General features: G+C 32.5%; 16 protein-coding genes and 1 long non-coding RNA gene across 23 annotated transcripts; 3 read left to right on the forward strand and 14 right to left on the reverse strand.

The window, feature by feature from the left end:
- Nucleotides 1-189: 189 nt before the first annotated feature.
- On the reverse strand, nt 190-5,646 carry LOC105769680 (nitrate regulatory gene2 protein). 2 transcript variants are annotated; one of them, XM_052631240.1, is made up of 5 exons: nt 5,292-5,646; nt 3,522-5,045; nt 3,063-3,271; nt 1,977-2,200; nt 190-1,576 (listed from the first exon to the last, which is right to left on the reverse strand). In XM_052631240.1, exons 2-5 carry the CDS (start codon nt 5,008-5,010, stop codon nt 784-786), a joined length of 2,715 nt encoding a protein of 904 aa, XP_052487200.1. In that variant the 5' UTR covers nt 5,011-5,045; nt 5,292-5,646; the 3' UTR covers nt 190-783. The 2 variants fall into 2 exon arrangements, with proteins under 2 accessions (XP_052487200.1, XP_012445916.1); XM_012590462.2 differs by having other exon boundaries at nt 3,522-5,126.
- A 3,503-nt stretch (nt 5,647-9,149) lies between these two features.
- LOC105765776 (photosystem II CP43 reaction center protein-like) lies at nt 9,150-9,730 on the reverse strand. The gene has a single exon (XM_052630247.1). The coding sequence runs from the start codon at nt 9,728-9,730 to the stop codon at nt 9,212-9,214; it is 519 nt and encodes a 172-aa protein (XP_052486207.1). The 3' UTR covers nt 9,150-9,211.
- Nucleotides 9,731-18,532: 8,802 nt separating this feature from the next.
- Nucleotides 18,533-23,174, reverse strand: LOC105769825 (probable L-ascorbate peroxidase 6, chloroplastic/mitochondrial). The gene is made up of 12 exons (XM_012590713.2): nt 22,845-23,174; nt 22,602-22,748; nt 22,099-22,219; nt 21,916-22,016; nt 21,742-21,829; nt 20,869-20,936; nt 20,696-20,782; nt 20,122-20,196; nt 19,964-20,041; nt 19,780-19,884; nt 19,134-19,212; nt 18,533-18,952 (listed from the first exon to the last, which is right to left on the reverse strand). Exons 1-11 carry the CDS (start codon nt 23,100-23,102, stop codon nt 19,183-19,185), a joined length of 1,158 nt encoding a protein of 385 aa, XP_012446167.1. The 5' UTR covers nt 23,103-23,174; the 3' UTR covers nt 18,533-18,952; nt 19,134-19,182.
- A 7,422-nt stretch (nt 23,175-30,596) lies between these two features.
- Nucleotides 30,597-36,341, forward strand: LOC105771253 (aldehyde dehydrogenase family 3 member H1). Of its 2 annotated transcripts, none has more exons than XM_012592667.2 (10): nt 30,597-31,021; nt 32,652-32,720; nt 32,810-32,906; nt 32,998-33,204; nt 34,348-34,463; nt 34,541-34,645; nt 34,733-34,905; nt 35,003-35,093; nt 35,600-35,752; nt 35,875-36,341. In XM_012592667.2, the coding sequence occupies exons 1-10, from the start codon at nt 30,791-30,793 to the stop codon at nt 36,112-36,114; spliced, it is 1,482 nt and encodes a 493-aa protein (XP_012448121.1). In that variant the 5' UTR covers nt 30,597-30,790; the 3' UTR covers nt 36,115-36,341. The 2 variants fall into 2 exon arrangements, with proteins under 2 accessions (XP_012448121.1, XP_012448124.1); XM_012592670.2 differs by lacking the exon at nt 30,597-31,021 and adding an exon at nt 32,104-32,414.
- A 1,544-nt stretch (nt 36,342-37,885) lies between these two features.
- LOC105766855 (E3 ubiquitin-protein ligase RING1-like) lies at nt 37,886-38,393 on the reverse strand. The gene is made up of 2 exons (XM_012586406.1): nt 38,324-38,393; nt 37,886-38,199 (listed from the first exon to the last, which is right to left on the reverse strand). The coding sequence occupies exons 1-2, from the start codon at nt 38,391-38,393 to the stop codon at nt 37,886-37,888; spliced, it is 384 nt and encodes a 127-aa protein (XP_012441860.1).
- Nucleotides 38,394-44,600: 6,207 nt separating this feature from the next.
- Nucleotides 44,601-45,237, reverse strand: LOC128041361 (uncharacterized). Its single transcript, XR_008196318.1, has 2 exons — nt 44,924-45,237; nt 44,601-44,791 (listed from the first exon to the last, which is right to left on the reverse strand). It is a non-coding gene; the product is annotated as an uncharacterized LOC128041361 (long non-coding RNA).
- A 205-nt stretch (nt 45,238-45,442) lies between these two features.
- On the reverse strand, nt 45,443-47,990 carry LOC105766856 (protein transport protein Sec24-like At4g32640). Its single transcript, XM_012586408.2, has 6 exons — nt 47,570-47,990; nt 46,905-47,114; nt 46,560-46,705; nt 46,304-46,483; nt 45,653-45,741; nt 45,443-45,512 (listed from the first exon to the last, which is right to left on the reverse strand). The coding sequence occupies exons 1-6, from the start codon at nt 47,988-47,990 to the stop codon at nt 45,443-45,445; spliced, it is 1,116 nt and encodes a 371-aa protein (XP_012441862.2).
- A 2,453-nt stretch (nt 47,991-50,443) lies between these two features.
- Nucleotides 50,444-52,055, reverse strand: LOC105771370 (protein psi1). Its single transcript, XM_012592810.2, has 2 exons — nt 51,539-52,055; nt 50,444-51,147 (listed from the first exon to the last, which is right to left on the reverse strand). The coding sequence occupies exons 1-2, from the start codon at nt 51,934-51,936 to the stop codon at nt 50,703-50,705; spliced, it is 843 nt and encodes a 280-aa protein (XP_012448264.1). The 5' UTR covers nt 51,937-52,055; the 3' UTR covers nt 50,444-50,702.
- Nucleotides 52,056-53,747: 1,692 nt separating this feature from the next.
- Nucleotides 53,748-66,872, reverse strand: LOC105770413 (kinesin-like protein KIN-7C, mitochondrial). Its single transcript, XM_012591609.2, has 26 exons — nt 66,430-66,872; nt 66,227-66,324; nt 65,775-65,864; nt 64,780-64,832; nt 64,266-64,331; nt 64,131-64,184; nt 62,714-62,773; nt 62,401-62,479; nt 62,092-62,159; nt 61,514-61,576; nt 61,273-61,377; nt 60,761-60,865; nt 60,463-60,570; nt 60,227-60,373; nt 59,759-59,941; nt 59,400-59,570; nt 58,898-59,134; nt 57,979-58,119; nt 57,760-57,885; nt 57,158-57,208; nt 57,016-57,063; nt 56,646-56,927; nt 55,770-56,498; nt 54,848-54,937; nt 54,489-54,549; nt 53,748-53,925 (listed from the first exon to the last, which is right to left on the reverse strand). The coding sequence occupies exons 1-25, from the start codon at nt 66,693-66,695 to the stop codon at nt 54,529-54,531; spliced, it is 3,441 nt and encodes a 1,146-aa protein (XP_012447063.1). The 5' UTR covers nt 66,696-66,872; the 3' UTR covers nt 53,748-53,925; nt 54,489-54,528.
- Nucleotides 66,873-74,110: 7,238 nt separating this feature from the next.
- Nucleotides 74,111-78,366, forward strand: LOC105770340 (replication factor C subunit 5). Its single transcript, XM_012591500.2, has 9 exons — nt 74,111-74,486; nt 74,785-75,001; nt 75,248-75,327; nt 75,408-75,567; nt 76,305-76,386; nt 76,830-76,959; nt 77,068-77,131; nt 77,218-77,286; nt 78,009-78,366. The coding sequence occupies exons 1-9, from the start codon at nt 74,297-74,299 to the stop codon at nt 78,106-78,108; spliced, it is 1,092 nt and encodes a 363-aa protein (XP_012446954.1). The 5' UTR covers nt 74,111-74,296; the 3' UTR covers nt 78,109-78,366.
- Nucleotides 78,367-79,453: 1,087 nt separating this feature from the next.
- Nucleotides 79,454-88,688, reverse strand: LOC105769683 (protein CELLULOSE SYNTHASE INTERACTIVE 3). 3 transcript variants are annotated; one of them, XM_012590468.2, is made up of 8 exons: nt 88,548-88,688; nt 88,004-88,092; nt 87,510-87,608; nt 84,221-87,296; nt 81,475-84,019; nt 80,791-81,245; nt 80,134-80,250; nt 79,454-79,959 (listed from the first exon to the last, which is right to left on the reverse strand). In XM_012590468.2, the coding sequence occupies exons 3-8, from the start codon at nt 87,569-87,571 to the stop codon at nt 79,795-79,797; spliced, it is 6,420 nt and encodes a 2,139-aa protein (XP_012445922.1). In that variant the 5' UTR covers nt 87,572-87,608; nt 88,004-88,092; nt 88,548-88,688; the 3' UTR covers nt 79,454-79,794. The 3 variants fall into 3 exon arrangements, with proteins under 3 accessions (XP_012445922.1, XP_012445919.1, XP_052487201.1); XM_012590465.2 differs by having other exon boundaries at nt 88,004-88,100; XM_052631241.1 differs by lacking the exons at nt 88,004-88,092; nt 88,548-88,688 and adding an exon at nt 87,810-87,874.
- Nucleotides 88,689-94,576: 5,888 nt separating this feature from the next.
- LOC105767571 (E3 ubiquitin ligase BIG BROTHER-related) lies at nt 94,577-95,215 on the reverse strand. The gene has a single exon (XM_012587138.2). The coding sequence runs from the start codon at nt 95,213-95,215 to the stop codon at nt 94,577-94,579; it is 639 nt and encodes a 212-aa protein (XP_012442592.1).
- Nucleotides 95,216-96,229: 1,014 nt separating this feature from the next.
- On the reverse strand, nt 96,230-99,670 carry LOC105770305 (uncharacterized). The gene is made up of 4 exons (XM_012591438.2): nt 99,533-99,670; nt 97,241-97,316; nt 96,929-97,029; nt 96,230-96,838 (listed from the first exon to the last, which is right to left on the reverse strand). Exons 1-4 carry the CDS (start codon nt 99,648-99,650, stop codon nt 96,345-96,347), a joined length of 789 nt encoding a protein of 262 aa, XP_012446892.2. The 5' UTR covers nt 99,651-99,670; the 3' UTR covers nt 96,230-96,344.
- On the reverse strand, nt 99,335-102,015 carry LOC105770304 (N-glycosylase/DNA lyase OGG1). The gene is made up of 3 exons (XM_012591437.2): nt 101,270-102,015; nt 100,569-100,779; nt 99,335-100,057 (listed from the first exon to the last, which is right to left on the reverse strand). Exons 1-3 carry the CDS (start codon nt 101,959-101,961, stop codon nt 99,809-99,811), a joined length of 1,152 nt encoding a protein of 383 aa, XP_012446891.1. The 5' UTR covers nt 101,962-102,015; the 3' UTR covers nt 99,335-99,808.
- Nucleotides 102,016-105,692: 3,677 nt separating this feature from the next.
- LOC105765839 (metal transporter Nramp5) lies at nt 105,693-110,196 on the reverse strand. 2 transcript variants are annotated; one of them, XM_012585103.2, is made up of 13 exons: nt 109,731-110,194; nt 109,575-109,653; nt 109,438-109,478; nt 109,279-109,357; nt 109,087-109,191; nt 108,784-108,893; nt 108,294-108,475; nt 107,430-107,499; nt 107,120-107,293; nt 106,896-107,000; nt 106,671-106,802; nt 106,441-106,536; nt 105,693-106,300 (listed from the first exon to the last, which is right to left on the reverse strand). In XM_012585103.2, exons 1-13 carry the CDS (start codon nt 109,896-109,898, stop codon nt 105,959-105,961), a joined length of 1,683 nt encoding a protein of 560 aa, XP_012440557.1. In that variant the 5' UTR covers nt 109,899-110,194; the 3' UTR covers nt 105,693-105,958. The 2 variants fall into 2 exon arrangements, with proteins under 2 accessions (XP_012440557.1, XP_052486916.1); XM_052630956.1 differs by having other exon boundaries at nt 106,125-106,275; nt 109,731-110,196.
- Nucleotides 110,197-114,401: 4,205 nt separating this feature from the next.
- Nucleotides 114,402-119,619, forward strand: LOC128041290 (uncharacterized). Of its 2 annotated transcripts, XR_008196042.1 has the most exons (3): nt 114,402-114,481; nt 117,482-118,854; nt 118,944-119,619. XR_008196042.1 is itself a non-coding variant. In XM_052631001.1 (2 exons), the coding sequence occupies exon 2, from the start codon at nt 117,559-117,561 to the stop codon at nt 118,252-118,254; it is 696 nt and encodes a 231-aa protein (XP_052486961.1). In that variant the 5' UTR covers nt 114,402-114,481; nt 117,482-117,558; the 3' UTR covers nt 118,255-119,619. The 2 variants fall into 2 exon arrangements, 1 of the variants encoding a protein (XP_052486961.1); XM_052631001.1 differs by having other exon boundaries at nt 117,482-119,619.
- Nucleotides 119,620-139,258: 19,639 nt separating this feature from the next.
- Nucleotides 139,259-140,136, reverse strand: LOC105769849 (uncharacterized). The gene has a single exon (XM_012590768.2). It carries the CDS (start codon nt 140,048-140,050, stop codon nt 139,457-139,459), a length of 594 nt encoding a protein of 197 aa, XP_012446222.1. The 5' UTR covers nt 140,051-140,136; the 3' UTR covers nt 139,259-139,456.
- Nucleotides 140,137-141,486: the final 1,350 nt, after the last annotated feature.

A 141,486-nucleotide genomic window follows, 5' to 3' on the forward strand; every position in this document is an offset into this window, starting at 1 on the left:
TTATTAATAATAATTTAATTAGAATAAACAATAGTTAATTCTTTAACTATATTTTAAATTGTAATTTTATTTCACAATTAATTATATTATTATCATAAAAAGAAATTCAACAATGAAGAGGGGGGGGGGGACCCAAAAAGCCACCTCCAGAAGGGATGTTCAAAACCAACATAAATGGCAGAATCATGGTTTTGGAGCTCAAATTCCTAATAATGACAGAATCATAGCAAACAAAGATTGTTTTAACAAGAACAAAAATAACTATTTCTATATATCTAACCAGTCAAAAAATATATAATTTTTGAAGTTACTGATCTACAATATATGTCTACTTCTAACTACCTAACTACAATCTTCCTCTCATACAGTTTAACTTACAACCAATCAATCAATAAACGAATATTTTCCTGTACAAAACCTACTACCTAACTATATATCATTCAGGAGGTTAATTCTAATCAACATTGGGGGATTTAAGGTTTTCAAGTTAAAGATCTTCTGGGATACAACTTCTTTCTGCGAACTTTCAGTTTTATATCAATAATTCTACAACACCCCCACCCCAAACAAGTTCATTTAAGGTCATTTTCTGTTGTCTCCGCACCCATATTGATATCTGTGTTTGATGTAGTACGGAGATATGACTTCCGTGAACTCTTCAAGAAAAACTTGGGAAAAAATGTATATGCCCCACAGAGTACATAGCCGTATCCATCACTCTTCCATGGCAAGTGATGCACATAAACAAGGGCAAGCTTTCTTCCATGGGAGATATCATCAAAGCTAGGAGACTGCAGTATTTTCAAGTCTGACCTGCTCGTGTGCTTTCAAAACCTCCGAGGAAAAGTTGCCCAAGGCTTCAAAGATTGGGACCAAACCGGCTTGTAAGCTACTTGAAGCAGCATCGTGAACCAATTTGATGGCATCCTTATGCCTGGTTCTCTCTTCCTCTAATTTCTTCCTCATAGAATCCAAATCCACCTTTAGGTCATCCAGTGGCGAAACTCCACTTTCGGAAGGAACCTTGGAAACTGCAGTTTTATCCAATGAGTCTTGCTCCTGCTCCATCCTCTGCCTCTGTAACCGTAATTCCCTAAGTCGTTTCTCGAAATCCTTCGAGAGATATTGTGCTCTGGTCCTCCGTCGTTGCTCCTCGTCTTGCCTTTCCCATAACTGGTGTAGGCTGGAAGCAAAATTCTGCATGGCATTTGCTACACCTCTTTCTGAAATTCTATCCATCGCTTGGTACCAATCGTTGCAAATTACAAAAATCGGCGGTGCCCCAACTCGGCCTGGAGAGAAAGGAGCAACTCCATCAGCAGTCATTTCCTGTTCGCGTTGAATGCATCTCATGAGCCACTCGTACAAGGACCCAACATATGCCTTTTGGGTGTTAATCCAATTATTAAAGCGAGTGCACCAGTCCAAAAGCTCCATCTCAAGCTCAATGGTAGCTTTCAAACCCGAATCTCTTTCAAAACCGGTATTTGCTCTTAAAGATCGAACTTTGGTCTCCATTATGGCCTGGAACTGTTTCTGATGACAGCTAAGCATGGACTTCCACATTCTTATCAACCTGCAAAATAAAAGGCCACGTATCATTGCATAAGAACCTCGAGAAGTAAAATGTTGCACTCAGTTGTCATGAAAGATAACCCCAAACACATTGACTACCTCCAAACACACTGACTAAATCATCTCCCCCACAAGAAGTTGCACGATGATATAAGGAAAGAACCGAGTAGTTCCAATACATACAAGTATCATCATGTAGATGCATGATTCAACATCACTACAGAATATAATTGAATTCATCTAAAACTAGAAGCTAAAACTGTTCTGCATGCACTGTAGTAGAACCATATTAATTGTGATTCAATGAAAACCACAAGCAAAGCACTATGATTCATGAAGATAACTACTTGGTAAGCACAAGAATGATCAATTTTAATTAGGAAAATAACAGAAGTCAATACCCATAAACCAAGTCGGTAAGCTGAGGCTGCAGTTCTTCATCCCTTAGCTTATGTATCCTAGTTGATATAGCTTCAACAGCCTTTATACAAACATTAATTTTTGTCAACAACTTTCTTATTGAAGCCCGTGTTGCATCAATCTTGCTGGACTCTGCTCCTTGGTTATCTAACATAATAAGTCTCTTACACTTCTTCTCATAAATAACCCGTAGCCTTTCTTCATCCTAAATTTGGGGCAAAAACAAACATTCAGTAAGCATACCAGAGTATTTTCGAAACATCTTTGAATGAAAATTAGTTAATACATCCAAGCAATTGGTTACATGGTATTAATATTTGATCCAATGTGCAAGAAAATAGCGCAGGGCTAGAATCACATCGAAGGATTCCAGATTATATAGAATCACTTAATGACTACTAACGCACTGAAACGTATCTTAATGCCCGAAAATTGGATAGGTTGGCCCTTATGAAAGCATTACATTTCCCCCGATTTTTATGAAATACAAGGCACTCATTGAATGATAAGAAACTAATTACAACTTAGAATATTCAAGGAATATTTGTACATTCTCTTCTAGCTCAAACAGAGGAATTGAGGTTTCATTTGTAATCTTATGGATAGGCTAATATATAAAAAGAAATAAAAGACAATAAATCATTGAGATTCTCAATTTTTGAATAGACTTTTTTATTTTATTTTGGACAAGCCGAGACAATAGGATGAACAAGGGTTCTAAGTTCTAAAATCCAATAATTACCAACCGCTTTTTGTTTACTCGGGAAGAAAGAGTTGACATAACAGAAACTGGTGAAAAGTTCATTAAAATAATAATAACAAAAACAGAAGAAATAGCAGATGAACCTCAAACAATCCAATGAACATCACATTTTGAGTACACCAAAAAAATGAATAACTAAAATACGATAGCTTATGGAATAATAACTATTATGCCATACGAATACAGCCTTTTCACTCCTATAATATATAAATTGATTCAGCAATAGATACGAAGGAGAAAAACTATCATCATATTGGTAAATAAAGAAGCAAAAAGTTTCTCAGTATTTATATATTATGCATACCTTGACTTCTTTATATAATTTCTTTTCCCATTCATAAAGCTCTTCCAAAGTTGATGAAAGATTTCTATGCTTTTCATCCTGTTCTACAACCTGACAGTATTCTTTTGCCATTTTCATTGTCCTAGAAGTTATTCGTATTGATGGACCAGGTGGAGGAGGTGATGATAACATGTTAGGTGCCACCAGGTACAGGATCCGGGAAAAGATCACTGCACAAAAGAGATGTAAGCTTCAATACAGCACCATAGTAAATGACTTACAAATTATGCACCCAAAGATTGAACAGTTGCAATCATGAAAGATACAAAGGGTATGTATAAAGAAACCTGTCGTTCAGCTGCAAGTAATGCTGAATGTTTTCAGACCATACCAATATAGTAAAAATCTCTAAACATCTCTATCTCAAAGTCTAACCAAGCATATTCAATGGGTTAACTTCAAAAAACACTAAAAACCCACCTCTAAACCCTGTTTCTTTACGTTGCTGGTAAGGCAACTTGCCAACCTCAAGCAAAACAGCAACTTCTTTCCCATAACTAGAGGCAGTCTCAAACTCATCCTTAATCTCTTTCACAACCTCCCGGAGATCCCTCGTGCCGTGGACGGACAATGTGGTCAAACTGCTAGGCTTTGAAGAGTCAACATCCAAATTTGGTGCCTCTTCTACCTCAAAACTCACCCTTTTGCTCTTTGGAAAGTCTTCCTCGGAACTCTTTGTAACAATGGTATCACTTCCACTACTTGTACTGATATTAATATGATCACCAGGCTCCAAGCTCTCACTTTTGCTTGATGAGACTGCTTTAGAAGTTGAAGTTGATCCTTCAGCAGTACCATTAACCTTTTGAACTTGAACTGACTTTGAAGTTCCCTCACCAAAGTTCCCAATTTTATGATTACTATCATTATAATTATGATCCATTTCCTCCTTCACCATTTTCCTCTTCTCTTTGTGAGCAGCTCTTAGCATTTCAGGCTCTGTTTCATCTTCCAAATCAGGGATCCCTTCTCTCTCCCTCACCTCCTTCGAGTCCGGACTACTCGTAGTCGACCCAAAACCATATCTAGACACCGGATAGTAACTGGGATACCCACTGTTATCGAAAGTATCGAACACATTAAGAAAATCCCACGTCGAATTTCTCGGCGGAGACGGCGGCGCCGGCGGTGGTTGTGGTGGACCGGGAGGAGAATTCCTCTGCCCGTATCCATATTCTTGAGACCCAATAGGGTATCCAAAATAGCCTCCATTTGGATAACTTGAGTAGCCATAATGTCCTTCAGGCTCCTGATAAACAAAAGATTGAGAAGGTGTTGCAGATTTCTTCATGTAATACATATAAGAGGAAGAATTACCATTAGTTCCCCAGTTTTCTTGAGGGGGAGGGTAAGGATATCCATAGCCATAACCACCATACCCACCAGCACCATAGCCATAGTTGTAACCGTAAGGAGCTGGCCCTGGCCCTTCTTGGTCTGGGCTATGGGTATGACCACGGTGCATTTCAACATGACCCGAAGGTGAACCGGAACCTGACCCGGAAATTGAAGGTGAGGCAGATGACAAATCTAAATGAGAACCCTCTCCATCACTTTCTTCTTTGTGTTTTGCCGCGTTTTTACCGTGTTCTTCAATGGAATGGGACAGTGAAGTTGAAGGAGAGGAGACAACATCGTCGTCTTTTTTCTTTTTCTTTTTCGAGGATTTGAATTCATCAGAAGGCAATGTGAGGACAGGGGAATCAGCTGAAGAGGAGGATCCGACGACTAGCTCTTCGTCGACGAACCTACGGATTGCTTCACCAACATCACGCAAGGAGTGAAAGTACGTCACATGAGCGGCGGCCAAAGCCGAGCGGTGAATCGTCGCCGCTTTGATCAGCTCTTTGCGTTCTTTACAAAGAGTTACCAAAGGTAAGTCATCGGCCTTGGAAGGTCCGCAGCCCATAATAATTCTATTAGCAACGAAAACCGTAGCCAAAACTGAAGAAGAAGAACAATAAGAACAATGAGAAGAACAAAAACCCAGATTGAAACTTGATCCAGTAATTCCATTCATGGTTCCTGCCCATAAAACAATCCCAGAAAAACAACCATTTCTTTTATCAACAAAAGATCCAAGAGCGTGTTTAACGAATACTACTAAAAATCCACAACGACAAATGAATGAAGTGATGAAACAGAGAGTGAAAACAAAAGAGGGGACTTAAGGGAGGATATAAATCTGACCGTTGAGATTGGTGAGAGCAAGAAGTGACCGTCCATGCAGAGAAAACAGACAGAATAGTTTGAGATTGATGAAACTGAGATATGGGTATTTTTTTTCTCGTTTGGATTGTAGCAATTGAATTCAGAATCGGTACACCAAAGAAATAATAATAATAATAATTTTTATAGAGATGCGTGAAGGGTTTCTGTGGGGATGCCAATTTTTTTTTTTCAATGAAGGGTTTGATAGAAAAGGACAGTATTGTTTTTAGATTTACAGAGAAAGAGGGCTCGGAGTTGCAGAAAGAGAAGAAGTCGAAGAAGAAGGCTCGTGGAACCCGACATTGGTCATTATTACTCCCCATTTACCATTTTTCATTTTATTTTTCCTTCAGATTATACGTTTTATGGTTCTTCCAGTACCATCACTGTTGAAAAGAAATCCAACCCATCAAATTGATGGTTTTTTTCTTTTTTCTTTTTTCATTATAAACTCTAATTATATATGATTTATAATATATTTTATGTCAATCGAGATAAAATTCAATTGCCCTAAATTAAACTTTTAATAAAAGTAATTTAAGAATCATCAACATTAATATTTAAAATATTATATTATATTTTTAATAATTTTATTATAAGTTTTGATTATATTTGTTTTATAATACGTTTCATCACAATCGAAACTACGTCCTCCTCAGATTAGCAATAATACTCATGCCAATATATTGTATTAAAACCTTATAAAAAATACAAAAGCTTACAACATATTTTAACCTTGAATAGATAGTATTATAATTTAAATATTAAATTATTTTGTAATTTTATCTTGTTTTTAATTTCAATTTACATTATCGTAAATTTATCCACAGTTTTGTAGTTTTATTATGTCAATATTATTGTGATTTTATCCACTATTTCGTGATTCTATTTTGTTCATATTTTTGATGGGTTTTTTTTTGTCCACTTTATTTTTTTTAAAAGTAAATGGGGTTTTATTTTTAGTCATTTTCTAGCGATATATGAGATTTACCAATATAATGGTGCAACCAGATTTATTAGGTTCCGTTATCGAAGGGTTTTATCATGATAGTGATAGATTCGAGAAGATGCGGAAAATAATATGTCATCTAAAACTTGATCTTTCGTGTATCCCTGATGCGGTAGGTCTCTATGGGCTTTTGACAATTTTTTCTTTGTTGATCAATGTTCATCGTCAGGATGGCAAGGCTAAGATGTAAATTTCAGGAATTTGGTCAAGTTGATGTATCTTTGGTCTGTTTTTGAATTATTCCAATGTTGCACTTACTGTCAATTTGTCTTTCTCTTCTTTGGAGATTACTTTGTAGATACAAATTTTGTGCATTAATTTGTAACGGTTTATTTATCGTTTGTACCATACGTTGTGTCTTTATATTATTATTGTCCATGGTTCTTATTAATAATAGTATGTTCTTCATAAAATAAAGTATATATAATTATTGTAGAAAAAATGAAATAAAGGGATAAAATTCTAAACTATACATGAACTTTGGTTTAATGTTTAATTTTATATAAGAACTATGATTTTGTGCAATTATATATATGAAATATTGATTTGATTAAATTCTCACAAACTATTAACCTAATTATCGATATACCATCATTTTATATTGATATATTGCATGCACAAATAATTATATTTATCTAATATAAAATAAATTAATGCATTTATTTCTTTACATATGTATAATTGAATCAAAATCAAAGTTTCATGTATATATTTGAATTACAATCAAAATTTCATAGGTATAATTACACCAAATCAAATTTCACATGTTAAATTTTAACTTAAATCAAAACTAATGTATAATTTTAAAATTTACCCAAACTAATTTAATACCGGAAATCTTAAAATGAGACACCCTACTAGAGCGTTTAACCGAATCGAGTGAAAAAAATTCAAGTTAATCGAGTTGACGAGTCCTATTTTATCCTCCTAACTCAATTTAAATTTTTTATGAATTGAATCGAATCGAGTGAAATTGTTCGAGTTAAAATGTCAAATTAAAATATTGCTACCGTATAACTAATTTCATGTTAGAGCACGTAAATTTGAAACCCTATATATTTGAATATTTTTCAAAGCAAAATAAAGAAATACTTTAGTATGATAACCTTCTCCTTTTGCTCGATGAATAGATTTCTTTCTTTATTGCTTTTTCCTGGCTTCTTAATTAGGAATCTTAATATTAATAAAAGGGAATGGCTCGACTGGGTGGAATAGCCGAGCCAGAAAAAAAATAGTTTAGATAGAAAATTAGTTGAAAAGAAAGGAAAACATAATACTTTTTAAATATCACCTGATGTTGGATTACCGGCACCCCTACGGCGCAGCGAAAAAATTAAAATCGGCGACCCTAACCATGGATCCATGTGTGAGGAACGAATCGGGGTGATCAAGGTTACGAATTTACCTAATGTTTATTCAGAGTAGACAGCAACACCTCAACAACAAGTAGTCTGATCTGCTGTCGAACCAAAACCGCAATCTATCGTGATCCCGGTCTCTACGTAATCCACCCAGTTGACTACAAACGGAAGGAATCCCCAAACAATTTTGTGAGTTATTTTTCTTATGCGGCTGCTAGACTCAAACAAAGAAAAACGTGATTATTTATATCCTTTTGCTTTTTAGGGTTTTTAAGAATTAAATAAATATGATAATATTTTAAACCGAAAATTATAATTACATTAATTATAATATAAGTTCGGTAAACCATATATTTATTTGAATTCTTATGCTAACCAAATTCATGTCCTCACTATACGCATAAACAACCTTGTACATAATGTGTTGGAAATTTGATTACCGAATTAAATTAATTCTATAATTAATTTAATTCAAGCGACCCCAAAAACAATACCAACTATGGTATATTCCGTTCATTTCAACTATAGGGTGTGACCCTGTAGGTTCTTGTAACGTTAGCAGTAACACTAGAACGATTCTAATGCTACGAACAATGAGTGGCATCTAGCAATGCATCATTGCTACCTAAGTCACAAGAGATCATGATTCGACATAACATTTTTATGATTAACCTTTTATGCAATAATCCTTAAGTCCTTTATCTCTGGATTGGACACAAGTCATGGAATAGTCACACTTGCATTGTCCATTCCATGTTCCTTGATCTCTTAAGCAGACTACGATATACAAATAAGTATGACATCTAATATCAACTTATTTGAGCATGGCCATGCATTTCTAGTCTTACTTAATCAAGTGGCCTAAGATATTACTCCCATTATGTAGGAGGGACTTATCCTATATCGACCAACCATATCCCTCTACATAGATTGTGGTATATCTAACATCAGTCTTTATAGAACAACCAGTTACGGTGTACGTTTGACTGTATCAAAATATACAACTCACGATGTTGGGATTATGATGATCTCAAGTCTGAGGATCATATAAATATTAATCATTATGAGTAATGTCGTGACAATTACATAATAATCCAAGAAACATACTCATAACGAATCACCCAATATGTTGTTCTCTAACACACATATTCATGTAATGATTCGACATTCCATATCAATGACAACTCTTTATCATCAATCAACTACACGTTAGTCTTAATGCATTATCGTTGTCCTATCCAACAATAATACTTGACTAAGGAACTTTTAAGAATAATCATATTATTCTCAGGATATTATTATAAAACAGTTTATTTATATACACGTAAAAGAAACTGAAATAATAATGGTAACGCCTTATATTAATAAACATGATAAATCAAGTATGTTATTACAACCATCTCATGATTGATCTTTGGGCATACTCTAACACCTGATTCATTCAATATATATAGTGTAATTAAATTGATTCCTACGTTAAGCACAAATTGATTCCTACATTAAGCATTGGATCTCCTGTCTCAGTTATATCAGTTAAGAGGAGTCATGGAAAGAACAGGCTCAAAATCACGATCAATTCCTTTTTCAAATCCATTGCATGGCTGCTGAGCTCTTCCCGCGTGCCATAAATGACCCACGAATAGGAAGAATCCTAGAACAAAATGAGAGGTAGCTAACCAACTTCCCGGAGAGACATAATTAACTACATTGATCTCGGTAGCTACGCCACCTATAGAATTTAAAGACCCTAAAGGAGCATGCGTCATATATTCCGCAGAACGCCGTTCTTGCCAATGTTGTATGTCTGTTTTCAACCTACTCAAGTCCAAACCATTGGGACCTCTTAGAGGTTCTAACCAAGGAGCACGCAGATCCCAAAAATGCATAGTTTTCCCTCCAAAAATGACTTCTCCGATTGAGGAACGCATTAGATATTTACCTAACCCAGTAGGCCATTGAGCGGATCCCACATTAGCCCCAAGACGTTGGTCTCTAACTAGAAAAGTAAATGCTTGAGCTTGAGAAGCTTCTAGTCTAGTGGGCCTCATTAATTAACTTATTTAGGTCTCCAAAATTATTGTTTTAAAAATTTTTTAATTTTGTTAACTTTCTTTATATATCTTTTAGATTTTTTTTTGGAAATTTTTATAAATATTTTGAATTTTTTTTGTAATTTTTGTTGAGAGAGACAATTTGCTCATTTTAAAACTTAGTAGGGACCAAAAGGGTATTTACACCAATTTGTTATTCGAGTTACTTAAATTTTAAAATCTAACTCAATTTGAACTTAAAACTCGAATCACTATTCGAGTTGACTCGAATAATTTGAATAACTCGATTCGATTGACTTGAAATTCAAAATTATTTTTGATTTTTTCAAATTAAATCAAACTTTACTCAACTCTACCCTCTTAAAAGAAATTAAAAAAAAAAAACCTAAAATATTAAGCGAAAAGAAGATGTGGGACACAAAATGATTAAATTACCATTTCAATATTTTGTTGTAAAAAAAAAATCCCATTTATATAAAATTTGTTACCATTAAAATTAATAAATATTTAATTGGAACTAAAGTCATAAAAATAGATGTCCAAAGTGCGACCTCGGGAAAGGTGGATGAATTCGAGGAGAGGGTAGACATTGATGATGCAACTTTGATAATAGAGTAAATGTTTGTTGGTGTTTATTCATGACATGCATTTACTATGACATGCATTGCTCCTACCGCCCATTTAATGCCTTCAGGACCATCTCTCATTCCTCCTTTGTCCCCTAAACCCTAATTCCTCCTCCTTCTTCTTTTAGATTTAGCCTTTCATTAAGACCAGCTTAGAGGTATTTAATCTTAATTAATGGGTTTAATTTCACATACGATCAGATTTTTAAACCAAAATTATATGTATTCTTTTCATATTTTATTCGAATTTAAGTCTCCATGTTTGAATATTTTCTAATATTATAATTTATAATGTTTGATTGCAATTAAAGTTATTTAGATATATTATTTATGATCTTAATTATCATTATAATGACTAAACTATGAACCACTTATTTACAGTGCATCTTGATGTTGTGAAAGGCAACTAATTCTAGATTCGGAACCATTTGATTAAATCTTATATTCTTCTTTTAGAAAATATGGACGGCTTGGGGACGTTCAATATCGACCGTCCAAATTGCACGGTCTAAGTATTGCTTATAATACAATAATTGAATAAAATAGTTAATCGCATCAAACATCTCCAAACAATGACCATTATTTTAAATTAGTCCATAAATTTTAAAACATTTTTCTTTATATATTTTGTTTTTAAACCGTTAAAATAGATATTATATCTTAAGTGTCATAATTTAAAATGAAAATTTCAGGAAAAAATAAATGTTGTAAAAAAATTATTCCGAGATTTCAAGCTTTTGTATAAACTACCATTCTCTCTATTTTACTTTATTTTTAGTTTTAAAATTTAAGATTAAATTAATGTTTTCTGAATAACAAAACGCTTTAAGAGATGTAACATTGAAAATTTAATAATGTAAATAAAATATTTTGAAGTTTAAATTAATTTAATTGGAGTAATTATTATGTGAAAATATTTAAGAGAAAAAATACGATTTAGGGATTGTATTTAGCTTGGTGGATAAAGGGTTGGGGAAGTTGTGGATTCCACACTTAAAGGAAGCTTTGAAATTTTCATAAAAGAAGAATGACAATTGGCATCCTTAGGGTGCGTTTATCTGCGATTAGTGTAAAAACAGCGGTGACGATGAGATTAGATACTGTAACGTAAGACAAAAAGTAAACTAAACGCACCGCACCTAATCGCGTATCCAAACCCACCCTTAATCAACATAAAATAAAATAAAGCAGTTAATATATTCTCTCTCATTTCTCGTAAATGTGAAGTCTATAGAAATGGGGGCAGTCATAGGTTGAATCAACTTTTTCTAAAAAATAAATTTAAATAAACCCACTTGTAAAATTTAAAATTCTAATGATATGGCGGAGAGTTTCGCTTTATGAGGTTTAATTAAATATAAATTCTTCACAGAAAATAATAAAATTCAAAGTAAATAATTTTCCTAAGGGAGTTGCTCCAGTCCACCAAACCAATTTTATAGAGTAATATTCATACATGAATTCCCAAGAATTTTGTCTTTAATTGGAACCAAATACTGGCCTTATTTTCAACACAAATACGCGTAAATTTAATATTAAAAACAAATATAAATAATTTCATTGTCCAAAGAAATACAATAGTTTTTTTTAGCTGACTTGCTAATTAAGGAAGCCAATAACATTGGGTTACATCTATGTACTTTTTGGACCAATGCTTTATCAATTTTTTTGTTTCTTTAAAATGCCGCTATATGATAAAAAAATTGAATAATTTCTCGGTGCAGGAGGATTTAGACTGGAGTATATTGGAACACATCATTCTTCTATTTAAAAGTTGAGGAAAGATTATGCGTAAGGGTGTTTAAACGGTTAACCGTTTGGTTAATCGAACCGAACTAGTATTAATCGAATTAATTGAACTTTTTAATTCTTTAATCGTTAACCAAATTGAAACTTAAAAAAAAAAATTAACTGAACTATAATTTGTATATTTTTATTTTTATTAAAACAAGTATAAAACATTTTAAAAAAATAAGTTGATAATATTCATTTAACTGAATTGAAAGAAACTACATATAAATTGTATTATTAATTATTAAGTTCGGTTAATTACCCGATTTCGAACCGAATTAAAGATCATTAACCGACCTCTAACCAATTAACCGAATCAGATCGATTCGGCCGATTAATTCGGTTTTAACCAAATTTTGAACACCTCTAACTATGAGTAATTCTAGGTATTGTATCAAAAAAGAGCAGAGATGATAAAATTCTATAATGAGATTAATGTTTAAAAAGAAATCGAGTAATAATTAAACCGGTTAATATTAATCCCTTTAACCGAAAAAAACATTTTTAAAATTTTTATTTGTAGATAATAATATTTAAACTCTTTTTAATTTTTATTATTGTACAACATCTAATTTAATATTTAATAGTTATATTCAAACATTTTATTAAATATATGACACCTTTAATCAAATCATCAATTCAATTATAAAATTATAAAATGTTATATTTTAAAAATTATAATTAACCTCGTTATGATGTTATTTTTATTTTTTTCATATTTTTATATTATTTTTAAATGAAGGAATTAAAATTTTCAAATCTAAAAATCAAATATAGTTGATTACTATTCAAATAAGTTGTTTTAAAACATAAAAATATTTCATTTCACCTATATTGAAGTGTGACGAAATCTAATAAAATAAAATGCATTTTTAATGTCATTATGAAATTAACGAATAAATAAACATTATGAAATTAGGATATTGAAATTTAAGTGAAAATATTTTAATGCCATTTTTAAAAGTTAAAAAGGGCACCATCAAAAAAGTTCGAAACTTCGAGATTAAGGGTGGGTTTGGATGGGCGGTGCGTTTACCTGCGGTTAGTGTAAAATTAGCGGTGGCGGTGAGATTAGATACTATAGCGATACGGTAGCGTGAGACAAAAAGTAAGCTAAACGCACCGCACCGTACCAAATCGCCCATCCAAACCCACCCTAAGAAGTGCATGCTTTTGTACTAGTAATATTGTACTTCTATTGAACCAGAAAGAAAGAAGAAGAGTAAATATATTTATTTTTTTCTTTTACCATTTGGGTAAATAAAGTTATTTAAATATCAAGTTATTCGAGATAAAAAGATATATTTAAAATATAATTTTAATAAAAATTTAAGTTCATTTAAAATTATAAAATATGAGTCATGCTTGAACTTTAATATTTTTAAAGTTTAATCGTTTCAAAATTTATAATATGTTGTTTTATTTTGTTTTATATATTATGTAAATGGTATAATGTGAAAAATTAAATACTAAAAATATATATTATATGTTTAAATTTAAATGTATACAAAATTGAGTAAAATTTGAGATTTTATTTTGATTCAAGCAGAGTTTATGCAGACATGCATTAGTACCATGTATAGAGCACCTTTGAATGTATGGTTTTGATTTTACTGAAAATTGCATTTTAGCTCTTGGACAATAAAATGGAGCAAAATAATAATAATAAATAAAATAGTGTTAAGCTTGTGTTTATAAAATATGATAAGGATTTGATATAATGACACCAAATGGCCAAATTTTAGAACAAAGTTAGTAGAAAACGTTTTTTAGTAAAATATTTTCTATTAATCACTTGTGTCGCTTTAACAATTGAAAAGGGTGATTGAGTCTTAATTCGATTGGCATTGTTGTTAGTGTAAGAGGATGTGAGTTTAAATACGCTAAAGCACATTTATCCTTGTATTTAAGGGTTGGGAGGGATTATGGGTAATTCTATGTATTGCACACAAAAAAATAAAAAACCTTATTTTAAACTACCAAATATTCATAATTGGTGAAATTATCTAGGTGAAACTGAATTTTAGTTCATTTGACATCAGCATTGTTACCCGTATAGGAATACATGGGTTTGAGTGCATTGAAGTGCATTTATCCTCTCATTTAAGGGTTGGGAAGGGACTCTTAAGTTTTTATTTAAGTCACTGAGCTCTTAATTTTTTTTTTAAAGTTTTACCTGTAAACTCCGAGTGATGATTTGATGATCAGTACAATAGATTAATACCCATCAACAAATAGAAGAGCATACATTAAATCTAATTTGATCTAATGGTTAGTATTGGATATTGAAGAAGAAAGATATTTGGATTTTGACTTACAGATTTGTGACATTTAAAGTCGTTTTTAGAGGCGAAGTCAGAAATTTTGTTTAAAGAAAGCCAAGATAAGATTGTAATATGTATTAAAAAAGCTTAAATTGAATTATCAATTTTCCAAAGAGTTAAAACTATATATATATAAACATATATATTTAACCAAAGGTTAAAGAGACCAAAACTAAATTTTGTAATTTTGGGGAGGGCCTGAAAGGAAATTTAACCATTTTGCTAAGAGGGTTAAAGTCTCTACCTACCTTTAGTTACACTCCTGACTGTTTCATAAAAAAATTGAATTAGATAAATATAACAATGATTTTAATAGTCCAATGACTTAAATATATATATATAAAAATAGTCTATATTTTATTCAACTTTTTTTCTAAAAAAAGCATGATGAGTTTATCTACTATTAGTATAAAAACAACGATAGTAATAAAATTATATATTATAACGCAAGATAAAAAGAAAATTGAACGCACCGTACTGAAAATAAACATCTATCCAAAAAGACCTTAAAAATATTTGAATTCAAATCGAAATAATTGCCCTAGCCAAAATATTCATAGCCAGCTACTTTTGTACTATTTTTTCTTCTTAATATCCATTAAAATTAATTTAATCCTCTGTTTTCAACTAATGGTTGCACTGTTCCTTTACCCCATACTCCTTAAAAAAAGAGATTAGCTTTGGATTGCTAAATGTCATCATCATATCAATGCATTAATGACCCTAATTAAGCTGATGCTTTATAATTATTAATACACACAAAAATATGAATTTGTATTTTTCTTTTAAAAAATGAAGGTTTTAGTTATTGATTCAATGAGTTGGTTTTATTTAAATATATAAGATGCATGATCTTAAATTTTAAATAATTTTGAATATACTAAATAATTAATAAATGATATATTTTATCTAATGAAATGGTTTATAGTATAGATTAAAAATTTTAACTATTTAAATTTAATAATTTATTAAAAATTAAAATACTCTTATAATAATATAATTTATTTTTATACAAAGTAGGCGTGAGCAAAACTCAATTCGATTCGAAAAAATTTTAATTTCGAGTTAATTGAATCGGGTTATTCGAATCAACTCGAATAAGTAATTCAAGTTTCGAGTTAAATTTTACAATTCGAATAATTAAAATAATAGATTGGTGTAAATACTCATTTGGTCCTTGTCAATTTTGAAAATGATGAACAAATTGGTCCCTCTCAACAAAAAATATAAAAAATATTAAAATAATTTTAAAATTCAAAATATTTATAAAAATTCCAAAACTTATTTATTTTAAAAAGATTGTAATAATTTTAAAAAATCTAAAGAATATATAAAGAAAGTTGAAATTTTAAGATTTTATAAAATAATAATTCTAGGACCTAAATAAGTTAATTAATGATTAAGTTTATCGTACTAAAGTATCTTATTTATTATTATTATTTTGCTTTGAAAAAGTTTTTAAATATATATGATTTCAAATTTATGTGCTCCAATATGGAATTAGTTACATTGTAACAAGATTTTAATTTAACTCAAACAATTTCACTCGATTCAGATTTTATTTCACTCGACTTGATTAGAAAAAATTTCAAATCAATTAAGATGATAAAATATGACGTATCAACTCAAAAATTTTTGCTTGATTCGATCGAACGCTAAACTTAATAAAAGAATACATTTTAATAATTTCGAATGGGATATTTTTCAAAGTTTAAAGATAAGAGAGTTGAAAAAAAAGAAGAGATTTGATTAGTGTTAATGAATAAAAATTATTAATTAATGTTAACGAATATTCTAAAGGCCTAGAAACTGATCAGCAAATAAAATAGATAAAGGTTTTGGTTAGATACGCCATATATACAGAAAGAATTTGTTAATTGGTTAAGTAAGTTTTTTTTTTTCTTTTAATTTGGGGAAATAAATTTTTTTAAAAAGAAAATGTTTGTGAAAGCTCGTACAGTTGGGTGAGCTCTCAATTGATATATCGGGAAAGCACGTCCAATTAAAAATACGTCCAAAAAAAATATGTCCAGCTAGATACGCTTTCCCTAACATGTAAGTAGAAAGCTCATCTAATCGGAAGAGCTTTTCTGCCAACTATGTAAAAAGCGCACCTAACTGGATGAGTTTTCTAACATTCTCTTAAAAAGTCGATCTATTTAGTCAATTAACTTCTTCTTTTTTCCTGCATATGTAACCTAATATTTTTGCGATAAAGAAGGTGAAAAGTGAACAAATAATGTAAAAAGAAGAAGAAAGGGTGTCCATTAAAGAAAAGCAAAAGGAAGAAGTGGAAATGATGGTAATTGCATGAGAGTGAATCATTAAGTGAACAGTCCATGTGCATGCTGAAATGGGGGCACACTGCACTATAATGTAATCCATCATCTTTTGCTCTCTCTCTCTCTCTTCATCTTTTACAGTGTTTCTTCAATCAATCAATCCCGGGGGAGAGATTAATAGAAAAAAGTGAGGTCAAAACACGAAAAAGAACAACGTATTTTTCTCTAAAAGAAACAAAACTTTTGAAGGATTCTTGTTTCTTTTCTGATGGTCCAAAGAAAAGACAGAGAGGGTGGGGTTGGTGTGGTCGGGTCGGGTCGGGTCGGGTCATCATTATATTTGTCCACTTCTTCAACATGTTTTCTTGTCCTAATATTGTTCTATTGTTTTGAATCTTATGTTTGAATCTTTTAGTCAATAACGTGTGTTTTTTAAAGAATAAGTAAAGAACTTATGTTTTAAGTTCCTCCTCTTCATTTACATGTTTTCCATGACGATTAACATAAATTTTGGTATAATATCTTAGGTTTTTTTTTTAAAAAAAATGTTTTGTTGTGTTTTAATTAATACAATATTTTAATCTCAGTTAGATTTGACAGTCGGTTTCCACCCTCAGTTCACATCGCCTTTGTGTTTTGTTTTGTTTTTTTGTTTTTAAATCTAAGTGGAAAAATCTGTAATAATTTTATAAAAGCGATATAAAAATTAAATTTGATTTTAATTGATGCGGTAAAATTGAGATAACGGAGATTATAATATTTTAAGTTTAAATTTTATAATTTTTATTTTTCTAGATTTATCAAAATATAAAAATATAATATTATTAAATATATATATATATATTTTTTGTAAAATGCACGAGATTTTAATAATTTTATTATTGAGTTGGAATGTTGTACTCTTAATAATAGGGTATAGATAAATATAGTAGATATGATCAACACTTATATTATTTTTTATGGGTATGTGATGTTAAAATTATTTTAGAAAAAGTTGGACCGTTTTTTCGTATTTGTAATTATATTATATTTACTTGCATTATATTTATATCTGTATTTGTAAAATGTGATTTCCTGAAAAGAAAAAAATGGTTATTGAATTTATTAGGTTTAAAATTATTTTATTTTACTCATTTCCTTAGAATTATAACACATAAAAAAATGTTTTGCTTGCATCTTTGTAAATGAGGACATTGACTTGTTTGAATATCTAAATTTGAATTTCATCATGCATCATTACTACGATGTATCATTTTTATCTCGTTGTATTAACTTGATTTTATGTTATAATTTTTTAAAACATATTTGTATTTTTATTATACTTTATTTTATGATAATAAAACTCTAAAAGATGTTTAGTTTTAATTTTGATTGGAACAATAATTATATGTACTTAATTTATTTTTGTTCAAAACAATCATAATGATTTGAAAATTGAACCAAATTTCATTTCTAAATTATATTTAACCATTTATAATATAAAGCAAATGTTTTATTTTTAAATTAGCCAAAAACTTAAAAGACCATAAATAAAAAGAAGATAAAAATCTATGAACTATTTTTAAACAATCTCATTATAAGTTTTGGCCATATTTAACTTTTTTATACAATACTTAAAATTATTCATATTCATAGTCAATCTTCAATTCATAAATAAAAGATAATACACTTTTATGCACTTAAATCTCGTCCACATTGATTGAAATGATAAAATTAATAGTAAAAATTATAATACTTTTTAAGTCTTAAGTTTTAAAAATTATACACAATAAACCCTTAAATAAACCTGGGAGAAATAACATTAGATGCTCATGAACCAATTTCAACAAACGTCCAAATAGATATTAGACAAGCAGCATGAGAGCAAAAAAGGAAATTAAAAACAAAATGCTCCTACTACCATTAAATGAGTTCAGTTTCAAACACTGCTGACAATGATAATAAGAAGCAAGAAGAAATGTCTATGATAACCAATAGTTGGTTGGTAGAGCCTCATCGGGGCTTCCACCAAATGCTTCCTCTACTACTCCAATCTTCTGCTTCTCTCTCTGCAATTCAAAAGCACTCGAACTGAATTTTATTTTCTCTTTCCTCTTTCAGTTTTGGACTTTGAAAAAAGTTGTAACATGTGACCTTGTATTATTATAACACACGACCCCACTTCAATAACCAAGAGACTTGTCTTTCTTTTTAATCCTGCAATAAAATCGTGGGAAAAAGACAGACAAGATGAACAGTTTGCACATGTATAAATCTCCTTCAGAAGACTGCTTCAATCATGGGGGGGGGGGTATTGACGTAGAAAATGCAATCAATTTTAGAAATCAGTAGCTATAGATATATGATGAAGATAATATAAGATATTCATGGTTATAACCTTTCATGTCAGAGCACTTGGCGGCCACAAACTTTTATGGTGCAGCACCTTATCTGGGACCATCATCTAAAACAATGCCCTGATAATCAAATGTAATCAATTTTAGATATATTATGATGAAGAAGAAATAAGTTATTTTTCTAATTTAACTTAATAAAAAGATTTTTTAAAATTCTATTCACCATTTCTATCATATATAATTGTGTATGAAACTAGAGTTAAATACATATTAAACATGAGCGTGGAGAGATAATACTCTAAAAAATTTTCAAAGGAGTGCTTAAAAAGCAAGTCTAGATGACAATGATCTTCCCAAAATGTTCAAATTCAACCCCTTCTCAATTCTAATTTTTAAACACTAGAGTTCGAACTAATCAGAAATCTGGTTTTCGATTTAACCGGTTTAACCCATTATTTACCAATTGAATCGGATTTATATCAGTTCAACTAACGGTAAGTTCCAACTTGATAAATGAATCGAAAAATCATACTGACAAGTATATGTTTTAACCCATGCACCATCTTAATAAAAGAAGAGTGGAGTTAGCAATAACAGGAATTGAAGCCTAGCAAAGTAGCAACTTTACTAATTACGTTGTTATTCATGAAAGTTAAACAAGCATGCAACTATTCTTCACAAACCTACCTCTGGAGGGTTAAATTTGGCCCCAAGGTTGCTAAGTTTGGCATGGGCTTCTGCATAATCCTTGAAGAATGTCTCTTGATCTTCAGCATATTTCTCAGCATATACCTGCAAACAGAGTAATGCTCAGCCAAAACTGTGATTATATATATTCTTACTGGCTTAAATTGAATTTCTATTTATTTACCTTGAAAGAGGGATCTTCAAAAAGAACAGCATCAGTTGGCAACACAAGCAGATCTTCATCTCTTTTAGCTTTGATGTCCTGTATGTATGGGTAAAAGAGAATCAGACGCCCTTACATCTCTTCTTACTCGAAAAGATAAAGTGACTTCAATTTCAAACCTTGAAGTATGAATTGTCAAACTTCAACCATTGCACTGTCCAGGATTGTCCTCCTGGTGCTCCTGGTCCATCTTTCTGTAATTCAAGAAGGAAAATCCTATTTAAATCCTTGCTTGCTGTCATGGGTAAAACCATAGCCACTAGGTCTAGAACCCCCAACATTCACGTTACACTCAAGGAAACAGATTATCCTAGTCATTGTGAAGACATTAATATATATGATATCCCCGGCAAATTTAGCAACCACGAACAAGATGTTAAGTTGCTTATTAAAAATCAGGAAAACAGGAATAAAAACAGTTGACAATAAATTGTATCAGGAAGACAATCAGTTTACTCCAAGGAAGAGAAGGACAAACAATACTCAAGATATCAATTTGCAACTTTTGACAGTGTAAACTCATGCTTGCAAGTCACATCTAAAGGCAATATACCCTAGAAGTAAAATGGACAAATATACGAGGAAATGCCCAAGTTCATTTGTTTGGAGCACTTTCAGCCACTAAAATTTTCATTCTTCTGGTGGTCAGACAAAAATACTTTTCTACCTAGTATCAAGAGGTTGCTTAAATACCGTATACTTGGTTTCTGGTTTACCCCAACCACTACGATCTGGTCTGGACCTCCCAAGCGTGTGTGCACCAGATAATGCAACTATTTCCTACATATCAAAAGGAAGATGATTAATATCATTGTGTACTCCATGATAAAGACAAATAACTAAGGATATCTTCCAATTAAGTTTACCTTGTCATTCAATCCCATTCGGTAGAAAACCTCTCGCAGATGATCGGCAGGCGAAGGGGGTCCAGCAGCTAAGCATTAGAGAAATTCTATAACAGTTAGTGGTCTCTAAACATAAGTGGAAGATAATGTCTCAATAGCAATGAGGGAAAAAGAAGGCAAGACAGGCCCCAAATTAATTGGAGATACGCTAAAAGCAATGTTTGAAAATTGGACCAGAGGACAAACATGTTAGACCTCCAGTTTCCATTACAACCTGTTGGACAAACTGGTTTGATATTTCTTGACTTTTTAATAATAATTTAATGTAAACTAAATACATATAGCTTTTAAAAGTAAAAAATCCATAATGTTATATATATATAAGAGCTTAAAGGTTCAACTCCATTACAAATAAAATTTTGAAATATATAAATGTTTTTACCAGTTCAATCTGGTTGAACCGGTTTTTCACTTGATCGACTATTAGCTGGTTCTTATATGGTTGCCAGACCAAAGAAGCCACCGGTTTTAGATTCAACCAAGCTGACCAGCTGGTCTATGGTCTATGGTCTATGGTCTATGCAGTTGATCATGAACACCAAGTACAGCCTTTTTTTTGTTTTTTCATATGAAGATACATTAGATACTAACAATGACAAATTTCACAATAATGCAATGAGCTGCCTAGGAATCTAGAAAACTAGTTGCGCTTAAGCATATGATGTTCAAATGATGGTGTAACCATTCAAGAAGTAGCAGCTCATCTCCCATCAATGGATTACGTGTCTCGCATCTCTAGTTATATTTCATAACTTAAGAAATCATAAGCACCATGATCTTCCCACAATTTACATTGACATAAGAAAATCATGCACCAATATAAGTCTCATTTACCAGGTAGCCTGCCCTCTTCAGGACACTCATTAGGACGAGAGACATCAACTCTTCCATATTTCATTGGAATTTTGGGTCCCCCAGCCTCCTGCAATTTCAACTTGATTCTCAGTACAATAACTACGAAATCAATAACAAAAAGATACTGGTTTGCACAATAATAGCAAGCATGACCTCAATAGCAGTCGCACTAGCCAACTGGAACAAATCCGCATAAGTTACACCAGAGTACTTGTCCTTGATATGCTGAAGAAGATTCAATGCATTGACAAGACCTGAAACAGAAACTTTTAAGACAACAGCAATAGCAAATACCAAGTAAGCTAATTGCTTTATAAGTAGAAAAGTATATCTTACCAGCATTTGCTGCATGTTTCAGCTCGACTTCAAACCTAAGACTTCCATTGGCACCACCCCTTCGTGGCCATTCCTCAATGTTCTTGTTGTAGGTACCAGCATCGTGCCACCCTAGACGAACCTATAGAAAATATATCATATTATTACAACGTATGGAAGTAAGCTTGTATTTTTGTTTTCTCAATTCGTGAACAAAATATTCATAAAATAGGAAGGAAACAGAAAAAGGGAAATATATGGAATTTGGGCCCCTTTCTTTCCCCTCTGAAACTCCAGTCTTTCCATAAGAAATTAAAACGTGAGAACTCATTTAACAAAAAATTAGCATGTTGTTTACCATTTGTATCATATGGTACTTCATTACATCAAGTATGAAATAAACTTCATTAAAATAAAATATGTCTTCATAATGAACCACGAAGCGATTCTTTCATGTTAAAAATTTTCAAATAAGCATTTATTTCATATATTCAACAATAAACAAAGCGAAGCAGTGTCCATACCAGAATAGGATGGCAGAATTTGGATTTGAGAAGCTCCTTGATATCTTCTCTAGCACTCTTCAACTGATCAGGATCCGAAGCAGCGCATTTCGGACTGGCTACAGAGCTAAACCCTCCGGTACTCGACACACTGACAGCCGATCCCCTCTGTTTCATCAATAAAAAAAAACAAGATTAGTAAAGAAACAAAAAGAAAGCATACCTAAATCCAAAAGAGAAACAGAAGGGAGAAAAAGGAAGAACCTTGTGGCGAGAAAGAGTAGAGAAAGCGAGGGATTTGAGAGAAGAAGAGAAAGAAAGGGAAGTGGAACGGAGAGAAAGTCTAGCGGCGGCGGAGGAAGAGGAAGAAGAAGAAGCGAAGAGACGCAAAGAGGCGGCGCTGTTGAGAGAGGAAGCCATTGGCTTTGAGTGTTGTTGCAGTAAAAATTGGGAAGGCGAAGAAATAGTGGGGTGAGCTTTGAGCACTAAGCTCAGGTGTGATGCTACTACTGGATCTGCCATGTCTCGCTGTCTCCAATTGTTTTGGACTTCTTTTTTTGGGCCAATGTCGAGCGCACGCCTCGCTTATGTTTTGTTTAGAAAACTGGTTTTGGTCTCTGCCTTTATATAATATCCAACAGCCGCATATTAATAATATAAATTAATTATGAGCTATGGATTTGGGGATTTTGGCTCCGTCAAAAACTGAAATATGCTTTTTAGTTTCTTCTTTTCACACCGTAGCTAGATGTCATTTTAAAACAACTTTATTCTTTGTTTTGGTTATGTTAAAATTATTTTTTGTCAAAATTAGTATTCACCTTAGTAAATATTCCTATTTTGGTCACTGTTCCAAACGAAAAACTAATTACAACTTTCTATATAATTAAATATTTCAAAAATTAATTATAAATTTTATTACTGTCTCTAAACTCGAAATCAACCCCAATTTATTAAACCTTGAACTCTTCTTATCGTTTCTAACCCTAAAATTAAATTTTAAATCTCGAAATCAATAAATCGTAAACCCCATATTATATGTTCTTTCCTCCTTTCCCCCTCTATTTCTTTGATTTTTCTTAACAACCCAACTATTTGTTTGGGTATTGATGAAATGCAATAATAAGGGGAGTCCAGGGTTCAACTAAATTTGAGGTTCTGAATGTTAATAGGGTTTTAAGGATGATAATGGGGTTTAGGGTTCAATTATTTAGGGTATATGGGTTTAGTTTTGAGGTTAAGGACGGTAATGGAGATTTACAATTAATTTTGAAATATTTAATTATTTATACAATTTACAAAACAGTCAACAATACGTGGTATTGTAGTTAACTTTTCGTTTGGATTTTAATGGAATGATGACTAAAACAAAAATACTTATTGACGACAATGTTATATTTGATAAAAAAATGCTACGTGGTCAAAATAAGAATAAAGTATTTTTAGAGCAATTATTTAAGTAGTCTACATTTTCCTTTAATATATATATTTCACAGAGTGAGATATATATATATATATTATTAAAATTTAAAACCATATATATCTTAAATTTTAGAATCTAATTTTATTTCTGTGAAGTAAATAAATTATTAAAAAGTAAAAATAAAAAATAAAAAATTCTTTCATGAAATTAGTTTAATATGTCTCTCCAAAATCGTTTCTCCGACCACTGGTAAATCTGCAGCTCCTGTTTTAACTGTATTATTTGAAGAAAAATTGTGGTGATTATTGTTTCGATCTATTCTGTTTTTTTTTTCCTTCCTTTTTGTTTTACGGCTTCTAGAAACCGACATTTTGTAAAGAAGAGGTAACTTAGTAGTAAAATTGAATTTGGCAAACTTTTATTCTTTATTTTTGTCCTTCATTCCGAGGCCCGGCTGTAGTTTGGGAGTGTGATTGCATAGACCCAAACTTTTATTTTTTCTGTTTTTAACAGAGAAAATAAAAAGGCTCAATTTTATTATTTTATTATTATATATATTTTTATTTTATTTTATAAAAGAACCTTAATTTATTGTTTCACCTTAAAAGAGTTACTTGTTCACACAAATTATAGTTATTGGTGTTTGGTGGTAATCAAATTATTTTATATGTTATGTTCAAAATATGGGACATGAAGTTAGATAGGAGAGATCATCGGTCATCAGCTTAATTGAAAAATAATATATATTATGACATTATTAGTGGTAAATTCAGGGATTGGTAGGGGATTCGACCTTTTTTAAAGTGGAAATTTTTATATTTTTACTTATTTATAGTTTATAAAATTTTAAATTAGTAATGATAAAATTATATTTTGACCCTCTCAAAAATGATAGAATTTGATTTAATCATTTAAAAATGATAAAAAAATAGACTATTAAAATGATAAAATTGTATTTTTACTATTGTAAAAATATACAATATAATTCCGTCCACCCAAAAAAAATATTTGACTTCGGGTGAGTTTGGATGGGTGGTGCGTTTACCTGCGGTTAGTGTAAAAACAGCGGTGGCGGTGAGATTAGATACTGTAGCGATACTATAGCGTGAGACAAAAAATAAGTTAAACGCACCGCACCCAATCGCCCATCCTAACCCACCCTTCGTCCTTGAACATTACCATTCTACATTTTTCAAGTTTGTTTGAAAAATAAATGCTTTTTTTAAAATATGAAACTAAAATTAGGGAAATAATTTATATTTTTGTAGTGAGCAATTATTTTGTAAAATAATAAAGAATAATCTAAACAAATTCAATATATTATATTATAATATTATAAATTAAAATGCTGAATTTTAGTTTTAATAATTTAAAGAATACATATACACAAAATAGAATGGGAAATTATGTAGTACCTATCAATCAACCATGATCTCTTTGCATGAGTAGGATATCAAAAGTAAAAAGTATTTGTTTCGCTTTCTCCCGCAAAGAATAAAATAAATTGTCGATTAAATCTCAATTTAATTGATATAAATATTGTTATCAACGCAGGAGGACATGGGTTTGAGTGTGCTGAAGCGTATTATCCTCTTATTTATGGATTATGAAGGGGTTATAGATAGTTCTAGACATTATCTTTAATAATGAGTAAAAAAATTTATTAATAATTAGATCATGGAGCGAGTAAAAAAATATGTAATAATTATATTTATAAATTTTATATAAAAATTAAATGAGGTATTAATCGGAGTGATTATAGTAAAGTTCTAAAACTTATAGTATTTTAATTCAAATTTTATTATAATGTATTTTATATAAAAATGTCTTTATAATAATATACATTTAATTTATAAATGAATAACATATTCAACTATATAACAATATAAAAACTAAAATTAAAATAAACTAATGTGATGGCTTGATGGTTAAAGATATTCTCCGCCTCAGGTGTGGCCTAAGTTTGAGTCACACTAATTACATTTACTATTCGGGTTAAATTTACTTTGAATCCATCATAAATAATTATTTTATTATTTAAATTATAATATTCAAATTCAACAAAATAATATTAAATACCTAAAATTTTATCGTAACCCTGTTTTTAGGTTACAAGGTATGACAGATCAATTTTGTATTAAAAAATTCAGAGTCAAGTTTAGGTAAAATATGTTTCACTTCTCTACAATATATTTACTAAACTATTTTAAAAAATAAAATTATAATATTTTTATGGTATTTAATTATGAATTTTAATTTTATAAAAATTAAATATATTTTAAGAGAAAATATTTTGCATATTGCCAGTAAATTTTTAAACTTCACAAGTGACAAGTGTTTTATAAAAATATAGTAAAATATTAAAATATATATTTTAAAAAATAGACACGTAGCAATTTTATAAATATTTTGTTTCTCAAATTTATAAAATTTACTGTATATATTTGTTTTAACTCTATAAAAATTAGGGTAAAGTACATAGTTAATCACTTAACTTTCATAAGTTTTTATCTGGGCACTGAAAAAAGTAGTATTTTAGGCACTATTGTTAATTATCATTTTCATTTTGGTCACCCACCATTAATTTCGGGTTAGGCAATGTTATTTTGAACTCAGTTTTAGAATCCTAGCTTTAATAAGTTTTATTTCAGTCATTCATTTTTTTAGAAATAATTTTATATATTTAAAAATATAAGTTTTACTTGGAATTGAGTTATTCAGTAATAGAGATGAAATTCAAGTTTTTCTTTGTAACTCAATTCATTATAAAATCCAAGTTTCTCTGTTTTAATTATAAGAAAACTAAAATTAATTCTAAAAAGAAAAAAATTAAAAAGATAAAATGGGTTTTTCCTGTAAAACCCAAGTATTTCCTTTTTATTGGAGAAAAATTAAAATTAATTCTAAAAAGCGAAAAAAAGAATTTGAATTTTGAAAAGATAAAATGGTTTTTCCTTTAAAACCAAGTAATTCCTGTAAAACTCATGTATTTTCCTTTTCTCAAAGAAAAACTAAAATTAATTCTAAAAAATAAAAAAATTGAAAAGATAAAATGGTTTTCCTTTAAAAACCAAATTTTTTCTATAAAAACTTAGGTAATTCTTGTAAAACCCAAAATTTTCCCTTTTATTATGAAAAACTAAAATATTTTTTAAATAAAATAAAATATTAAAATAAAATGAGTGATCAAAATAAAATTTTCTAAAATTGGCAACTAATGAACATTGAATTAACGGTGCGTGATCAAAATGAAATTTGATTATTATATTTTAATACCATAATCTTTAATATCTCAAATTCATCATTTTCATTTAATTTTATATCAAAATATTTTATAAATATATTTGTTATATAAAATTTTCCACCCACATTGTGAACTTATCATATTGAATACTATGTGTTAAGTTTCTAATTGAGTTTTATTATAAGTAGTTAATCGATACAACGTAATTTAAAAATGACTAAAAACACATGATCTTTTTGAAGCTAAATCATAATATTCAAACTATCAATTTTACCGTATCAACCAAATCTTCATTTTATTTTTATAAATATATTTCTCTTACCACTCGAATCTAATTTATATATATATATAAGTTTTACGGTAAAAGACATCTTTAGTCTCTTTCAAATTTGACATGAACAAATTGGTTATTTTTTAAAATAAAACAATTTAATCTCTCTCAATTTTGTAGAAATGAGTAACGAAGGACAATTAATATTTTCATTAATTGTATACATTTTATTGGTAAAATAAAAAATTAGCCCCAAATTTTAGACATTATGTTAGTTTGGTATTGATTTTAAAAAAATTAACCCACAACATTTACACATTTCGTCAATATTTACATAGAATATATACATATCAAGAGGTAAAATTGTTATTATTCCAATCAAAATCATGTGTAATTAACAAAAAATATTAACGCGATGATTAATTGTCCTAAGTTGCTCACTTTTGAAATTGACAGAAATTAAATTGCTTCAATCTTTTTGAGGGTGACCAATTTATTCAATAACGAAATTGAAAGGGACCCCTAAAAGTATTTTTCCCAAGGTTTTCAATCACCTGTACTTTCACACACGTTCTATACAATGTGTTTTCCAATTTTCGCGGCGACAAGGCAAAATCGAAAATAGAAAGTCTAGTCTGTTGAACCAACTAAACAACTAGTTGAGAGAGGCGGCAGGTACTTTTGACACCACAAATTATTCCCCTGACTTTCCCTCGAATAAAGCAGTGCTTGGATTTCGATCTTTCTTTACCAAATTATTTATTATCTTTTATCACACGCCACACCCCCAACGGTTCTATATATGATTAGAGGTACGTGGATCAGCCTAATCAAAATTTAAATTCCGTTTGTGAAGTTTAGTTTAGCCCGAAAAATAAATTTAAGATTTTGCTCGATTCGGATAAAAATGTTAAAATTTGGGTTTAATTTACCCGTATTAATTTTTTATATTATTTACTATAATTTTTTTAAAAAATATAACATGTCAAAAATACTAAGAACATTAAAATAAGTATTTCCTAATAAATTAAAAATAAATACATATGTATATTTAAATAACACTAAAATAACCATGTATTGGCAGCGTGAGGAAGAGGAAGGGATTTGCGGACCTCTAGATAGAAGAAACTCTGAGGGAAGTTGATTCATACATTCAAAAGGATCAAAGGGGTAAAGAATGAAGGCAAAAATACGCTCAAAAAAAGAAAAAGAAAAATGAGGACACAAAATCGACGATAGGTTTGAAGGGTTTAAGTCCGGAGAAGAATCAACAAAAGCCTCCGAGACGCTCAGTTAAATGAACTACGAGAAGAAAACTGATTTAGCACAAAATAGTGTGCTTTAAAAAAGAAGTAATTTTTCAGAGAAATGGATACTTTTTTCTAGAAGAGTAGGTATTTTTTAAGAAGGTTTTATAAAAATAATTTGAAAGGTAATAATATATTGTCATATTATATTTAGTTTATGGCTTATTTAAGCTCCATTTTTGTGATAATTTAGTTTAACTACCTAACCTAATATTTAACCTAAAATATAAATTAAAAAAAAATCTAGAAGAATTCTTACCCACGTTTCAATTTTGGATTAATTTTACTGCCCCAATAAAATATAATTATTTAATAATAAATAGACTATTTATTAAATCCTAACTCAATTAGGGATTGTGGAAATATCCTTTTGTGGTTAGAATAAATTATATTAGTTGATGGTACATTAATCTTTTTATTTTAATAAAAATGCTAATAATAAGATTTGAACCTTCGATAATTGAAGTAGTAAAACCTTAAATTTACTACTCAACTAATGGTTCATTTTCATTTTTTCATATATTTTTATTTTAATATGTATGATTTAATCTAAAATTTTCATTTTAATAATCAAATTGTTAAACTTCTATTATTAAAAAATTATAAAAGTGCGTAAAAAGCTTTAGAAAATTTTACTTTCTATTTAAGGATTGAACTTGTGTTTCAAATTTCATAGGATGATGTAGCTTGCATATTAAAAAGGCATAATGATAAACTTAGTCTTTAATGTTATATATTTTTGTCAAATTAACTCTTATTCTATTTTTGAGCTAAATTGCATCTCCATCCTTTTAAAATGAGTTAAATTTAATTATTAACCTTTAAAAAATAATTGAACTGTTGCTTTTAATGAAAATATTATATTTTAGTGGCAATTCATGTGTACTTCATGTTAATTCTTTTTAAATTTTTACGTGCTTTATATATATGTATGTGTGAATTTTGAATTTTTAAATATTTTATAATTTTAAATTATTTATTGACATGACAAATAAGATAAATAATGTCATGTCAAGATGAATACACTGAATTGCCATACAAATTGTCATGTCAATATCATTAAAAAGTAATGATAAAAATAGTAACATTGAAGGTTAAAAAATAATAAGGGTCAATTTGATAAAAATGTAAATATTGGGAGTTCATTTTTTTTATTATACCAGAAAATTAGAGTAAACTACTTAGATAGTCACCGAAATTTTAGCGCATTCCTGTTTTGATCATCAAAATTTTATTTGGTTAATTTAGTCGTTCCTATTAGATCAATTTAAATATAGTCACTCCACTATCAAAACACCTTTGATCATTAGACGGAATGCCGCGTGACTTTATTTTGATTGATGTAATAACAAAGTTAACCTTTAGGACCAAATTGAAAAATGAGTAAAATATTTCAAACTAAATTTGTTATTATATTGCTAATGTTGAGAATAATTTATTAAATAATTTTTTAAAATAAAATAAAATAAAATAAAATATCGAGATTTCTTGAAAATGTTTATATCCATAACACACTTAATTACTCTTTTAAATTTTATGTTGATGTTAAAAGTGTATATAAATTAAAATTTTATTTTAATATTAAACTCGCAGCTTATGAGTAAAATCCTAAGATATAACTACAAAACTAGTTAAAGGACTTGTTTAAATAAAATGCAATAGTTTAAGGGCTCTTTTAGTATATTAGCGTTATTTAAGGAACTGTGATTTGATTGTTGATACTCGATAATTAAAAAAAACCACCAAATCATTTCAATGAGAGAGCAGTTGGTATTCAAATGTCTATAAAATTATCTTGTGATAACTTCAATATTTAATATAAATGATAGATACAGTGATGCACGGCATTCATTTTTGACGACTCCGTCGTTCTCTGGAAGAAAAGAGAGGCATATACTGTAACTTCAAGTTTCGAAGTTTGGATCCTATTCGATTGATTATTCTGTTTTCCGGAGTTGATTTTGGATGTTAATGGAGAATAAAGCGGAAAACAAGGCGGTTTTCGATGCGGAGTCAGCGAAGGAGGTGGTGAAGGAGTTGAGAGATAGCTTCGTAACCGGAAAAACTAAAAGCCACCGATGGAGAGTGACTCAGTTGAAAGCAATGTTGAAGATGTTGGATGAGAACGAGCCGCAAATCGTCGCCGCTCTTCGTGATGATCTTTCCAAGCCGGAATTCGAATCCTCCCTCTACGAGGTCAAAGCTTTTTTTATTCATTTTACTCTGATTTTATTAATATTCTTTAATGAATTTGTTTTGGTTTCGATATCGGATTAGGTTTTAGTTTAATTATAATTTGAAATGGATTGAGCAGTAAAACTTAGTATGTTATTTCATGAACTGAATCATTATTGATAGTATTAGTAAAGATTAAAGAGCCAATAGGCCGGTATAAGTCTCTGCTGTATTATTCTTTATTTGCACCCAATTTGTAACAAAAAAAAAATCCTGTGCACTTAATTATTAAATTAGTTTTTAATTTTAAATTTCTAATGAATTTTCGCATTTATAATCGAGCATTACAGATCAGAATGTTCATTAAACATTTGATGCTTCTTATATGGTGATGATAAAAACTTCAACTACTTCTTTGTCTCCAAAGCTAATTTTATATTTATTTGTCTATTTTCATTATTTTTTCGTTTATTTTATTTCTAATTAAATACGGCAATATATTTATATCGTGTGTGAGACGTGCTTGTATGTCAAGCTTCAAGTGAGAATGAATAATAAAAAATTCATGAATAAAACGGTTCCAAACTTTTGAGACTTGGAGTGGTTCATTTTTTTTCCTGGGTGCAAACCTTTTAGAGGTGTTTAAATTGATAAATGACAGAAAACTGGGTGGACCCAAGTAGCATTTATTACATGCTAAGAATTTCATTTTTCATGAAATGGTTGGTCAATTTCAGCGTTTAGTAAAAAAATGCGATCTATACAATACTCGAAACCGTTAAAACTCAAGTAGTCTTGAATATTTATTATTGTTTTATATTTTTTGACTAATAATTTTTATAATACGATGATTGGAGTTTAGGCTCTTACATATGGTCAGCTGTGATATAATTATATTTGTGATTAATTAACGGGGGAATCATTGAATGATAGGGAATTTGAGAGTCATAATATAAACCTTGATTATTGCAATTCTCAAGAATACTTAAGGATTTCTTTTTCAACAATTATCATCTACTTCTAATCATAGTTATTTGCTACATGTTTGTGAGCAAAAGTATCTTAGGCATATGCTTAAATTGTTTATTTCTAGTCTCTGTTTTACTTGTGGAGGCTGATGTGTTTACTTTAAGCTAGTTAGATGCATCATTCAAGTTAACCTTCTGTGTTTTAAGTTGATTAGATTTAATGGTTAATAAAGCTGAACTGTAAGCAAATTCTATTTTAGGTTTTATAAGTGGTGGTCCTTTTGGTGGTGGTGTCAATTTTTGCTGAAGATAAATAGCTTTAAAGAACCTTTAATTAGTTATCGTTAGGCTTTTTAACTTGGGGAAAATGTACCGGATGATTATTGTTCCAGAGCACCTGATTTTTTATCAATCGGAAAATCTTTTTGGAGCCTTGTGAAATTTGGGTAACTCTTGATTCTTAATATCTTTGTTTTAAATTTAACTTTCACACTAAACCTGATAGTTAAGCTCTAAATATTACATTACTTAGGAAACTAGAACTATGGAAAAGGCAACAATGTTTGAGTTATTTATATATCGCCTCTTGAATTTAGTGCGCGCTTTTCTTTTCTATGGATGTCTCGCCTGAAATATTTTACTTTTTTCTCTACTTCTGATTGTTGACATGGTTTACTCTGCAGATACAGATATTAAAGAATTCATGCAGATTGGCACTCAAGGAAATGAACCACTGGATGATGCCAGAAAAGGTAAAATTGTTGGATACCTCTAAAGTGGGTGGAAGCTTTCTTTTTGATATTAACAGAGTTTAATATGAACATCTTGCCCTTTGTTGCAGGCAAAAACTTCGTTGACTACATTTCCTTCCTCTGCTGAAATTGTATCTGAACCATTGGGTGTCGTGTTAGTAATCTCAGCATGGAATTATCCTTTTTGTATGTTAAACACTTGATGGATTTGCCCTTCTTATTTTGTATTCCGGAAACTTTGTCAAAATGATGACTTTATTTGTACCTCTTCTTTCAGTATTGTCTCTTGATCCAGTTGTTGGAGCTATTTCAGCTGGTAATGCTATAGTCTTAAAGCCATCAGAAATGGCTCCAGCCTCATCATCATTGATTGCAAAGCTGGTAGCGGATTATTTGGATAGCTCTTGCATTAAGGTTGTTGAAGGGGCTGTTCCTGAAACATCAGCACTATTGGAGCAAAAGTGGGACAAAATATTGTATACAGGTCCTTTGCTCATTTACAGCCATTTACCGTCTCCTCTAACTGAATCTTTTATGTCTTAATTAAATATTCTTGGACAACTGCATTCTAGTTTCACATGTGATACGTGCATAATGCTTCAAGAAGTTTGTGATAGAAGTGGCTTTTTGGATGCTGTAGGCTGTAGCTTTCTATTACTTTTTACCAAACAGTTGGAAAAAAGAAACGGATTTGAAGTACTATATGTTTGCTGTGGTGTTTTAAGGCTCTATCCATTCTGGGGAAGAGACAAATGGTGATAATTGATGATTTAACAGGGTTTCCCTTTTAGCATCTACTTTAGATGTTTGTTGTAGCTTCTATCTAGTTTGATCACTCCATAGATGTATGCAGTGTTAGATGTAAAATCAAGTATTCTTCATTTTTGGGCAGTGTACAACTCATATTTCTTTTGTAAATAGCTTATCTTATAAATACTTTGTAGATTCTCTCGGCAGCCTGTCCTCTCTCTAAGATATATATTTATTTGTGGTTATAATTCTGCACTGGCTGCCCGGCCATACCTACTGCAACTTTCATCCTTTATCTGGTTTGAGACCTCAAACTATGAAGTGCAAAACATTAGGGCTTAACGAGTTGGCTCTTTTCACTGAAATCTCACTGCAAATTGAACCTTTTCCCGTCCTTAGGAGTTGATTAGATAGACACGAAAAAGTGTCTAATAGGGACATAAAAGACAGTTTTGCATGGTCCTTTGGCTAACAGAGGCTATTGTGCTCCCTAAGGGTGATTAGGGGTAGTTGCAGCACTTGAACTGGCCAAGAGTTTATTGGAAACTGAAAGTATTGCTGGCTTAATAGTTCTAAAAAAATTCTTACTTCGGGATCTTGAAAGAACTGAACAGAGTTTTGAGAGATTCCTTTTGGGGTTTGCATTGGCATATTTGTTTGGTTCCCTGCTAATATGTTGTTTTTTGGATCCTCTTTTCTGACATAAGATGTACCCAAGTCTTAAATTGATTTTTCAACAAGATGACCACATCCCAAATTTTTGGTGCTCTCCCAGAAGTTCTAATTTTCACCTTATGGTTATTAGTTGCTGCTTTAGACATTGTTGTATCATTCTGATAAAAAAGTATTCCGAATCAAAACATCCTTGAATTTTTAGGCAATGGAAGAGTTGCTCGCATTGTGATGGCAGCTGCTGCAAAGCACCTAACACCAGTTGTTTTGGAGCTCGGAGGAAAGTCACCTGTTATTGTTGATTCAAACATCAACTTAAAGGTAAGCATAGTATTTATTTTTCGATCATGTCTGCTTTCTTTGTCACTTAGATACTGACATATTTTTGTGTACTTTAGGTTGCAACTAGGCGGATCATTGCGGGGAAGTGGGGCTGTAATAATGGACAAGCATGTATTTCTCCTGATTACATTATTACAACAAAAGATTACGCTACGAAGTTGGTAAGAATGCTTGTATATGTTTAACATTTGTAAATTCTTAATCCATTTCTTTCCAATCATTCTTCTCAAGTGGTTTTTATCCTGCAGGTTGACTCTTTCAAATGTGAACTGGAGCGATTTTATGGAAAGGACCCATTGGAGTCGAAAGACTTGTCTCGCATAGTGAATTCTAACCACTTTGATCGCTTGTCAAAGCTCATGGATGAGGAGAAAGTTTCTAGTAAGATCGTCCATGGCGGTCAGAGAAATGAAAAGAACCTGTCAGTTCTAACCTGGCTCTTGCATTTCTTTTCTAGTACACTTGGCATCATATGCTGTCAATAGTTGTTGATACGTGCTTCTTTCTTCCAATTGCAGGCAGATTGCTCCCACGATCTTTCTTGATGTCCCAGTAAATTCTCTCATCATGAAAGAAGAGATATTTGGCCCATTGCTTCCGATTATCACGGTAGGAACTAAAGGGTCCATTGCACCAAAATGTTTTGCTTTGTTATTATTATTATTATTTTTTAAATTTTCTTTTTAGCTTTTGTTGATTCCATAAGTAGCACTGCCCTTGAAAAGCCTGGGAGTCTTAAGCCTTTTCCTTTTATTGTTCGAGCAAAAAGAAATAAAGCTCCATTTACATATGAACAGAGAGATCTCCTTAAGGATATAATCTAGATTTGGGTTTGAGTGTCGGATATGAATATATATTTAGCAGGGATATATTCATTTTTAAAAAAAACTTTTCCTGTGGATTTGAAGGGTCATATCCCATATTCGTGTCCGAACAAAATGTAGAGTTGGAGCTAAGATATGAAATTTCTGCAAGGAAAATGGCCTGACAGAAACAAATACCAATCATTTATGGTATCAAGGAAATTTAAATGGATAATTAGAGCAGTGCTCGTCATTTATAAATATTAGATGCGGGACATTCATCATGAATTTTTTGTGATTGGTTTATAAAAGGTGGACAAAGTGGAACAGAGTTTTGATTTGATACATTCTTCTGGAGGAAAGCCACTAGCAGCGTATCTGTTTACGAATAACAAGAAACTAAAACGTAAGTTTGTTGAAACGGTCTCTGCAGGGGGTTTAGTCGTCAATGACACAGCTGTACATGTAAGTTTACTTTTAACTTATGGAATCTATGTAGACATGCATGCATTATTACAATTTACAATAAGGCTTAATTGCCTTTAGAATTCAAGTTTTTAAATTGACCGAATCGATTATCGGTTCAGCTTGCTATACACAGTTTACCATTCGGAGGAGTGGGGGAAAGCGGAATGGGTTCGTACCATGGGAAATTCTCCTTCGATGCATTTAGCCATAAGAAGGCAGTTCTTTATAGAGGTTTTGCAGGTGATGCATTTCTGAGATACCCACCATACACACCGGGGAAGCTAACATTGTTGCAGGCACTTCTCAGTGGTAGCATTGTTGGCATAATCCGTGCTTTGCTGGGATGGTTTTGGGCTTAAAGGGACAACCGGTTCGACTGTCTTTTATTGCAAGTTCGGTTATCTAGTAAGGTAAATAATCTGGTTTTAAGACATTTATTTCAGCATGTCCTTTGGCATTAATTCGGGTTGACCAAGGTTAGTTGTATACAACACCGAGTAGTATACGCAAATGAGAACTCGAAATGTATGCAATTCTTGAAAGATACATTTGGTTTATGAAATATGAGATTATTTTTTTAATTAAATTATTAGAATGTAAATATTATTTAGATTGTTTTTATTTATTTATTTGACACGAATATAAAATTTTATTGATTGATAGATAAGAGTGTAAAATTATTAGATTATACTGAAATTAAAACAACAATAATATACAAAATATTAAAACTCATTTATACAAAATATTAAGACAAATCTCATGTGATGGCTTGATGGTTAAGGGTGTTCATTGTCCTAGATGTGGTAATGGTTCAAATTGCACTAGTTGCGTTTGTTATTTGGGCTTTACCCTATTATTGTAATTCACCAAAAATAATTAAGGTTATATAATCAATAAGATGTAATACGATAGACAAATGTTAAAATTATGGAGTATCAAATTTTTTTATTGTGGTTATGGAATTATAGTTTAAGTATCTAACTCAATTAAAAGGTATAATTTGAGGGTTTACTATTTAATTAAGCTTTTGTAATATTCATATTTTGAGAGTCCACTTTGTGAGTCCATGTCTTATGGGTCAACACTTTTGATTAAGGAGGATCACTTTGTGAGTTGAAACACTTGCGAGTTTAAAATCTTGTAAGTCCAAAACCTTGCAAATCCAAACTATTAGGACCACATGCATGACACCACGGGATGTCTATTGTCCACATGTCATGCATATTAATTCCCCATACATGATAGTCTATATCAAAGACTTGTCAAAGACAACTTATGATGAGAAGAAACCCATAGATCGATTAACTTGCAAAGAGTTTAAGACCAATATGTGTACGACACATGGTACCTTGAGAACGTCCAGAGAGAAGCCTTTAAAAGTTTATGGGTATTAGGAAAAAGTACAAGGACAGTGGTGGAGCCAATAGGGACTGCAGGGCCTTGGTCTTCTTAAAATAGAAAATTTTTTATTTAGGTCCTTTATAATTTATAAAATTTTAAATTAGTAATGGTAAAATTGCATTTTGGCCTCCAAAAAAAATATAAATTTAATTTAATCTTTTAAAAATTATAAAGATATAAACTATTAAAATAGAAAAATTACATTTTTACTACTGGAAAAATATATACTTTTTTTAAGAAAAGCTTTTAAAAGTTCAAAAGCATTTCACGTATCCATAAGCTCTAAACATTTTGAGAGCAAATTAAAACTATAAAACTACAGGTTGATCAAGATGGATCACCACTACCCATCTATCATGGCGTGATCCTATAATCCAAGTTAAGAACGAATTCTTATATATAATATCATTAAGATGAAATAAATATTCTTTATATTAAATATTATCTATTTTAAAAACCCAAAAATACATCTCGAAATTCTTACTTTATAATACATACTCAAATCCTTGACTAGTTAATATGAGATGATTTTCCACTTTAACTATAGTTAAAAAGTATTTTCAATCGTGTTGCATTCACCAACTGACAAATATATGTATATATATTATACCACAATTTGGAATTGCTATATAAATCAATTCATGAAACTTACAATTAGATAATATTAGATACTAATTAAGGTGCAAAAATTTATATCCTTCATCGAGATAGTAGGAGAAGAAAATGAAATCAAGTTGGCATCTGAAACCGGCACAACGGGCACAGGTGTCTGGTTTTCAACCACTTAATGATGCAACCATCATGGAGCACATGTGTGCATGGCATTGAGGCAACCTTGCCACCCTCCAAGAACTCATCAAGACAGATAGCACATTCTTTGTTCGTTGAGCTCAAACCCTCATGTACTCTCCTCCTCTTCTTCAAAGGCAGATGATCTTGTTCATCATCATCATCATCATCGTTGTCATTCGGCTCATTTACCTCATCATCATCATCGGCCTCATCATCAAAATTATCAACCGTCACCTTGATGATTACTTCCACTTCGAAGGAAATGAGTTTAGTGCAAAGTTAAGGGGGTTACTATGTAACTGCCGTGTATAAGACAAGATACCAAGAACGATGAGGGTCCGAATATAGCCTAGAGGTGCACCCGTTCTTTCTTACAAGGAGAGTAGGATGTTGGGACTGTCTTTGTCAGATAAAATGGTGTCCTGATAATATGTGACAGACTCATTGAAACTTCCTAACGTTGTTCCCCTCTTAAGAGATGAAACGAAACGAATCCCCACAACTATGTTGAAAGAGTCATATGGGATATGACTACAACGTTGTTGTACTTCAAGATTATTGGTTACTTCCCTCAGCTTGATGCAGTAAATGGAAGCCGTCGTTGCTACTACCTTGCAATCTCTTCGATTGTTGAAGGGTTTTTCAAAATTGCAGTTGATGTATGAGAGTGTAAATATAAATGGTATAGAGTTAGGGGCTTAATTTTTTTTATAGGGGCTTAATTTTTCCTATTTCTTCTACTATTATTCTACACCAATTAGATAATTTGCATGTTTACTTATTACATTATAATCCTACTCAAACTCTTATCCTTATTTATGGATAAGTTCTTAGTTAAAATTTTAAAATATAAACATATGTAGAAATATTAAGGACCGAGATAGGATAAGATATGGTTGAATATTTGCATTATCGGTTTCTTTTATTTATTATTATTTATTTTAAATTAAAAATTCTTATCCAGCTTGAAATTAATAAATATTCGAATTGGTTAAATATTTAAATTTGGTAAGTTAATTTTTTAAAACATAAATAAAAAAAATGGATTGAAATTTGGTTACCCTAATCCATTATCCAAAGTCCATTTGAAATTTGAGATATGGATAGACTCCGAGAAGTAGGTAACAAACCCCCGACAATATTTGCATTATTAGTACTTCAAGTACCTCACCGCCAAAGTTTGGTACAATTAAGAACCTTTGTTTAGCTCAAAATTGGGGTTCCAGGAAATAAATAACTGATATAAGATATGAAATTACAATGTTTGTGTGCAGCTTTTGATCTCCAAGTGCCATCACTACTTGTGAAGCCAACTGTAAAAAGCATAAAACATTCTGTAAAACTTTCACTCCAGTCGCCGCACAGTATATGTACAAGAAACTCCGAGCAGGAGGCCACTCGGATTCTTTCTTCTTCATGCAAAATCCCAAATCAAAACTGAATACCTGTTGTTGAGGAAGCTTGAAACTTATCAAGACATTTCATTTGGATTTGCCGATGAATATGTACAAGAAACTCCACATAAGATGGCCCATTTGCATTCTTGTCTTCCTCCATGCAAGGTACGAACACCATTCCTGAAAATGTAGTCATTGAATCATGAGAATGCCCTAATATATTTGCTTTTCTCTTCTAAAATAGAAATGATTATATATTGATGAAGCATTTGATGAGCCTCACCTCCACTACCAAATGCTCCATTGCCTTCTTAGTCTAGTTGCCAATTCAGATCATCATTTATATACTGTACAATTAATTTGACTTAAAATTAGGTCTCCTCTTTAATCCTCTCTTGATCCCTACACTCCTATCATTCTTGTCCTCTTATGATTCTTTGCCTTCTGAACTTTCTTAAACTGCAATAACTTTCTCTTCATATCAACAACTAATGAGATGAGTGTGAAGTTCTTGATATGTTAATAAGTCATACTATATCCTTAATTTTATATCATGTTTTGATTATTATTATTATTATTTTAATATTGCCTACTACATAAGTTTTTTTTTCCCAATCATCAATGACTTAAAAGGGAGTTCTTGTTTGAACCAACTAAAACTTCAATGCAGAGTTTCTTGGTCCCTCAAAATTAGGTTTGTACAATTATCATGAAGACTTAACACCCTATTCAATTCAAGGCTAAAAAATTGGAGTATAACTTTTTTTATTAAAAAAATTGATTTTAGTTTTCAAAGTTTCATTAAAATATTTCAAGGTAGATTAATTCAACACTCAAATATCATTTGAGATCTTAAAAATTGATACGAATAAAATGTATTACCGAATCAGATGGAAATTCATTGAGGCAATTCTTAATTTAATTGGTTTGAGTAGGAGTTGGATTAACCTTTTATTATGTAACGTATTACAACGGTTTTTTATCAAATGCTACTCAATGGTAGTCTAGATGGTTCAAACTATCAATGGCTTTAGATAATTGGAGATTCTATCACTCTTTATTTGTTTGATCTTTGCCAAAATGTTCCATCTATGATGCTATCCAAAGTGGAAGAAGACAAATCAATCAAGGGCATAAAGATAGCAATGGGAACTGTTCCAATCAATCATTTGCTTTTTGCAGATGATTGCTTTCCCTTCTTCATAGCAAATGTCCATTCTTGTCGTGCAATTAAAGCTCATGAATACTTTTTGCAACCTTTTAGGGCAGATGGCTAACTTTGATAGGCCATAAATATCTCTTAGCCCTTCTACAAAATCGAATAAAAGACAATGGTTCAATGGTATTCTAAGAATTAGATGAGTTGATAGACCAAGTACTTTAGCCTTCTGAAAGAAGAATTAGCTAATGGCTTAGTGAGGATATCTGCAATTTGTTCTTGTGCTGGAACATGATTGACCTGGAGAGCCACTTGCATCACCTTTTCACAGACAAAGTGAATGTCTAACTCCACGTGTTTCATTTTGGCATACAGAACCGAGTTAGCTGAAATTTGAACAGCGCTCATGTTATCAGACCAAATCACTGGTGTACCAACTAAGAAATTGACTTGGGAACTTATAAAAACAAAAAGGCTTTCTTTCAAGGGTTATGGATAAAATCCAGGGAAAGTTGGCCCACTGGAAAGCTAAATGTTTGTCACAAGGAGAAAGACCAACTCCGTTCAAGGCACATTGACATCATCCCTCTGTATACGTTCTCTTGCTTTAAAGCCCTACGATACATATGCGATAAAATTGATCAAACTGTTAAGGCATTTTGGTGGGGTCATGAAATAGGTGAGAAGAAGCTTCACTAATGCAATTGACAAACTCTGTGAAAAACTTAAGCATGAGGAAGGTCTGGGTATAAGGATGTCAGGTTTGATCAATGAGACCCTGTTGGCTAAATAAGCATGAAGACTAATGATTGACGTCCAGAATATTGAAAGTGAAATATCATAATAATAATGGTTTTCAAAATGTGACAAAAAAAGAAGAAGCCTTGTGATGATTGATTATGGAAGGGTCTTTTGAAAGAAAGAGAGATGTACGTATGTTAGAAAAGGATATCTAAATTTGGAGTGGTAAAAATTGTGATATTGTCCTTGGTTCTCATGGACCATCCTTTAGGAGTGTTGAAAACCCACAAATTCAGAGGCCAATTAAAGCTATGGCCAAAAATAATGGCAGCCAATGGATGGTAAACTTATCAAATTTGAGCTATAGCAATAACTTGCAATAACTTATAAGTATATCCCTTTCCATATTGAGTGGTGAAGACAAGATTATTCGGACATATGATAATAACATTATATTTTTTGTTAAATTAATCTACAATGTCCTATAAAGCGTTGTAGTTCGAAGTAGATGTGGTCATATTAACATAGACAAGCTCAAAAGGAAGTCAATAACTAGACAACAAGGGCGACAATTATGGATATATCTTTTAGCCGGCCATAAATCTTTTCCTTTTCCTTATCTTGGGGTTTTTTCTTTTTGGTGTCTTTTTTCTATCGTCCTCTAAAACTATTAAATTGTTACATTTACCCTAAAAAAATCAATTTTCTTTTAAAGTGGAACAAGCACAATACAATTAAAATATAAATACAAGTTTGAGTAATTTCAAGTATCAAACTATTACATCGGATAATCTGAATTATCACAGGTTAAAAATTGATACAATACAATCTTAAGCAAATTAACAAATGACTGAACTAACTAGACAAAAAAACACTCATAACAATCATGAACTCGGACACCTGCACGTAAAATCGTGCATGGTAGGTATCGAATAACACAGAATCAGATATCTAAACAATGAAACGGTAGAATTCTTGTCACAGAAAACACAAAAAGAACCTCCACAAGAAAATAAAATTCTGGATTTCTAAATACAAACACACACATTGATCAATGATTAACCAGAACCCCTAGAACACTAACCACAGCGGCTCGTTGTTCATTTGTAAGGTCTTAAATTTTATAAAGATTTGGGAAAACGGAATTCACTGGTAAATTGCATGTTTATTTATTACATTATAATCCTACTCAAACTTTTATCTTTATTTATGGAATTCTTAATTAATTTTTAAAACATAAATAAATGTAGAAATATTAAGTAGGATAGGATGAAATTACTAAAGATAATCGTAGGAATTAAATCACTAACAACCATAGGATGAGATATGGCTGTACATTTTCTTTATTTGAAAAGTTATTTTTTTAAACTTTACTAAATAATATCTAGAAACCATACAACAATATCCATTTTATCAACACAAAATTTAAAAAAAAAACAACAACCTAAAACTCAAAATTACAACTGCAAATCATTAATATATTAGGAATTTTTATTACTATTGATTTCCCATTCTTCATTACTGTAACTCAAAATTAAATTTTGAATATCAGGTGTGATGGTAGGAAACACACTCAACTGTTTCATGCAAATATTATAGCAACAACAGTTTTAATCTGAATCCACCGTTATAAATATTGTATAATTTAATACTACTTAAACTCAACTCAACTAATTAATTAGTCTGTACATGAATTTTTATATGATGAAATTCGAATCTAGACATTTAAAATCGAAAATCTCGACCTTACGAACACCTCATCAACAAATCTTGAAAGTATTTAATTTAGAAAAAAAAAGAAGAAGAAGAGGTAAGATGCGATATTAAAAAGCTTATAATTGCAATTGTGAAGCAGAGTGGCATTGATATGCTGAGATTTGGGCATTTAGCTTTAGAATGGTGCAGGGATAAACAAAATGTAATTATGTTCTGCCATTCTCGTGAATTTGCAAACAATTTATTTGATTAACCTATTTTTGTAATAAACCATATCATTAGTAACAATGATTACAAATAATTGCATTTTATTTATGTACCAATTATTCCGACAGTAAGAAACCTGTAAGCAATGGAGTCATATTTGCTCCTTTCTCATAAACTCGTGTTTTAAATCTATTCGTGAAACTTACAATTAGAAGAAAATGGAATCAAGTTGGCATCTGGAACCGGCACAACGGGCACAGGTGATTGGTCTTCAACCACTTAATGATGCAACCATCATGGAACACATGTGTGCATGGCATCGAGGCAACCTCGTCACCCTCCGAGAACTCATCGAGGCAGATAGCACATTCTTTGTTCGCTGAGTTCAAACCCTCACGTAATCTCCTCCTCTTCTTCAAAGGCAGGCGATCTTGTTCTTCATCATCACCCCATTTATACCTTCTCAAAGCTTGAACTGACAAACATGTAGCAGGCTTGAAATTCAACGTGTCCTCATCATCACCATCATCATCGTCGTTGCCATTCGGCTCATCGGCCTCATCATCAAAATTATCAACCGACACCTTGATGATTACTTCCACTTCGAAGGAAATGAGTTTACGTGCAAAGTTAAGGGGGTTACTATGTAACTGCCGTGCATAAGACAAGATACCAGGAATGATGAAGGTTCGAATGTAGCCTAGAGGTGCACCCGTTCTTTCTAACAAGGAGAGTAGGATGTTGGGGCCGTCTTTGTCGGATAAAATGGTGTCCCGACAATATGTGACGGACTCATTGAAACTTCTAACATTGTTTCCTATTAAGAGATGAAACAAAACGAATCCCCACAACTATGTTGAAAAAGTCATATGGGATATGACTATAACGTTGTTGTACTTCAAGATTATTGGTTACTTCCCTTAGCTTGATACGGCAAATGGAAGCCGCCATTGCTACTATCTTGCAACCTTTTTGATGTTGAGAGTGAATACAAATGATATAAAGTTATGGGATTAGTTTTTTATAGGGGCTTAATTTTTCCTATTTCTTCTACAATTCTACACCAAATAGGTAAATTGCATGTTTACATATTACATTATAATCCTACTCAAACTCAAATCCTTATTTATGGATAAGTTCTTAGTTAAAATTTTAAAATATAAACAAATGTAGGAATATTAAGGACCGTCGAATGGGATAGGATAAGGCTGGATATTTGCATTATCGGATTTCATTTATTTATTATTCTCTATTTTAAATTAAAAAAATCTAACCCAGCTTGAAATTAATAAATATTTAAATTTAGTAAGTTAATTTTTTAAAACATAAATTAAAAAAAAAAAGGGTTGAAAAATTTGGGTACCCTGATTCATTATCCAAAGTCAAATTGAAATTTGGATAGTTCATTATCGGAAAGACTAGGAGAAGTAGGTAACAAAAAGCCGAAAATAATTGCATTATTAGTAATTCAAGTACCTCACCGCCAAAGTTGGGTACAATTAAGAACCTTTGTTTAGCTCAAAATTGGGGTTCCAGGAAATAAATAACTGATATAAGATATGAAATTACAATGTTTGTGTGCAGCTTTTGATCTCCAAGTGCCATCACTACTTGTGAAGCCAACTGTAAAAAGCATAAAACATTCTGTAAAACTTTCACTCCAGTCGCCGCACAGTATATGTACAAGAAACTCCGAGCAGGAGGCCACTCGGATTCTTTCTTCTTCATGCAAAATCCCAAATCAAAATTGAATACCTGTTGTTGAGGAAGCTTGAAACTTATCAAGACATTTTCATTTGGATTTGCCGATGAATATGTACAAGAAACTCCACATAAGATGGCCCATTTGCATTCTTGTCTTCTACCATGCAAGATACGAACGCCATTCCTGAAAATGTAGAAATTCAATCATGAGAATCCCCTAATATATTTGCTTTTCTTTTCTTTTTTTCTAAAATAGAAATGATTATATACCAACTACTCTGACAAAACGAAACCTGCAACCATAGAAGCAATTTGCTTCATTGTCGCAATAAAACCAAGGCAAAAACTCTCGGACAAGAATTAAACAACCTCTCTCTATTACACAGTTGAGAAAAGTTTATATGATATGCATGTTGGAAGAATCCATGGCTATTTCGGTCAAAAATTCTACATAGGATATATTTAATACTTTTGTAAGGAGGTGGTGGGGGAATGGTGTCCAGGATTTGAACCTGGACTTTTGCCACTACACCAGTGGCTCAGCTGACTAGGATAATTTATTTAACCATATCATAGTTTTGCGTGAGAAGGAAGTTCAATGCACTTCCCTGACGGATCCCGCTTCTTGCACAATGTGAAGCTGCAACAGAAAATGACAGAATGTAAAGATAAAATTGTATTAAACAGAGAAATGGTGTTCAATTTGGCTATGAAGGAGATGGAACAGAAACTGTTCCTTTTGGAGTAAAATAACACTAAAGAAACCACCATTAATCATACCGAAGGTAGGGCCATCTTTGTTGGCGAATCACATTGACTACGTCATTGAAGTTCTTTGATAAAGGATTGGAAAATTGCTGCATCACAAACTGAACATACAATGTTGACAAAAGAGCGTTAATGTCTGTACAGGGTAAGTGAAAGGGTCTAGACACAGAATAAAGCTTAAAAGTGAACCATATTTACAGGGGATAACCTAACCCCGTAATCCTAACATTTGAATCCAGGGTCACCCATTTGACTGCCATACTAGTCAGTCATCAAGCAAAACAGTTTTCAAGACTCTACTCATCCAATCCAAAAATCAAGTACTCCATAAATAACAAAGAAAAATTCTCACTATTAATGGAAGGAAAATGAAACAGCAAGCGGAGTGGCACACAAAAATCACCATACAGGTAGTTTAATAGCAATTTCAAATCATAACCCGGATGAGGTCAATTCAATATACAATGGACCATTTGAGTTAATTAGTATTTAAATATTTAATTTATTTTTATATAAAAAAGTGTAAAAAAATATCCTAAGCTTATTTTCAGCAGACAAAAACCTGAAAAATCAGGAAATACAATTTCAGGTGCTTAACAAGTTGTTTATAATAAATTAACGAATTAATGAGGATTTAAAAAAAACGGAAGTAAAACAAAGTACCTGAGTGGGTACTTCGTCGACTGAGGTAAAGCCAAAAAGTTGTTGCAAGATACTTGAATCCACTGAGCTTCCAAAATATATTAAAGCGTCCTCACCATTCTCAAGAAGATAGATTCCATCATCACAGACATGTTCACTAGAAAGTGGGACTGTAGGAGGAAGAACAGATTCATCCCCATCCTGTCCAGCAAGCATAAATTGTCTGTTGGCATGGTTAAAACACTTTGGACCATAAGCCAACTAGAAATTTTATTACCTTTGTATCAACATTGAGGATGGCAAACATCCTGGGATAAACCAATGGGATTGCCAAAGGAGTAGAAAGGGAGGAAACATAATTGAACCAGAAGAAACGGTCATCTATTCTGCCATCATTTCGCAACCCTCCACACTTGATTAATGCTGAAGAAAGGAAAAGACAATATTTATGAACAGATGAAAAGTACTTCAATTTTTCCTTGACAAGATGTCTGAGTTTCTGCCACAGGATTTGCCAAAATGGAAGAACAAGTTTGAAGACGAAGATTAGCTAAAATAATAATAATGGAAATGAATGAGATATGGATCAAGTAGATAAATTAACAAAAAGAAATATTTATACCAAGAGTATATAGAGGGAGAAGCTTAAGAGCCTCAGGAAGAATAAGCTGTCCAGTTGATGATACTGTGGCGCAAAATTTACGATATGAAAGCAGAATGATGATGCAAAGATTTGTAACATGGTCCCTCACTTGAAGAAGAGGGCATGTAGGAATTCTATAATTCTGTTGCAAAGGTTGATGAAGATGGATTACCACTGCATGGTGCGATTCTATAATTCAGTTCAGAATGAATTCTTATATACAATATCATTACGATGAAATAAATATTTTTTTTATATTAAATATTATCTACTTTAAAAACCCAAAAGTGGTACTCATAATTTTGTCTTCTAAAAAATACATCTCAAAATCCTTACTTTATAGGATGTACTCAAATCCTTGACTAGTTAATATGAGATAATTTTTCACTTCAACTATAGTTATGAAAATATTTTCAATCTGTGTTGCATTTATCAAATTACAAATATATATATACACGATATACTGCAATTTAGAATTGTTATTTCAATCCATTCATGAAGCTTACAATTAGATAGTTTTAGATACTATCTGAGATGCAAAAATTTACATAGATGAGATAATAGAAATAAATGGAATCAAGTTGGCATTTGGAACCGGCACAACGGGCACAGGTGACTAGTCTTCAACCACTTAACAATGCAACCATCATGGAACACATGTGTGCATGGCATCGAGGCAATCTCGTCACCCTCCGAGAACTCATTGAGACAGATAGCACATTCTTTGTTCGTTGAGCTCAAACCCTCACGCAATCTCCTCCTCTTCTTCAAAGGCAAACAATCTTGTTCTTCATCATCACCCCATTTATACCTTCTCAAAGTTTGAACCGAAAAATATGTAGCAGGCTTGAAATCCAATGCATCCCCATCATCGTCGTCGTCGTCATTCGGCTCATCGACCTCATCATCATCATCATCAATATTAACCGGCACCTTGATGATTACTTCCACGTCGAACGAAATGAGTTTACGTGTAGAGTTAATGGGGTTACTATGAATCTGTCGTGCATAAGACAAGATACTAGGAACAATGAGGGTCCGAATGTAGTCTAGAGGTGCACCCATTCTTTCTAACAAGGAGAGTAGAATGTTGGGACCGTCTTTGCTGGATAAAATGGTGTCCCGACGAAATGTGACGGACTTATTGAAACTCCCTAACGTTGTTTCCCTATTAAGAGATGAAACGAAACGAATCCTCACAACTATGTTGAAAAAGTCATGTGGGATATGACTACAATGTTGTTGTACTTCAAGATTATTGGTTACTTCCCTCAACTTGATGCAGTAAATGGAAGCCGCCATTGCTATTATCTTGCAACTTCTTTGATCGTTGAAGGGTTTCTCAGAATCGCAGTTAGTGTATGAGAATGTAAATACAAATAGTATAGATTTGGGGGCTTAATTTTTTTATAAGGAATTGAGAAAATAGAAATCACCGACTATTATTTGTTAATTTTTTCCTATTTCTTCAACAATTCTACACCAAATAGGTAAATTGCATGTTTACTCATTACATTATAATCCTACTCAAACTCTTATCCTTATTTATGGATAAGTCCTTAGTTAATTTTTAAAATATAAACAAATACAAAAATATTAAGAACAGTGAGATAAGATAAGGTATTGCTTAATATTTGCATTATCCAATTTTATTTATTTATTATTATCTATTTTAATTCCGCTAGAAATTAATAAATATTCAAATTGTTTAAATATTTAAAATTAGTAAGTTAAGTTTTTCACAAAAATAAATTAAAAATGGATTGAAAATTGGGTACCCTAATTCGTTATGCAAAGTCAATTTGAAGATGTCATCAAGTAGAAGGCTGGCTTGCAAGGGTGTTCGTTGCCAGGGCCAATCCGAACTAGAGGTGCTCATGGGCCGGGCAGCTCGGCCCGGTCGAAATATGGGAGGGTTTGGGTAAAAATATAGGCCCGAAATATGGGTTTGGGCAAAAAAACGAGGCCCGTTTAGAAAATGGGCCGGGCCTCGGGCACCACTTTTTCAGCCCGGGCCCGACACGGCCCGACCCGATATAATAAATATATTTATTTTTTTTAATTTTAAAATATTTTTTACATACTTTTTTATTTTTTTTTTAAATTTTAAATTTTTTTTAAAATACTTTTTTAAATTTTTTAATTTTAAAATATTTTAAAATACTTTTTTTTTAAATTTTTTAATTTTAAAATATTTTTAAAATACTTTTTTAATTTTTTAAAATTTTTAAAATAAAAATGGGCCGGGCTGGGCTCGGGCTTATGATTTTTCCCGGGCCGAGCCTGGGCAAAATCTTAGGCCCATATTTTGGGCTGGGCCCGGGCCTAGGACCCGGGCCGAAATTTTTTTATGGGCCCGGCCTGAACCCGGCCCGGCCTGGCCCATGAGCACCTCTAATCCGAACCCTGGTTTGAATTTTTTTTTTAATTTCTTGTACAAGTCCATTCAGATCAGACCTTCGTCAGAGTAAATGGTAAATTTAATAGTTTCAATTCAAATAATAAAATATTTTTATAGTCATTTTAATATGTTTGATTATGATCAGAACCAACATATGATACCGAAAAAGGGTACACTAGGAGAAGTAGGTAACAAAACCCCGAAAATATTTGCATTATTATTACTTCAAGTTTTAAGTAAAAAATTTTCACTTCATTATAATTCTCTATAATTTTTAAATTTATAGTTGTTAAAAAAATAAATGATTCTTATATTTTGTAAGGACCATTTAAATTTAATTTTGGAAGGAGATAGATCTAACATGCAAATAGATTAAACTAAAAAAGGTAATTGTTTTATTAAGTCCTTAAATGTTTTATATAATCACATTTCAGGTCGGTGCCGCCAATGGCAACGATGGCACCAAAGTTCACTGTTCAAAACAGATCATTCTTGTATATGATTTTGCAAGTGGGTCATTTTCGTAAATAATTTATTTAGATTATTTCTGAAAAAAGCCTAAAGAAAGAGAGATGTATGAATGTTAGGAAATGATATCTAAATTTGGAGCGGTAGAAATTGTGATATTGTCCTCGGTTCTCATGGACCATCCTTTAGGAATGTTCAGAGGCCAATTAAAGCTATGGCCAAAAATAATGGCAGCCAATGGATGGTAAACTTATCAATTTTGAGCTATAGCAACAACTTATAAGTATATCTTTTTCCATATTGAGTGGTGAATATAGAATCATTCGGAAATATGATAATAATAGTCTACAATGTCTTTTAAAACGTTGAAGCTCGAAGTAGATGTGGTCACATCAACATAGACAAGCTCAAAAGGAAGTCAACTAGACAACAACGACGACCATTATGGATATATCTTTTAGCCAGCCATAATGCTTTTCCATTTCCTTATCTCAATTTTTTTTCTTTTTTGGTGGCTTTTTTCTATCGTCCTCCAAAATTATTAAAAAATCAAAAATTTTTTTAAGTAGAATAAGCACAATATAATGAAAGTATAAATCTGAATAATTATAAGTATCAAATTATTACATCAGATAATTTGAGTGCAACATCAAATTATTATATTATAAACAGATCAAAAATTAATACAATACAATTTTAAAGTAAACAAGTTACTGAACTAATTAGATTAAAACTCACTCTTAACAATCATAAACTCAGGCACCTACACGTCGTGCGCGGTAGGTATCGAATAACACAGGATCAGATATCAATGAAATGATAAAATTCCTGTCGCAGACAACACAAAAAGAACCTCACAAGAAAATAAAATTGTGGATTTCTAAATACAAGCACACATTGATCGATGATTAACCAGAATCCCCTAAAACACTAACCGCAGCGGTCCGTTGTTCATTTGTAAGGTCTTTGGGAAAGTTAACGAGGAAGGAAACATTCAAGTTGCCTCGGCTTCCCGGTTCTTTCTTGTTGGCCATACCCTGGCCTTTGATGACCCTTTGATAGCCAGGCCCAATGATTTCATCAATTTCCAGATTCATCGTCCCTCCGCCCAGTAAAGGTATCGGAAAGGAGCAACCTGTGAGAGCCTTCACCAACGGAATTTCAACAGTGAGCTCCAGATCATCGCAGACTCGTCGGAACAAGCTATGGCGTTTCTCGGCAATCACGAAAGTGACGTCGGCAGCGTAGGCTCCTGGGCTTTCGTTTCCCATTCCTTCGAATGTTACCTTTGTCCCTTTCTTCCATCCTGGATTCACTTTTACTGATAATATCTCGTCTTCTTGTATTATTTGCCTGCCCATTTTATTCACAATATTGCTTCAGATTTTAATAGTGTTAATTCATAATAAATGGATTTTGGGTAAAAAAAATAAAAACCTTTGTATTTTAATAGGTGGCATGAATCGGGTTGGATTTTAATCCATTGAATCTAGATTATTTAATTTAGGGTTTAAATCTTTAGGATAATTTTTGTTGAAGTTAAATTTTGAATTTGAATATTTTTAAATTTAAGTTTTTAAGTTGAATTACTATAAATTTAAATTATAATCATTTAAGCTTTGGATTAGTTTGAGTTATTATCTAATTAATTTGAGATATAATTTTCAAGTTCGTTTCATATGACAATGGGAAATCACAGAGAATATGTAAAGCTGAAAAAAATGATAAATATAAAATTACGAACCCGGATAGCGTAAGAACGTCTCTCGTGATCATCACCTTCTTCATACATCCATAGCACAACTCTTCAAGCGTGCACTCCAGATTTCTCTCGATCGTTGGAGGTTTCACCGTCCCGCTTAACTTAGAATACCTGATCGGGTCACTCTTCCACTTGCTCGATGAGTTTCTCGACAGATTCTCGCGGAATCCGTTTCTATGATCCACGCTTCTCAGACTTGCTCCATTAGGAATGCTGTTTACGAGGGAAGGTCTCGGCAGGGGGCTCCTCTTGCTCGGGGTTCTCGGAGGGATTGAAGCAAAGAAAGCGTCCATGTTTCGATGCCTGAAACAATGCCTCCTCCGGGATTGGAATCCATGTCGGCCATTGTATCCGTAGCCGCGAATCGGAGGACACTGCATGTTTGCTTGATCTATTACCCAGATATAAAAATTCTGTCCCGTTTGCGAACCGAATCTGGATTTCTTACAATGACGCCATGATTGTAATGTGAAGGGAAATCTGTAAAGCTTGGTTTAGAAATGGAGGCAGATTCAAATGATTGAACTATATAAAGAGTGCTAGCAGAGAGCCAAAGGGGGGACATAGATTTTTACCATATTCACCAGTAAAATATAATATAAAAAATGCATGGTTAATCTATTAACTAATTACCCAAATATTTACTGTTTGCCAATAAAAAATAATTAGCCAAATATTTATTGGCTTTCATTACCACATTTCTATTAGCAAGAGATAGTAACCTAAATTTTCTTTCACTATTTTTCTCTATTTTCTAAGGTTATATATATATATGCAATTGAGATATTAATCCTTTTAATTTAATTTTTATACTTTACGAAAATTAAAAATTAGTCCAATTGAACAACATAGTTATATATTATCGTTAAATCATTACCTTAAAATTTATAGTTTAACAATTTACAAGCAAGAAATTAGCAAAATCAATATTTCACTAATTTATATGGCAAAAAGTACGAGTCAAATTTATATATTTACCAATAAATGTACTAACCTCTCTATTTTCTTAAAATAGAATTTCATGATTAGATGGTGTTGTTTTATGTATATTAGCATTTAAATAATTTTGCATCCATGCTATTATCAATTTCACTTATTTTTAACCAATATCAGACAGGATTAAATTTAATCATTTACTTCTATATTACAGGCATTCAATTTCAGACCAAATGGGAAAGACTTCGTCATTTCTTTTAATGATTATGAGTTAATTTTCAAATATATATTTAGCTAACTTTTTTTTGGGTCCCTCAAACATCTATCAGCATGATAAAATGGCGATAATGAGGAGCAATACAGTTGACTGATGCCTGCAGCTCTACATATAGTGATGGGCTCTTCCGAAGTCCCATTTCATTTTCTCAGCATTCACTTAATTATAATTCACATTAACTAATTTGATACACAAATTTTAATTTTATGTAATTATAAAAATATTAAAATTTAAATAGATACTTAAAACTTTTATTTAATTCAATTATGCACTGCTTAAAAATTAAATACATTAATCAATTTCTATATTTGATAAATATAATTATTTATATATGTAATATATAAACATAAAACAATGCTATATCAATAATTGTATTTATAAAATTGATTCAAATTAAAATTTTTATATAAAATTACACAAAATCAAAATTCAAATATAATAAATAAAATTATTTTTATATACAATATATAAACCTAAAATAATAATATATAAATAATTGTATTTTTAAAATTGAATCAAATCAAAATTTCAGATATAAAATTATACAAAATTAAAATTCAAATATAATAAACATAACTATTCATATGCAATATATAAAATAAAATAAACACTCTTTTTCTACGTAAAGCAATTATATTAAAGATTTTCAACAAACATGTGCAGACAATTTTGATATTTTAGAAAAGAATTACCCTACAACCCAACTTCATATTATGATACTGTAGTAATTGGAATGTCTCCAAATGTGTGACCCAAATCAAGAGTACAAAAATATCATAGCTACTATCATATACAGTACAGATAATACATGTACTTACTTGCTCGTAGAGATACATAAGAAATTTAGAAATCGAATTATTTTCTTTATTTGCAACCTACAGGGTACAAATTGGGTATTATCCCAAAATACAACAGCTAATAGCACACTAATATTTACTGCAGAAGGAATTAGAAAATAAGTAAAATAACCAACCCACCCCCAAAAAAAAAAAGAAAAAGAAAAAAGAAAAGGGAAAAGCTTTCAACATTTTCTGGCATTTCTGATGTAAGTTAGCCAGGGAAAGATGCATCTGCAATGGTAGTTGATACACCAAAAGGATTTCGATCGAAAGGACAGTTCGGTTAATATTTCCATTATGTACAGAATACATTACACCTGTGCATAGCATTCAACAAGATGAGCAACCATGTGATCCACCAGATTTGATGCAAAATGATTTACCAGGATAAATAGAGATACATTTGTTGGAGAACTTCATATGATCCCTATTAAAATAACTAACCCCCAATCACGAGTAGTTTCTGGGTTTTAAAGATAGATTTATACCATTTCTGGGTTTTAAAGATAGATTTATACCGTTTCTGGGTTTTAAAGACAGATTTATACCGATCTCCTTGATCGACGCACACAAAAGGAAGTACATATTCCTCGAGCCTAGAGGTGGACCTTGACAAAATAAAATAATAATAATAACAGAGACGGGAAGGCTTAACTACTCAATAATGTAACCACAACACGTTTAGAAAATTAAAGAGAGAGGATATATTTTATTTGACGTAAGATTTTTCATGATTTAAGAGCTCAATTTAGTTTTAGTTCAGCTAGGCAGTTTGTACATAATATTGGCTCCTTCCTTTCCTCTTTTAGGATGCATGAAGTGGTCAACAAAGTTCAATTAAATTTGCAGAATAAAGAAAAGAAAATGGATATATACTCACCGTGATGGTCAGATAAATGCATGGTTAAATTCTGCATACCCTACAACATAAAATTTGCACACTGCAAAAGTAAAAGAATCAAAATTACTAAAAGAAAAGAAATACCATAGAACTTATTTGAAGCATTGAAATTAGTTATGATACAGAATACTGCTAAGTTTTACATCCTCATTTCAGCTCCTAAATGCTTAAATTGCTTAAATTGCTTGTTGGTAATACTAAAACTGAACATTCAAAATGCCACTGGATGAAATATGAATGATAATAACAGTTCAGCTATATGTTGCTGTAAATGAGAAAAGATGGCAATTTATTGTAACATAGCAATATTTTAAGAAAAGCATAAAAAAAGATATAACCTTTGCATGACAAATTTTCGTTATAGCCTCAACATGAAAATTCTTCAGTTCTTCGAGAGATGTAACATCTAAACCACTGATATCTTCACCCTATAGAAAATAGTTGGTTAGTTTAGATTCATAACTTTTCTAAGTTGCAACTGGATGGAATTAAATGTCTACGGATATATTTACATATACACATCATAACCAACTTAAATATAATCAAATGCAACAGCATAGAACAGATATAAGGTATAGCTTAAAGTACACAAACAAAGATGCATCTCAAAAGTCTTCAACTAACAGGCCTCATATACCTATTAATTCAGAAAAATGAAAAATTGGTCCTGAGATGTAGATCAGCACATGAAATCTGAAAACTGGCATTCGCTGGCGGATTAGTTTGTAGACCAAAAGCAGGCTTACAGCTGAAACTAGGCTAGAAGGCCAACAATTTAATACAATTGATAATTCAACGTTCTACCAAGTGATAACATTCTATTCTTGGTCATTAAGTTTGAGGTAGGTTGATGCTTAATATAATGCTAAAAGCTAATTGTTTGCTTTAATCGACAGTACTGCACTCATATACAAGTGTTAAGTGACGTCATCCACAGCGATTAAGTTTGAGGTTTGCAGTGGCCTTATATTGAGGCTGTCGACTTGATACTGAATACTCATCCTATTCCAGGATCAATTTCCATTAGAACTGTGCCTATATCCCTTATAGATTCCTCACTGGTTTGGACAAGTCTTACATCCCAATGATAAATCAAACACTAATTTTATACTCATACTAGAGCTGGAAAATGAAACCTTAAAAGAAGGCAACCAAAAAGACAGATCCATAGTTGAAGAAAGAAAACAACCACAATAAACTGGTACGAGAAAAACATGCAAGTTCTGATTTCTTCAAAACTAATCTAGAGAAACAGCATACCTTCATTCTGGAAACAAGCCTTTCTAGTTCTTCACATCTTCTCCTTTCTTCTTGATAGCAAGCTCTTAACTCTTCGTATGTTTTCATCCCATGTAAATTTTCACAAGCTTCTTCCGGTTTCAATAATTTAAACGAGTGACCATTGGAAGGCAAAGGTCCATTTCTTTCTCCTGTTTGTGCGATACTTGATGATATGTCCTCCACATTAACACCAAGTTTTCTCATCTTTGCCACAAGCATCCACATGTTTGCCAGCTCATTTTCCAGATGTTCCTCGTGCCTTTTTGCTTCATTAATTCTTCTCCGCAAATCACCTTCCATTAGCTCTCTCTCAGATAATGCAGCTTCCAGGGCAGCTTCTCTTTGGTTCCTCATGCTAAGTTCTTTCTGCAACTCCTCTATGAGAAGTTCATCCTCTTGTTTCCTGTGATGTGCCTCGGGCCAGGCACCACTCATGTTGTTTTGTCTAAAATTATGCATAGTCCTCTGACAACAGTTGGATCTACAGCGGGCCTCTTTTGCGGCAGCCAGTTCACCTGTCAGTTTAGCATTTTCATAAGAAAGCCTGGTTACTTCTTCAGCTAAGTTTCGAAGTTCAACTGCAGCTGCTGCCGCCAACTCTTTTGCATATGAAGCTTCCTCTGCCAGCTTATTACTGTGAACTTCAAGCCCATCCTTCTCTTCAGCTAATTTCACCTTCTCTTGCTTCAGGCTCTCTATCTCAGCAGCCTAAGAAAATGAAAACAGGTTAAAAACATCAGCAGAAAACTTCATGGAAGAGTAATACACCACCCTTAATCAAATACTGAACAGAAGTAGCATAGTTAGTTCAAATTTTGCTTAAGATGCCAGAATTAATAATGAAAAAGGAATTACCTGAATAAGAACTTGGGAATTCAAAGAGGTACATTTGTCACACTCTTTGGAGTCATCCTGAGAAAATACTCTATTCAAGCTCATGACACTAGTTGGTGTATTATCATCACCGTAAGTTTCTTCACATGAACCAATTCCATTCTTCATTTTCTCAAAAAATTCTTTGGAACAAGTTTCTTCTGCCACATTATCTGCACTTTCTTGTGGATTCCTGGAGCTTTTGTTCTTCAGCTGTTGCCTTAGTAGAAGAATAGTTTCTTGCATCTCAGAATTTTCTGCTATCTACTAGGAGAATCAAATACTATCATTAACAATATGAACTCTGAAATAATAAAGCACGGGGAAGGCAAAGCGGACTTAGAAATTCTACCTTCACTTGAAGTTGCTCTTGAAGTACCCTATTGTCTGCTGATTTAATCTTTCAATACAATTCCATCACAATGCACTCAAATTAGTAAAGTATATTTGACATTTAAATACCATTTGCACAACCAAGTAATAGGATAACAAACCTCAAGTTCGAAAGTTTTCTCATTTAGGTTTGTTGCAAGCTTCAAAAGAGCCTACATTAGAGATTAATAGACTGAATCAGCAAGAAAGAGCAGCCAAGAGGAGGGAGAGGGGGGGGGGGGGAACTTAACAGAGAATGACCTACAATCAAATGTGTTGTTCTTGCCTACTATACCACCCGCTACCCAATCCCCAACAAAGCATTAAAAAGAAAATAGTAATTTATTTTTCTATTTGGTCACCAAAAGTCAAAGCATGTAATTTATTATTTTTCTTTTTGAACCTCAATATAAATAACTTACAGTAAGACAGAACAAAGTTTTATTGAAACTTTCAAATATAAAATGGGAAAAGTTGAAAGATTGCTTGAAAATATAAAGTGAGAAAGAGCTCTTTCAACAGAGATCTTCAATCTCAAAAGCAGTAGTTATTTGCACCACAGGATGGTTAATATAATATTACACATTTCTTCTACCAACTAATATAAAGGTTGTGGTTTAATTGGAAAAATCCAAGCTGGACAATAGGAAAATTTGTCTTCGCAGTTCAGTAGCATCACCCAAAAATTCTGAGATAACCAACACTTCACTTGAAGCATGCTTACCTGCGACATTTCAGCATTATTTGATGTATGTGGAGCCTTCCCAACTGATTCAATCATTCGTTGTTCTAAAACTCGTATTTGATGCCTCTTCTCATTGATTTCACCCTTCAACTTCTGCATTTGCTCCTGTATTAATCAGTATGAACTTCATAAGCATCGACTATTACCAATCAAATTTAGAATTTTGCAAAAGGTGCAGAGTTTATTAATGTAGCTCACTCTAAGCTGTGAATTTTCGGGGCTGCTTGCTGCTTTCTCTGACAGCCTTTTTAGAGAACTAATAGACAATGCAACTTCTCCAGCTAGCATTTTCATCTGCTCCTGGAGAAGATCCATTTGATCTGTAATAGTGGTTCCACTCTGGAAAGTGTATTCAGCTCCCAGTTAATATAATGTTTCAATCAATAAGTTATCCCATAGCACTTGTTTATATGTTTTCCACATAACTCCCCAACACAAGCAAACAAACTATTATCTTCACTGAGTATGAGAGCAAAAAGAACTTATTAGAACTTAAGCAATAGCTTAAAACTATAAGGACCAGAACCAAACTTTGCCAAAAAGAAATATTTCATTAACATTCGAAAATATAAAACATTGGCAAGCTACTTTTAAATACCACAATGTCAGATAGGTCTTTCCCTAGAAAATCTCTAACAATTTTAGATGTACATAATTCTAGCAGTACTATCCATAATCATAGCACAAAATGGTAGAAGGCAGTGAACTCAAGTAAAAGCATGTCTTAGTCAATGCACAAATGCAGAAATTCTAAAAAAACAAATAAAATAGAAACGCAAAGTACCAAATATGATCATACAATCCCAATACTTGGCAAATAAGCAAAACACTAAGAGTGAGTTTGGATGGGCGATTGGGTGCGGTGCGGTGCATTTAGCTTACTTTTTATCTCACGCTACAGTATCGCTACAGTATCTAATCTCACCGCCACCGCTGTTTTTACACTAACCGCAGGTAAACGCATCGCCCATCTAAACTCACCCTAAGTAATATAAGTTCATTAAATTAAACTGTTTAAAAAAAAATCTTAAGTTCCAGAAGCTTCTTTCCATGTAGCATACTAGCTATCTTGGAATGCTTACATATAAAACAAAACAAAAGTGATTGCAGTTCTTACCGGAGGCAAACGACCTCCAACAGTGGCACTAAACAAATCACCAGCTTGAGTTCTTTCTGGAAATGAATCAACAATTGCAGGATCATCTCCTCTCCTGCTAACTGATTTTCTCCGTCCATCCTTCATATCATTCAATGTAACTTTGTCTTGCAAAGATTTTGAACAAGATGCAGGAGACCCACTTGCTGAGCTCCCATTATCAGCACTGGGAGACATTCCAGCCTGATTCTCAGGTTTCTGCAGGGGAAATTTCTCAAACATTGTTTGATCTAGTTTAGTTTGTTGAATAAGTATAAAATCAATGAATGTTGGAAAGTTTGAATAATTGAGTTGATAAGATTGAAGCATTTGAAGTATTTTAATCCTTATCTCTGCTCAAGAAACATAGATAAAACAGAATGAAACAGAATAAGTGCATTTTTCAACTCTGATCCATAGATAAAACTCTACCTTCAATCCATGCTAAAGAAGAAATAACAGGAAGTTATATATCAGAACCTACTCTTAGTTTAAACCAGCCAAGCATTCCGCGCCTCCTGTTCCTTTTATAATCTTTAACCAGCTCATCCAGATTTGCAACATCATCCCTTCCTTCGACGGAGAGCTCAGAAGCACAACTTCCAGCATCATCATCAATCATGTATTCTCTTTTCCTATCTGGCAAATATGCTAGCTGCATCACCAAATACATCTAACATAAATTTCAGAAAATAATACCAAGGAACTCAAATTGTCAAGTGAACCATACCACTGAAATGATCTACTGCAAAAAGCCTCTACTATGAACACTATATCTAAGATTGCAAAATACTGAGGAACTATGGATCATGCTATTCATGCTCAAAATGAAAGATCACACACCTCATCTTCACCAAAAGAATGCCTCCGTCTATGTCTAGACCTTTCAGGAATGCTTGATGACATGGAATTCTTGGTGGAAACCAATATTAGTTTAGTTAACCGCTGAATTCTTCCCATCAAAGCTGCCTTTGCTTGTTCTTCTTCCTCCAATCGCGACTGCAATTTGACCTGACCAGCTTCCAGCTGTGACACCAGAAACAAATGCGTGTTAGATACAAACAAGAAGTGACAGATACCTCAATAAAATTAGCTCTTTTGGTGTTTACAGGGCTAAATTACACAATTTTTATTTTAATTGGATAACATCATGTTAATAGGAATTAAATACTACCAATAATAAGTACACTCCACAATGAGAATGATTCTGTCAAGGTCTTGGCTAAATATCAGCAATTTTTACATTAGATGGAGCCCATAGTAGAAACATCCAGTATAACTATCAAAATTCATCAAGGAAAAGTGACAAACCTGAAGCTTTAAATTAACCAAATCATCTTGTGTAGTCGCAGCCGTGTAAGGTCTTTCCGTCATCCCTTGCCTTAGTTGCTCAAGTTCATGCTTTAAAGAGGAAATTTCCTTCTGGTACTTTTTTATAAGCGACTTCTCATCCATAATCTAAAAAGGTAAAGAATATAACGTACATGGCAGCCCAACAAAGCCTCATCCAACACCACAAACATATAAACAATAAGCCTAGCATTTACCTTATTCTGGGATGCTTTGATTTCTACATGCTTACTTCGATGGGCAAACTTCAATGTGTTGTGTGTTTCTTCGCCGTTGCTAGAGGCAGGTGTCACGGTGCAGATAAGCTGCAACAATGATGAGAATAGAAAGAATATTGATAAATGCTTCAGCAATACAATCATAATGATAATAAAGCAAATAATGGACACCACAGCAACATTATTATCAAAAAAGGGGAAAGTAATAACCAAAGATCTCGCAGAAAATACCAATAATAGCAATACTTAATTCCCTGTGATGATAAATTGAACTTACAGAAATCCGTCCACGGCCACTAAGGGATGACTGCAATAAACGGGTAAGCTTGGAATCTCGGTATGGAATATGAGTTGCTTTTCCATCCGTCAATTTAGAAATTACCTAGAATGAGAGACAATTAATAAGCAAAAAGTCTTGAAACAGATGATCAAATTTGCACCAAGAATATATGCCCAGCTCACAAGTACTAATACAGGCATGGTAAAAGATATGCATGGTTGAACAAAATCTTCAAAATCATGCAATGACGAGTTCAGAAGTCGATCAATTTAGCACGCAGCAATAACTAGCATTAAAGCAAGTGTAAATCAAAATGGAAATGGTCAAAAATAGTTCATGATAAGATTCATAATTACAAGTAAACTGCACAATATATAGATATGTAAGATTAGCATCTTACAGCCAAGGGGAGAAAGGGCAGCAATCATGCAACTAAGTAGAATTGGTTATAACCTAGTCATCTAAAAGAGAGAGAGAAGAGAAGACCAAAAAGAGAAGTGATTTCATACAGTTCCTAGAGTCAGTAAACTTTTATTTATATATGAGCCTTCTTTTCTCCGCAATCCAGTTGTTTCAGCTTTAGAGCTTTCAGATCCAGCAAGATCAATTAAGTTCTGCAAAAATAAAAAGAATCCGGTCATATTTATGTATAGATACCAATACCAGGATGTTTGTATTAAAAAAGCATCACAATCAGCTAAGTTCAGTCGATATCCTAACTTCTATCAATGAAATGATTAAGGTAGTTACCAGTTGGGATAGTGTCACATCTTCATCCCCATTCTTCTCTCCACGTGGACTGCTTTCAATAGTCTGATAGTTAACAGAATATTTCAGTAAAGTGAGACAAGAATTAAGAAAAAAGAAAAGAAGATGAACAAACACAAAAACACCTTGATCAGGAAATAACTATTATGGTTCTTAAAAATTTAGGGGCAGGCTCATCAAAGTGATACGATCATTCATGATGATTGGTGGTTTTGAAGAATTGAGAATATCAAATTCAAAAAGATTTATCCAAGAAAATAAAAATAGAATTCGTCTAGAACAACCACGAAAAAACTTATATAAACCATATATCCTCTTTCCTTTTCAAAATAACCAACAAAACACATTAACCTCCATTCTACTCTGTCACATTTGGAACCACAAAAACCAGCCGAGCTAAATCTCTTTATTTCTATAAAAGATGGCAACAAAAAATTTTGCTACTTCTAACTTTATTTAATACAGAATTGTATAATTTAAGACATTCTGCTTAAATAAAGGTTTGAGCTTCTAAGACATGAGAAATTATTATGTTTTTATTTAAATAAAAGATTAAGTACCAGGGTGAATATAGTGTGACTCCGACTGCTAAGAAGGTTGAAATTATTAGAACCAACGTGCCTATGTTCTGTTACATCAGAAAAAGATGTTAATGGATAGAGAGTAGAAATGAGAAAAAGAAAGAGCAAAAATAATCAGGAAACCATAAAAATTGATGATTAAAAGAAAGTTCCTACAAAGAAACATAAACAGTGGTATACAAATGAAAGCAAAAGAAATCAAAATTTGGCTAAGAATTGGCATGTATCAAAGGAGGAATGTTCTGGTATAAAAGTGTACTAGAATACAGAAAGCGAATGTTAGTATACCTTCTCCAGTTGCTATCAAGGAAAGAGCATGAGCAGGAGATAAAACAACTTCTTCTTTGATTCCCTCAACATAAGTTCCCTGCTCAAGTTACACGCCACAAATTAAAATAAAAAATATTTTAAGTTCTGAGCTGTGATATAGTTTGCATCAGTGTATAAGTTGAAAATAAATCTAACACAAAGCAGAGCATATGCTTGATTAAAGACAGATACATTAGACAAAGAACAAGAAAATAACAAATTCTACAGAAAATTATGGATGATACAAAAGACATGCATATAAGGAGTGAAAAGTAGAGAAAAGGTAGATCACCTGAGCATCCTCTCTTATCCTTAGGTTCTGACCTATTGGATCAAGTAAATCATTGATAACCTGGTGACCAAATAGTGCAAAAGTAAAAGGTTTTGTTAACAGCAACCACCAAGCAAGAAGTCAGAAGAACATTTATGTAAAATGAGCAGCACAGGACATGATGCTCCAGGGAACCATTGAATATAAAAATCTGAACAATAGGCAGACTAGAATCAATCGATTATGATTACAGCAGAGCTACAGTAAAGATCTTCACAAAATTATTTACTCTCTTCAATTCACGAATGTGGTCTCTAGTCTAAATGAACTCTTTTATACAGAATAAATAGCATGGTTGATCTAATCATCGATGCCTTACCTGCTTGCACCTTTCCTCCCAAACTAACCTTGTCAAGAAATTAAAAGAAACTAAAAAAGCAAGTAACCATAGTTTAATGCTTACCCTTGGAGTTGCTACATCTAATTTAATAAGCAAAACCTAAAATAAAATAAAATAAATTTGAATCCACATGAAATGATGCTCCAAACTTACTAGATATTATGAAACATATGACAACCTTGACAGTATCCAATTTCAATCCAAATATTTACAACACAGATCAAACACTTATAGCCTGTACCCTGGCTTTAGGGCGTTTGGGCATGATATGAATGAAGCTCCTGTTCTGGTTTCACTAAGGGACAAACTAGTGAATAAATGCTTAGGGGAACAACAGTGGTGCGATTTCTTTTTTTTTTAAACTTCGAGTGGGTGTCAGAGAAGTCTGTGAAGTAGTTGCTTTTAAGCAACCTCTTCGAACAAGTGAAGAAGAATATTGTCTTTGTTATACCGCTTTAGAGCTAGATGTCCCCAATTGTCTGCAATATAGCCTATATAAGAGAAAGAGTGACATTCTCACCAGCCCAATCACTTTTGACTATCCCAATGTCAAGGGTTCAGCATCCAGTCATAGTTGATCTGACCTATCTATCCTACTCATTGGGACTTGGTGTGAAATTGAGCAATTAAGCGTTGGCTCTAATACCACTTGGCACAAGCCATTAATCTCTTCCCAAAGGACGTGTCCAATAGAACATAATCTTTCATTTCCTACCCAATTTGGGATTAATATCCCCTGCACTAATGGTATCCAGTACCTATTATCATGCTTAAAGCTTACATAAACTTCCTTTCAAACTTGATAGCAACATGAGGAGACAACAATAACATCCTCTACAACACATATAAAGAAAACTTAATTGCCTTATGGCTACATCTCTATGTTTCTTTTACCTCCTAGAAACTCTCAACTAAAAGCCAACCAGCATCAACTCTTACTAGTTTAAAGGAAAACATGTTGACCAAGCCAAGCCAAGCATGATAAATTGAGTGGGGAAAACATAAACTTCAAAAAATGAAAATAAGACCATGACTAACCTCATTGTAAATCTCAAGATATGAAACCCGAAGAAGAAACTCCCGCTCAGGTGTCTAAAATACAAAAGCAAGGTTACTCAATGAAAGGATATTGTCTAAAAACATAATCAGTCAAATGGAAGATCAACCAATTACCTCTTGAATGGTGGCAAATACATCCTTAACAGCTAACGGAATGATTCCAGGTGACTTTTGCTCACCCTAAATCAAGAAATAAAGTCAACATTGCACCATAATACTTGAGTAGCAAAAATAGGATAACCATGATACATCAAATGGAAGTCCCCCTGCCCAAACCACCAACCTCAACGATTCCCCCTATGCTGATATATAATCCTCAACAGTAAGGGACTTCATTTATTACTAAAATTCTATTCTCTGATAAAAGTTAGAATATTAGAATTCATGCATATTCAAGGTATATACACAAGTTATAGAGCTTCCTTAAATGGTCATAATGTTTGATTTACTTTCCAAGAGATGAAATATTCTCATTCAAGTCATTACGCAAGCATCCGACATCCACCTCATTAATCAATCACCAAAATGAAGCTCTATACCTAATACAAATCATTGTCATGTTATATATACAACTTATTGGGCACAAATGAAAGGCGAGAAGTGACAAAATCTCTTGTTCAACACTTACATGCATTGTATGAGTCTTTCCACTACTCGTAACACCATATGCAAAAACTGTGCCTGCATGCATGAGATCAGAGAAATAATTATCATCTAACAATTCATCGCATAGTGAAAATTAGTGTAAAGACAGCCTACTCTCATGTAAACTATGTCACCTTCCAATTTGTACCAAGTTGAGAAACAAAAAAGACTTCATGTTATAACCAAAACCTTCCAAATGAGAGCTAGTGCTATGTTATCGCTTTTTACCACTTCATAAATTCAATTCTTAAAATACCTAAAGCAGTTGAGTTTTGCATATGAAGATTGAACTTTCTTGATTGTACATTGTATAGCAAGTTTAACATTGATATCCAAAATTTCAATATTAAAAATTTAACAACACAGAATGTATTAGGTTAATCTTGCAACATAAAGAAAAAAGCCCTTACATTAATCCAGAAGACCATTGCTTCACCTTTAACTGACTTAAGTTAATAACAAAGCAATATTCTAGATAAAAGTACGAGAATTTGGGTCCACCATTACAAAGCAATATTCTAGATAAAAGTACGAGAATTTGGGTCCACCATTCTATCCTCCTTTAATTTTCTGAAAATTCAAAGAAAATGGGCAATTCTTTTTCCTACCATCCTTCTCAAAATTCTTGGCTGTTGGCTTGAAACTGAAACAGATGCAAAACATAGAAGGAAGAATATTACGCTTCATCAATTTGAAATTTTAATGAGATGGATCCTGTTCAGCAAGATTTATTGTGTATTACCTAACTCTGTTTTCGCTTTTCTCACCAACTTTGGAATTAAAATTCATAGAATTTGATACTATCTTACTATAACTTTCATATAATTAATGTTTTAATGGGTCATTCACATTTAAGATATCCCACCCATATGTTGCAATTGAACAGAAACAGTCATAAAACACTCAACTCATAGAAGACCTCTATCAATATTACTTCGAACTACAGTGAAATTAATAGCTAAGGATAAAGAAAGTTACCATTTATCCCTTGCATGGCACCACTTATAACATGCTGAGCAGCAGCATCATATACATGGCGCGTGGTTGTTGCCGGGCCAAACACTCTGTCTGTAATATACGCATGAAAATCAACTCAGTAAATCAACAACCATGAGAAGTTTCAACAAGAATAAACAAATGTGGTACATGTTGAAGCTCAAGAATGCTAACCCCATTAAATTTTCAGAAAACATGAGCCTAATGTATGACATAAACAAAATATAAGGATCTAAGCAGCCAAAAATGCATATTAAACAGTTCATTGTTGATTCACTCAGTGCAGCAATTTTAGTAACGGACTACAAATGAACCCAATAAGAAAATGAATCAAGAACTTTCTACCAAAGTTTTATTGTTACTTCAATAAAAATTATAATCACACTCAGAAAACCCCCAAAAAGAAGAAAGGAAAAACAAAAAGCTTTACTAACCAAAGCCATAAGCAATAGAAGGATTGAACTCGTTCCTTACTGTAAAGTCCCCTTCTGCATACCACGCTATCTCGTCTCCTTTATTAATTTCCCTCGGACTGATGGAAAACGGAGAAAGCAAATCAAGTAAAAAAAAAAGCTTCCCGACTGTCACCAGCAGCTAGGTAATGGACAAATAGAAGGCAGCCACAGAGAGAGAGTACCTGAGAGGACGGAAACGAACGGTGACAGTAACATTTTCTTTAGACTTGGAAGACTCGAGGCGTTCAACGACGACAGTGGACGGACTTGGGCCGGGGTTGGGACTAGAGGAAGTAGCTGGAGACGAGGAGAGCCTAGAAGGAGGACGAGACGACGTCGTTGAAGAAGGAGTCGCCGGACGACCGGTCGTTTTAGTGGAAGGCGAGGGAACGGGAGATTTGCGTGAACGGAACGGCGAGATGGAGGAACGATTTGACCTACTAGACATCTTCCAAGAGAACCGGAAACGAGAAAAAGTCAACGGAAAGTCAAAGTTTAGAGAGAGAGTAGAAAACAAAGAAGGGAATGCCGGCGGCGAGAGTGAGAGAAACGATGGTGCCGCCCTTTAGCTGCGATGTTTTTTCTCTTTCTCCCCCATCTCTCCCTCCAAAACGAAGCTTTAATTTTTAACTTTGTGTTTTTTTATTTGTCTGATTTTTTTTAATTTGAATTGTCAGATATGCCCTTATGTCAGATGTTGTTGGGTTTTGAAATTGAAAACTTTTTGTCCGCATCTCTTTTAAAAAAAAAAGTCTACCTAAAAGGTGGATTTGATGAATACCAAAAGCTGCTTTACGAGGAGTTATGCGGTGGGTTTTTTTAAGGAGAGCATTATATGAGTTTTTGTTTATAATGAGAAATTTATGTTTGGATTAAATGTACATTGTGTTTATTTTCGGTGATAAAAATAGTAGTGATTGTGAGATTAATTATTGTGGTGGTGAAATTTAATACTATAACGGTAAGATTTGAAACAATAGTAGGGTGTGCGTTTGGATTTAAATACAGCTATAGCGGTTAGGTAAGAATATAACATAAGTATTAACGATATTAGATTAGAAATGTCAATGTATCTATAATACAATAAATAATTATATTTATATTTATATTTATATTTATATTAAATAATATAACATAAATTAAAGTTATATTTTTATAAAATGGTAATTAAAATAATAAAATCATATACAATAAAATTTAAATATTTTAAATTATATTCATAATAAAATATCAAAATATTTTATAAATTATATTTAAATAAAATAATGAAATATAAATTAAATTGTATTTATACTAAATTTATAAATTAAAATTTAAAAAAGTAATTTTATTAACAATTAAATTATATTAAACTTATGTTATGTGTATTAAATAAAATAAATAATAAATGAAGAATTGGAGGGGTAAAATAATAATTACCCTTGTCTTTAGACTTCTAAAGCAGTCCAATGGAGCTCTTAACTCTAGCGAATATTTTGGATTACAGTAAGGTGAGAAATGCTCACCGGTGTGCTTGCCAAACACCTCAATTGGAGCTGCATTTTAGTTCAATTTTTTTTACTCTTTAAATCTCGTCACACTGAAGCTTGCTAGTGATCCAAATGGGCCCTTAGCATTGTTTTTATTTTTTATTTTTGTCAATTTAGCTTTTTTTAATTAAATTTAGTGATGAAGCTTCAAAAAAAAGTAAACTTATTTTTAATAAAATATCAATTAAAATATTAATTTAATAATATTAGTGTTACAAATGATGTCACGATTTATATACACTTCATGTTAACATAATATTGTTTATCTTATAAATCACGTCAATAAAGATTTTAATATTTATAAAAGTATTCAGTAAACATAAATAATAAAAGTTCATTTAAAATGATATGAAATATATTTGAACTAAATTGATCAGAAAATATAAATATTGAAGACTAAATTTGGTATTATACCTTTTACCAAAACCTTTGTATTTGTATGGGTTTTTATGTGTTAATTACATATTAACACAAAAACATTACTGGATTTTAGAATAAAATGTGCCTGATCCAATTATGCTTAAGTTTCTTTTTGGTTATCTAATTTTAAAATTTTAAAATAGTCACTTAATTTTTTTTATTAGCGATAATAATGTGCCGTTTGGTTAATTATGTAAAAACTTATTATATATGTTTCGCAATAGCTAAACATAAAATAAAGAATAATTAGTATAATTTTAAACTTGAAATTATAAATATAAGTAAAACTCTTGTTAAAAATAAGATTTCTTCAAAATAAGTAAAAATTGTTATTCTCTTTGCTAAGAATAAGTTATAGGAATGGCTGAATATTACCAATTGAATTAGTTTGTTACTAACTTACATATTAAAACGTGTGTAAAAATAATACTCTAACTAAACGTAGCATAGGTGTTAAATAGAAATGTGAGGTGATAGTTCAAAAATTAGTGTAATGACAAATTTAACCTTCAACTTTTACCTATAGAGCCGAATTGATATTTTTTAAATTAAACCTAAACACTATTGATTATCTCAAATTGATCATAGTTCTAAAAATTCATAAAAATATAACACATAAATGTTTAAAATATATTACTACGAAAATTTACTTTTTTCTCCTCCTTCACCACCACCATTGTTTCCCCACCCCACCTCCTCCTCCTCCACAATTTCCGCCACACCCTCTTCCCTTTAATTCAAAAAATTGTGGGAGATCAAAGTTTTAGCTTCGTATAATGATGATGTTTAAGAATATTGTGATGGATAATACAAGTTTACTACTAAGAAAAAGAAAGAGGGAAAGAATATTAGTAAAGACACAGGAGATTCAAATTTTTGCATTATTTTTTACAAAGCTTTTGATGAATAAAAAAACAAAAACAAATGGCTATTGTTGAAATTTATTGATGGAGATGCCTTTATCATGGAGTTCTTTTTTATAGTGTACACACATATCAACTCTGAAATTTGCAATATGTGTTATTCTCTCTTGTCGTGGATGTTCAATATTTATGGTCAATGTTATGATAAAGCTGGTAATGTTTGCGAGGAACAGAAAGGATTGTAAACAATATCTCTTGATGATTGTGCTTTTATTGATTATGTGCATTGTTTTGTTCGTTGACTACGGCCGGCTCTTGTTAATGTATCTTAGGAGGGACATTATGTTAGTGAATTATATTATCAATTTTGCTGATGTCTCTTGCAAACAACATGAAGAGATACAAGCAGTTTAAGAAGGTACAACTGCACATGTGTCAACTATTGACGAGTTTAAGAATATTGGCAAAAGTGTCAATCAAATTGAGACTTTGAATGAGTTCTCATTTTTATTATATATGCAGATTTATAACCACGCTTAATGCAACTTGTTTGGTGTCTGGAACAACTAAAAAAAAGGATTCGCATATTCTCAATAATGAGATGTCAATGATACATCCAAGTTGATTCAATTATTTGAATTCATTTTTATCATGCATTTTTATTATTCATATATATATATATATATATATCACCTTAATCTATGCAACAAAAGTCCGAAAACAATGTAAAAGCTATACACTTGATTTTTAGTACAAAGATGTTAATTTAGGATTTAAGAAAAAATGGTTGGAACTGAACTTAAGTGATCGAGTTATCATTTTGTGGGGGAAATAAATGATTTTGGGTGTTTTTAGTGTAAATGCGCAACATTTTGACGGTAGATGAAAAATAATTAGTTTTTAAATATGATAAATTAACTAATTTGCTTAATGTTTATTTTACAACAATTAAAAAGAAAATAAGCAGCATAAAAAATAATAGCAAAAATTAATCGACACAATAGATATTTGTTAACACAATTCAGAGCCAACGGTTCTACGTTTACGGAGCAATGTTCAGTAAACGGTTTTATTCAACAATTGTCTAGATCATCTATTGGCTTAAGCTCAAATTACCCTTATATAGAGAAGTAATTGTTGTCCCAATACCAACTACAATTGTCACAAATCAAGCACCAAAATATCTCACAACACAATTAATAAACTTTCTAAAGAATGCTTAAAAAGAAATCATAAAATAATCACAATAAAACAATAAAAATTTTAAATGACCAGTTAAAAACTAAAGAGTCCTAGAAAATTCTCTTCAATAAACATGATAAATTTAAAAGAAACATTATGTACATAAATGGAAGCAAAGAAAGTGAAAAGAAATGAATTAAATGTATTATTTTAAGAATAGAATGTTTTATAATTATTAACGAGAGAAAATTTAGAGATTTTTAAATACTAAAATTATCCTATCAGTTCAACTCAAATACCAAAATTATCCCTATTGATATTTTTTAGATAATAGTGAATGGTTTTTCCTTTTTACCTTAAGGGCTTCATTGATTTTCTTTTATTACAACTTTACCTTTAAAATTGGCATCTCTGTAGTTTTTATTTATTTTTATTTTTTTACGAGCATCTTTCTAGTTTTTACCATTATATATATTAATGCCACATTTCCAATTTTATATAATCACACAAAATAGAAAAATAAAAACATTACAATTCCGTAAAAAATTACTCAAAACAAAAAAAAAAGCATTAAATGAAATCTTAATAGATTAGAATATTTCATTTATAACGACTTCAAATCCCTTATAAATACCTTTGCATTAGAAGTGTTTGTGGATTGGATTGGGTCCAATTAAAATTATAGGTCCAGATCGAAAAATAGTCTAAAATTTTGCCTAAGTCTAATCTGAATAAAAATGTCAAAATCTGAGTTTGGCCCAACCCATATTAAATTTGTTATATAATTTTTTAAATACAATACATCAAAAGTACTACAAACATTAAAATAAATGTTTCCTAATAAATTGAAAATAAATTTTTAAAAATATGTATATTTAAATAACGCTAATACATGTGCAACTTAACAAGCAAATACCTCTAAAATAGTAACAAAATTAACAATAAAACAAGAGTTATACAATAACAACAAAATAGTAGCAATATAACAGTGAAATAGTAGCAAAGTAGTGAAAAAAATAAAATAAAATAGCAACAAAAATTGTAGTTTTTTTACATATCCAGACCGGGCCCAAGCCGAAAAAACCTTATTCGAAGCCCATCTTGTTTTCTAAACGGGCTTTATTTTTTGTCCAAGCCCATTTTTGGGCCTATATTTTTACCCGAACTCTCCTACTTTTTGGGCAGACTTCCGACCCGACCTAACCCATGAGCAAGTCTATTATGCATATTCAAAGAGATTAGATTAGAATAAAAAATTTACATATAATGCTTTTGTAGTAAGATTTCATCATTGTTTTTTTTTTTTTTTTGTAATTATCCGTTTACATTCTTACTATATGTTTCTATGAATATCATATTTTTAATTATAATTATATTGTCAATTGAGTTTTAATTGGTATAGGCATTGTTTCCAATGTAAGACATGAGTTTAAGTGCGTTAAAATGCATTATCTTTCTGTTTATGAGCGGGGAATAAAGTTATGAGTAATTCTAGACATTGTGTAAAAAAAAAGATATAATCAGAACCAATAATAAAATTGTTGAAAAAAATATTTACGTGACTATCTTATTTTTTGCATCATTTGTTATTATATGTTCAAAACTTTTGATTTATAATTTACGTTTCAACCATGGAAAGTGATAACTCATTCAAAAAATTTAGAGTTGTGGGTGAAGACAAAGTAATCAACTTGCACTTTGAAGATAAAAGGTCATTTGAAGCAAGCCTTAGGTTTATACTAATGTTAACATTGTAGTATTTTTCTTTTTAACATTTGACATACACCATTTTTTTACTTGCTTCATGAATTTTTTTAAATATTAATAGTTACACAATTTAATTCCTCTTCCAAATTTATTGTTTTAATTACTTTTTAAAAATTATTATATTAGTTCCTATTAATTTTAATTGTCACATTTAGTTTCAAATAACGGCTTAATAGTAATTATGAATTTTAATAAAAATTTAAAATATTAATTAAATCTAATATTGCTTAAATATTTATTTTCAATCATTTAATTTGAAAAACGTTACGTATTTTAAATTTATTTTTAAATTAATAAATTAATGAAATTTAATAGATACATATAATAAACTCATACATAGCACGAGATAAAAATTAATTATCGAATAAATTAATTTACATTAAAAATCAAAATAAAGTAATATATGAACGTCATCCAAATATTTAACACAATTTATTATAATTAGATAAAAACAATGTGAAGAATTGATTTCAACATTTAATCTTTAAATTTGATAATTTTTGGGTAAACTATGAAAATGGTATTTCAATAATGTTTTTATTGTCACTCAACTATTAATTTTTTATTTAACCACTAAACTATTAAAATTAATTATTTTAGTCACTTTCAGTTATTGTGGACATTTTTATTGGTCTAATAACAAAATTAGTCCTCTAATGTTTACACATTTAATCAATTTATCTTAAATATAAAAAATTAACAAATTTAGCTTTTAATGTACACAGTTTTGTCATTTTAGTTCAATTCTAAAAAATAAAAATCTAACTATTAACATTTACAAAATTTGTTAATTTAGATACCAATATTGATCATTATTGTTACATCCGTTAAAAAAAGTCAGAACCAATGAGGAAGTCCCACATCACCATATAATTAAAATCTAATTAAAAAATTATGTTAATATTAAATAAAATAAAAATATTCCTCTTCCTCCCTCACCCCGTCCCTCTCCCTCTCCTTCTCCCCCTTTCCATCTTCTCCATTGCAATTCATTTAGCTAGAGGGACAAAGCTCGCTTTAGCACCCGCCGTACTTGCTAGTTTTTGTAGAGACTTGTGTTTGTTGAAAGGTGCAATTACTGCTTCAACCAAAATGGGGAAAGAGGAGGTGTTTAAGCTTACCCTTGGGTCGCCATTTCATCAATTAGCTCAGGTTTGGGCTTGGGAGAGATTTGCTGGGCTGAGACAAAAACCGAAAGGTGAGCCAAGGTTGGTTCAATGGCATGATGTGAGGAAAACGGTGGGAGGTATTTGTTTTAATTTTTTAAATATTAATGTAGTTATTTTTATTTAATACTAATATAAATGTTGATACATTTTTTTATTTAATTAGATTTTAATAAAATGGTGATGTGGCGCTCCCTAATTGACTTCAACTTTTTTTAATAAACTGTAATGACAGGGGCTAATTTTGATTACGGAATAAAGTTTAGGTACCTGGTTCGATTAAAAGAAAGTTTAGACATCTAACTTAAACAAATGACAGTTTAAGGGCTTCCTATTTAACTAAGCCTTTTTAATATTTAGAAGAAAAATGATAGAATGTGTAAATATTAGAGGGCTAATTTTATTATTAGACCAATAAAAAAAGTTCACATAAACTTAGAGTGACTAAAATATTTAATTTCAAAAAGTTTAGTTATTGAATAAAAAAATTAATAGTTGGGTGATCAAAATAGAACGAAAAGCATAGTTGGGTGATCATTTTTGTAGTTTTCCCATTTTTTCAACTTAGGCATTGAAACTTTTTTGGGTTGACATTAGTCTTTAAATTTGACAATTTCTTTTTCCAATTTTGATATATGTGATGATATAGTATTTTGAGATTGTGCCATGTCATTGTCTAAAATTTTCATTAAAAATTATAACTTTTTAGGTGATCACGATGCTATATCATCACATTGACAAAATGGCAAAACCGCTAAGTTCTAAGACTAATGTGGATAAAAAAAATTTAGGGATTAAATTGAGGAAAATTGTCAAGTTTAGGGACTGTATAATGCTTTATCCATATAAAAAAATGACCAGAAAAATTTGATTAAAAAGAAAAAGAAAAAGGAAGAAAAAATAAAATATAACCGGACGAACCGAACCGAACAGTAGAAAAAGGCGCGCTTCAAAAACAGGGTTGGCGCCATCAGACAGTCCCACTCTTGAAAAATACCGCCGCGAGTAAAGTAAAACCCCAATATTCTCATCAGCCGCAGCCAACGGCGAAGAGCGAACGGCCACGTTCGTAACAATATACATATAAAAGACAGAAAATTACGAAGAAGAAGCTATACGGCGATGGCGGAAGTAGTTTCTCTAATGGACATCGACGAAGACGACAACCACCAGAAACAAAACAACTCTCAAAAGCTTAACAAGGGCAAAGGTCTCGTCACAGCCGCCGATACCAAACCCACTCCCTGGGTCGAGAAGTACCGTCCTCAGTCACTCGCCGACGTAGCCGCTCACCGCGACATCGTTGACACCAGTAATTCATTTTCTCTCTATACCTAGGGTTTTTAAAAAAAATGTATTTCTTGATTTGCTTCCCTCCTCCCACTTTTGTTTAAAGTTTTACTGTGATTATAGGGGTAAAGAAGGATAAATGATGGAGGAACGAAGTTAGTGACTTCGAACTTTTCGTATTCCTCTTTTATAGCTGTAATTTAGTAAAAGATTTTGGGTTAATATAAACAGTCTGCTTCGTTAATTGAAGCGATTCTGATGACATTTTACTCGATATCTTGTAACAAATTATTTACTCGGTTTTTGTTGGTGTAAATTAGTTGATAGGCTTACAAGCGAGAACAGATTGCCGCATCTTCTATTGTATGGTCCTCCCGGAACTGGCAAAACATCTACCATTCTGGCTGTTGCACGGAAGCTTTATGGATCACAGTATCGTAATATGATTCTCGAGTTGAATGCTTCAGATGATAGAGGAATTGATGTTGTTAGGCAACAGATTCAAGATTTTGCTAGCACCCAAAGCTTCTCATTTGGGTAAATTCCTTTTGTTGTGTGCAATTGATATGCATTAGATTGACAAGAACCACTGGCTATTTATGAATTTGGAATTACAGAATTTACTTGTAGTTGTTTAAATCCAGCTGTTCTTTTGTGTTGCTGCTGATATTGCTCGGGCATTTGTGACTACCTTTATCCAGAGCTTATCATTTGATTATCTTAGGTTTGAATAAATGCTTTGCAAGGGTAACGTATTGATGGTTAATATTAATATTCTTACAGGGCGAAGTCATCAGTGAAGTTGATTTTACTTGATGAGGCTGATGCTATGACAAAGGATGCCCAATTTGCTTTGCGTAGAGGTATAATGTTTTCTTGACCAGCTTTATCTCGTTGACAAATTATTATTTCTTCATGCCTACGATTGAATGACTGTCTGCAGTTATCGAGAAATATACAAAGAATACGAGATTTGCACTGATCTGTAATCACGTCAACAAGATCATTCCAGCATTACAGTCCAGATGTACTCGGTTCCGATTTGCACCTCTTGATCCTATTCATGTCACTGAGCGACTTAAACATGTTATACAGGCTGAAAGGTAACTATCATGTTTCATTTTGTCTTTCATTTGTTTTGTGCTCAACTTTGGGTTGGAGTGAAGTGTTCCTAATTTAAGTGCTCTCTTGTGTGGTAAAGAGGGGTGGGAATGAGTTGCTTTACTGGGTGATAATCAGCTAAAAGTATTCAAAGTATATGAACTTACTAGAGTGCAAGATGAGTCTTGCTTGTAGTTTTTACCTATGCTTCTTTTTTGCCAATACTATAACTCAATAGAAGTTCTCTTATAATTTATGTTCTCAATGCTTGGCTTGTTAAGGTTTTGCAGCTCACTTCAACTTAATTCAAAGACCCAGTTTGACACTTTGAGCCTTGATCACTTCCCATTTAAAGCCTTATCACCCTGTTGATTTGTCAGATTATAAATAACTTTTTCCTGCTTCCTGTTGTTACCAACTGTTCATAATCTAGTGCTTCTAATTATTGTTCTGCTGCAAATTGAGCTAGAACTTTTGATTTTCAAAAGTGCCACTAGTTAAGCTGGAGTTTGCATTTTTCGGGCTTGGTTCAAGCTTGCATAAATATATAACCAGTTGTGGGTTGAAAGTTTTAAAGCATAGCTTGGCTCAAGTCATTTGCAATTTTTTTTATTAGAGTTGTAAAAGAATGAAAATCCATGTGTTAGCATATTTAAATGGCTTTACCTTTTGTTCTTTGGATCATATCTTTGAATCTTTCACCTGAATACGGTTACCAATTTTCGCTTCATTGGACCAGGCTTGATGTACCTGATTGTGGCTTGGCAGCACTAGTACGGCTTAGCAATGGTGACATGAGAAAGGCTTTGAACATTTTGCAGGTGTTAAACTACTTATTCCTATACTGTTTCTGCGTAAATTGGTGTACAATAATAGTTACTTGTTTAAGAAGTGTAAGTCAGAGAAACAACAGGTTGGCTTCGATCTGTTAATTTGCTTTGTGGCAGAAGTGGTGTTACATTACCACATTATCTCATTGCTCTTCAGAGGGGTGGTGTAGCCTTGTCTAATTTGTGTGTTTAGGTGATGTGAATGCTAGTTTTAATTGGATAGGATGGATTTCTTTTTTCCACTTGGGGAAGGGGGATTTAAAGCAGGCTCCTATGGGGATGTCTCTGAACCAAATGCTCAAGTGTATGAATAGACATTATTTTCCTTATTGATGGGGATTTGGGCGAGTAAGATGCCTATTTTTATGAAGTGGTCGGTGTTATTCATGAATGTGCAAGAGTGGCATTGTTAATGACTTTTTTGCTGCATGCAGTCAACACACATGGCTTCTCAGAAGATTACAGAAGAAGCCGTGTATCTCTGTACTGGAAATCCGTTGCCTAAAGACATCGAGCAAATATCTTACTGGCTTCTGAATGAATCATTTGCAGAGAGTTTCAAACGTATTTCTCTCAATCTCTCTGTTGTGCAATTAGTAAAATTCTTGTCTGTAGATCTACTTTTTATTCTCTTTAAAACTGTTTCTTTATTCTTTGGTTAACTCTCTGTAGGAGTATCTGAAACAAAGACCAGGAAAGGATTAGCCCTGATCGATATTGTAAGGGAAGTGACAATGTAAGTGCAATGTCTGTTTTGACTTATAAATGGCTACTCTTTAATTTTTTTTTGGGTGATTATTCATGCACTACACTTTTTAACAGGTTTGTTTTTAAGATTAAAATGCCCTCTGATGTTCGAGTTCAGTTAATTAATGACTTGGCAGACATAGAGTAAGTACTTATATCTGCTGCTACTGTTCTTTCTCTCTCTCTCTCTCTCTCTCTCTCTCTCTCTCTCACTCAGCTAACACATAAATAATTGATAAATATTTGATGCTCTGAACAAAAGAACCAAAAAGAAAGAGAAGTACGCCCAAGACAATTTGGTAAATAAGCATAATTTATTTAGTATATAGCTTAAGACTTTTATTGCAAGTATTATAAAGTGCTTGATTTGGAGTTTCATTTAGAGCATTCTTAGCCAAATGATGTTTTAGCTCCATTAGTTGATTTTATTTATTATTGCTAGCCACCACATTTGAGATCTTGTATTTCCTTTACTAAGGCTTTTTGTTAGTTGTTGGAACTTTTCCTTTTTCCTTTTTGGCCAAGTTTTTTTTTTTGACAAACTTTTTGGCCAAGTTGTTGAATGTTCTAATTGGGGCCTGAATGTGGAACTTTGCTTGATCAACATAAATACGCTTAGATAGGAGATTGAAGAACAATTGACTAGTAGATGGTATGTAAACCTGTAAAAATGCTATTGGCATTGTTTTAGAATCATGAAAGAAGTGACGATTAAATATCTCTTTGTTTTCATATGTTCTAAGAGATGTTAATTTGATAATCATATTTCATTCTGTTCCTGATATTGTATAATAGGTGTTGATTGTGGAAAGTATATCAGATAGTAGTAGCTAATGGCTTCAATTGATATGTCTTACCATTTGCAGGTATCGATTGAGTTTTGGGTGCAATGATAAGTTGCAACTGGGATCTCTCATTGCTATTTTCACAAAAGCTAGATCTTCCCTAGTTGCGGCAGTGAAGTAGCTGTTTCAAGCTTGGCCTTGTTTCTTCTCCCAATCTCATAATGTTCTTTCTGTATGATTTAAGCCTCTGACAAATAGAAAGTGTTTTTGCTTATGTAGTCCATGAGTCGTGAATACCTAAAGAATGTAGTCTTCAGGCCCTAAAGATGTTTTTTTTTTTGCAGTGATTTTTGCTTCTTATGAGCTCTCAGATCCTTCATGTTTTGCTTCTTAAACAATGCTTAGCTTATGGTAAAGTGATTTATTTTGAGGGAACAAATGAGGCTCAAGTTTTAGAGGCATTGCATCTTCATTTTAGTTCCACATGGTTCTTTTTCAGATGTAGTAAGTAGGACAAGAGGCCAAGGTTAGGAAGTAAATATAGTTGCCCTAATCGGTCAAAAGTGAGTACGACTTTCATGTACTTTGCATGTCAGCCGTTACTGCAACTACTTTATGCATTTTGATTGATTGGTTTTTTTTTTTTAAATCTCAATCATATTATAGGGATGCAAGTGAGTACAATGTCTTAAGATTTTGATTCTTATAAAGAAGTGATTGTTATACATCTATGGTAATATTTGAGATTTAGATAATATTTGGTTATTATTTTGAAGTTAATAAAGTATAATATTTATTAATCAGTGAGATTTAAATTATAATTTTTATAAAATTACAGAATGCAATTTTCATTTATTCAAAAATATTTTTATTAATAAACGAGATTAATAATTTTTAAATTTAAATATTTTATTAAAATATCTTAATTAAATTTTTAATAAAATTAAATTTATTTAAATGAGAGAAAATTATTATAAAGAATTAACTTAGAAAAAAAGAGTTACTGTAACTGTTAATTATCCATGAAATGCTTTTATAAAATGTTACTGTAACTGTTACAGAAAATTATTATAAAGAATTAAATAGAAAATTGTTTAAAGAATAAAAATAAAGCATAAGAAGTTAATTATCCATGAAATGCTTTTATAAAATGTTACTGTAACTGTTACAGAAATGATTCAAATGATCGATACTTCGTTATGCTGGCAGAGAAAAAATATTGGGGTTGATAATTTCCTCCTTAAAATATGCTATAATTAGTTAATCTTCTAGTATTATAATTATCATGGATCAAAAATTGTCAAATCTTATGCAATATCATGAGAACAATCTAATCAGACTTAATTTTTTAAATCAGAAAAGTAAGAAAGGACCTTCCACATATCAATGGTAAATGCCTTTTCTTACCGGTTCATGTTGGAATACTTTAGTTATATGGACAGCGAATATAGACACCCAAAATATGACGCATATTAAAAAAGAAGGGCACAAAATACAACCATTTCCACCATTAAACAAAGCAGAAATTCGTGTCAAAAAGAACCCATTTTCAATTTCATCACATTTTTTGCAATGCCATCATCCTTTAACAACACTTAACTCGCTTGCCCCTAAAGACTGATCTGTACAACTTTTAACCATCTTTTATGCTCCCTACACTAAAGGAACCTTCTTTGATTTCCCTTTTTTTCATCTCAAATTAATAAACATTTTATAATTTACATCCTTAAACCATTTACTACAAAAACTGGACCTTTGATAGACATATATATTATACTTGTAAACAAGCAAACCCAAACTCCTATTATATTGTTCCTCACCTGATTTCATTATGGTTGCTTGTAAAGAAATGAGTATGTCACGCCTTTCATATGTTTTCATCATTTTCTGTCCTGTTGGACCAAATTATCTCGATTTCAAGCGTTCTGGAAGACCCATCTTTGTTGCTATCATGATTCAGGCTGAATAAACCACTATATACTCCCTCTGTTACGACTTTGTCGATCTGAATAGTCACCCTTCCTAATGTTGTCTGAAAAAAAAACTCTATCAGAAATCAGAAAGCAATACCAAAGATATGAAAATATAACTATTAGCACTTTTTTATCCCACTACAAAAGGAAAACTTTTCATCTAAGTGCACCGAGTACCATCGACAACTGAATATGATACTACACTCAGCATTAGATCTCAAAATCTCATTTACCTTCCCAAAAGTATTTTTACTTTTGCATATGATATGGAGTTTTTGTCCCTTTGGGGGCACATCAAAAGCCCATGTGAATCCTTCTTTCCACTCGGGAGTAGTGCTGTGGTTCACGACCTAATCATAGTACAAAACCACTCATGTTAAAGCATGTGCCATTGATGGTAATGGAATAATACATAATCAACAATGCAAGGGTACAGTTATAGCTTCGTATTTTTCCATCTGATATAAAATGCAGATTGGAAAATTTTACAAAAAGACTGAAGATCTAGATGTGCTAATAAAATTTCATGTGCATCAATGTTGTAGAACATATTTTGATGGATAAATGAAATGATAAGCACCGGCTTTCTTGATAAATCTATACTAGAAAATCCCAACAAGGTGATAAATTCATGCATGCCATACAAAGCGGCAAAGTCAGATGCCAACAAGTAAAATAAGAACTGATAATATTCCAAAGGCTTTATTTTCTATACCCTGGCCAATGATCATTAATGCAAAAATGCAACCCCATAACAATATTAGAGATGAAAAAGGCCAGGAAATGGAGAACTTTCAAGGATAAGGAACAAACTATATTCCATTTGGCCCTAGACCAAACTTAGGTGCCATATACAGTTTATTCCAATGACTTTCAGATAGAACTCTTACCTTGGTTTGCCGGGGTGGTCCATTACCGATTGTCAATCGGCAAAATGCATTTGTGGCTCCCATGGCTTGCTTTAGGTTGTTACCACGCTTGATGGTAACAGTCAAACAGCCTGGCAAGCAGTGCAATAGGCTATCTGCTCTCTCATGGAAACTTGGAGGACAGGTTTTCATCAGCATTTGCAAGATAGGAATTGCTTCAGCTGCAATCATTGATTGAGATCTTGCAATTTCTATTGGCATGGTTGACCAAGAATGTTTTAACAAGCACATGGTGTCTAATACAGATTCTTGGGCACCCTCACTCCCTGACTTTAGTGCTGCTACGAGATGGGGAATACACAGGGTAGCTGCTTCAGAAATTTGGAGCTTAGGAAAGTTGGCGAATATCACATTTAATGTTCTCAAGACTTCTTCATTAATAGTTGCATTAGACCACAATTCTCTCTCTAAGGCAGCTGCACAACAAAATGACTACACATTTCAATATTATATGCAATGTTGAGAACCAAACGAGAGGGAAAGAAGGAACTAGTACAAAGAGAGAATAAAAACTTATGCTAGATATTGCTTGTTGGTCAGAAGCAAATATGTGGATTTTCAATTAACCAAAAAATAATAATAATAAAGAAAAAGATTTAATGACACATCTAAACACTTCAAATTAAAACAGAAAAAGTATATCACCTGTCAAAGATCTGATGAGCTCGTTTGATACGTATTCTTGAAGTGTGTGATTAGAGAATAAGAATTTGATCAGCAGTGCTGCCTGAGAAGCGACTTCTGAATTAGGAGAAAGTAAAAGTTCCTGAATAACTAATATGCCACCTGCTTCAGCAACAGCTCGCCTATTAGTTCTACTCCGCATGACAAAGTTCTGCAATGCACAAATTGCAACCATTTTCATGTCTTCTGTTGGCTGATCTTCAAGCAAGCTTACAAGTGCACGACATGCAGAAACAGAATCACTTGCTCTAGCATGTCCTTCATGCTGGGAGAGGTCTCCAAGAGCTAAAGTTGCAAGGAGCCTGCCAGATTCTGATCTTGTCTGCGGATCTAACAGGTACTGTGCTAAGGGGGCAATGGCGTACTTAGAAACCTTCATCTCTCGTATCCTTACATTGTTAAATAAAGCTTCAAGCAGTCTGCCGGAAGCTTCTTCACACTGGTGAGATCTTAGTAGATTCAACAATGCATCTATAGCTCCAGCTTCAGTCATCTGTTCAACACTTGAAGGATCACTCCTTTCATGGACAATCAAGGCATTGAGAGCCACGGTAATGGTGCTCTCCAGTGTGGAGTGCAACATTTTGACCAGAACTATTATAGGAGCTTTAAAATAGTACTCAGCATTGGAATGCAGAACATTGGAGAGAATAAAAGCAGCTGATTCCCAAAGGGCATGAGGAGGCTGAGGATCATCTTGAATAATGACTTTTGAAAGCTCAAAAATACCTCCAGCATCAGCAACTGCCTTTGGCCAACTAGCAGAGATCTTTTCCAAAGCTTTAATTGCTGTTTGCTGCAGATTCAATATTCCAATTCCAGCAAGCTGTACCAGCGGCACAACTGCATTTTTCGTTGTAATGTCTTGCTGGAAATGTTCCTGTGCAAGAAGATGGGTCAATAATTCTGTTCCAAGCTGCTGAATAGCTTGAGATGGAGATTCCAAAAATGAAATCAGAGGCTCAATGACTTGACTGGGAGTCAATTTCAGAGCTGCAAGGCTTTGTGGCTTCTCCAAGATATTTACAAGTGCTTGCAAGGCACTGTGCTGTCCCCACAAACCGAAATCTGGTCGAAGTAAAACCATGAAAAGAGGCTCTATTATTTTCGCAGCATCTGAACTTCTAGCAATGGCGCTACTATTTGTCAAAATCCGGAACAACTCTGCGATTGAGGATGACAATGAACTGGACGCAAGAGGGAGTACCTCAAGACAGTTATCAATAACTCCAGCTTTGACCATGTCTGATTTGAGTGGCGTGCGGTCTTTTGCCAACTTTATGAGTGCACATATGCTGGCCTCGATAAGCTGATGGTTTCTTCCAGAAATCAAGCCAACAAGGAGATCCACAATGTCATAGGCTGCTGCAAGCTCCACCTGTTGCTCATCATCCAACAATCTCTCAAAAGCATGGACTCCAGACTCCACTGCAGTACTAGTATCAGACTGCATAAGAGTAATAAGGGGCTGTATGCATTCGGAGGCTATAGGATCGGCTCTAAATTTAGTGTGTCCAAAGAGAACAAAACAAAGTTGTGCAGCATTTGTTTTCAATTCCAATGATGAAGCCGAAGACAAGATTTTGTGTAGACTCTCGAGCGGGTTTCCTTCCACATCAGTCATTAAAGCTGCTTTTGAAGCATTCCCACAAGTTAACTTGATCAAGGCAACAAGAGCAGCCTCTTGCTCACTCTCTGATGCAGCACATAGCATGTCAACCAATGGTTGTACGGCCTGCCAGGCTAACTCGGAATCAATAACATGTTCAGCATAAAAAATTTGATGAAGAGCCCTCGCAGCACTGAACCTAGCATTTTTAGAACCCAGGCGCAGAACAGCTATAAGTTGATTCAAGGAACTAAGTGATGCCTCATATTGAATAAGTTCTTGATTTCTAAATAATATCCTGAGCAATTCGCATATATCAGCCTCTGTTGAGTCTTGAGGACTCAAAGACAGATATTTTGTTAAAGCATCAAGGGCTCCAGCTTCGCCCATGATTAATTTATTTGTATCACTTCCATCTGCAATGCGGGTTAAGAGTTGAACAGCAATTGGAGGAGCTCCAGGCCTATCTGGTATTGGTCTCAGGAGATCCACTAAAAGAGGAATAGATTTCCGTGCAGTAGAGCCAACTCTCACATCTTCAATTTCAAAAAGATGTTCTAAAACAACTTGACCAGGATTTCGTACAAGAGAAAACTCTTCAGACAAGGTAACTAAATTGGGCATATCCGATTCCCCATAGCCAATCAATGTTATCAATCCAGCAACTGCACCAGAATTTGCAATGACAAGACTTATTCCCTTGCTTCCATTAGAAACTAGACTGGCCATTGCCTGAGCAGCAAAATATCTGTCAATAACTTCTTCAGATCTCAACAGAAGAGCAAGTGACGGTATGATGCGCATGGTTGCTGGAGATAAAACAACATTTTCATCTTGGAACAAAATAGCTAGAAGCAGGGTACTTATCCATATACCTTCCGTATCCTCAAATTCCGCCTGTAAATAAACAGTTTTCAGCTAGGCTACCAAAATTTTTGGCAAGGAATCTTATGTATCAACATACATGATGGAAAATCATATCAGTGAAAACAATTTATGCAATGATTTCAGGAATATGGTAATTTATATTTTTATCTATTCAGAACACATTAGGTTTTGTCATATATATAGCAAAAAGGGAGAGAAGGAGAGCCATACCAGAGGATTGGAAGCATAATTTGCAAGCTTGTCAGATAGAACCTCAAGTCCACCAGCTTCCATTATGGTAATTCTGTTTTTTGGAAGACATGAAGACAGTATTAATAATAACCACAAAGCAACGGTTCCACCCAATACAATAGCAGGATCAGGGACATCAAACTCCTCGCCTTCCTGGAATGCCGTTCTTTCAATAAATTCTCTTGGGGCTCTACCTCTGACCTCAATTTCTAAAGAGGTACATCTTGAATTCTTCTTTGCCATATCCACTAAAGCTTCTATGAGAGGTTTTAAATACCCAGACCGATCAAGTACATCCACTGACTGCTGTTTATGTTCTTTTGCAGTACATGATAGAAGTGCAGCTCCTCCAACTCTGACTTCCAAATTGGCAGAGTTCATTGTTCTGTCGGCTAATGAACATATAGATGTTGATCTTGCAACCAATAGATCACTGAGAACAACTGGTTGATCCCCACAAAGCCTAGACAAAATTTCTATGGACTTATCTTGAAGTGGAGGAGGCCCCTCAGCAAGGCATTGCACAAGAGGCTCTAAACTTGAAGGATCCTCAGCAAGCACAGACCAAGCTGGATAAGTTAAATTCACACCCTTTTTTGTTCTAGACAAGAGTGCAACCACTTCTAAAGCATCTGCAGCATCAGTGGTGTCCATATCCATTGCATTTAAGGAATCAACAAGTGCAAGAACAGCAAAACGACACTGAGAATTTCCTACGAGCACATCACTGACTGGAAAATGCTTTAGCAATTGATGAAGAGCCCTTGATGAATTCTTTTTACCTTCTAAACTTCCATTTCCCAGCACTCTTGTCAAAGCCAAAACAACATCTTCAGCTAGTGCTTCAGCAGCAATATGAGAATCAGAGAGGAGATTGGCCAAGGCAGCAACAGCTGTTTCAGCAGCACCAATGAGAGAAGTTTTTGCTAATTTAATTAGAGGTTTGACATCTGCTGCTGCAATGTAAGACATCTTATTAGCAGCTTTCGACTTGCTTGGGTGAGAAAGAGCACCCAACACTCGAGCAGACTGAGTTGCAACAACTTGAGCCTTGCTAGTCAAAAGCTTCATGCAAGGTTGTACAATTTCATCAGCTACAAGACTATCGCATATATCTTTTCTTGTACTAAATAGATCAGCTAGGACAGAAGCTGCATACTCTTGAGTTTCTTCATTTGAGGAGTTGAGAACCTGGACAAGAGATTTCAGTCCTTTGTTAGCTGCAGATCCCTTAAACACAAGATCCTGATGTGGTGCCATTGTGAGTACATGGCCCAAAATTCTAATTATATGGGCCTTTTTGATTGGAGTATCTCCCAGGAGCAAAGCTAGCAATTGATTAATAGTGGCAGAATCAGCTGTCCGGACAAGCTTTGTAAGAGCCTTAGCTGATGCTTCCTGTCCTTTTGGTCCACCACTTCTTAAGAGCCATAAGAAAGCTGGTACCGCACCTGCACTTTCAACGCAGGCACGGATGTCTTCACTGTGACAGCATAAATTCCATAGAATATGTGCAGCATCCTCCCTTGCCTTCTGAGATCCCATCTCCAGCAACTGCACCAATGGAGGAATCCCACCAGCAGCAGTAATGGCCCACTTGCAGTCATCAACCTGATCAGTAAGGATGGCTAGCAACTGTACTGAATGCTCTTGGTGCTGTTCGCTGGATAAGCCCAACAATGATATGAGCAACTGAATACCTTCTCGGTTACCAATAGCATCCCAAACACTGACTTTGTCACAGCATAAGCTGGTTAAAGAAAGTATTAGATGCTCCTGGACATCAGCAGCAGCCATTGTTATGAGTCCAATAAGCACCCTTTTTGCTTCAGCATGATTGAGCCATTGTGAGAGGTACGTGTTACCATACAAGCTTGCCATGGCCTCAAGGACACGATCTTGGACTAGCTTATTATCACGAGGCTTGAGTAACATAACTAATACATCCTCTATCTGTGCTACATCAAAGGGTTCCTCATCAAGGCCAGTAGTCTGCTCAAACACCATTACAGCGTAAGCAAGTGCTCCAATTATGTCAGCAACCGGTGCAGCTAAGCGAGAAGATTTTGATAATTCTCCAAGATAAAGTATCAAAGCAGACATCCCTCCACAGATATTTGCTAAAGCATGTGTTGCATGGCGCTGCAAAGCTTGGGCATGCTCTCCTTGCATGCACTCTTTAGAAGGAGCAACAACAGCCCCAATAAGAATATGAATACCATTTGCATCAACGACTGCCTTTTTTGCTGCAGTTGACATTGAAGAAAGGGCTTCCAAGGCATCTGCAGCACTTGAACGGACAGAAGTATCATTATTTTGACCTACAAGCCGAAGCAAGGCTTTGACAGCTCCAGAATCTATAACTTTTGGGATGCTATCACTGAATGCCAACATCAATCTGGCCAAAAGGGAAGCTGCATTGGATTGGGCAGCAGAATTATCAGAAGAGAGAAGACCCACAATTACATCTACTCCTCCAGCCTTAAGTGTTGCTCTCCAATAACCATCCTTCTCACTGCAAAGGTTCTTCAAAGCTCCGGTAACAAACCCTTCTACCACTTTGTCCTGCTTGCTTTTTGGACTGAGTTGTTCCCATAATGTTGGCACAACACCTTCTGTAACAAATATTTTCATACCAACATGATCATCTGAAAGACCACCAGAGGAAACTTCAAATATTGCCTCTGCTGCTGCCTTCCGGGCCTCAGTTGATTCAGACTTCAAAAGCGAGAGTAATGGTGGAATACATCCACCTAGAAGCACCTTCAGCCGTAAGTCCTCATCTTTGCATAACACAGTCAGAGTTGCAGCAACATTGAGTTTTGCTAAAGGGGTGCCGCTCCTGAGAATGGATATAAACAACGGCATTGCTTGGCCATGGGAACCAATAAGTGTTCTTGCTTCCTTTCTTTCTTTGGCAATACTCAGCACACGTGCTGTAATAAGTTCTTTCTCACTTGGTGAGGACGTGTAGGCATGCAGTTGCTCAATAAAACGAGCAACTGCAGCCACTGTATCATCAGAATCATCCACTCCAGTCGTTCCATTCAAATCCCTGGATATGAACAGTCAATTCATTAGTCCACAAATGACATTAACAGAACCAACCAAACTACAGATCCAAACCACTTAGAACTGTCAGAATAAATGAAAATGCATCAGATCTTTCAATTAAGACTTCAGAGATGATTTCTACAACTGGCTTGTTATATTCATTTCTTTGATTCCATTCTAATAATTTAGTAAACTAACGACTCACAAAACTCACCTAAGCTTCGATGAAGATAAGGGTCCCCATTCTCGCGGTTCAGGGGACGGAGACTTTGACATTACCAACAAAGGCCACTTTAGCTTGCTCCTCGGCTTCCTGCAGAACCAGAGAAACAAACATTCAACTAAAAGAACGCTGGATCAACAGATGAAGGCCGGAAAGATCTTATAGAGAGAACACAACATGTTCATTGCAGCTTCTTTTTCTCCTATGTTTCTTTTTTCAGAACTAACATTCACCAAATGTTCAATTTCACCACAATTATGAAATACAATATCAATAAAAACTTTCCTTTACCGGAGAAAGAAAAAGAAAAGGATAAATTTTAGGCAATTCCCATTTCCCAGATATGAAAACGTAACAGCTTAGACATAATCGCATAGCCAATTATAATCCAATTCCGTATCTTCTGTAAGAAGTAAAAAAAATAAAAAATAAAGCCAAATTAGCTGTCAAATTGCTATCTTTGAACACGCAATTAAAAAAGTTACCTTTGCTGAAAATGCAAATGCCGAAGAATGCTCTTTCCTTATGACCAATCCCAAACCCTCTGTTTCTAAGCCCAGAAGCAACTTCAGCTCTTTAATCCTTCACCATTTAATCCAGTTTTAGTACAAAATAACTAAAACCCATAAAATGTAGCAATCCTATAAGGCTAACTCACACTACTAAAGATAGTGTCTTTTCTTGGTCGACTCTTTGTTTACTAAGTATCGAAATAAAAAAACCCAAATTCCAGAAATGAAAATTGAGTTGAAAAGGAAAATCAGATCTCAAATATAAATAAATGTAGAATTAAAGGAGATTAATAAGAGTGATATCATTGTTTTTTTATTATTCAATGGAAATGTGATGACCCAATATAAATTGACAAAGAGTACAGAGATCAAATCACAACTGGGATTTAACAGAATCTAGGGCTAGGAAAAACAAGTGTTCTTTTCTCAACTGTCATCGATATTGTTAGAAAAAAAACCATTTTTTTATAAAATGAAAAAAAAAGAAAGGAAGAAGAAGAAGAAGAAGCTCTATTACCTTAAAAATCAGAGCAAATGAGAGCTCCCCAAGTGTAAACATGCAGTCACAGAGAGATGCATACAGAGGGGTAGCAAAAAGGAGTTTAAGAGAAAGAAAGAGAGAGAAAAATGGTACACAAAAGCAAAGAGAGAGAAAGTCTGGGTCTTTTCATTTCATTTCATTTCTTTGTCATTTTTCATTTATATTTTTTTAACAAAATTAAATGTCATTTTGTCTGGTAGAGTAAGTTAGAAACAGTGATGAAATTAACTGTCATTTTTTTGGGTACTATTAAAAATTTAAAATATTTGATATTTTTGAAAATGATTTTATACTAAACACAAAAAAATTAGGTAATATTAATATGTACATATATAAATTACAGGAGGTCTTGGTTTAAATACTTTAATAAAAATTTGAAAATTATGGTGTTTGAGGTGAAAATACTATCATAGTAATATTTTATATAAAATACAAAAAATAAAAATAAAAATAAATTATATTAATGTTTTTATTTATAAAATATTTAGTAATTTTTCAATTGGGATTAATTACGCTTAAATGAAAAATTACAAAAAATATGATACGATGGTATAAATTAAAATTTTAAAAAATTCTAATAATTGAATTCAAGTATGGTAATTATTATAATGAGTGAGTTTCAATATAAATGTTAGCCAATACATTTCATTTATATTCTTTCCGGGTACTCTTCTTATCCTCTTCGAACCTTATAAGAATCAAGAAATGAGAAAATATAGTGTGCTTAGTAAATCATTAAAATCAAATGTTTCAATATTTAGGGTCTGTTTGATTGCCAGTAAAATATTTTTCGTAAAATGATTTCGGGAAAATGTTCTACTTTTCTATAAAATGATTTACTGGAAAATATTTTCTGGTGTTTGATTGAATCAGTGTAAAATATTTTCTATTGTTTGGCGATTTCCTAGAAATATTTTTGAAAAATTGTTTTTACATATATTGATATATATTAATAAATTTTTATATTTTAAATTATTTTTACATATATTGCAATGATTTATTTATAATAATACTCAATCATTAAGCTACAATATTAATTGTTATAAATTGAAAAAAATTAATATCAAATAAATTATTTGTAATTGTGTTAAAAAAACAAGTATTGAATAATTAAAAAAACAAGTTACTAGAAAATCGATAAACAGAAGCAATTTTCTACCGGAAATGAAGGAATGAATGAAGGAGGCGATAGAGAGGAGAGCACGGAAAATGTCTTACGGAAATGGAAAGGGTAAGACATTTTCCCTAAAATGTAACCCATTTTCCCTTGTTTTGGAGTTCATTTTCCAAATGAAAAATGTTTTCCGCCAATCAAACGTTGGAAAAGTTGGAAATGATTTTCCGGAAAATCAATTCCTTCAATCAAACAGACCCTTATTTTTTAATTCTATTTAATATGCATATTAACTTTTTTAGTTAATATAAAAATTTCAACAAAAAAAGTGTTGACAATATGAAAAATATTAAATTGATTTTATTTTTTTAAATTTTATTCTTGAAATAAATTATTTATTCATTTTATTAAAAATAAAATATTCAAAATTTATCAATAGTTTTTATCAAAATAAGTAATATCATATTAATAATATTAAAATTATGAAACAATAAATTTTTAAAATTAAAATTTACTATTATTAAACAAAATAATTATGTTTAATCTTACTTTTACTCATATCCTAAATAATATTATAATATACTTATAAAATTTAATACTTATTTTTCAATTCATCAAACACACCAACATAAAATTAATCATAATGATTTTTATATTTTTATATTTTCTTATATATGATTATACTATGCAAAACAATCATTTTTAAAATTAAAATTAAAACTCTAATTTCTTTTAAAGGAAAGAAACTCTCTTTTTTTGGCATAATCTATATAATATTATTGATAAAATTATTGATTGAGTTGATGTTATGAGTTAATTGGGTATCAATTCGGATAGAAAATAATTAATATACTCTTTTATTAAATGATTATTACTATTTTTTGATGACTTTTATATGGTTTTAAAATAAAATGAAAAACTAAATCTAAAGTTTGATAAATTTATAAATAATTTTTTACCATTACACCAATAATAATTCTTAAGTAAATTTCAAAAAAAATATTTTTAACATAAAATGTTTCCCCATCAAATTTGTATATCTATGTTATTAATAAAACTCGGTTGGTGTCACGAGTTAATTAAATACCAACTTGATTAGAAAATAACTAATATGCCCTTTTATTAAATAACTACTATTATTATTTTGACGACCTTTTGTTTTTCATACTTTTATATGGTTTTAAAATAAAAGAATTAAAATTAACATGTCTAAGGATTGAACCCATGTTATATTATTAGTTTTAAACCTTATGTTTTATTATTTATTGTATGTTATTTTAAATACGCATTTATATTCTAAATACATGATTTTTATATGTATACACGCGTGATAGGATTTTTAGTGAAATACATAGTTGTTAACATTGACTCTCTTTTTCCACTTAGTTATTTTCATACTCTTAACCTTCAAATTTCAATCAATTTATTTTTGTTGGGTAGAAAAATTATTGAACTGATAAAGTTTTAATGATGTGACATGATAACTCACGTGGCAATCTATCTATACTTCATATAATTAAAAAAATCAAACTGTTCATAAAAATATAAAAAAGTACTCACGTAAAGAATGAAATATATGCTAATTGCTATGTAAGTTATTATGTTAATGTCATTAAAATTTTAACGTTTTGATAAATTTTTTCGTCTAAAGAAAAGTAATTTAATTAAAATTTAAAGGTTAAAGAGTGAAGTGTTCTAAAAGGAATATAGAGTAATAATGATGCAAACATTAATACTAAATTTATTATTACAATTTTTGTTTTGTGTTTTTTTTCCACTTTAAGCCTTTCTCTCTTTTTTTTTTTGCCTTGTTTTCACTATAATTGGTTGATGCTCACAATGGTCCTTTTGGTCTCTCTGAGTTTTGCTTTAATGATATTGACAATGATAGATCTTGAAATTAATATTTGGGAGTCTAACTAAAATTTTAAAAATTTTGGAGGATTGATGAAAAAGTCTAAAAATTTTGGTAGTTGTAATTAAAACTTTCAAAAAAAAAAATTAAAGGCTTAATGAAAGACAAAAGATTTTGGAGGATTTTATTAAAATTTTTGAAAGATTTAAAGAAAATTTCCAAATTGTTTGGGGCCTAACTTTTTTTTTTTTTAAATTCAAGAGTCTAAAAGAATTAAAAAAATGGTTACATTAATTTAAGATAGTTTTAAACAATATCAAACCCTTCTCTCTTTTGAAAGCCATTTTGATTATGCAATCAACATTTTTATTAACCTTTTGAGGAAGGTGTTGTAAGAGTCACTGTCCAACTTTTATCAACAGTTGTTGAATTTACTTGATCAAAGCATAATTCAAAAATAGGGTGAAAAAAATTCTAAGTAACCTTTACTACCTCCATAGGAACAATATAGATCAACACTCTTTCATAAAACGACTCTGCAGAATAATCAAATCACATGGTGTGCAATCGGTGTCTTTGTCACTTTGGAGGCAAACGTTTGGATTAGGGGTGTTCATTCGGTTAACAGATCGGTTAACCGACCCGAAATAACATTAACCGAATCGAAATTTTTTCAAAAAAAATTAATCGAACCGAAATTTTTTCGGTTAATTCGGTCGGTTAACCGAATTAACCGATAATTATATATTTTTATTTTTGGTTAAAAATTAACCGGATTACCCGAATTAACCAAATTGAATCACTACATAATTAAATTATTTTTAGACTTTTGTTTTAGTTTTAGTTTTAGAATTTTATTTTTATTTATTAAATTATTTGTAATTTTTATGATTGGGTTGGGTTGAATACTTGGGTTTGGATTGGGTTTAGGTGAATAGTGAGCCTATTTATATATTATAATTTTATTTATTAATTTTTTCGGTTAAACCGAAAAAATTCGGTTAACCGACCGGTTTCGAACCGAATTAACCGTTAACCGAAAAATCAAAAAATAATTAACCGACCCCCTACCAAAAAAATTCAGTTAACCAACCAATTAACCGAATTCGGTCGGTTAACCGAATTTTACACACCCCTAGTTTGGACTGAGATTCTGTAGCATCAAGGTTACTCTGCTCGTCTCAATGGTTGATTGCCAACGTTATCGACATTGAGCTCTCACTTTCAAAATTATTGGGGTTTCACTTTTTTTTTCCCCCTTTTCAACGGTCAAAGTCGTGAAAAGGAAAAAGCCTAAGGAGCTGAAAATCAAATCACAAAATTATTTTATTCATTAGAACTGCCTACAAAAATATGTATAATTGTTTTTCCATAAAAAATAAATAAAATACAAGAAATGTTGGACAACACGAGTTAGCGATGCAATTTGTTTTTAATTAGTCTAGAAATCATTGAAAATAAAAAACAAAACAAAATGTGTTTTGCATGTCTGTCAGTTGTCATGTAATGAAAATTTATATATCTACATCTCTCTCTATAAATATAAAACATAATAAGTGAGCATGTTTTGACATTAAAATCTTTCATATTTTCTGAATCACATATGGTTCATCAGTTCACCATTTTCCTATATAATATTTATTATCACCTATCTTATCAATGCCCACTTATATATATACATATGATATTGGTAGATCCAATCTACTAAAGCATCACTATAGATAAGTATTTTTTTTCATTGATATATGCGCAATATATTTTATAAGATTTTGGATAAATTATAAAATTAATCACTTTTGTTTGTTTTAGATTATATTTTAGTTATATATGTTTAAAATGTTACGTTTTAGCCACTTATATTATCGTTTTGTTACGAAGTAGTCACCCTGCCGTTAAGCTCCGTTACCTCCTTAATGACAATCCTACGTAGTAGTTCAAATGAGTTTTAAATGCCAACTTGAATGTCCAATTGGGATGTGAATATTTTCTTTCAGTCAAAATGGAAAAGAAAACTCAAAGAGAAAAAAAAAAAAAGAGACGAACGGTTTTTCTTTTACAATTTAAGGTGTAATTAATTTAAATTTTTTAATTAATTAAATTTATTTAATTAAAAACCTATTTTTATCCCAGTTGAACATTCAAGTTGGCATTTAAAATTAATTTGGACTGCCACGTAGGCTTGACGTTAGGGAGGTAACGGAGCTTAACGGTAGAGTGACCACTCGTAATAAAACGATAATGTAAGCGACTAAAACGTAACATATCAAACATAAGTGACTATTTTTATAATTTACCCTCAATTTTTTCTCAAATTTATTTTGATAAATTCGAATATTTTTTAATTCAAATTGATGGGTTTAATTTATTTTTTAATCAAATAAAATTAAATCGGATTTAGATTTATGAAAGTAATATTCTAAAGGGGGTACAATACAAGAATAGATGGTAAAAATGAAAAACCTTTTTTTTTTTTTAATCATTGGTCAGTACTGGTTTGACATATTATCAGAAATCTTCATGGGATCTGTATTGTTTGGTAAGAAGCAAAGCACAGCACAGCATGTGCATGGATTGGCATCTATTATTTTTATAATAATAAAAAAAATTGCTTTCTAAATTGTACTTATCTGTAAAGATCAATCTCTTACGTCTAAGCAATTTTTTCCCCTTTCTTTCTTGCTGTAAGAATCAATGGCAATAATCTATAAACTTTTCTCTCACACTGGGAAAAAAAATTTTAAAAAAAAGGAGGTTGGTATCTCCAGGCTGGATGAAGGAAAATGCTTAAAAAATATTTATTTAAAAAAATTAATTAGGATTATTCATTTATATATGTTGACAGATAGGGTAGAATCGAGAATTTTAATTTTAATTTAGATAAATATATGTAACATTAATACAATATATATATATATATCTAACCCGAATTTGACCCTATATATAGAGGAAATGTACATACACTTTTTTTTTTAATTTCCATTTTCTTTTTCAACCAAAAGCAATATTACTGTACAAGATCTAAACAACATTTTGATCTTAGCATTGATGGATGGATGATGAAATTTCAGTGCTGCAAATGGGACATAGCTTCTTCATTTGAAGCCACTTGCTTATGCAATCCAAGTGATATGGATGTTTACAATTAGGAAGTGCAACTAGTCCTTCGTCGTTTTCTCCGTATTCCACTTGACAAATTACGCACCGATCAATTTCGTTCTCGTGTTCGATGGATTGGAACTTAACCGGCACCAAGCATGAAGAAATTTCCTTCTCGGATAACCCTCTTCTCTCTATTCCTATTAGTTCTCCCAGAGCGATCAATTCTTCATACGAAAAATCGTCAAGATCGATGTCATGTTCTTCAAAATCATCGTTGTCATCATCATCATCATTATCGTAGTCATCCTCGGAATCGTTGCTATCTTGTCTATTGAGGAACTCTAGGTTACCTCCATCTTCAATATACTCGTAACTGGTGTTGTTGTTTTGATCGTGGAACACATCGCTATCATCATCGACGTCGTTATCGTATCCATCCCTCTCGACGGTTTCGAGCAATGAAAAAACCCTTTCTTGTTCTTGCAATGCCAAAGCGACCGCAAGATCCGCGTCAATTAGATCAAGTTGGGTGAAGGGCAGCATTTTGGGTGATTGTTTTGCTCCTCCGTTTTCCATTGAAATTAAAATGAGACTTTTAATGGAAGTTTAAATATGTTTACTTGAAAAATTGCTGTATTTATTATTATTCTGGAGATAAAGATTGCGAATGTGGAAATTTAAATTTCAGATTAAATTGTATTATTTAGTTAAAACCAAAATTTTTTAGTTAATCCTTCTGCTACTAAAATTTGCTTTTTGATTAATTTGATATGGTTTAATGAATCCAACAGAACTAACCAAAAAAAAAAAAATATTTGTTTTGAAGTTGTAGTTTTTCTGTTAGGCATTGCTTGTGGTATTTTGGAGGTATAACATCAGGTTTTAAAGTTAATTATTGTTTGGTTATTTGAAAAAAATTTAAAATAACAAAATTTAATTGATTATGTTAATTCACCCGTGAATAAAAAATTAAAGGCATCGTAAAATGTCTCATTTTGAGAGATAGTTATAAGATTAATGACTGTTTAGCTAAAGAGGCATGAGGTAGGATAAATCAGTTGGTTATTCTTAGTGACCCGTTATAGAACGTGAGACACATATTGAAAGAGGATATCCAACATGCGCTAAATTCAGAAGTAGAATATGTTAAACTTGATAATTTTAGTTAATTACTTATGCTTTATTTTGTACCAAAAAAAAACCATTGTAAAATGAGTTAATTTGGTTAATTGAAGTTTAGTTAGCTTAATAACCAAACTAATTACTATTTCAGAGTAGTTGTATAACCTCAAACACCAAACCTTTTTATTCTGCCATTGCCTCGTAAGTTAATAATAATGAAAGATTAATAAATTTATTTAAATGTAATTAAATCTTAATTATAATTATTATAAATAAATATTATCATGTTGGATTTAAGGTTATTAGTATTTTTTATAATAATTATAGTTAATTAATAATTATTTATTTATTTACAAGTCTTTCTATTAATTGTTTGTTTTATTTAATAATAAAATATAATGTTATTATTCATAAACAATACGTAATATTCATGCGCTAACGGAGCATCATATATTCTCGCTGTGTATATGGAGGGATTCACTTGCACATTTTTGTAACTCCCTATATTATTAATCTTTTAGTAATCCAAACTCGAATATGTTTTGAACATAAGAGTCTGGGTAAAATAAGTGAAGGTATTTTTTTACAATGATCTCCTGCTATGATGAGGCCTTCCCTTATAACTTGAACCTTTATGTGCAAATTTTGATGTATGTGTGACCCTAATGTCATGAACTGTGTTGATATGCTTAATGGGTTTCCTTTTATAAAGAGCATCTCTACTAATCCCTACATTAATCCTATGATTTCTAGGCCTTAAAGACCTTCTTAAGTGAACTCCTTTATAATTTCTTAATCTACCTGATACTGAATGATTGCTTACCTCCATTGGTCTAGAACTGCCATATGAAAAGCTTTCATCGTCTTCGCTTGGATCGGTTACTCTTTTTCTTCGCCTTGGTCGTCGTCTTCGTCGATCGATTCGCTTGATGTTTCGAAGCTTATGGCAGAGGAAAGTGCAACAAAATTCCCAAGATGAGAACCAGCATGAAATGCATCCCCATACCATTCTACACAGACCATGAGCAATGCATTGGCAAATACCCACTTTGTATAGCAGATAAAGGTATAAGAGAACTGCAAATCATTGAAAGGAACAATTGAATTTCTTAAATTAAAAAATGGAAGATGAAATGTTAGATTAGAAATAAATACTATGAAACTTACCGATATAGGATAAAACCAGTACCATGATCAATTTCAGTATATTGGCAACACAAAAATTCTCGATGTAACAGATTAAATCCCATGTTGATCCACAAATTGAACTGAAACATAATCCTCCAAACATGAAAAATAAGAACGCATTGCACAAAGAAAGGGGAAATTTAGTTTCTTAAACAAAAGATTTGCTTAATCAAAGTTCATAATGACAAAGATAAGAAAAACAAAAGAAAATCTATTACTCAAAACAACTAAGAATTTTGAAGAGGCTTTGAAACGCGGCGATGAGTGATTTTAGGATTGAAGGAAATTTACCTGCAGGATTTTCCAGCAAGAAAATCGAGTGGGGAGCGAAAAAGTTTGCCTATGGCTTGGATGAAACCTGAAAAAACTGAACTGACCACGTTCTCCATCGTCAAAAATTTTCAGTTGTAATGGCAAAAGCCAAACTGTTTCTTATGGATTCTGATTAACTTTTTCTTTTTGTCGTATGGATTCTCATTAACTGCTCAATTCAGTTGGAGAATTTTAAATAATAACCTAATTTAATTTTAAATGTATTAAATAAAAAAAATACATTTGTGTCTTTTTCTCGATAAAAATAACTATTCACCTTAACAAAATTACCTTTACTTAATTTAATTATTATTTAAAATAATAATATATAATAGTATTTGAGACAATACCTTAAACTAACCATAACTCCTCCCCAACTCATAAAGAAGATAATAATACGTTTCAACACACTTGAATTCATATCTTCGTATGTTTTAACAAACTATTGTTGTTGCTAAGTTTTAGATCAATTAATCGACCTACATCAAAATTGTTTTAATATATTTTATAATTATTCGATCATTATATTTATATTTTTGCTTTAATTATACTAACATCCATATATGCCGGAATTTTATAAAATTTTATAATAGTTTATTTAATTAATAATAATAATTAACTAATTATATTAAATAGTAATCATTTGTTTAATTTTTGTTAATTACAAAATTTAAATTTATGATAATTGTGAAGGATGTGATATGGTTCTAAATAGATTTGTGATCTATAATGCAATGCCAGTAATTTTTAAATACATTATATATTTAATTTTAAAAGTAAAATAAAATAATCAAGTAATAAAGTGTTTTTTTAAATTAAATCATTTTGAAAAGGTATTTGAATATTTTAAAATAAATTTAAAGTTGAAATAAAATTATTATAACAATGAGGATAAAATACTTTTTTTATACAAGACCTAAAACTATTCATAATTCTTCCTCAATTTTTAAATAAGAGAATAAATGCATTTTCACACGCTCGAATCTACGTCCTCATGCTAACCAAATTAAGACTTCATTAACAAATAGTGTAAAATGTTGAATGAAATAAAACATGATCTAAAAAATAAATGAAAGAAATGATTAAACTATAAAGTGGAAAAAAATGTAAAATACTACATATACACATACATTTTAATATATCAAATATTCACAGAAATTTTTGAAATTTTAAATAAAAATTACAAAATTTTTAATATTCAAAGCCCAACTAAGGATGTCAAAATTGACACCATTCTTGGACAACCCTTACCTTCCCTTCTATTCTTACCAAGTCACACACAAAAACCCCCTGAATAAACAATAGATATAATTGCTAAATATTAACAAATAAATGTTATAATATATATATATATACTTTCAAGTTATTCCACCTGAACTGTAACGAAGCTTTTGACGAATCAACCTCAGTAAAGTAAATATAAGGGTCTGTTTGATTGATAGAATTGATTTTCCGAAAAATCATTTCCAACTTTTCCAGCGTTTGATTGGAGGAAAACATTTTCCATTTGGAAAATGAACTCCAAAACAAGGGAAAATGGGTTACATTTTAGGGAAAATATCTTACCATTTCAATTTCCGTAAGACATTTTCCGTGCTCTCCTCTCTATCGCCTCCTTCATTCCTTCCTTCATTTCCGTAGAAAACGCTTACATTTATCGATTTTCCATAACTTGTTTTTTAATTATTCAATATTTGTTTTTTAACACAATTACAAATAATTTATTTGATATTAGTTTTTTCAATTTATAACGATTAATATTGTAGCTTAATGATTGAGTATTATTATAAATAAATCATTGCAATATATGTAAAAATAATTTAAAATATAAAAATTTATTAATATATATTAATATATGTAAAAACAACTTTTTCGAAAAATATTTTCAAAAAATCTGCCAAGCAGCAGAAAATATTTTACACAGATTCAATCAAACACCAGAAAATATTTTCCAGTAAATCATTTTACAGAAAAGTAAAACATTTTCCAGAAATCATTTTACGGAAAATATTTTACTGGCAATCAAACAGACCCTAAGATGATGAATAATAACACAAATGTATACAATTATCATGACTCAAACAACAACCAGCCAGCTTAATCAAATTCAAAATGTTACATTAGAAAACCTAATGTGATAAAAATACAACAGTGGACTATCCAATCAATTACTATTATATTAAGATTAAGTTGTAGCCATCCGATTCCTAATGTTCGAACAGTTTGCCGAAATGCTTGCCAAAAGTATGAAAAATATAGAAAAAAAAATACCTGGCAAGTTGGGAGCATGGTTATAACAGCAACTTGTCGAGGCCACCTGGTTTGTCCCCCCTACTGCAGCAAGGTGCACAAGTCCAACCACCGTTGATGTTATCTCCAAATTAATCATCCCGAGACAAGGAATTTCAGGCAAGCTTCTAGCATTCGGAGGTTGAGAGAGGTATCATCTTTAGATCTTGCTCTTGGAAAAACAATGAGCCAATGGCAAAGGCTACTTGATGATAAAGTTCAAATATCTAATCTCGAATGGAAAACGTTTTGGCGATTTCAACTGTAGTTTCCATCGATATTGCAACTGTTACTGTCTTCAATTTTGGCAGATTTTTTCTCTTTAATATCCCAAAAGTGGGATGGTAAGAGGGCCTTTTGTGAAGGTAAATCAGCGATAAAAAGGAGCGTCTGAGCCCACCCAGCATACTCCCCATATTTGCTTACAAATGCCTCTGCCACACGGCTGCAAAGCTTAGGTGTCAAACGGGCACCGGCTAGCTCAGGAAGGAGGTACTTTGTAGCAATCTTGCACACAAAACAAGTAGAACATTTCCATGTTAAAAATTCATGGATGCGTAGAATACAAAAGAAGGAAAAAAAAGTAATTTCCTAGTGATCTTATCAATAACCATTTACAAGTATATACAATGATGCTATACCAATCCAATCCATATTCAAGAAGCAAATAGTAGAGAGGAACAACATGATATTAATTCAAGCATTTAATGGAGCAACGGTTGTTTATTCATATTTCTGCAATATAAATGTTCATCAGTTAAACATCGAATGCCCCTCTACTCAAACAAACAAACAGGTTTCCTTCAAATAGTGCAAGGATTTTAGCAAAAGCCCCAACACTCCCATCAATAACAGAAAGCAACATGATTTTGAATGGTTAAATCCACTTCCTAATCAAAGTTAGTATTGATTTAAGCATTAGCAACCTAGTCAAGTCATTGGTACAGTGCTCACATATGTAACATGTAAAAGACTAGACTATCCATGTTGCACGACTAGCTATGTACATAAAGCATACCTGCCACACATGCGTGTCAACCGGAATGGCATGGTGCTGATCGAGAGAGAAGAGAGCAATACATGCCGCTACCTTGGGACCAACTCCAGGCAAAGAACATAGAGCATCAATGGCCTCTTGAAGATCCAATTTACGAAGAGAGAGAAGCCATTGAGCACCTCCATCCGGTTTTGATTGCAAAACATCAACTGTGCCAGTAATGTACTTAGCCCTGCTCACCCACATCATGAAATGCCCACATAAGACACGATTCCAATGAAAAAAAAAAACCCACCGAAAACCTCTAATTATCAATGAACCATTTACTAACTGATCATTATCAAGGGACTATACATATATTAAGCACTACATTACCGTTGTTACTCTTCAATGTAATCCATGATTTCAGCAGAAGTGACTAGGTAAATTTCCCACTAATTATCATCCTTTTGCCTGTTGGCATCACATATAGTTATTATATAAATTTAAAGATGGGAGATACCAATTAACAGTCAAAATCTATGTAATACAAATTGTTAATGTATTGAATTAAGCACGATTACAAAGCCGAAAAATGCATAAAATGACCAAGGAGTATTATATGCAACAAAAAATTAAGGAACTTAAGCTGCTACTAAGAAGTATATATTAATATTAATGCAGCAAGCAATCAGTTGAAGAATGCAAGTGAAGAAACTAATAGGAAGAACAAACTGATTTACCTGTAACCAAAACCAGCCTGTCTAAGCTCTTCCTCAGAGACAGCAGATAAACGTTCCAATGAAGGGAACTCATGAAAGTCAAACCCACCAACACTGCCCAAATGAGTACCCAAAGAGGAAATGAAATCCACCATTTTAGTAATCCTCCCGATATTATTATTAGAAGAACAAAGGAACTGAACCAAGCACTCAACCGGGTCCTGCCTCAAAACCCGAGCACCCTTCAAATACTTGGCTAGCTCGGCAAACCTGGAGTCATTCTCGGAGAAAACCTCCCAGAGATTGGCCAAGGAAATGCTCACGTTGAGGAAATCGAGGAGGGCCAGCTTGGCAGCCGATTCGGAAGGGGTGAAGTGGATGAAGTAAGAAACGTCGCCGTTTTGGAGGTGCTTGAGGGATAGCAAATGGGGTCCGATGGTGCCGGTGTACTGAAGAGGGCCTGTTTGTTTCCAGCGGAAGGTTTGGCCGGTGGGGAAAGTGAGGGGAAGGGAGAGTTCGGTCTGGGAGAGGTTGAGTGGCACCCATTTGGGGTGGGATTTAGGCTTCTTGGAGGAGATTGGTGGGGTATTGGGGTGGAGGGATTTAAGTGGCCGCGGCGGAGGAGATGTCTGTTTGGTGGAGGCGGGGGAGAGCGGTGGTGGCGAAGGCGGTCTTGGTCTTTTCATTGCTAGGGGAGGTTTCAGTGAGTGCATTTGCTTCCTTCCCCTTTCCCAGTTATTCCCTCTCGACGATCAAAAACAGGAAAATCGACCCTTTAATGGGATTAAATTTCAGGGTTTTTTTTTTCCTTTCTAATTTAATCTATTTAAAACAAAAGGTCAAATACATCTATTAGTCCCTCTATTCTGCATAAGTTACCGGTTTAGTTTTTACTTTTCGAATTTAAAAAATTTACTTATCCTAGTATTTTTCGCGCCGTTCCTTTCTTCTTCTACAGTTTGCTTCTTCTTCCTCTATCTTCTTTCATAAACTTGTTAGATCGTTAAATGCATGGTAATTGTACATCATAGTTTAAATGAAACTTGGTGAATAATGAGATTCAGCTCTAATCACTCGTCGTCGTCATCCTCAGATTTGAGCAAAAAGCACAAAAAATAGTCTCTGTTTTAGTGGCACTTGGTTCATTAAGTTCCGGCGAAACGGGTGGAATTGGCCGAAATATAGCAAAATGATCCGTATTGAACAAAATTTGAAGCGGAATGAAATTTATAGGTGCCTGTCTAGGTTTCTTACCAGAACGGATTACTCTAATCGGTACGGATGATACCGGTACGAAACTGACTCATGTGCTTTCGAGTGTTCAGTGGTTTTTTTTTTTTGAGGATTTTATTCAAGTTACGAAATGGTAAAAACGACTTCATTCACCGTGACCAGAGATTAGGCCCAGTGTTCCGGTTTGATATTCCAAATTACTTAAAAATATCATGTCATAATTTAAAATAAATTTATACTATTTAATCAAGGTGACGTCAGTGTATTTTTTCTTCAGTTTAAAGATTGAAGGAGGTTATGGATACCGTTAGCCATTGTATAAAAAAAAATAAGTTTAGATCATAGAATTAAAGGTTTATGATTATTTTTTTATGTTATATAAAATATTATTGTTCGCAAAATATGTATAAAGACAAAGATAATATGCAACTTCAATTTATCAATTACATATTTTCATGAAAATGGCAAATCAATTTGAAAATTTTTTTGACACAAATATTCAACTAAGACTAAAGCAACAAAAATTTTTCCGCCAAAGATTCGATAAATTATTTGATTCGATAAATTATTTGATTCGAGTTTTCCTGAAAATCAACTTGATAAAATCTCAAGCTCTTCATATTAGAGAAGAAAATCTATCAAGCCTAGATTGATTTTCGATAATAAGTTAGATTGTGGGATCGATTGCCTGTCTCCAAGAAATTTGACGGTATGAGCTTTAGAAATTTGCACTGTTTTAACTTACAAACGCTTGGCTAGCAGGTTGCTAGGTTCGTTTCAGACTCCGATAATTTTTCATGTCGAGATTTCAAAGCTAGATACTTTCCCTAGGGTGGGTTTATTGATGCAAGCGAAGATAGTAACCCTTCTTTTGTTTGGAGGAATTTTTATGCAGCTGAGCAGCTTGTTGGGAATGGTTTTTGGTGGTGTGCGGGGGATGGAGCTTCTGTACAGGTCTTCAATGATCCTTGGTTGAATGATGAAGCTACATTTTATGTTGAAACGGTGTCGATTGAGTGGCTTGAAGAGCTGTACGTTAGGATGCTTATGACTGAGGATGGGACGGGTTGGGATCGAAGCTTTGTTGGGGGGGGGGTGTTGTCTCCGCAAGACGTGGCTCATGTTTATAGTATTTTGATTGGTCGACATCAGCAACCCGGTCAGCTTATTTGGCATTTTAACTCGAATGGATTTTACAGTGTTAAGTCGGGGTACATATTGGTGCTCTCGTGGTCACAAAATCTTTCGTCTCTGTACGTCACAGGGCCATGGGATCAATTGTGGGCTGCTTCTTTACCGCCAAAGATTAAAGATTTTTGCTTGCGTTGCCTTAGAAACTTTTTACCGACAAAGAAGCGTCTAATCGAGAGAGGGATCAACATGTCTGCTGCATGTGGTCGCTGTGGGGAGGAGGAATCACTTGATCATGTGCTTCTCGGTTGTTCTTTTCCGAAATCGGTTTGGCAACAAGTTAGGTATCAGCTTGCTCATTTGCATGTTGTCGACTTTATTGCTGATGTGTTGAGATAGCCATAGGCGAGATCAGGTTCTGTCTATTATGTGAAGTCTGTGGTACCACCGCCATTTACTGTGCTGGAAAGGAATCTTTTCAACCCCTTGTCATGTTGTAAACAATGCCCCTTCTTTTCTACAGAATTTGTGTGATGCAATGAGGGTGTATAATTCTGTTAATAGTGCAAGTAGCGTGGAGCAGCTTAGGCGTCAGCATCGATGGGAGAAGCCTGTATGGGTAAGTATAAATGTATCATTCTATTCAATAACGTTTCGGTAGTAAATCGGAACAATAAACTTTAGGTCCCGTTTTAGTGAAAATTTCGGTTTGTATCGATTATACCAGTGCATACCGGTTGATTATGTCCTTATCGGCCAATACCACAAAATTTAATTTGAAAATATATTTAAAATTTAAAATTTTAATTTTAAATCAAATTTCATTATTTGTTTGTAATTTTTTAAAAATATTTTTTAATTTTAAATTACTACTATTATTTATTTTAAATTTGTTGAATTATGAATTGTTATATGCTTGGTATGGGATGATCTTACTGTTTAATTTATGAAATAATTTTTTACTTGTTTATTTTGAACCTGTTTAATGATGGATTGCATTTGTAAAACTAATTAAAGAATATTTTATATAATTGATAAGCTTTATTCAATCATAAAATTTACATATGATGAGATCTGAACATATGCCACCAACATTTTAAAATCTTTTCGTTACCACTTTAATCAAAACTTTATTTTTATGAATATTTTATATATGAGATTTACTTAATCTCATTATTTGGTATTTGTAAATACTTTTTATATACATATATCAATTTTTTTCAAAAATAGCGATAAACTCAAAACGATACACTAAAACAGATAGATACATATCATACCAGTAAAAAAGATAAATCCACGTATTGTGTACCTTGATGCTGATTGTTTTAATCAGGAAAATGCTACTTATTTTGCGGCTATTGTCAAGGACTGGGAGGGTAAGTTTGTGAAAGCTATGTCGGGACATATTGACTTTTCTTTGGCTCCTCGGCTAACTGAGGTCGTTGCTATCAGAGAAGCTCTCTCTTGGCTTCATAGATTAAATCTTAGCCACGTTGTCACGGAATCGGATTCAGTACAAGTGGTTAACGCCCTTTCTTGTTCAACTTCGAATATCTTAAAGTTTGAGATATTGGTCCAGGATTACTTGTTGCTTGCGTCCTACTTTAGTGATTTATTTTTCTTTTAGGTGAGCGAAGTTGCCAATCAAGCAACACATAATTTAGCAAGACCGGCCCTATTTTATGCTATTTTTGTTGACTGAAATACAGGGGTGAAGCTATAAAATATTTTAGGGGTTATAATTTTAACGATAGTAAAAATGTAATATCACCATTTTATTAGTCTATATCTTTATAATTTTAAAAAAATTAAATTAAAATTTTATCATTTTTAGGGGGCAAAATACAAATTTACTTTTATTAATTTAAAAATTTAAAAGATTTAAAGGACCTAAATAGAAAATTTTTCATTTTAGGGGGATTGACGTCCCTGCTAGCCCCCCTAGCTACACCCTTGGTGAAACACTGTCCTCGAGTGTTTTCATTCTGCTCTTAAGTTTGATGCTCGTAGTATCTTTACCTGATATAAGGGAACTTAGGTTTAACTGTATGGGGTAAACCTCTTGGGTTTGAGAATTAAATTAATATAATATGTAAGTATTGAGAACTAAATGTGTTATTATACCAGTTAGAAACTACGTATAGTTTACACTAAAAATATTTATCTATCTCACTATAAAACCATTTTTACATTTTCCGACAACAGACGCAGGTTAAAAACTACCGGTGACATCGAAACCTGCAAAAAGAAAAAAAAAAAAGCTTCTAAACATCTTCATCATCTCTATCTTGATACTTTCTAATACAGCTTAAGTAATCAAAGCTGATCTCAGAGATCAAAAAATAGCTACTCCGGAAACGGGATGTCAGCCAAATCCTGTCTGTAAGGAGCAACGTCAACTTGGAAGGACACGTCGGGTTTGGCAAGCCCACTTTCCATCCGGCTTTGCGCTGCTGGGTCGACATTCTTTTCGGGTTCGATATATGTCACGACTGTATCTTTTCGGAAGGTTAGATAGATGACTGCCAAAACGTAGATCGCCATTAGAGGAAACACTACGATTCCTATGAACACATTCCCCACTTTCGGCATATCATTGTGAATCAACCAATCTACGAAGGCCGTCGTCAGGTAATAGACGTTGATGCCTATGATTCCAATTCCTAAAATCCATGAAATCACAATGATCTGCAAGCACCCATCAAAGTATAAAATAACGTTTTAGACCCTGGAACTTCAAGTTCATCCCACATGGTCTAATGCGCCACGTCAATATTTTATGTAATAGTATTAGCTCATTAAAAACACTGGTTGAGCTGACTACTTACGATTATGGAGTTCTTATATGGTCCCATCTTGGTTGAGCTGCTACTGAATTTAAGTAGTGGGATCAAAGCAAATGGTAGCTCAAATGAAAGGATCATCTGCAAAATCAATCATGAAACTACAATCACTTTACCTCAAATAAATCACAGAATCGTGATGGTGTTTTTATAAAGATCAAAATCATAAAAAAATTATTGTAATATCAATAAATCAATGTTGGATATTTTCTTACGGATGCAATGATGATTAGTCGACCGGCCCCTTGAGATCCACCGATGATGGACACAATAAGACTAGGTGTAATGGCAATACACCTAGTCATCAAATTTCTCACCCATTTCTTCATTTTAAGATTCAAAAAACCCTGACATAAATGAAAATCAATATATTAACGAAGACTAGTTAATAACTACTAATTAAGGTGATCATAAATATACTTTTTTTGTTTGAGCAAAACCTGCATGATAAATTGTCCTGCATAAGTGCCTGTAATGGTAGAGCTTTGCCCCGAGGCAAGAAGTGCAATGGCATAAAGGGTTGAGCTTGATTTTCCCAACACATTCTGCAATAGCCAAAAATCATAGATTTTGGGATTGTCAATTGGGAATATTATTAGCCTTCAAACTTCATATATTTTTTTGGTTTATGGTAATGAATATTAACGAGGTAGTAAATTGGGACCTGAAGTAGAAAAGAAGCAGAGTTGAGGTTGAGATCGTTGCAACGATGGTGGTCATCGCTGGAGAGATTATCGGCGGAGCAAACGGCGCCCGAAACCGAGACAACAGCTATGTTGATCAAAAGAGCCACCAACAAGGCAAAGCCGCTCTCTATCAGGAAATATCTACAAGCATCCTGATTATCACAATGTAAACAACGTACGCCAAATGCTTAGTGGTTAGCACAATAAGGGAAAGAAAACGAATAGATCATAACTAAATTAAGCATTGCAATTACTATATTGTTGTTTAATTTGCGTATTTGGACTTACGTTGACGCCACGAACAGAGTTGGGTACTTTTCTGGAGAGCACCAGCGCTGAATGGAGAAACAAATTGTGCCTGTTCACATTATTTTGCAGTTAAAACAACTCCCACAATATTAAACTTATTGTTTATTTTTATCAATTTAATTATAATTTTGATCATATATATATATATATATATTTCTTTTTGACACAATGTCTAAAACTACCAATAGCTCCTGCCCAACCCATAAATAGGAGGATAATACGTTTCAGATCATGCACTCAAACCCACGTCCTCCTACATTAGCAACAATGCCCATGTCAATCGAGCTAAGACTCAATCGGCAATATTAATTTCTTTTTTGTGAATTACAAGAGGAGAACAAAACTCTAACAACAACACGATTTAGGGCTTTTGAGAAGTTCTTTAGAAAAGTTTAGTTTAAGATTTAAATATTTAGTATTGCTGTCAAAAAATGTCTTTGAGAAATAAAATGTTTATTTTAGACATAGTATTATAAAGTAACAAATAAATATTTAAATTAGTTAATATTATGATATCTTAGTAACAACATATAAAATAGCTTATTATAATTTGTTGTTATTATTTTAATATATGAAAAATAAATTCTAAACATTTTTAAGCAAGAATTATTATTAGAATTTAATTATTGGATAATTATTGGTTACCCAATATCTTAATCCAAAATTTAGGAAGTTATTTAGCAATTAACTATTCTCTTATTATTATGTGACAACATTTATAATTTCCTATAAAAATTAGATTACAAAATCATTTTATTAACCTTGACATCAAAGTGTTACTGTGTAGGTGTTTAAAGTAAGGCGATGTTTGGAGAAACAAATATAAAAATAATCATTGCGTACGGCATAACGAGGGCACCCAAGAGGGCAATGGCATCAGCAGTGGCATCTTGGCCGGCAAGCTTAGGCACAAACATGCCCTTAATGACACCAGAAGCTGGGGGCTTTACGTAATTCATTTCCCCAAAGAAACAACCAGCCATTACAAACACCAGCACTGCTATCAGCATTTCCAGCTTCCTCACCTTTTTTCATTAACACAAAATAGATATAACGACAGCATTTTCGTTTGAAAATAACTTAATAATCACAGCAAAGTATGGTCATCAACTGCAAGTTGTATGAAAATGTGAAATTAAAAATTTAAAAATATCATAAAATATCTGCAGTAAGGCTTATCAAGATAATCTAAAGTAATCATATGCTTATCCATTTTGATCATAGTCATCAAGGTATAAAATATACATATCAATGTACTTAGTTTATTTCCATGAAACAAATAATGTAATTTGACTTTATATTATAGTGAGAATAGCTTAAAATAATAAAATACCCCATATCTTTGCAGGCCAAGGAGGAGGAGAGTGCTTAAACCAGTGCAAAGAACTCCAACCCACACTGGGATGTTAAACAGTATATTTAGTGCAAAGGCTGTCCCAATAACTGCAACAAATATATACAACTAAATGCATGAAAACACACCTTGAACATTCATTATGATTTATGCATAAATTTTGTTTATTTATTTATTTCTTCATGTATATTTATGTTGGTCTTGAGTTATATTTGCATGTAGCTGAAGTTAAATTAGTCATCAATTTGATAACTGATATAATTATAATAAAAAAAGAAAAACCTTCAGGTATATCAGCGGCAATGACAGCAATTTCTGCAAGTAACCATAGGCAATACTTGATCAACTTTGGGTACTCAGCCTTACACAGTTCTGATAAGTGCTTGCCTGAAACAAACAAGCAAACGTAATTTAATTAAGTTAATTATATCAAAATGAAAGAAGATATAATAAGACTATAAGATCATTATTTACCAGTGCTGACTCCAAGGTTAGCAGCAAGAGATTGGATTATGAGAGCAAAGACTAAGCCGATTAACACCACCCAAAGCAGCTGAAAAAAATTATGTACTGCTAACATTAAGAACATATAAACAAGGCTTTGTCTTTTTTTGGTTTCCCTCTTTAATTTACCTCATATCCATGGTTAGCTCCAGCTTGAAGATCAGTTTCCACTGTGACATGAAAGTGACACCATACCAGATGATGATCAGAAGTTGCAGAAAAAGAAATAAAGATTGGTGGAGAGGTACGTAAGGGGGGTGACTTACGGTTGCCAGGATCGAGGTAAGCTAGTGAGACCAGGAAACCAGGGCCTACAAATGATAGAAACTTTTTCCATCCAGGTTTCTATACATCACAAAACCATATGAATAATCCACATGAGACATATCTATGTAAAATTCAGAAAAGAAATGGCAAGGAACCTCGTGATTATTTGGGTGATCAATATCATGATGATGATGAAGATTGGGGAAGGAGAGTGGGGTGGTTCCTTGGACATTGATAGCAGTTATGCAGTTATTTCTTCCTACATCCCATGATTCAGGAACTGCAACTTCACTCTCTTGCTGTTGCTGCTGCAAATTTCTCATCTCTGTCTCTCAGTCTTTAATATTTAATTTACCGTGTATTGTATGGATGGACACAGGGATTGAAGAAACCGAAAGAGTACTTATATAGAAGAATGTGTGAAATCCATCGAACAAAAAGACGACATAGCAGCTCATGTTTTATTCAAATTTTTGTTATCTTCCGTCCCATACGGTGATGACACGGTGCTGCCTGACCAGTCACTGTCTTTCACCGTTTTTAAATCCCGACTTCATTTTTAATTATTTGCTTCAAATCTAATTCTTTTTTTCAAATGATTCGAATTCATTTCTTTGATCATATGCCTAAACTATACATATATCCGTATAATTGAAGAGCAGGAAAAACAAACTAAATTAAAACGTATTAACTTGTCTACGAAAATGGAGACGCTAGAGTTGCCGAATGATAGAATATATATTACCTATTAACAAATATATAAAATGCATACCCACAACCTCAACTAAGGTAGATTGAGTCTTAACTTGCAGGAAAACGTGGATTTGAGTGCGTTGAGGTGTATTATCCTTTTATTTAGGCATTGTGTCAACGATAATATTACTTATTAATTTTTGAAGGTTTTATTTGTCATTTATTATATTTTAATTTTTATCATAATATATATGCTATATAAAATTATTTAATATAATTTTGATTAACAAATACAATCAATTCATACCTTGCACCTAATATATATAATTAAAATTATAATAATTTAAATGTAATCAATAATTATAAACATTGAATTGAGTAATTAATAATTAATAAACAAACAAAATAAACAAAAGGAAAGAATTAAGAAAAGAGTAAATCTCATTGACCTCTCAAACAAAATATTGTGACACTCAAGTTTGAAGCCATCTGTTTGGAAGCTTATAATAGGGCCCCATATTAAAGAATAAATTTGTTTAATTACTACTTATTTATAGATTTATATTCATTTATATTTCTGTGCGATGCGTGAATTAATTAATTTTATTTAAATTATTTAATGATTCATTTGTAAAAGTAATGTACTTAAAATTAATTTTAAAATATTTAGTTTTATTTAATCATAAACATATTTACAAATATTCATTATTGTTTAAATATTAATATTAATTTATTATATTTTAAATAATATTATTAATAATTTTATAGGTTCTTTATTTTATGGTCAAAATTGTTAATATTTGATTTTTTTATAATGTTATATTTATGTTTGCTTTATCTTAATCAATTAATGTAATTACTCTTATTATATTTGAAAATATATAAATTTAATTTAACAAATATTATGACTACATGTCTTTTTAAAACCTAAAATTTAAGTTTAACAAGTTAATATTAAGAAATTGTAATATTTTTTTAAGTTTTTTTATCCCAAATGAAAATAAAATATGTATTTTTAAGTTTTTAGGTAACATATACATAATTTTCAACCTTCTAAAAAAACCTTAAATACTCTCTCAAGTTCCAAACTTCGCTCGTGATCACCCTTCGGGCAAAATTACCACCAACAAGCTACTTCTCTCCCTCTAATCTATCAACCTACTGGTTTAGATTTCTCTGAAAAATAAACAATATGTTCAAAAATCCATGTAAAGCTTTGAAATCAAAAGGATAAACTCCTTTTTAGAGTATGAGCTTTTCATCAATGATGGCTATCTCCCTTATCATTTGGTTTACCAAATAGAAACTTGAAGCCCCAAACGTTCAGTGGCCTCGTGATGAGTTTCTTCTCCCTTTTGTTTTCTTTGTTTCTCTATTTTCCTTTCTGTCCTTTTTCTTTTTTAATTTGCTTATCGATTTTGTGGTTACTTGTAGGTTTTGAGTACAGAGTATTGCATAGTCTACAATCGGATCGGATTTATGATTTTAGTGTTGGGGTGATGACAGGGGCGGATAGGATAGGGGAGTTCGCAGGGCGGTCCTTTTAAAATGAATTTTTTTTATTTAAATCTTTTATAATTTATAAAATTTTAAATTAGTAATAGTAAATTTATATTTTAACCTCTTAAATTGATAAAAATTTAATTTAATCTTCTAAAATTTGTAAATATATAGGTTATTAAAATGGTAAAATTGTATTTTTACTAACATAAAAATATATAATTTAATTTCGCGCTCTCGAAAAATATTTTTCACTTCGCCCCTGCCTCCCTAAATCTTCGTATTTCTAGATCCACCATGGGTATATCAAATGATTAAAATAAATGTTGTTAAAAGAAAATTTACAGAAATAATTTTGTATTAAAGTGAAATTTTATGCAATAATCTAAATGGAGTGCTTTTAAAAAAAGAAATATACAAGTTTAATGAGATATTGCATCTGTCAAAGTCATTGGAAGTGTGTCCATCTTTTTTTATCATATTTGTATAAGAAATAAAGATAATGAAGCAATGGTTCCCAACGTGTAACTTCCAATTCTAAAATAATCAACTCGATGACTCACATACTTTACAGGAAATGATAGATTAAACCCAACTTGTGATAGCAAACTCCCAATTGCTAAGTGATATAAAAATTTAATTCACACACTGTATTTTTATTTTTTATTTTTAAAATTTTAAAATTTAAATCTAATTATCAACTGTTTAAATTCATTATTGTGACAATCTGAAATAATAATAATAATAATAATAATAATAAATATCTATTTGGTATCCATGTAAAAAAATTGATCTTATAATAAAGTTTAAAAGTTATATTTTATCATAAAATTAAATAAACAAACCACTACGAAATTAATTCTTTTTTTTCTTCATAATAACGTGATCCATGCCATTCTTCTAAAAATGCAATAATTAAGGAAGAACTAAGAGATTCATGCCGGGTTTTTTACAAAAATAATATAAAAGAAATAAAAAATTACCAAATTGTTATAACTTTTTTTTTATTTACCAAAATATATATAAATTTTTTTATTTACCAAAATATATAAAAAAACAAAACAAACTGCAAAAAAAAAATCTGACCGATGTGACGGCACCTTGGTCATGCCAATGGCATTAGCGGCACCAAAGGTGCCAAAACCATTGGCGGCACCAATGGTGCCATACTGATTGGCGGCACTATTCGTATTATAAAACCGAGATCTGTCCAGCTGAATGGAGAAAAATCAAAAGAAAAAAAGAAGAAGAAGAGTTGCTGCGGAAAAGAAGAGAAAAAGAATGTATTTTTTTAAAAATAATTGATTATATTGTTGTTATTATTTTGTATATATTGTAATATTTTTTGTTTTAGTTTAGTTATTAAGATTAATAAAACTCAAAATAATAGTATTAGTTAGTATTATTGTTGTTGTTGTTGTTGTTGTTGTTGTTGTTAGTATTAAGATGTTATTAATGTATTAAGATGTAACTTAGTAATATTATTGTTAGCAAAAACTAATATTATTATTATGGTTACTTATTATTTTTATTTACCAAAATAAACTAGTTAGTAAAAACTAGTATTATTATTATAGTTAGTAAGTTAGTTATTATTTTAGTAAAATTAATAATTTTAGTGTGTATTATTTTGAGTATAAAATTATTAATATTATTAGTGTGTTAGTTATAAGGATTAGTGGTTAAATGATTTTCATGTACAAAATTGCATATTGAAACATTAAAATTTTTTTAAGTAATTTAGTTACCGTTCGAGAATTTTTATGAGATTTTAATTTTGTTTGACAGATTAAATATTGAAGATGGATGCTAAGTTTCTTGTATGCGTTTATTTCGATGGAGTCATCTTGACAACAAGTGTTGGATGTGTATTTGAATGTCGGCAACAAATAGCAATGAGATTTAATAGAAATGTATCGTTTGATGAAATGAAGGCAATGATTAATGCAAAAATTCATAGACGTTGTGGGAGAAAGATATCAAAAATTTTCTACAAGTTTCCAGTTTCGACAAATCCGGTCAAATTCGTCGAAATGGAACTTGTAGAAGACGAAGACGTAGAGACAATGGTCGATCTCTACTGTGGGAATGAGAGTGAGAAGAATGCACCGATTCACTTATTTGCTGAGTTAGTTGGTATGGAGCAAAATGAAGATGTTAATGCATCTGATGAAGAAGACGGGGCTGAAGAATCGTGGATGGTGGCTCCAATATCATACGTTGATAGTGAATCAACTATGTAACAACCCGATTTTGACCCTAGTCAGAATAGTGGTTTCGGGACAACGAATTCAAGTTAGAAAAATAATTTAAATTTTTTTTGTGTGTTTATTATGTATAAATTTACTTGTGTGAAAATTTCGTGCTTTAATTTTGTCGTTTGAGTGTCCAATTAAATAAAAGGATTAAATTGCGTAAAATGAAAATTTAGTGGTTATTTCAAAAAGGGGTCGAATAGTGGTTGTTCTTTAAATATGGGGGTTTTATGTTGCAATTTGACCATTGAAAAGATAGTGCACGGCACTATGTTTAAAATATATAGTTTTTATACTATTTATAAAAGTTATAATAATAATTTATATATTATAATGTTATTATAATAAAAAGGAACGGCATAAGAAAGTGGAGGGAAGGATTATCTTTCTGCCGAATGAAAAGGGGAAGAAAAGAAGAAAACCAGCTGGGTATTCGGCCCTTCCTCAAGCAAATTAAGGTATGTTTTGGTTTTGGTTTTTGATGATTTTTATGTTTTTGAGATCGTTGTTTCGAATACTACTCGACCCATGCTTCAATTTCTGATTTTGATGAATATTTTGAGTTATGCCATTGATGAATAATTGTGTTTTGTGATGTTTGATGATGAATTATTGAAGATATGTTTTGGGTTAGTATGTTTTGTATTGGAAATTTTGATGAATTTGAGTAATTAGGGCTAAATTACAAAAATATTTATTGTTCATAAGTGTATGTTAGAGTGAGAATTTGATGTTGCCATAGAAGGGAAAAGTGTTTAGTATGCTGTAAAATATAAGAATGAGGTGTGAAATTTAATTTTCGAGCCTAGGGACGGAATTGGAAATATGCAAACGTTTAGGGGCAAAATTATAAATTTTTCAAAGGTTGAGTCAAGGACTGTTTTGAATAATGTGAGTGTTAAATAAGTTAAAAATGTTATTATAAACCAAGAAAGATGAGGAATTGAACTTGAAAGCATGATGGTAAGTTTATAAGCAAATAGATGTTATAATTTTTTTATTAAATGTGAATTATATGTGCTAAAATGAATATGTAAATAAATATATATTAGCTGAATGTGTACAAGCCTGGCAGCTATGTTTATGAGTTCGTTTCGACTGAGTTACGACATTCGAAAGCCCCGTATGAGCCTTAGGAATAGTTAGGATACATATGTCATGACATAGGATTTTGATATGTATTTTCGTGTAAGACCACGTCTGGGACGTTGGCATCGACTTGTGTATACGTGTAAGACCATGTCCGGGACATTGGCATCGATTTGATTTGTGTAAGACCACATGCGGGACAGTGGCATCATATGTGATTACATGTAAGACCACGCCTGGGACGTTGGCATTGTACGAGCCTTCCGACTATCCGAGTATCCTTTTTAATTCCGAATGGTTCAACGGGTAAAGATAAGTTGTGTACGAATGTTTAAATCAGGCTAAGTGACCAGGTATGTGATAATTGAATTATCTATTTGAAAATAAGGTAAGTTGTATACTTGAATTGATGATATGAAGTTATGTGAAATATGAATTATGTGATTGCATATTTGAATATATATGTATTCGACCTTTAATGTATATGTGTATTGAGGAAAGTGCTGATTCCACCGTGTAACGGTTAATATTCCGAAGTGTTCATCGGGGAAATTGGATAAGTGAAAATATGTGTGATTTGAATAAGTTTACGTGACGAATATTGGGTTCGATATTTAATTGACCCTTGAGTAAGATGAAAATAAGTAATGAAATTATGAAAAAGTAAAATGTACAACAAAACAGTTTTAGATAGTAACAACAGTGTAACTTTGAAAAATCACCAAAAATAGTGGAAATTTAATTAGAGAGTGAATAAGATATGAAATGAAAGCTTAAGAAGTATATTTTCATATGAAAGAAACAGAGAAAGCAAAAGAGTTATACATTTTGAGATATTTGAATTTTAGTGAGGCAAGGTCGGATTGATTTCGGAATCCCTGTTCTTACTTTGGAAAATAATTAAAATTGTAAAAAATAGTTATGAGTTATAATTTATATGCTTAGAATCCTTGATAAGTCTATTTTCAAAGGAAAGAAATGGAAACATCATTTGAATTCTGTACAATGAGATATTTAATTTTTAGTGAAGAGAGGTCAGAGTTGTTGAGCAGAGAAATAAGGGAAAATTTAAAGAATAAACTGTACTAATTGGCTAAGTCAAAAATTCTGAAATTTTTATGGTGGAAAGGTATATTAGTCTAGTTTTGGGAAAAAATTACGGAACTTAATTTTGAGCCCTGTAGCTCCAGATAAAAATAAATTAGCGTCTGTGATGCAGAAAGATAGCTTGCTGGAAATTAAGCAAACCTTAAAATTTATGTGTGATTAAATTTATATTGCTGTGAAATCATGTGAAAAAAATTTATAGATCTTAATTTGGAGCTCTATAGCTCCGGATAAAAATAATTTACTGACTCTGACTCAAATAGACAACTTTAAATTTTAATATAAGTGAATAGTAAAATAATGTATAATGTATAATGCTATTTAAGCATGTTTTATACGTAACGGATGTGGATTGGAGAGGAGGAGGAGGACAATAAAATGTATGAAATGAATTATTTGAAGTTATATAAGCTAGTGCCGAATGTAATATTGTGATTTGATTATATTTCGAGAATGATTTAAATTAGATGTGAATTATGTGAAAGACTGATTTTGTAAGTTCAGGCTTTATGCCTAGCAGGCTTTATGCCGGTGAATTATGTCAGGCTTTATGCCTAGCAGGCTTTATGCCGGTGAATTATATCAGGCTTTATGCCTAGCAGGCTTTATGCCGGTGAATTATATCAGACTTTATGTCTAGCAGGCTTTGTGCCGGTGAAATGTATCGGGCTTGGTGCCTAGCAGGCTTTATGCCGGTGTTATATACAAGGCTCTATGCTCTATAATCTTATGTGAGCAATAGTAAAAGCAAATAAATGTGTTAAGAAAGCTAAATTATTCGGTACATGATTTGGCATGAAGTAAGACCATGAATGATTTATGAATTAAAACATGTTGGTAAGCCCGATACATGAATAAATGTTGTGCTCATCCATACTTATAATGCTTATGTTATATATATATTTGGCGTACATATTTGGTATACATGCTTAGGCTTTGGCCAAGTAGTGGCTAGACCATGCCACGTTAAATTTATAAGTTATAGCATTGTGAAAAATTCAAGCAAATTGTGACACCGGGCAAACAATGTACTCAAATCCGTAATACAATCCTTAATTTAACAAGTATTTGAAAGTGCAATTGAAGTTAAATGTTGGATTATAAGTTGACATCTGATATTGAGCTCGATTGAGTAAATCCATTATTTGATAGTGTGGTTGGCAGAAAATGTTGCATTATATATATTGTGAAGAGTTATAAAAGTATGTTAATAATTTTGAAAGTTTTAAATTTGAATGAAATTTTGTAACTCGGTTTAATAGGTTTACATGTGTAAGTGTTCTGGTAATGCCTCATACCCTGTTCTGGCGTTGGATACGTGTAAGGGGTGTTACAAACTATGGGTGGGATCGGTATCGACCTGAATATTACACCCGATGTTGACATGGTTGGTGCTGGCGAAGAAGAATGTGGTGGCGATCATTGGGATGAAGAGGTCGATAGTGACGGTGATCCCGATGTGGACGATATACTTGATGATATTGACGATGAAGATGTCAACAATGATGAAGGCATTAACGCTTCTTCGGTCGGGGAGCAGATGCGGCGTATTGTGATACACAATAATCCTGAGCCACACATATCGCTCATAGACCCCGACGCAACGTATGTAGCTGAGTTTTTGGAGTATCCTGAAATAGTTCATTCTCACAGGCTGGCCGTAACATCTGATGATGATGAGTTATTCATAGGCCAGAGATTCAGCTGTAAAGAAGAGTGCGTATATGCCATTAAACGGTACAGCATGAAGATATTGGTGGATTATAAAGTCTCCGTGTCTACTCCGATAATATATGTTAGGGAGTGTTGGAAGGCAGCGGAAGGCTGCAATTGGCGGGTACGAGCTGCATTCATTAGAAGTTCTCAGATGTGGGAGATACAAAAATTTGTTGGTCTTCATACATGCACATCAACATGTATGACAGAAGATCATGGAAAACTTGATTCGAAAATTATTTGTACGTGTATCATGCCAATGGTGAAGGACATGCCGACCATTAAAGTTTCGGTACTCATTACGGAAATGCAAGCATGATTCCAGTATCGAGTCTCATATAGGAAGGCATAGATAACTAAACAGATGGCGATGGAGCAACTCTATGGGGATTACGATTCGTCGTATAACGAACTTCAATGTTGGATAGCTACTATGCGGGAGTACATACCAGGGATTGTGATTGAGTTGCAACAAGTCCATATTACGGCCCGGATGACCAGTTACAGTCGGCAAAAAGGATTTTCCATCGGATGTTCTGGACGTTCGATCCATGTGTGCGGGCATTTCCCCACTGCAAGCCACTTGTGCAGGTGGATGGGACCTAGCTGTATGGGAAATATACACAGATACTGCTTCTTGTAGTTGCTCAAGACGGTAACAGAAACGTGCTCCCGATAGCATTTGCTATCGTAGATAAAGAGAACATAGAGTCTTGGGAATTCTTCCTCACAGATCTGCGGAGGTATATTATTAGGAACGATAACATTTGCATCATCTCCGATAGAGGGAAGGGTTTAATTGCAGCTATTAGGCGTTCCGGTGTGCCGTGGAGATCCGTTTACTGTATTCGTCACATTGCGTCTAACTTCCATAAAGATTATAAGAATGCAGACTGGAAGAGACAAGTCGTGGCAATGAGTAAATGATAACCTTATCTTTTCAATATAAGTTGTAATGTTTGATGTTATCGACTTACTAGAACTTATTTTTCGTTAATACGTATGCAGCGTACGAGTTAGAGCCACATATTTTCCTCACCTATGGTACCATTGTGTATACTCCAATGATGGTTGCAGGTCGGTAGCCATAACCATTTGAGGAATTCGGCATAATCGATCGTTCCACAGTGCGACAAATTTGCGGTGCTTAATTCCCCAGTCCAATTGAACTCTTCGTCTCTTTGTCAAGCCGTGATCATCCCCCAACTGGCACGGCGGATCCGGGATAGGTTGGATGCAGCCAAACTGCCAAAGCACCCGATCGCCGTCATACCACTCGACGACGTTGAAATTTATTATTGGTGTGTTTGTACACCATATGTGGGAATCAACGAGTGCGGACAAGGGTACAACATTTGTAATTTCTGGCCTCCGGTATGGCATCCATATAAACTGCATGAGTAATAACATTGTAACGAGTTAGACCGATAACATGTGAATAAGATATAGAAATAGAATAGATGTCATGAATATTAGAATAGCAGCTTACCCCTTCCCAAGCATGTTGTTCAATCCTCAATCGGTATATCGGGACATCACACGACTTTTCGATGCCTGGACGGGTCGTCCACCTACAAAAAATAGTATAGGGTTTAGGGTTGGTAACATTACTCAATATATTATAACTACAAATAGTGACAATTTATATTTTATCACCTGAGTGGCAGTGGATACAGATAGGGTTAGTGACTAACGCGTGCCAAAAACGGCATCCGATAAAGCTCCCATGACTGCAACAGTATGAGGCATCCGCCGATGTCTTTAACTTATGCTCTCGCTCGACAAAGCTCCCCATGCAAATTGTTAGAACGGCGGAACCCACTATACGACCTAGCAAAGGACAAATCACTAGCGAGGGCAAGTACGACAAATGCACACTGTCGCCGCTTGCATCGAGCATGAGTATCGCCTTATCATATGCATGATGTACGCCGAGCAACAGACATCAACTCACCTTCGATGGCGGTCGATAATTGTCTAATTTTGGCTTTTAGCCATGTAAATTTTATGCCGGAAAAATATTTATCACCGTCATCTGGTGACTCTCCCAGGAGTTGATAGCAAACTGCAGCCAGATCAGTGAATGAAGATACTCCCGTTACGGGACTCCCGTCAATTGGGAGCCCAAGCTGCACTGCAACATCCTCCAAGGTCACCGTGCACTCTTCGCACGGAAAATGGAAAGTATGGGTCTCCGGACGCCACCGCTCCACTAGCGCAGATAATAAATCAAAGCGCAAGTCGGAGGACCGGATCAATGCTACTGACCCAAATCCGGCTAGCTCCAGGTACGGCATCAATCGTGCATCCGGAGCTATCTTTAAAACACTCACACGACCCCTTAATACTCGGAACGAGTCCTGATAGTGTTAAATTATAGAAAAAATATTACGACAACATAATTTATTTATATATACTGCGTATATCCTTTTTAAATAAATAGAACTTCTGATTAACAAATAATAAATCATACCGCGTTATTAGCCACATCAGATATGTGTCTAATATCGCTTCGAATCAATCCAGCCATTGCGATGCGATGCCTGCAAGTTGAAAAAAAAGTTAGTAAAAAAATCTTACTTCGGCCATTTATTCGTATTTTTTCTCCGCATTTTATTCCTTTAAAAAATATCATAATTTCTAATTTTATAATTTTACATTATTTCAGTGCATAATATTTGAAATTTATTAATCTAGTGTGTTATTTAAATTAATTTGGTGTAAAAAAAAACCCTTACCCCTGCCCTTTGCTCGTATTATTTTCTCGATTTTTATTACTTTAAATAAAAATATATTATTCTCGTATTTTATTGTTTTAAATTATTTCAGACATTTTCTTTGAAATATTTTGTATTAATTATTTCTGAATTTTAAAATAGTTAGTAATACACTCTTACTTACGCCATTTGTTCGTATTTTTTCTCCACATTTTATTACTTTAAAAATATCATAAACTTAGTTTTTATAATTTTACATTATTTCAGTGCATAATGTTTGAAATTTATTAATTTAGTGTGTTAAGGGGGAATAAAAGAAAATAATAAATAAGGAGGGATTAAAAGGTAATTAGCCATATATTGGTGCCGCCTTTTTATTCCCTCCATCACCTTTTTTCCCTCTATTATTTTGGTAAATAAAAAAATTTATAATATTTTGGTTTTTTTATTTTTTGTAATATTTTGGTAAAAACCGAAATAAACCCTTTCCCCTTCTTTGGTCGTATTATTATTTTCCGATTTTATTACTTTTAATAAAACTATATTATTTTCGTATTTTATTATTTTATATTATTTCAGTACATTTTGTTTCAATTATTTGTATAAATTATTTCTGAATTTTTAAAAAATTACTAATACACTCTTACTTGCCATTTGTTCAGTATTTTTATCCGTATTTTATTATTTTAAAAATATCGTAAAATATATATGCTAAATAAAATAATAAAATAACTATAATGTACATAACATAAATTTTAAACACACAAATATTACAAAAAAATTAAATTTACAAAAAAATTACCTTTTTTTTCTTTTTTTTCCTTCCTTTCCTCTTCTTCTTTTTTTTTCTCTTCTCATTTCCTTTTCTTTCCTTCTTTCTTCTTTTCTCTTCTTCTTCTTTCCTTCTTTTTCTTTCTTTCCTCTCCTTTCTTTCTTTCTTTCTTTCCCTCTCCTTTTGCCCCCCACTACCGACCCCCCTATTATCAACTGGTGCCGCCAATGGTATTGGCACCATTGGTGCCGCCAATGGTTTTGGCACCTTTGGTGTCGCCAATGGTTTTGGCACCTTTGGTGCCGCCAATGCCATTGGCATGACCAGTGTGTCGTCACATCGGTCAGATTTTTTTGCAGGTTTTTTTTATATATTTTGGTAAATAAAAAAATTGTATATATTTTGGTAAATAAAAAAAATTATAACATTTTGGTAATTTTTTATTTTTTTATATTATTTTTGTAAAAAACCCGATTCATGCCACTCAATGAATCATGCCTATTTTTTGCCATTTACTTAACTCTTTTTGTTTTCCAAAGTGCGAACAGAATTTTGTAATTGGTGATTCAACTTAAGCGGGCCACATTTTAATCTTGATTAATATCTTTTAATTTTAATTTAAGAAATAAAAACATGTAATTAAAAATGGAGGCCGGGTTTTAACTCAATTATTCGGGTCTCCTAATTTCACATCATGTATAAACAACATCTCAACCTTATACAAAGCAAGCATCACATCTGTTTCACTGCAACGCTAGGAAAGTAAGATCCGCTGTTGTAGCTTCAATCTTTTTAACTGCCGAGGAAGCAAGATCCGTTGTTGTAGCTTCAATCTGTTCCACTACAACACTAGAAAAGTAAAATCCGCTGTTGTAGCTTCAATCTTTTTAACTGCCGGGGAAGCAAGATTCGTCTTTGTAGCTTCAATTGTTCCATCGCAATGCTAGGAAAGTAAGATCCATTGTTGAAGCTTCAATCTTTTTAATCGCTAGGAAGCAAGATCCGCCAGTAGCTTCAATTGCTTTCATCGCAACGCTAGGAAAGTAAGATCCGCTGTTGTAGCTTCAATCTTTTTAACTTCCGGGGAAGCAAGATCCGCTGCTATAGCTTCAATCTGTTCCACTGCAATGCTAGGAAAGTAAGATCCGCTGTTGTAGCTTCAATCTTTTTAACTGCCAGGGAAGCAAGATCCGCTGCTGTAGCTTCAATATGTTTCACTGCAACGCTAGGAAAGCAAGATCTGCTGTTGTAGCTTCAATCTTTTTAACTGCCGGGGAAGCAAGATCCGCTGTTGTAGCTTCAATCTGTTCCACTGCAACACTAGGAAAGTAAGATCCGCTGTTGTAGCTTCAATCTTTTTAACTGCCGGGGAAGCAAGATCCGCTGCTGTAGCTTCAATCTGTTCCAGTGTAATGCTAGGAAAATAAGATTCGTTGTTGTAGCTTCAATCTTTTTAACTGCCAGGGAAGCAAGATCCGCTGCTGTAGCTTCAATCTGTTTCACTGCAACGCTAGGAAAGTAAGATCCGCTGTTGTAGCTTTAATCTTTTTAATTGCAAGGGAAGCAAGATCCGCTGTTGTAGCTTCAATCTGTTCCACTGCAACAATAAGAAAGTAAGATTCACTGTTGTAGCTTCAATCTTTCTAATTGCAATGTATGGTTTCTTCGATCTGCTTCACTGTCAGCTCAGGAAAACAAAACCTGCCATCTTCATTGATCTGTTCTTTGGGTAACATGACCTATATGAACCTATTTATGCCTAATGATCATGATCAAAATATCCTGGCTAAATGTGTATGCATGAATGCAAAATGATCTTTCAATGTTTGAGTTGTTAATACCCTTTGCTCAATAAGGCTTTATTGCCAACACGTCCGAATGCTATTTGTCCAGTTGGTAATGCTCATCTCTCACTTGGTCGGATTGCCCCTACTGTAATCTTCAAGGTTCAATCCACTGGATGCAAAATTTGAATCACCTTTCTCCCTCTGTAATCCAAGGATAGAAGGATCTGGCCCTTTCTCGATCCTCTGTTATCATACAGAATGTGACACTCTTTGGTTTCCTACACCATTCCCAGGGTGTCATACTAACTGTTTATGCACAATCGCAAAATTTTCTCTCCCGAGAAACCTCTTCTTATCATTTGGTGATCATTGAAGGTTTGCCACCAATATGACATCTTGTCATTTTGTTTAATTCATAATTGGACAACAAAATCTGAAAGGATAGTCTTTAACTTAGACCCTTCCTTCTTAGAAATTTCACCCTTTAAACTTGGTGTTTTCTAAACAATAGTCTTGTTTCAAGTTCCTATATTATTTAGAAACTTCTAGAACAATACGCAAAACTTCCGTTGTGAAAGTATTATTAGTCTATTAATCGTTATTCTAATGCAACATGCTTGCAAAAGATCATAACAATAGATAAAATAGAATTGATTTGAGAGCATAGCTCGAAATGAATAAATTATCAAGGATAGCAAGAATAAAAAGAGGAATTGATTGGAACATGTGTCTTGGAAAAGAAAGAAGTATTTCAAGAATAACAAATTCAATATAAATAGTATGAGGACTAGATGCCCCAGATATCGCAACCTGAACTTCTCTGTACAAACTTTTTGAAAGACCATTCTGAGTTTGACATGTGTTTAGGAGATCTTCAGGACTTTGTCGATGCTCCAAGATGTCGCCTACCTTTTCTTGTTGTTTTAGGTATGGCAAGATCATTATATGCCTCGATCTGATCAAAATTTGAGCTGCTCTAATCACCACCATGCCCCAATTTGATCCAAAATTTAAGCCGCTCTGATCACTTCGTGCCCCATTTTGTTCCAAAATTTGAGCCGCCCTTTTTTGGTTTTCAACTCAAATCCCCTTTGGTCTCAAGGCGCCCTTTACGGGTTTTCACATTGGCCTCTCCTTTTTTCCTTTTATTTTCTCTTCTTCTTCTTCTCTTTCTTCTTTTTTTCTTTCTTTTTTTTTTGTATTTTTTATTGAATCCAAACCCATAAGATTAGGCACGTCCTTGTTATCCCTTCCGATCAAGATTGACACTTTTCCAGATAAAGCCTTCCCCACAAGGTTATTCCCAGCTTGGCATGAGGTTCTTTTTGTATGGGAAGGGTCTTCTTCAGTACCAGGTCCTTCTCATGAAATTCTCTAGGGTGAATTTTTTTTGAGCTCGCATCATTTGCTTTTGGCGCATTTGACCATGATGGATAACTTTGAACATTCCTCATTGATTGAGATTGGATCCAAAAACTCAAAAAGAATCTCGTCTTCAAAAGGCAAAACCGCGATAGCCACAAGAGAACGACATTGCCCCGGTAGAGTTTTTTTTACCCAAGACACCCTTTGTGGGTTTTCACCTTAGTTTCTTCCTTTTCAGGTAAAATACTTCTTGACTGAATTTGAATTCACCAGATTGGGCAAGTCTTTGGCATCCATCTCGGTTAATATCAGTGCTCTTCCAGAACATGCCTTTTTTTTTTACAACATAAGGTCTTTCCCAATTTGGCATCCACCTTTTCTAGGATGAATCTCTTTGTCGTAAGCTCACATCATTTGACCATGACAGGAAGCTTTTAACATTCTATAAACCAATGGGCCAGGTGTTACCCCGGCAAAGGTCCTAGCCGTCGTTTGATGAGCATAGAGGGTGAATGGTAACTTCCTTATACCAATATTTACAAGTCTCGGTCGTCTTTCTCACGATCTTTTTTTTGGTTGCCTACAGCATCTGATATTTGAACAGACTAAAAACTTCTGACATTGTCCTTTTTTTTTATCGACTCCTGATTTTTTTTGAAAGGAATTTAATGACTTCGACCTTGTGACATTGGTACATGAAGCTATTTCCACCCTCTTAGTGAAGTAATCGAAGACTACAAAGATGAATTGATATTGGCTAAAAGCTTTGACGAGATGGGCCCCATCACCTCCATGCCCCACATAGAGAAAATCTATGGGAAGGTCATAACATGAAGAGACGAGGGAAGCACATAAATCTTGACCTCATAAATGGCACTTGGTATAACTAATGCAACCCTCTTCCATGGTGGACCAGTAGTACCCGAATCTTATGATTTGCTTGGCTATTGCAAAACTATTAGCATGTATTCCTCAGACACCCTTATAGACTTTTTCCAATATTTTTTAGCTTCAATAGCGTTCACACATCTAAGTAGTTGAGGCGAATCTTGATCATGCGAAATCATTTTTGAATTCTTAGAGTAACTCAATGACGTCTCGCTTTATGTCTGCGATGATGCAAACTCAGATCTTTACCTCTTTCTCTTCTCCCAAGCTTACTATCCACTAACTTTTGTAAGATAGGATTTATTTTTCATCTTGTTCTATCATCCTCAATAAGTCTCGAGACAGGCTACAATCTATGTCATCTTCAAAGTCATGAGATCCCTCTAAACACATGTCTCGCTCAAAAGGAGATTCTGAGTCTGTAGCAGTGTCATTCATGTCGTTGATATTCAGGGACCTAATGTAAGTACAAAAGAATATACAAATAATATATGAAGTTATGTACAATATGACTATGAGTGCAATAATGATTTGGAAGAAAGAATAAAAGAATAAAAACAATCATTGATAAGAAATGAAAGAATATTGGTTCAAAAAAATCGCAAAGATGCATTCTATTAAAATAATGATGTTCAGACATTAGCCTATTTCACAAAAGAGTTCTTATTGCCTCTAGGCTAAAAACAACAAAAATGTTCTGAACATTACTCTAGAAAAGCTCTAAAAATTATAGGAATTTCTTTCGCAGTCTAATTGTTTAGAACACTCCAGAATTCATAAGGGCGAACATTTAACAAGGTTCCTTCCCAATTGTGTCCTCATATATGCCATTAGTGTGAACACTTGCCAACATTGCTTCATACATCTCATTCATCCCGTTGTCAACATGATTGGGTAGATGGATTTTTGCACTAGATGAATCACCCAACTTGACAATACCCATGTTGATGAATTTTTCGACTAGCTTCTTGAAGGCAATACAATTCTCTATTGAATGCCCCGTAATTCCCGCATGGTAGTCACATTGTGTGTTCATGTCATACCATTTGGGATACGGGGGTTGTATGGGTTTTAAGTAATGAGGAGCAACAACATGTGCATCGAACAAGCTTTGATACAGCTCCTCATATGACATCGGAATTGGTGTGAACTAGAGCTTCTCAGTGCCTGGTTTCACTCCAAATTCTTACTTTAAAGAACTCTGATGTCTAGTGGTTTCTGTCTTTGGCCGGCCCACAGTGATTGGTTTTGAGTGTCCCTTATTATATCTGTTTGCATTATCCCCTTTATTCCCCTTTTTCCCTAGGGCCTTTGTAGTATCTGGGCATTCTATCCTTGCTTGTTTTATTTCTGCTGGGTTGTCAGGAAAATTGTTCCTCAAATTAGACTTTGGGTTTGTCAAGCAACTCACTGGTGTTGCTGTACCAGTTTGATACTGTTGTAATCTAATAGTAAAGAATGTCCCTTGTGGGCGCCCATCTGGCTAGACCTGAACACTTATCGGAGTACTATCTAGGAAATAGGCAAGGTCCTCATTATCAACCCCAAAGTGGACCACCGGGTCTCTCCTCTTTTCTAACTCTCCAGCTAGCAGTCGGTCGAACTGGTTTATCATAGTTCTCCGTAATTCTAGTATCTGATCTCTCATTTCCTGTTGAAATTCAGTCAATTGCTCCTGCATCTGAATCTGTATTCGCTCTAAATTTTCCAACCTTCGTTCCATTTCTCTAGTCTTTGCTTGGATATCGTAAGGGTGTTTGGTTGGTCGGTTTTCCAGGTTAGCTGAAATAATTTACTCGTTTAGACTCTTTCAATGGATTTTAATGCATGTAATGCAATGTATGAAATGCATGTCTAAAGAGACGTTGATTCTGATTCAAATACATGTAGGAAACTTTTCTAGAAAGTAAATTCCTTTACATAAAACGGATACATGTACGGCCCCACCCTCATATTCCAAGAAACGACATCTATCTTCTTCATGCGCATGTTTGAGATAATCTCGCCAATTTTCAATGTATGCCATTACTAGCTCATTTTCTTGATCTTGGTCGCGATCCATCAACTGTCCATAAGGACATCAGCTTCTTTAAGGGAGTTGGGACGTCGAAGGCTCTTAGGCAATCGCCTTGAATCATCAAGCCACAAAGCAGGGTCACGAACTCTTCCATCGCCATTCTTGTGTTTCTCAGAATATATTCAGGCAGCCGTATTGTTTTCCACTTTATCAAAGAATTCGTATTCCATGACAAGCTTTCTAATTTAGTAATCGGACTTGAATCAATATCTCTTTCCTAAGATGCAAATGCAATGCAATCAAAACACAACAAGAGGGGTTAGTACAAAACATAAGTAAGCAAGGAAAACAAAAGTACCTAGTCGGGTGACTACTAGGGGCTTGGAGTGGCTCTACCTAGGATGGGTTCCTAAGGTATTCTATATGCGGTTTGGCTCTAGAGATAAGGTACCCGAACCAGCAGATTCCTCGATCTTCACCCATTATAGGCTCATGCGGACCGAGTTCGGTTCAGGGGGATACATTTCCCTATGGCCATGCGGAGATAAAAATCTCACTAAAACATAGGTACGGATGTATCCCGGAAGCGATTCACTATCCCATGCGGAGGTGAAAACCTCACGAAGGCGTAGTTTCTCACTCCCACTTAAAAGGTGTGACCAACGGTCATGCAATGCAACGTGCAGAGATATAAAAATTTAGAATACAAAACATGATGAAAACTATAACTCAAAACAAATGAAATGCAATGAGAGGATCGTAAATTTAAACCGAATTTTTAATTTTCAACAAAAAGGCAATAAATAATCAACTCGTGGCTTGACTCTCTTATTTAAAGTCCCCAATGGTAGGGGTGAGCATTCGATCGAATCGAATCGAAAATTTTCGAGTTAATCGAGTTTTCGGATCTCATTTTATCATCCTAACTTTATTTGAAGTTTTCTCGAATCGAGTCGAGTGAGATGGAATTCGAATCGAATCGAATCGAATATATTTTTCGAGTTAAATTTTAAAAAATAATTTTGGGTCCTTGTAACCATTGTCACCCATCGTAATAAAATTTGTCCACCTTAATCAAATATTTTATTAACTTTCATCACTTCATAAGTTATTTATTAATTTTTTATATACTGGTTAGCTTCTTTGCTTGCTTAGTTGTTTCAATTATCTTGATTCTTGTCACTATGTATTTTAGAATTAAAAAATATATTAAATGTAAAAATATAATTTTTAATAAAAGTTATTTTAAAAATAAAATGTGAAATTGATACCAATATAAAATTTTAACACGAATATTTTATGGCATAATTAATAATTCAATTTTAATATAAATATTCAATATGACTAAAAATTCAATAATATAAATAATATAAAATGTGAAATTTAATTTAATAATATAAATAGTAGATATAAATAAAATTATTACTATTTATGTTTAGTGATTTTTTTTGGATAATTTTAATTTTTTATTTGAGAGTTAAGGGTGATAAGTAAAAGTTTAGGGGAAAAATAAAAAGTTTTGGGGAATAAAAGTTTGAGGGAAAGTAAATAGGGGGAGTAAAATTTTGGAGGGAAAATATTAAAAAAAATTGGAGGGGGGAGGGTTTGGGATAGATGGGAGGTGGGATGGGAAGTGAATAAATGTTTTAGGGAAAAAGTGGGAGGGAGTAAAAATTTTGGGCGAAAATAAAAAGTTTTGAGGGTTTTTGGGAATAAAATTTTGAGAAAAAATAAATGGGAAAGTAAAATTTTGGTGGGAAATGAATTTTGGGTAGATTGGGGGGTTGGGAGGGGAGGGGAGTAAAGGTTTTGGGGGGAAAGTGGGAAGGAGTAAAAGTTTTGAGGGAAAAGTAAAAAGATTTGGGAGTTTGGGGTAAAAATGTAAAATATTATAGTTTGATATTCGAATTATTCGAATTATTCGAATTATTCGAGTTATTCGAATTCGAAAACTCAACTCGATTCGAACTCGAATTGAAAAAAATTGAGTTGATTCGAATAACTCGATTAACTCGAATAACTCGATTCGTTTAACTCGAAATTCGAATTTTTTTTCGATTTTTTCGAGTCGAATCGAGTTTTGCTCACCCCTATCCAGTGGAGTCGCCAAGCTGTTGACACCATTTTTTTGATTGAAAAACGGGGTCGACTTGGGTTTTGAAAAATGAAACAGGAGTCGCCACCAATCCTTTTTGAGGTGTGATTGGGTCACCTTGAAAAAGGTTGTTTTTAATAAATAATTTGATTTTATTAAAACAACGGTTTTGGTCCACGAAATTTAGATAACGGGTTCGGGAGTCGGTTACGCACGAGGAAGGATTAGCACCCTCGATACGCCCAAAATTGGTACCTAGTTGTTTAGCTAATGTCTTGATGTCGAAAATTGAAAACTTTAAAGAAATTTAAAAACACGATCCTTGTATTAAAATGTTAAAAATTTTAGGGAAAATGGGCATATTTCACGTTAATTGAGAAAGAGAATCACATCCAGTAAGTTAGGACACAATGTCTCAAATTCTCGATACGTAAAAAATGCTTATTTAAAAGATATTTAACTATCTTGGATTAAAAGGGATCACGACCAGTAAGTTAGGACACGATCCTTTATAAATCCCGAGATCATTTAAAACTTGAGTTTGGAAAGATTCGTGTATTTAGATATATCGTGGAAATCGAAATCCAGTAAGTTAGGATACGATTTTCTCAAATCTAAACACGAAATATTATTTATTCAAAACAAATTTGTTATATCGAATAAAATGAAATACGAAAATCGTAGTAAAAAATGCGAAAGCCAATTACATTGTTGTTATGCATGATAAAATCATAATGCACGCAAAAGTATAAAAATGATACGAGCAATAGCAACAATATAAAATAAATGAAAGTCATACTTACAATCATATAAAATAACAATATATAAACAAATAAATTAAAACATTCATTCCAAATAATAAAGAAAATGAAATAAATAAGTAATAAATACAATTAAATGTAAAGAGATATATATGTGGATTATAAAATAACATAAAATAATATATAATATACATATTTTAATATATAAAATATATATATATATATATAGACACGTATATAAAATTGAGTATTTATATATATTAAATAAGTTAGAAAATATATATATACATATATGTATAAAAAACAATTATATAATAATAATATAATAAAACACATATCTAAAATTTACATAAGTAAATATAAATAAAAACCTAACAATAATAACAATAATATTAATGAATATAAAAATAATAATAGTAAAGACAATAATAATAATAATAATAATAATAATAATAATAATAATAATAATAATAATAATAATAATAATAATAATAATAATAATAATAATAAAATTGCCAAGATGTGGACTAAATCGAAATAAAAACGAAAGTATTGGGCGAAATCGAAATAAAAAAACAAAAAGGATTAAATTGTGACGCGCCGAAAGAGGGGGACCAAAATGGTAAATACCCCAAAGCCCCCAAAACGCAGCGCAGCAGCGGACTAAATTGAAACAAAAATAATATTATGGGGCTAAATTAAAAAAATAAAAGGAAATAACGAAATAGGACCAAATTGAAACACGCCGCAAATCAGAGGGACTGCGCCCACAAATATCCCCCTTAGCGAAAACATGCGGATCCTCCCCTCGGGTCGGGTCACCGCGCGGGTCAAGGGGGGGCCTTAAACGGCGTCGTTTTATACTTAGCATATAAACTAAAATTTTCAGAGAAATTTTCATTTCCCTTCTCTTTCCAGAAAAAAAAAAACTTCATTCTCTTTGAACCCCTCTCCCTAGTCCAGCCATAGTCTCCGACGCACCTCCGCCGTAGCTCCACCGTAGACGGCGGCCGGATGTGTAAAATGGAACATTTCTTAGCCCTGTTTGAAGCTCGTTCCTTTGGGCCATGAATATGGGGTCGAGGCTCGTAAAAAAGGGAGGCCAAAGACTCGAAAATGAGCCAAAACCCTTCGCCTTCCCTCTCCGGCGTGGCGCGACACGAACAAAAGGTACCCCTTTCCCCTTTTTTTTTATTTTCTTAAGGAAATAAAATCAAAATAAAATAAAAAATAAAATAAAAACTTTGCGAAAATAGGAACAAGAAACAGAGAAATAGTATGGTGAAATCACCTTGAATGATTTGTATTTTATTTTCTTTTAGCTAATCTCTATTTCGTGTTACAAAAATCGCTAGAAGAAGAGAGAAACAATTACATTTTTTTGATGGCTTTTATAGCCAATTTCTGCTACTGCTTGTGCTTGTTTTTTCTTCGCAGATGACCGGCGGCGCAAGTGGCATGGTGGATGTGACCGTGGGCGGCGCGGATGGGACGTACGGCGGCGTCAGAGAACCAAAGGTCAAAGGGGCGGCGCCTAGGGAACCCTAGGCTGATTTTTTAGAGAAAATGGGCTTGGGGCTATTGGGCTGAATTGGGTTGCTGATTTGGGCTTTGGTTTTGGTGGGTTAGGCTTGTAATTGGGTTAAGGGTTTGGTTGTGTTTGGGTAGCTGAGGTTGGGCTTAGGTAGGTTTATGGTTAATTGGGCCTGGGCATAAAAATTGGGCTTGTACAGTCCTTTTTATGGTATTTTTTAAAATTGTTTTATTTATAAAATTATTATCTTAATAAATAAATTTAATGTTAGGAAAAAAAGTATTTATTTATAATTTTTTAATTTTTAAGAATAAATTCTGAATTGACAGAATATTGTGCAAAGTTGACAGTTAAATTCATTGAATTTTTTAAAATTGAGACCAAATTGATATAATTTATAAACATTGGATAGTTAAATTTAATATTGTGTCAATAGAAAAATATAAGTCAAAATCCTCTTAGTATTTTGAAAAGAGATTAGTATGTAGATATAGATGTAACACTCCTTACCCGAGACCGTTGCCGGAGTCGAGCATGAGGCGTTACTTGACTTAACTTAAAAGTTCGGGTATAAAAATTTACTTTTAAAAGTTATTTCACTGTTCATAATAAGGCTGTTCACCTGCGCAGCAGTAACTAAATTAATTATAACTCAAGCTACAAAACTCAAAATTTAGATCTGTAAATTTTCTCTGAAACTAGACTCATATATCTTTTTACCATAAATTTTTCAGAATTTTTGGTTCAGCCAATTAGTACAATTTTTTAGTTAAAGTCTCCCTTATTTCACTGATCGACTATCCTGACCTCTCTTCACTAAAATTCAATTATCTCATTGTACAGACTTCATATGGTGCTTCCACTTATTTCTACTTAAAATATACTCATTAAGAAATCTAAACATATAAATTATAACTCAAAATTCCTTCTGTAAAATTTTTAATGAATTTCTAAATCAGAACAGGAGACTTCAAAAAACATTCTTACCGTGTCTCACTAAAATTAAAATATATAAAAATATATAACTCTTCTGCTTACTCTATTTCTTTCCTGTGAAATTAGACTCATTCAGCTTTAATTTCATATCTCACTCAGCTTCTAATTTAATTTCCACCATTTTTGGTGATTTTTCAAAGTTACGAAAATGCTGCTGTCCAAAAACTGTTCCATTGAAATTTTATATATTTTTTAAAAAAAAAATTCAATATAACCCCTTTATAATTATTTAACCTTCCCTGCAAATTTCAAATTACAACCAATTTCAGTATTTCAACTAATTCATTTAAATACTAATAAAACTCAACCAATCAATCATTCCAAGCTAAAAACATGTATATTTCATTGTCTAACACAACCATCACATTCAGATTTACTTTGCATTCTTAATCATTCATACTATTACTTTTTACTTCAATTCCATATACATGCCATATAAATCAAAAAGTTGTTTAACAAAATCTACCGGAGTAAATCTGGATAGTGTAATGGCCCAAATTCAAGGTTATCGAAATAGTGGTTTCGTAACCACAAATCCGATTTAAAGAGAAATTTATTTTAATATTTTTTCATGAAAATTGATATGATAGGAAAATTGTATGAAAATATCGATAGAAAAATTTTACCGATTTAGTGGTTAGTTAGAAAAAGAAATTATTGAAGAAATTGGGTAAAAACAAGGTATCGAGACCTCGATCTTGTAAAACGATTCGAAAATATTTTTATAAATATTTATGAAATGTTAGTAATATGGTATTAAAATTTCGTTTGAAAATTTTAATGTTTGGGTAGTCAATTAAGTGAAAAGAACTAAATTGAAAAAGGTGTAAAAGTTACTAGAAGGATTAAATAGTTCAATTGTTAAATGAGGAGGGACATAAATTGTAAATAAGCCCAAAAGGAGATATTTTGGGCTGCATAAGCTGAGAAAAACCTGGAGAATTGGTGAAATAAGGGTAAAATGAGAAAATAACAAATTTTACTAACATAAAAATGGGACCAAATTGGAATATCTAGAATTCTCTTTATTTTTCTGCATTCTCACCAGCCAAAAACGTTCTAAGGGTTTATTCAAGCTGTTTTTTCATATTTTTTGCACCAAGTGAGTTAATCCTTGCCTTTTTCTTGTAATTTTTGTGTTTCTAAGACTTTTACAACTAGGTCCAATTACTAAATTCATTAGTTTTTGATTTTATGAATGAAATTGAAAGTTGCTATGAATATGTGCTGGAATTTTATGATGAAACAACATGAAATTGAAGCTTTAATTTGTTTATGAGATGCCTTTATTAGGTAATTTCAATAGAAATTGATTTATAGGACCTAATTGTGAAAAATGTTTGGAATTAAATTCTAGTGCTAAAATTATGATTTCCAAAGGTTATAAAGTAGTTTAAAGTGATGGGATAAAGTGTTAATTGAGAAAAATCAGCTCAATTGAGAGGTTAATTGAGCAGGGATGAAATTATCATTTATTGAAAGCTTAGGGGAAAAATGGTAATTAACATCATGCACTAAAACAGTTTTGGACAGCAGCAGTAGTCTAACTTTGAAAAATCACCAAAAATTATAGAGATCTAATTAGAGTATGAATAAAATATGAAATTAAATCTTATTGAGTATAGTTTCTTATAAAAGAAACGGTGTAAGCAATGAAATTGTAAATCATGAGATATAATAGATTTTGTGAGACAAGGTCAGAATGAATTTGGGTTCCCCTATTCTAACTTTGGAAAATCATAAAAAATTTGATAAATATAATTAGGGGTTTAAATTTATATGTTTAAAATCCTTAATGAGTCTATTTTCAAAAGAAACAAACGAGAACATCATCCGAATTCTGTACAATGAGATAATTAATTTTTAGTGAAGAGGGGTCGGAACTGTCGAATAGTGAAACAGGGGAAACTTTAACGAATAAACTTTACTTATTTTCTAAATCAAAAAATTCTGAAAATTTTATGGTAAGAATACATGTGAGTCTAGTTTCAGGGAAAATTAGTGGATCTTAAGTTGGAGTTCCGTAGCTCAAGATATAAATAATTTAGTGATTATGACTCAATGAGACATCTTTGGATGAACTATAAATAATAATGGAATTATAGAGATGTTACATATGAACATGAAATGTATTAGTTTAATAATTAAATTTATTTATTTAGATCCAAAAAATTCAAATACGAAGCTAGATCGAGGAAAAGAAAAAGTTCGGGATTAGTAGATTTTTTATTTACAAACAAGTATCGAGGTAAGTTCGTGTAACTTGAATTATATTCTTAAATGCTTGACATGTATGTTATTGATGTGAATATGATTTGAATGTTCACTATATGTAAATAGATGAAACATTGATATATTTGATAAAAAGGGGAATAAATCCTGATTGAATAGAAGGAAAATTCGATGGATCTCTGAACAGGAATTGACGGTAAAAAGGATCTAGCCCGGACGGGTGATCCTATCCTGATATAGCTCTCCCGAAGAATATGTGGAAAATGGATTTATCCCGGACGGGTAATCCGAATTAGGGTCTAAATTTAGCCTGGACTGGCAATTCAGATCTAAGCTCATTAGAGTAATTGTCGTTGCAGGGGATTTAGCCTGGACTGGTAATCCCGACAATACTCTATGAGTTTATATTACAGGGGATTTAGCTTGGACTGGTAATCCCGTTGTAAGGATGAGGTTCGCAGGAGTGTGTTCTCTGAAATGGAAATGTACGCACATAAATATGAATTGACGGGCCCGGATTTGTACACTTAGGTGTACCCCCGAAAATCCATTGAAATTCCAAGTAGTTCAACGGGATAAATATGGAAAAAATAACAAGGAAATGGAAATCATGGTATTGATGAGCTCATCAATCATGGTATATATTATTGATACATGAAAATTATTGGACTAGTTTGAATGTTGAGTTTGTGCATGATAGGGGAATAATGTATTGAGTGGGTGTATGAATGTTTATTGCATTGTATTGAAAATATTAGGTAAGTATAATTCTTGTTACATGAGCTTACTAAGCACAAAGTGCTTACCCTGTTTCCTTTTCCCCTGTTTTGTAGTGTTAAGAGCTCGGAGGTCGAATTTGGCCTGAGACGCATCACACTATCAACCTCAAGATCTCGGTATATAAAGAAACTTTATTTTGGAAATCAATGGCATGTATAAGCTAGTAAAGTAAATGTTAATGTGAAATGAATGTATGGTTAGCCATTGGTATGGCTAACAAGTTTTGGTTTTGGTATGTGATGATGTTATCTTATAAATACGTTAAATCTATCTTGAAAATATGTTGAAATTGATTGGTTGTGTTGGATTTGTCTCGGTTTAAAATTGCAGGGAAGATTAGATACTTGTAAAAGGCGTTATATTGAATTTAAAAAAAAACTTTGGGATTTTGTGAAAAATTTATTCGGTAAAATTTGGTAATGCCTCATACCCTATTTCGGCGACGAATACGGATAGGGGGTATTACAGATAGTGTGATTCTTGATGTAGATCCAATCCCCCAAACGTATTTATATGTCAATCTACAAGAAACAATAAACACACACAAGTAAGCTTATAGAAAGCTTAGTAAGTTCATAGGCATTTAAGATAAATCTTACCGAACTAATCATAATAATTCACATCTTATTATTCACTACACTTCCTACCATACACAATATCCAATTGATGAAATCATTTAATTCAGCTCAATTTCAACAACTACGATAAATCTACCACTTGAATATGAGTCTATGTAACACTTACCGACTTTATCAAATTAGTGAACGTCTTACGGAATTTAGTACTTCATTTCCTCGCTGCCATAGTCCAACTATGGTCTTACACATAATCACATAATCACATAATCACATAACACATACCGATGCCATAGCCCAACTATGGTCTTACACGGAATCACTTATCATTTATCTCTTGTCACTGATCAGATAAGTGTAGCTAAGCTACCACTTATCACTTGTCACTGATCAAATAAGTGTAGCTAAGCTACCACTTATCGCTTATCACTTGTCACTTGTCACTTGTCACTTGTCACTGATCAGATAAGTGCAGCTAAAGCCACCACTTATCACTTGTCACTGATCAGAAGTACTCAAATCCGACGTTCCGCTCAATTTGATCATTTATTCGGTTTTCGCATTGTTATTTTATTTTCAATCCATCAACAAATATATATCATCATACACTATATAATTCATGAAATTAACATTTAATCGTTAAATTTCAGCCATATTAGCTTACCTGACTACTTTGGAAAAGTTGCGGAAGTTTAGTGACTAATCGATAATTTTCTCCTTTCCTCGTTTATCTTCAGGTTCTGGATCTAAAATACAAATTTATTCATTCATCAGCATCTAATTCAATTCTAATTCATTTCACAATTTATACCCCTTTAATTTTCGAAATTACACTTTTATCCCAAACTTTACATTTTTACAATTTGAGCCCTACTCAATTAACCTCTTAATTGATCTAATTCTTCTCAATTAACACCTTGTCCAACTATTTCAGACTACTATATAGTCTTTTATATTCAAAACTGCAACACCAAACCATAATTCCAAATTTTTCATAATTAGGTCCCTAAAATAAATTTCATCAAAATTATTTAATAAAATCATCATATAATAAAATTAAAGCTTTAATTACATGTTCATTCATCATAAAAATTCAGCACTCATCAATGGTAACTCTCAAAATCAGCCATGAAATCAAAAACTAATGAAATAATTAGTTGGACCTAATTGTAAAAGTATCAAAATCACAAAAATTAGAAGGAATAATCAAGAATTAAACTTACATGATTCAAATATATGAAAAACCAGCTTGGAGGGACCCTTCAATGGAATTTTTTTTTGCTGAGAAATATGAAGAATTGCCTAGAAACTCTTTTAATTAAGATTTTTATTTGTTAATTTTTACAAAATTTCCAATTTTGCCCTTATTACATCACTTTTTCAGATTTTTCCTCTTATGCCGTCTCAATTATTCCATGTTGCCATATTTATGCCTTAAGTCCCTCCTTATTTACCACTTAGGCTATTTAATCACTTTTAACAAATTTTACATTATTTTCAGTTTAGTCCTTTTTAATTAATTGACCACCCAAACATTAGAATTTTCTAACGAAACTTTAATACCAACTCAATGACACTCTATAAATATTTCTAAAAATATTTATGGCTCGATTTATGAGTTTGAGGTTTCGATACCTCATTTTCGGTTGTAATTATTTTAATATTTATTCCTAGTACACTATTCACTATTTCAAAAATTTTCCTAACTTCACATTTAACTTATACTCACTAAATTAATAATATTTTCTCCTCATTTGTCAGATTTAGTGATCTCGAATCACCATTCCGACACCACTGAAAATTCAGGCCATTACAATAGAAAGTTTAATTATATACAAATTTCGTTCCAATCGGAAATGGAACGAAAGATGTGAACTTGTAAAAGTAGAAAGTAAGAGGAAGAAGACACAACAAAACTAAGCTTTGTTAACGTAATTTAGATACAATGGCCCTCGTTTGTAAAGTTCATGCAACTCTAATAGAGAGCAACACCACAATCAACAAACACCTAAGATAACTCTCAACTCCATTCAAAAGATTTTATAAACAAACAAACAAGACTATAAAATGCTCTACACACGAAAAAAAAATAAAGAAAGCCTAGTTGCAGATAAATTCCTTGAAAATTCCCTTTAATAAATCTGACAAAAAACCTTTGATAAACCCTTCAATCTCCTAAAATGACAGGATAAAGCTTCCTCAACTTCATCAATATAACCGGTTGAAGAGCAAAAGAGTCCTAGTCAAACGTTCGCTCTCGTTTTGTAGCCCAAAGCCCAATAAAAAAAATGCTTTTGTTCAAACAAAACTTGGAATAGGCAAAACCAAATCTCTAACAGATTTAGTCGAGAAGTGATTAAAATATTAAATCTCGATAACATAAAAAAGATACACATTAATAGTTGAATGCTTATATATATAGTTTACCTAAAAAAATAAAAGTGTAATTTCTTTATCTGCTAAATTCTCTCATTTTGACTTTGATCAAACTTGCTTAATCTTATTATTTAAAATTTATTTATTGATAAAAAATTTAAAATATATTATAAAACTTTCAATGAAATATTTTTTAAAATTAAATAATCAAAATACTTAAAATATTTGAGATGAAACTAAAATTATCATTTCATCGATTTTCAACTCATCAATTTTAGTAGCCTGACTTTGATGATTATATAAATATTTATTGTAGATTTATTAAAATTTTATAATTTTAAAATAAACGTTAGATACAATAATAAAATATATTATAATTTAAATTTGAATATTGAAAATAAAAAAACTTAAGAACAGTAAAATGGAGATATAAAAAAAGAGTTGGACTGTTGAATTTTCGGCAAAACCTTGGGATTACATTCCAATTTTACTGGGCGCAATATCAATTGTGCCTGTGATAGGGATAAATGGAAGTAACAAATTACCCCATTTCACATACCTTTATATAATAGGCATGATTTGATTACTTTCTCACTAAACAACTATACAAGCTAATTCTTTTTCTCTCAAAAAAATCCAAACCCGGCCCATTCAACATCAGCCACAGGTCGGGGCGATGACCTGAATGATGAAAAGGATGAAGCCGGCGAGCTGTAGAATGGTGAAACCGACCTTCGGCTCGACACCGACCATCGCGACCGTGTCTCAAGGTCCGAAACATAATCAGGTTCAGGTTCGAGTTTTTGTGTCCTCCTCTTGCTCCCTTTTCGCCTAAGCAAGGGCGACGGGAAGCACCCCGTTTGAACACATTCGGGCCGGAGTCGGGCAGGCTGGTCGAACCGGAAACTCCCGGATCGGGTACGTGGGGTAGACCTAAAAGAGTGACTCCGGGGCTCAGGAGATAAGATGTAGTAGGATCCAGCTGGTGGGGGTTTAAGCTTTTGTACTTTAGGCTGTATCCCGGGTGGAGGAGTTGGGAACGAACGTTGGTTTATAAAAGGCGACGCTGGTGGTGGCAACGGCGGCGGTGGCTGCCTCTGTTTCTGTTGTTTCTCTTTGTGTGACGATAGTTCACGTTGTTGGAGCTTCGGAACACCGGGTCGGATCTCCCACTTAAAAGGAACAGCTCCAGGTTTTTTGAAGGAATCATCGACCGCCATTTTTTTTTACTGAAAACAAATACCAAACTAAGTTTAAAAAAACAAAAACAACTGATCGTAGTGGAACTGAGCTTGATTATGTGAAGTGAGTGAAGGTCTCTATATATATATTTATGATATGAGGATTATTAGGAAGGCTGAGTCTCGGCGGGATTAAAGGCATGAAGGTGGGGCTGGTGGGTCCTTTGACGTATTGAAGTTTTGACTTGTGGTTCACTATTCAGAATATGACAAAGGCATAGTTTCGTTTAGACATAATCACTTATGATGCCTTCCAATTATGATTATATAAGGAAAAAAAAGTAAAAACAGGAGAAAAGTGAATGAGGAAGAAGATTCAAACATGTGGTCAGTTCTTGAGCTAGACTTTTGGGCATGGTATTCGAAATCAGAGGAGGGATTTTCCTTTGATTTGGGATTTTTTTTGATTTGTCATAAACAATGAATACCATGTTTGAAGTATGAATATTTCAAAAAATTTACCAAACACAATCATTGATTGTGATGATAGGCTATGATATATTGCAAGCAACGGTAGGATAGGGTATTATTATTCCCTTGTTTTTGCCTTCATTAGAAGTAGAAGCAATGGACAACAATCTCATTACTCGCACTCTCAACATTATTATGATGAAAAAAAGAGATCATTTGGTCCCTTCCACGATTTTTTTCACTATAGAAAATAAGCATTGCTGTAGCAGCCAGCATGCAAAAGAAACACAAGAACTCGAAAGCTTAGTCCAAACTGATTATGAATGAGTTAAAAAGAGAGATGAAGGTTAAGATTAGAAAGCACATGTTAAAGTGAGAAGAGATTCAAAAAGGATGGGGCCCTTTTTCGGTGAATAGCAGATAAACAAAGTTTGAAAAGCCATTTTGTTGGGATTATGTACTGAATCTTTTCAATTGAAATCCCTCTCCTTTTGTCTTCAAAAGTCGCTGCATCCCACTCTAGGCTGTCCCGCTAACTGTGAAAAGAGAGAACAACACTTGTGGCATGGCATGCATAATGTGTTGCCGGCGACATACCTCAGCAAGACGGTTCGGGCCGTTGAGCAAAGAATAATAACCAGCAATATAATTGGCTACTGAAAATGGTGTCTCGGGTGCTAACCTGTTTATTCTTAAGTTGCCTAAAGTTCGAAAAATTCGTAGGTTTATATTTTAGTTACTCAATTTCAAAAATGTTATAAAATGATTATTGAATTATTCAAAAAAATTTATTTAAGTCACTAAATTGTTAAAATCGTTATTCTATGGCTTTTTCCGGTTGCATCCCCTATACCAATCAAAAGTTTTTCTTCCTCTCTCTTCTACCGTTCATTTTTTTAAATGAAATATATTTGAATGTCACAAATATGTGAATCAAAATCCAAAAAATTTTCTTCTCCGATCTTTGACACTAACCGTTAAGTTAGCTTGAATCTAAGGTGTAT

Source organism: Gossypium raimondii, chromosome 5, assembly GCF_025698545.1.
Source record: "Gossypium raimondii isolate GPD5lz chromosome 5, ASM2569854v1, whole genome shotgun sequence".
NCBI lineage: Eukaryota > Viridiplantae > Streptophyta > Magnoliopsida > Malvales > Malvaceae > Gossypium > Gossypium raimondii.

What these genes read in the sequence shown, in the direction of transcription:
- LOC105769680 (XM_012590462.2), bottom strand. Translation starts at nt 5,121, where the DNA reads ATGAATGGAATTACTGGATCAAGTTTCAATCTGGGTTTTTGTTCTTCT. An exon ending in TAAAGAAACAGGGTTTAGAG is followed by an intron (nt 3,272 to 3,521) that starts GTGGGTTTTTAG and finishes TCTTTTGTGCAG; the next exon opens with TGATCTTTTCCCGGATCCTG. An exon ending in CTTACCGACTTGGTTTATGG is followed by an intron (nt 1,577 to 1,976) that starts GTATTGACTTCT and finishes TTTATTTTGCAG; the next exon opens with GTTGATAAGAATGTGGAAGT.
- LOC105765776 (XM_052630247.1), bottom strand. Translation starts at nt 9,730, where the DNA reads ATGAGGCCCACTAGACTAGAAGCTTCTCAAGCTCAAGCATTTACTTTT.
- LOC105769825 (XM_012590713.2), bottom strand. Translation starts at nt 23,102, where the DNA reads ATGGCAGATCCAGTAGTAGCATCACACCTGAGCTTAGTGCTCAAAGCT. An exon ending in TGAAGAGGGCAGGCTACCTG is followed by an intron (nt 20,937 to 21,741) that starts GTAAATGAGACT and finishes TCTAATGCTTAG; the next exon opens with CTGCTGGACCCCCTTCGCCT. An exon ending in GAATGGGATTGAATGACAAG is followed by an intron (nt 20,783 to 20,868) that starts GTAAACTTAATT and finishes TTTGATATGTAG; the next exon opens with GAAATAGTTGCATTATCTGG.
- LOC105771253 (XM_012592667.2), top strand. Translation starts at nt 30,791, where the DNA reads ATGTTAATGGAGAATAAAGCGGAAAACAAGGCGGTTTTCGATGCGGAG. An exon ending in TCGAATCCTCCCTCTACGAG is followed by an intron (nt 31,022 to 32,651) that starts GTCAAAGCTTTT and finishes TTTACTCTGCAG; the next exon opens with ATACAGATATTAAAGAATTC. An exon ending in ATTCAAACATCAACTTAAAG is followed by an intron (nt 34,464 to 34,540) that starts GTAAGCATAGTA and finishes TGTGTACTTTAG; the next exon opens with GTTGCAACTAGGCGGATCAT.
- LOC105766855 (XM_012586406.1), bottom strand. Translation starts at nt 38,393, where the DNA reads ATGAGTCTGTCACATATTATCAGGACACCATTTTATCTGACAAAGACA. An exon ending in CCCAACATCCTACTCTCCTT is followed by an intron (nt 38,200 to 38,323) that starts GTAAGAAAGAAC and finishes TTTCCTTCGAAG; the next exon opens with TGGAAGTAATCATCAAGGTG.
- LOC105766856 (XM_012586408.2), bottom strand. Translation starts at nt 47,990, where the DNA reads ATGGGTGCACCTCTAGACTACATTCGGACCCTCATTGTTCCTAGTATC. An exon ending in TCCTCAATGTTGATACAAAG is followed by an intron (nt 46,484 to 46,559) that starts GTAATAAAATTT and finishes CTTGCTGGACAG; the next exon opens with GATGGGGATGAATCTGTTCT. An exon ending in CAAAGATGGCCCTACCTTCG is followed by an intron (nt 45,513 to 45,652) that starts GTATGATTAATG and finishes TTTCTGTTGCAG; the next exon opens with CTTCACATTGTGCAAGAAGC.
- LOC105771370 (XM_012592810.2), bottom strand. Translation starts at nt 51,936, where the DNA reads ATGCAGTGTCCTCCGATTCGCGGCTACGGATACAATGGCCGACATGGA. An exon ending in GACGTTCTTACGCTATCCGG is followed by an intron (nt 51,148 to 51,538) that starts GTTCGTAATTTT and finishes TAAAATGGGCAG; the next exon opens with GCAAATAATACAAGAAGACG.
- LOC105770413 (XM_012591609.2), bottom strand. Translation starts at nt 66,695, where the DNA reads ATGTCTAGTAGGTCAAATCGTTCCTCCATCTCGCCGTTCCGTTCACGC. An exon ending in ATGTGACACTATCCCAACTG is followed by an intron (nt 61,378 to 61,513) that starts GTAACTACCTTA and finishes TTATTTTTGCAG; the next exon opens with AACTTAATTGATCTTGCTGG. An exon ending in TTGGCTGGTTTAAACTAAGA is followed by an intron (nt 59,135 to 59,399) that starts GTAGGTTCTGAT and finishes TTTCCCCTGCAG; the next exon opens with AAACCTGAGAATCAGGCTGG.
- LOC105770340 (XM_012591500.2), top strand. Translation starts at nt 74,297, where the DNA reads ATGGCGGAAGTAGTTTCTCTAATGGACATCGACGAAGACGACAACCAC. An exon ending in ATTTGCAGAGAGTTTCAAAC is followed by an intron (nt 76,960 to 77,067) that starts GTATTTCTCTCA and finishes AACTCTCTGTAG; the next exon opens with GAGTATCTGAAACAAAGACC. An exon ending in ATTGTAAGGGAAGTGACAAT is followed by an intron (nt 77,132 to 77,217) that starts GTAAGTGCAATG and finishes ACTTTTTAACAG; the next exon opens with GTTTGTTTTTAAGATTAAAA.
- LOC105769683 (XM_012590468.2), bottom strand. Translation starts at nt 87,571, where the DNA reads ATGTCAAAGTCTCCGTCCCCTGAACCGCGAGAATGGGGACCCTTATCT. An exon ending in TTATCTTCATCGAAGCTTAG is followed by an intron (nt 87,297 to 87,509) that starts GTGAGTTTTGTG and finishes GTTCATATCCAG; the next exon opens with GGATTTGAATGGAACGACTG. An exon ending in GCTCATCAGATCTTTGACAG is followed by an intron (nt 81,246 to 81,474) that starts GTGATATACTTT and finishes TTTGTTGTGCAG; the next exon opens with CTGCCTTAGAGAGAGAATTG.
- LOC105767571 (XM_012587138.2), bottom strand. Translation starts at nt 95,215, where the DNA reads ATGGAAAACGGAGGAGCAAAACAATCACCCAAAATGCTGCCCTTCACC.
- LOC105770305 (XM_012591438.2), bottom strand. Translation starts at nt 99,650, where the DNA reads ATGATTAATTTGGAGATAACATCAACGGTGGTTGGACTTGTGCACCTT. An exon ending in CCATGCTCCCAACTTGCCAG is followed by an intron (nt 97,317 to 99,532) that starts GTATTTTTTTTT and finishes TGGTCAGTTCAG; the next exon opens with TTTTTTCAGGTTTCATCCAA. An exon ending in CTTGCTGGAAAATCCTGCAG is followed by an intron (nt 97,030 to 97,240) that starts GTAAATTTCCTT and finishes ATTATGTTTCAG; the next exon opens with TTCAATTTGTGGATCAACAT.
- LOC105770304 (XM_012591437.2), bottom strand. Translation starts at nt 101,961, where the DNA reads ATGCACTCACTGAAACCTCCCCTAGCAATGAAAAGACCAAGACCGCCT. An exon ending in CAGGCTGGTTTTGGTTACAG is followed by an intron (nt 100,780 to 101,269) that starts GTAAATCAGTTT and finishes GTGGGTGAGCAG; the next exon opens with GGCTAAGTACATTACTGGCA. An exon ending in TTGACACGCATGTGTGGCAG is followed by an intron (nt 100,058 to 100,568) that starts GTATGCTTTATG and finishes TTTGTGTGCAAG; the next exon opens with ATTGCTACAAAGTACCTCCT.
- LOC105765839 (XM_012585103.2), bottom strand. Translation starts at nt 109,898, where the DNA reads ATGAGAAATTTGCAGCAGCAACAGCAAGAGAGTGAAGTTGCAGTTCCT. An exon ending in ATCACCCAAATAATCACGAG is followed by an intron (nt 109,654 to 109,730) that starts GTTCCTTGCCAT and finishes TGTGATGTATAG; the next exon opens with AAACCTGGATGGAAAAAGTT. An exon ending in TTGGCCTGCAAAGATATGGG is followed by an intron (nt 108,476 to 108,783) that starts GTATTTTATTAT and finishes TAATGAAAAAAG; the next exon opens with GTGAGGAAGCTGGAAATGCT.
- LOC128041290 (XM_052631001.1), top strand. Translation starts at nt 117,559, where the DNA reads ATGGGTGGGATCGGTATCGACCTGAATATTACACCCGATGTTGACATG.
- LOC105769849 (XM_012590768.2), bottom strand. Translation starts at nt 140,050, where the DNA reads ATGGCGGTCGATGATTCCTTCAAAAAACCTGGAGCTGTTCCTTTTAAG.